Source organism: Xiphias gladius, chromosome 17 (genome assembly GCF_016859285.1).
Source record: "Xiphias gladius isolate SHS-SW01 ecotype Sanya breed wild chromosome 17, ASM1685928v1, whole genome shotgun sequence".
NCBI classification, from domain to species: Eukaryota; Metazoa; Chordata; class Actinopteri; order Istiophoriformes; family Xiphiidae; genus Xiphias; species Xiphias gladius.
In genome coordinates, this window is record NC_053416.1 from 20,120,804 (window position 1) to 20,264,982 (window position 144,179).

A 144,179-nucleotide genomic window follows, 5' to 3' on the forward strand; every position below is an offset into this window, starting at 1 on the left:
ATATTGATTGTCTGACATAAAAGGAGTGCACTCTGCAGAGGACTGACTTCATAATAGGTTTGGGTTGATAGGGGATGAGAGGAGAGATTGAGGGAGCCAGCAATGGGAAGAAAAGCAGACTGCTGTATTAAAATAAGAATAAAATTAGAGATGATTAGAGAAATGTAAATGCTGAGAACAAATCAGCACGTAAAAAGAACTAGATGTTTATGTAAACTGTATGTAGTGTTGTGCAAATGGCCTAAAATACAGACATTTACTTTATGGTACACAAGTGAATTAAAAGTCACAAACATGGAGAAAATAGACATATTTTCAATGTACTGGAGCTTAGGATTGAAAATTCAATAACCAGTTGACAAAACAATTATTCTCTCCTCTCAGTGAGGGGTGCTGTTTGCACTGTCTGAGCAACAGCAAATGTGATGGGCAGGTCCAGGTTATTATGTACACCTAGTTAGCACCAATGCAGCCTGACACACCATCCTCGTAATAAATTCCTAGCTTCATCAAGGTTCCAATGTTTGTGTTTTAACTAGAGTCTTTTATTCAATTCTGTGGCCATTTTGAAGGCTGTTGTCCATGGTGTTGTTCAAGTGTTCCTACCCAGTCCATTCTTGCCCGATGCATTTATATCAAGGGGGGCAGACTAACTACCTGTCAGTATGCATCCCATAGTACAAGTATGGTAAAGTATAGTATATTGTTGTCATGGCCATTGTATTAGTATTAATGGTTTTAGCTAGGTGTACCTAATTGGCGACTGAATGTAATTCCAAAGACAGAGGGTCAGGCATAAAAGTTTCGGAAAGATTTATAGGCGAGTTTAGAGGCTGTTGAAACATGTAGCAATTACCGGACTGCGCTTCTATCAACGGCATTGTGAGCAAACCAGAATAAACAACAAAATCGAGCACAGACACCCTGAGCATACCCAAAACACAACTGGGTGGGAAATAAAAAAATAAAAAAAAACACTCAAATCACCATTAAAATAACTGAAGGCGATAGTGTGGCTGTGGCCAGTCTCAGGACAATATCCGTCATATCCTTCCACTCATTAGCGCTGCTGGGGGTAAGGTTTTCTCCGGGGGATTAAAATGGGCCTTCCTTGGGCCTTCCTTGTGTGAATCATAGCTCAGCTGTGTTCAGTGGGAAAAGTGGGAAAAGTGTGGAAAAAGAAACTGTCATACGTGCCACTGCAGTCGGAGCGATGTCAGAGAACGTTTCAATAAGTTTACAGTGAGGTCTACGGCCACTAGTGCTGCCCGGCAGTACTGGAATGATGACAGTGAGAACAACATCTGCAGGCAGGATAAAGTTTCTGTCCTTATAGCGTTCGCCTAATAAGACGCCCGTTTTGGCATCGTATAAACTCACTGGGTGATGCTGCAAACAGAGTTAGTTTGGTTTGTCAAGTCCAAAATAACCCAAGCCCGCCAGTGGCAGTGTGCTATAGCGGCAGAAGCAGCCTTCGGGAAACCTCGGGCGGGGGGGGGGGGGGTTTAACCTGGTTTATGCTAGCCGCCGAGGCGTTAGCCTCACTGCCACAGTCTGTCCCTGAACTTGTCACCGGCCAGCCTGGGCCCTCAGGTGCTGCTGCACTCCGTCTCAATAATGCTGGTGTAAACTTTGTGTCACAAAGAAACTATTTGTTTATTGTGATATTAGCAAGCTGCATTTCGCACGCGCCGTGGTGTCATATTCTTGTCGTAAGGATTGGCTGAGCTCAGAAGGGATCCTAGCCGCACGCGCCTGTGTATGCTAAACGGGTGCGGTTTCCACTAAATTTAAAATGCGGAAGTTTATGGCCGCTAAAGGCTTGTGTGCAGTCGGTCCGCATGTTATTTTTCTGAGAAAGGTTTTATGCAAAATATATAATAAGTAAAATCTGACGCATTGCTGAAAATTAAACTACCAACTAACAGTAGGCAACAGTTATATTTGATAATATAACGTTCATATTTTTCTGCATAATGAGTCCTTCTTCTACATTTGATATTTTAAGTAATACTTGTGAGTCCAGGGCTCTCATTACAATGGAGTACTACTACATTATTGTATAGGCCTACAAGATACTAATCATGTTAATGATAAATCTGTAAGCCATCATAATGCGACAGTGGGTCTGCATGCAAAATACCAGGACCTTGCAACTGAAGCAGCTAAGTGGAATTCATTGTTAATTTTATTATTTACACCTTTCCTGCTGTGACACCTCAAAACGACTACTCTGAAAAAGCCTTTTGCTACTTTAGCTGAAAGGCCCAGCACAGTGCACACCCACACAGGTGTTTTTCAGTACCTCTGTCTGATTAGACCTTTGCACACGTTGAAGTTGGGCAGATTTGGTTGAGATCACTGGACTTCATGTACTGAGAATGATAAAGGTGTAATTGGTTGTCCCTCACAAATTGGTGCAACAACACTGACAGGAGAGTGAGGGATGTTTGTCTGTACCAGCATACGCCTGATAGATGGTCTAATCAGCCAAAATAGTAAAAATCACCCGTGGCGGGTTACAATGGGTGCTTTCTAGACCATTGCTTTATCTAGTGCTTGAATGATTGTTCAATTAACCGACAAGTCGATCGACAGATAATTAATTACCGAGGACTTTAAAAATTAGTGTCCACATGGTCTGTATTCAAATTGCAGCCCATGTAGCTGGCAGAAGAATATACTAAAAAGTTTTATTTAATATGGCTTTGGAAAACAGCATGACACTGACTTAACCTGTGCTATTAATAAGTGTAGCATATACTGTACTGGGCTGTCTTTTTATCAAAGACTTTACTATAATGTTATTTTCTATATAATTTTCTTGAAACCCTCTATGTCCCATTTTCATAATGAGAAAATAAAAATGTCATACACGACATTTTGGAAAGTATCAAATTTTATATTTTATTATTTTATCTGTACAGTATTAAAAGTGAAAATAATAAAATGACAACTATGATTTTGTTGACTAAGATGCAAAAATGATAGCTTAGTCTTAAAATATAAATCCAAAACCTTTATTAGAGGTTAGCACAGCAGTTCAAAGTCAGTCACGAGCATTCTCCACTCCTGTCTGAAGTCTGTTTCTCCTTTCCTGCAAAAGTAATGATCATAGCAAGAGAGAAGGAGCTTCTCAAATTGGCTGTCTTCCCGTCTGTCCTCTTGGGAAAGAAGATCATGCTACATAGACTGAGCAGTCTCTCTATTGATGTGCCGTGTTGTAATCTGTAGTGCAGAGACATCTGCTTGTTGCTGCGGTAATTGTTTAGTCTCTCCATATACCGGGGTGTCCTGAATCGCTCTGTAATGTTTGAGTCTGCACCGTAAGAGCCACTTTCTTTTTTTCATATGCAGAAATGTCTTCATTGTCTGGCGTTGATGTGTGCACCTAGCCATTTCTTTGACGGTTTCACAGCTGCAACTATCCGCATTTGGAACAGATACTGTAAGGTCGGTTGGTAGAAAAAAGTGTGCAACTTCATCATCAAAGACAGCCGTTTGCATCCTGTGTCCGGCCAACATTCAACAATGTATTTTAACCATGAAGGCAATCTTTCTTAACCCTAACCATGTTCGTGATCTGACCCTAAAGCTAACCATGACAACAGTCTGCCTTATCCTAACCAAGTAGTGTCCTAAACTAAGCCAAGATCAGAAAAACACACACAGTCATATGTGTAATTGTGGAGGGCTCTGAGAAACAACCTATTTTGTTGTTTAGATATGACCAAGGATTTGTTGTTTTTGATTTCTGAGACATATTGTTCAAATTTGAGAATTGTGTTCCTCCGATTTAGTCCTACGGTTTAAGTTCATTGATTTGATGACTGCTTTGTTTTTGAGTTTGAATTGAAGTTATGAATCTGATCTTACAGAACCTATACATACATACAATAGATACATGATTGGACACTATAATAAAAAGTACAAAAGATATCCAATACATACGAGTACATCTTTGTGAAGCTTAATACTGTAGTTTTGATAATACTTTTAGATAACGTATCCTCCATAAAAGGGTTTATAAGCTGAAATTAATGGCTTTAATGATAGCACATTAACTAATGCTTTACAGATGAATTATTATCTGTTAATAAGCTCAACTTTTGGATTGTCAGGTTATGGAAGATCCCCCAAAAGGACACTTGCTTTGTATTTTTAGCTAGCTCTGTAATTCATCAGGAGGAACATTCAAATGGACTGTTGAACCACTTACCTTCTGGAGAAAGGGCCTCAGGACATCTGGACCAGAATCCATTTATTAACGGCTTAATTAACATTTACAACTACAGACGTGATGGATTACTGAAAGAACTCTTCGTTAATTATTTATTAACATTTATAATTGCAGGTGACAGAAAGAGAGAAACCTGTGACCCTTTATTACTGACATTATTAACACTTGTGATTGCAGAATTGATGGATTAATTTTAAGTTAGAGCCATTACCCTTTATTAATGACTTACAGTAGCAACTATATAACTCCTGACATTGTGGCTTCTTAGACAGAGCGAAATCCATGAGTCATCAGTTATAGGTGTCGGTAGGCCATGAATGAATGATCATGAGATTCTCAGTTTATGATAAACCATCAGGTCAGCAGTTTTAAATTTTGGTGAATCATTAATAAAGGGTTATGGTTCTAACTTTTTAATAAACCATCAATTCTGCAGTTACAAATGATAAAAATGTCAGTTGAGGGTCAGAGGTTTTTTCACTTTCAGTCATCTGCAAAGCAGAATGGTAACAAATTATTAATAAAGGGCTCTTGCAGTATTCCATAAAATCTCCAGTCGGGGACTGTAAATGTTGACAGTTTTTAATTAATGGATTTTGGATTCTGGATGTCTTGCAAAATATAGGATCTGCAGAAGGTAAGTTTTTGACAGTCCATTTGAGCCATTGTTTACTGTATAAAGCCTTTACAAATGGTGCTGTGTTAGAAAGTGTTACTGTAATTTTTGAAGCTTTAGCAGACACAGTATTATTAAAGGGCACATTAGGTACTCTACCATTTTAGAATGGGGAAATCTGAAATGCTTAGATAAATCATTACATTCCCATTTGTTACCATCATCCTTCCTTGGACCTCATGTATGGTAAGCCTGTTAACCATTGGTGCCAGCTACAACGTTCACATCATATTGTATTGTCTAAATAAGTAAGGAAAATTAGTTTTTGACCTGCTTGCCTCGACAAGAATTTCGTGTTGATGACTCCACATGCTTTCTGTGCCAACTGTCAGTGTCAGGAGATTTCCATGTGACAAGTCCGATAACAACTCTGTGCTCATCCTTCCCTCTTTTCAGTGACATTCATGTCAAGTTCCAAAAAACACATTGGGCCTAGTTTAATAATGCAGGTGATGACCCCATGAAAACCCATATGCTGCTCCTTTTATAGGAGGCAGGGAGAAGGGAAGATTCTCATAAAACCGTGAAGCTACTTTATAGGCAGCAAAGACACAATCTGAGTTTTATGTCAGTGATAATACCCATGACCATAATATTAATGTGATGATAAATATCAAAATACTGGCTCTATGACAATTTCTGTAAAAATCAAATGACGGCAAGGGACCTCTCATCTCCTCTCAGTTTTTTTTCAGCCACTGATGTTTCTGTACTCTGAAGGAAAAGAGAACAACATTTTCTTGGTGCAACAGAGACTTTAATAATAAAAACAATCAACCATGCGCATGAGGTAATATCCAAATGTATTTTTGCAGACTACTGAATTGCTTAATTTATTAATGAAAAAATATGTTTACAGATGGAATATCGAAAGTAGAGCCAAAATCCTTAGTCCTGGTAATGTTATTTGTTCATTTGAGTGCGTTTGAAAAACTCAAAGCATCACTTACTTTCTGACCACCCTCCATGTGAAAGTACGCATGTTCTCTCACACCAGATGGATCTGTGTGCTCCTGCATTTGGCAGGACAAATAGGAGGAAGTTGTTAGTATTTCCCTCATAACAATAGCAGTCAGTCATGTGAAAAGTCATCTCAGTTTGCTTTTGGCTCCTGATACCAAGTGGTGCAGAACATCTGCAATGTTTTACAGGAGGTCAAATAAAATTTTGAATAATTAGTTGCACTCAGACCATGTTACATGGCAGGCATTTTACCATTTAAGTGGAATGCACAATACTGTTTCCAACTAAAACCGCTTAAGTGTTAAAAGCTGTAACCTATTCTAATCCCACAGTTGTAAAGCTGGAAAGTAGTTAAAGACAAAGGGATTGGTATTCTACTTTTGCCCTTGAATGAGTGAAAGAGGGAGAGAGAGAGAGAGTGTGTGTGTGTGTGTGTGTGTGTGTGTGTGTGTGTGTGTGTGTGTGTGTGTGTGTGTGTGTGTGTGTGTGTGTGTGTGTGTGTGTACGTGTGCGACAGAGACAGAGAGTGAGGGAGGGTGACAGAGAGATAATCTCTTTTGTATTTTTGATCCCTAAATGTGGTGGTTGTGTCCCCTTATCCAAGCTACTTAGTTTCTGCAGTGCGTAAGTGATGCCATGCACTTAGGCTGTGAAAAGCAGGTCAATATGACCACTGAGAGAAAACCACATGTGCATCACATGGATAGCCTTGGGATTATTCCTCACAAAATGTCTTAATTCCTCTGTTCACTAATGATCCAGGGAGAATGCCCTCTAATCTCCATTCCATTAATTAAAAAGAGCATGAGCCCATGGAAAACCTCACCATCTGCTGCAGTCTCATTCCTACAGACAGATTGTGTTTTCAGTTTTAAACCAGGGAACTGGGTTTTCCGGAGCAGAAGGGTGGAGCATGCATTGAGGTGGATGGTAAACAAACAGAACTGCTCTGTTTGAGTATTAATACATTGAAATATGCTGAAAGGGCCGTTTTAAACAGGAGCAAACCCTGCCAGGGTACTGTGATGATGTCTGGGAATTTGAGCTGCTTCTTGAGGACAACGGTACAACTTACAGACTTCAAACCCATACTGTACACAGAGTCACTATTTGGAGACTTCATAGTCAATTTATAGTAAGTTTATAGTAACTGTCTCTATATTAAATGTATGGACTTCCATTGTCTTACGTGAGAATACTGTAATCAAGTCCCTGTATTCTTCTAGAGGACTGCTATAACTCTTTTTTCATAAGGTAAGGTCCTTCAAGGTGGTTTGCGTCCTCTCCTCCTCTTCTTATTTGATAAATATTCGACTGAAATTCTCACTTCCTCTAATAACATAATATAAATGAATGGATTTTCATATTGATTTCCTTACACGGTTCCAGTTTGTTAAGACAATGAGTTTACTGTGAAGTCTCTAAGAGAATCCTTTTATTCCAAACGAGAATAAAAGGGACGGCTAAATAAAACTCGCTTGATTCAGAATTGAAAGTCTACAACTGTAACTTGTAACCGGTTCGGTGAGATGGAGCGAACATGCTGCAGAAAGGTTTGTTTATATCCCGTTAGGCTGAAGTATATCAGTTCAAAGCAAGGAAACACTCCCGAAAGAAACTGAACCAAGGATGTTTGACCTGCGGTCAAAGCCTAGACTCTGACATGAATTTGATCGGGCTAGTAGGCAGGAAAGATTATCCGAGCAGATGTCGCTTCCTCCCTACTGGAGTTGTAAGGCCAATAATGCACCCGCACACAGAGACACACAAACCGCACTAATCCGAGATAGGCTAGTAGCCCTTCCACATCCCTTCCTCTCTCCTCTCTTTTCTCTCAGGCAGGCAGCCGCTGTTCCAGTCCCACCAAAGTCAAGTTTTTTGTTTTTTTGGGGTTTTTTTTTTCCGGACTGCATTTTGCACGATTCTGCCTTAACCATCTCCCGTGAGTAGGCTTCATCCGGCGACATAGTCCTTGGCGTGAGTCGCGGCATTGCTTCAGCCTACAGATGGACACACAGGGGACGAAGAGGAGACCGTATCGGAGATGGCATGTAGTTTGCCGTTTTGCGTTGTTCACTTGTTTGTTGGAGGCAGTCCGGGGACAGATTCGCTACTCCATCCCAGAGGAACTGGAGCATGGAGCTTTTGTTGGCAATATTGCAGAGGACTTGGGCTTGGATTTGGACAAGCTCTCTGCGCGCAGATTCCGAATAGTCTCAGGTGCCAAGAAGCAATACGTGGAAGTAAATTTAGAAAACGGAGTTTTATTTGTCAATGAAAGAATTGATCGCGAAGAACTGTGCGAGCAGAGTTTGTCCTGTTCTTTCCACCTCCAAGTAGTCATAGAAAACCCTCTGGAGCTTTACAGGGTAGAGATGGAAATCTTGGACGTGAATGATAACTCTCCTAGTTTCCCGTGGACCGAATTTAACCTGGACATATCGGAGTCTGCTGCGCCCGGATCCCGTTTCCCACTTGAGAGCGCGCAGGACTTAGACGTCGGCTCCAACTCGCTCCGCACCTATTTGCTGAGTGTAAATGAGCATTTCCTTTTGGACATACAGACGCGCAGCGACGGCAGTAAATTTGCAGAACTAGTGCTACAAAAGCCACTGGACAGAGAGCAGCAAAGTGCGCATCAAATGGTCCTAACGGCTGTGGACGGAGGCGCGCCGGAGAGATCCGGCACTGCGCAAATTGATATCACCGTTTTGGACGCAAACGATAACGCGCCTGTGTTTGATCAGTCGTTTTACAGAGTGAGACTGGCTGAAAACGCACCCAAAGGCACAGTTGTTATAAAACTCAACGCGTCCGATTTAGATGAGGGTCCCAATGCTGACATCACCTATTCTTTCAGTGGCCACGCTCCCATCAAAGTGCGCCAGCTTTTCAGCGTGGACTCCCGCACGGGGGAAATCAAAGTCAAAGGACTGATAGACTATGAAAAGGCCAGGATGCATGAAATTTATGTTCAGGCGAAAGATAAAGGGCCTTCCGCTGTAGCGGTTCACTGTAAAGTACTGGTGAACGTTTTGGATAAAAATGACAACCTTCCAGAGGTGATCTTGACATCAGTGTCCACACCTGTGCAGGAGGACGCGCCCCCGGGGACGGTGATAGCCGTCATCAGTGTAATGGACAAAGACTCGGGTGAAAACGGGAATGTGGACTGTGAGATTCCCCATCAGGTTCCATTTCAGCTCCACTCGTCCTTCAAGAACTACTACACATTGGTAACTTGTGATTTTCTGGACAGGGAGACAGTCGCGGAGTATAACATCACACTTACCGCCCGGGATATGGGCTCCCCGCCCTTATTCACTCGGAAAACTATATTAGTCCAAGTGTCGGATGTGAATGATAACGCGCCTCACTTCAAACAGCCCTCCTATACCGTGTATTTGACCGAGAACAACGCGCCGGGAGCATCCATTTGCTCGGTCACTGCACTGGATCCGGATTCGGGTCAAAATGCGTACCTCTCGTATTCTATACTGGAAGGCGATATACAGGGGATGCCGGTGTCAACATACGTGTCCATAAACTCAGACAACGGGAACATTTACGCACTCCGGTCCTTTGACCACGAACAACTTAAAAACTTTCAGATCACCGTTCAAGCTCAAGACGCCGGCTTCCCGCCTCTGAACAACAACGTCTCGGTGAATATCTTCATTTTGGATCAAAACGACAATGCACCTCTGATTGTGTCGCCAGTTCCGCAGAACGGCACGGCGCCCAGCGAAGCCGTGCCCAGATCGGTTGACTCCGGTTACCTTGTCACCAAAATCAGCGCGGTGGACGCAGACGCAGGTCAAAACTCGCGTCTTTTTTACCAGATGCTCCAGGCAACAGACCCGAGCCTGTTCAGCATTGCTCTGTACACGGGCGAAATCAGGACCATACGCCAGTTGATGGAGAAAGACCCCGCGAGGCACAGGCTGGTCATTCTGGTGAAGGACAATGGTCAGCCGCCGCTCTCGGCCACAGTTTCCATCATTCTGTCAGTAGTTGACAGCCTGCCAGATTCGCAGCCCGATTTGGGTGACCTGTCACTAAGCCCACATCACAGCTCCAACTTCACCCTGTACTTAATCGTCTCCCTGGGCGCAATCTCCTTCACATTCCTGGTGGCTATTATTGTCCTGGTGGCAGTGCGGAGACTGAAGGGCAGAGCGTCCGACAGGGAGTCCCGCGTCCCCTCCATCGGCGGGCGTTGCTGCTGCTGCTCTCGCTCGGAAACGTCCGCCACCGCCGAGGTCTTCAAAAAGTCCAACCTGAACGTTCGGATGTCCACGGGCTCGCCCGGCCGCCCGGAGGCGCACGGCAGCGGCGCCCTTCCGCCGGTCTACTGCTACAAAATGTGCCTCACGCCGGAGTCGTCCAAAAGCGACTTCATGTTCCTCAAGCCATGCAGTCCGGTCATGGCGGTCCAGCAGAATAATGCCAAGAGCACAGACTACCTGACTTCTGGCTGGAGCGCACTGGACCGCAACGAGCTGACCAACAACAGAGCAGCGACCCCAAACGAGGTGATGTACCGAAATATAGCCCCCGAATCCTCATGGCACGGGGGCCCACCTTCATAATTACACTTACGCCGGAACTTTGTCCAGGCATGCCTATCACTAGTCGTCCGGCTTTGTCGCTTCAATTAGAAGTGACAGAAATGTTCGCTGCAGGGGGCAAATGTCACAATGCATTGTACACACTAGGGGTCGCACTATTACGATGTGTCGTAGCCTACTTTTGAATCATTTGTGTTTTGCACGAGGGGATGTTAAACTGTAAAATGTTACAATAACTGAATGCGTGAACAATAGTCAGGTGACTATCACAGGATTGATACTACAACTACTTGTTATCCGCAGGATAAAAACAACAAAAAGGCAGAGTTTTTGCAGTTTCTGTAGGCCAAGTAACCAAATGGAAAAGTCGCCACATGGCAGTTTCAGCCAACTCCCATGTTGTGATGACATAGCCTGTAGTCTGGGCACATTATCACAGTGTGTCAAGCTGTGCGACACAGGCAAAAAAGGTGTTTCAGGGATACAGGAGATGCACCTTTTTTTATCACAGACCCGAAGCTGTCTCTTGATCTTAACCCTTCTTCAGCTGTATTTGTGCTCCAGTGAACAGCACCAGTACAGCCACCAATATTAACACTCACATTAGTAACATAAGCAGATTAGTTGCTAACTCATTTTGCAATGTTTAGGGGATGTGATATCTTCTCAGCCATTTCAATGCTGCATTAGAGAGCCTGTTATGTCATTTGTCAATGTCAGCAGATGCCTAGACAGTCCAAATAATTTCATATTCTGGTAAAAGCGGAATTCATAAGCCACCCCTCCTCAAGTTTTACAGCTCTTCCACTAAAGCTTGAATCGGCTAGACTTTCTTTCTATGGAACCTATTCACTGCTGACTTTGGATATGAACCACAGACAAAAAGGCAGGTCAGTCAAACTGAATTTGACTGTACAGCATCCCCCATAGCTGATGCCTTTAGCCTTGCCATTAAACTGTATACACATGACAGCATCTAGACATAAATGAATTGCGGTTGTTCTGCTCGAGGTGATCACTAAGGTCTTTTTTTGTGTTTCAACTATGCAGCTTAAGTATTCGAACAAGGACTGGACGTGGACCAAGAACCAACGCAACTCAGCATACAAGAGGTGAATACATAGTTCAGCCAATTACTATGCACAACATACATGCACAAACTTATACACTTATACACTACATTATGCTGCCTCTTTATCTTTCCAGATATAGTACAGCAAATATGGAGGGCACGCTCTCAAGTCACGAAAGATATGATGCAGACGGGTTTTCCTGCTCTGTGGCCCCACAGTACTGGACCTGGGGAAACCATATGAATGGTAGGTGGTGGTAGCTGTGCAACTTGAATCCTCAGTTTGTCTGTGCTTAAGGATTTAGTCTGAAATACAAAGTGGTAAACCAAAAAGCAGAGAGCACCGGGCCTCAAAATTGGGGGGATTTTAATGCATCAACATGAGGATTACTTAAGCCCCTGCAAGAGGTGTTTTCATTTTTTGCGAAAAAGCTGAAACTAAGAGGATGCCTTTAAAACCATCTTATTCAGATCAAGTATACTGTATGCAAATATGAGCTCTTTGCAGAAATAATCTTCTGATACAAACTGTAATTTATGCGCATTTTCTAGACTGCAAGATGTCTCTTCAAGAGGGAACAGTTCCTAACTACTCATGGACTCCAAAGTACACCCAGCCTCATTCTGAACCACCAGACTACCAGCACAATGTATACATTCCTGGCACCACGTCTGGCTACAGCACTCTGAAGCTGGCACCCAGAGGAGAACTGGATGTGTACAACACCTTCTCTACTTTTGGGAAGAAAAAGAGATTCATCTCAAACTACGAGCAATCTTTTGACAATGATGACGGTCTCATAAGCAATGCTATTTTTAAATGATACACCATCTATTCTGCACATTCTGTGTATGATACATATGCCATTAAGTAGTGCTAATAATGATAACTATAAGTTGCTTCTTATAGGCTGACCGACTATACTTCTCCTTTTCCCTGTGGAATTTAATACTAGTCCTTCTTTCCCAGCAGCAGTGAACTCAGGGAAATGTGATCTGACCTATTTGGAGGCTGCTGGTTCTCAGTAAGGTTATGGTGAATGTTTAACTCTAAAAAGGTTCATGGTTCCAGCAATTTAGAGTCTATTACACAAAGGTTGTCCATATACCCAACACTTTTTGTTGTGTAGGGGCGGCTCTGCTGAGTTCACTGCTGTAGATCAAAGCTGTGAACCAACTAACTATGCTAGCAATAAAATTTACATTTTATAGCCTTCAAAGTAGGGGTTTCCATCTAGAGCTGATGTATTTAAGATATGTATTTAAAAGAAACTGAAAAAAAAACAGCAACACTCAACAACAAAGAACCTTTCTGAGACATTGTTATTCACAAGTAGATCTGTCTTATCAGTTAATTTTCTGTCCTCCAAGTGGTGAATTTAGTGGTAGGTCATTTGTGCACATGTTTAAAAAATCTGAATTTAATCCAGGCACAATACACAAAGAGTGCAAAGGAATGGAGAGGTAGAACAGCAATGGCATCAAGTACTGTAGCACACATTTGTTTAAAACAGAGGAGACACACAACAACAAAATTTTCTGGTTTAAAAAAACATCTGACAATAAATTAAGAAGTGTAACCATGCAACCTGTACATCTTGGTTCCTTTGGGGAGTGTGATAGGAAATAGGATCACAGCTGTGATTTGACTGCTTTGGCTTGTGCAGTAGCCCATCGCACTGACACATCAGACGGAACTGCTGATGACATTTAGAGGGGCAATAACACGAGTGAAATGATGCCGCCCCTGTAATGTCACTGCAAACAACACACACCTCTTGGCCCATCCGATTGTTTGATCACCAGCAACTGCTGTGCAAAGGGACATATATCAATCACTGGTTATACACATTTCAGATTTTTATTTATCATTCGTTGTGACTTGTGTTCTACAGATGACTACAAAGTTAATCTACTAATCACTCTGTATATAGTCTATTAATAGTTATAATATCAATAAATCTGTCCTCAACTCTTAAATGGTATTTGTTTTTTCACAGATCAACCATACTTTTACTCCTTTTGCTCTGAAATAACTGCTAGAGTGACAAAATCATCAGTTTTACGTCAATAAAAAAAAGCAAAGTAAAAGCAAACTTGTAAGTGCAAGGGTTTTTAAAATATACTGTAATATACTGTACCCCAAAAGATGACACTGAGGATTTTTTTTTTTTTTTATCAGAATATAACAGTGTAACACAAGTAATGTAATCACAATTACAGCTACAAATGGGCTTTGCACAGATTTACAAGACCAAATGTAATTTCATGGCACTGAGATAACCGAATCTGGCAGGAGCACAGAGAGCTAACTGGGTCTCAGAAAAAATAGAATTAAAAAATTGCAAATTCATTTTGGGCACGGATACTGACACTGAGATCTGACTCCATAGGGATCAGAGGTGTAAAGCACGGAGTCATATTTGGGGATGCCAAATACTAACCTCACTGCCCTATTTGAGCCATTTTTTTTTCGCATTACCCCGCCAAGGTAGAATCAGGCATAGTAGCGAGACCTTATCCCTCCCTCTAAATCTAGAAGTGGAAGGCAAGAGCCCAGTCATATCCTCACTCTATGACACGGACGCCTGTGTATATGAAGCTTGTGGCAGAGAAGAAGCAGTTATTATTGTCATGTTATGACTTATGGCTCAGCTCGGCATTTAACCTTTTCTCTTGAAATTGTGGTCTGTAAACCCAGGTTTTTAAACTACTACTGTGGAGATTATCCCCAAAATCCATCACCTCTGACTGAGCTATTGCAGACCAGGGGGTTAATCTTGGGCTTGGGCCTGACTGCCTCAGTGAACTTCCACATGTTAAAAGAACTGGGTGCCATAAGCCAGCTTCAGATTTATTTTGAACTCTTTGAAGATTGAGTTAAACGGATAAAACCTTTAAGCGAAAAATGGTTATATCCCAGACTACCGGGAATTAATAAACAAATCCAGATAGACCCACAACTATATCCTGCCAATAATCACGGTTAATCAAGCCAAGATTTATCTTTGACTGTATCACAACCAAAAACCAAAAATAGCCCGGTTTAGCAGTCATACTATACTATGTTGTGCTATAAGCAGAGACACACAGCATATGTCCTGCTTCCGTGCCATGTTAAATCTGTTCAGAGCCCAATCTGTGTTGCTTTATTTCTCTTCATCTCCCTCTTTTCTCACCCAACAATCCATAGCCTCCACAACTCCAGTTGAGCAGAGGGTTTTCCCTCTTATTTCCACTAGAGGGTACCTTTCCCTCACAGATAACCTCTCCTGTAGAAACTGACCATCCCTCTACAGGGATCAGCCAAAACAATATAATCAGTAGCTGACTTTAATGTCGTAGCTGATTGGTGTATGTGTGCATGGTATGAATGTTGGAATTTACCGTTGTATTTCTGTAGCAGTCCTACGCAATAATTTTCTGTATTATCACTTTTCATCTGATAACTTACTGTGCATTCAATAAAATCTTATGTTTTGTAGTTTACATTTGAGAAGATTTCATTTAGCTTAAATATAGTTAAATGAGTTTGTAAAAATATGACTGGTACATTCTTTAACAGGCTGGAATTGCTATACACTCATATATTGTAGATACAGTTAAAACACCACTATATTCAATTTATGTTCATTGCTAATTATCAATGTCCTGTACAGGTCTTTGTGGTTATTCGGGATATTCTTGAGGGTGGGGTGAGGTGTTACTGCTCTGTCTCTTGTTGTCAGTATGTTATTACTGTATCTACTGTACCCCTTTCTCTTCCAAATTAATAAAACAAAAAGCAAACAGGAAGTACCTAGCTATCTCATTTAGTATGCATCTTTACTTTTTCCAGTGGGCCACTGGATAATTCTTCATCAAGGAAAACCTTCAGACTAAATATTTACTTTTGACAAGGGGCCAACTTAACATGACTTTGCCTGTGACATCATGTCAAAAAATTTCTAGTGGAGTAAAAAATACATTTTTGGATCTAGGACAAAATTTGTGTGTGTGTGTGTGTGGTGGAAGAAGTCCAGAGTATCCTGTAATTCCCTGACTTGTCACTGGATGGAGCTACAGAACAGGAATGTTGAGGATTGACCTCACCTCATGTCAGCTCACCGTCCCTTCAGTTTGGGAAACCAAACAAATTAAAATATAGTTCAGTAACCACAGGGAGTAAAGGCTGCATAGGCTATGGCATAGGCCACAACACGCAGCATGGACATGGTAGACTCTTTAATTTAGGCCACTAAAAAACAAAAAACATTGCAGTTTATCATTTATGCTGAGGATACATTAACATGCAATTTAAAACAGCAAAGCTTTTAAAACTCCATGGATGTCTTTTTCTTCGATAAGATTATACTTAGTGAGGAATAGCCTAAAAAATAACAGTGAGAAATGCAAAGGCTGCTTATGGTGTACATACTTCTCTCAATACATTCAGATAAAGACCATATTTTAAATACCAAATTATATAATAAGTGTTATTTAGCTAACTATTCTAAGTCAAGATCTTCTGGCAGAAAAAGTTTTAAAAAAAAGTTTTAAATATTCCTGTAACATTTCCATTTTATTCTTATTTGGTAATATTTTAATTGCAACCTTGTAGATCCCAGGAATATGCTGGTGTGATTTGCTCAAAGAATTTTTGCAGTTGAAGAATTCATCAATAAAATGATAAAATAAACATCTATCATTTTAGGCTACTGTGGATCTGTCAGTCTCACATCTGTTACCTATAGTGGGAGTCTTATATGTGCAAGTTGCTGCAGAAAATGATGGATCAAAACAGCATTTTGTTTTCTTTTATTTTCTTTTTGAAATTCTGGTGCCGGACTGTCCAGACGCGCACCCCTTGAGTTCGGTGAGGCCACCCGGTCAGGCGACACAGATGCTGCCTACGCCCCTGCAGAGCATTGCTGTGAGAGCCCAGCTCCTCCAGCGGTACTGTACTGTATATGGCCTACCGCAGCCACAGCTACAACTCGTGGAGGCAAGAATGACACCGGCACCCCCATTCACCAAGACAACCTGATCGTAAGGGCGGATCTGATTCATTTCTATCTTTGTAAAATAACCTAATGATGGCGCTTATCACTGCACCTTTACGGACACGATTGACCGCGGCTGTTTTTACATTCATCGCACTGTGGGGATTTGCGCTTTCCATCACTCGGTACTCTATTCCGGAGGAGATGGAGGAGGGCTCCTTTGTTGCCAATCTGGCCACAGATTTGGGTCTGGATGTTCGCAGTTTGGTGCAGCGCAGAGCAAAGCTCGATGTCATCCACAGCAAAAATTACCTCGACATCAACAAAGAGACAGGGGAGCTGATAATCCGCGAGAAGATGGACAGGGAAAGCATATGCATGACTAAAACAACCTCGTGTTTTCTGAAAATGGATGTCATTCTTGAGAGCCCCATTCGCATTTTTAACATCGAGCTAGAAATCATGGACATCAATGACAACGCGCCCGTGTTTCGCAGAAAGACAATGCCCTTGGACATTTCGGAGGCAACCGCTCCCGGTGAGAGATTTTCATTGACAAATGCAGTGGATGCGGATGTGGGGGCCAATTCAATCAAGACCTACTATCTCAGTGAAAGCAAATACTTCATCATCGATATTCAGACTGGCAGCGACGGCTCCAAATATGTCGATCTAGTCCTCAGTGGTAATTTGGATCGAGAGGAGCATGCAGTTCATAATTTGATTTTAACTGCCGTGGATGGAGGGGTGCCTCCCCGCTCCGGCACAGCCAGCATCATTATAAATGTCCTGGATATCAATGACAACGCCCCCCTGTTCAGTCAGCCGGTGTTTGCAGTCAACATTTCAGAGAACTCGGCTGCAGGGACAGTGATCATGACCCTAAACGCATCAGACTTGGATGAAGGCACGAACGCCCAGTTAATGTACTCATATACACTGTACACCTCAGAGAAGACCCAAGAGCTCTTCTCACTTGATCCAAACTCAGGTGAAATCAAGGTGAAGGGGGTGATCGATTATGAGGAGAGTCAAAGTTTTGAGATGCACATTCAGGCTCAGGACAGAGGGTCGAACCCGCTGTCAGGACATTGCAAAGGCATGGTGTTCATCACAGATCTGAATGATAACTACCCTGAGGTGACCATCAAGTCTCTGAAAAGTGCACTGACTGAGGACGTCTCTGTAGGGACCCTGATTGCAGTGGTCAGTGTCAGCGACAGGGACTCGGGAGTCAACGGGGAAGTGGAGCTCACCTTGAATCGGCAGGAAACCTTACCATTCATCCTAAACAAATCTTCAGAGGGTTACTTTGAGCTGCTGGTTTCAAAGCCACTGGACAGAGAGATAATGAACAAATATGACATCACGCTGAGGGTGACAGACAAAGGCTCGCCGCCCTTATCTGAAAACGAGACCATCACTTTAGAGATTCTGGATGTCAATGACAATGCACCCACATTCTCTCAGTCCTTCTACACGATCCACGTTGTGGAGAATAATCTACCAGGGGCGTTATTGACATCTCTAAGTGCATTTGACCCAGATCTAAATGAGAACCAGTACTTGGTTTATTTTATAATGGAGAAGGAGATTGTTAACACGTCTATGTCAATGCTGTTCTCCATCAACCCTGAGAACGGTGATCTTTATGCCCTGAAGACCTTTGACTATGAGAGAGAGAGGGATTTCCTTTTCCACATCGAGGCTAGAGACTCTGGTGTTCCCCCGCTGAGCACTAATGTGACAGTTCACATCATCATTCTGGACCAAAATGACAACACTCCTCTCATAGTGTCACCTTGGCGGGCCCAAGGCTCTGTTGTGGAGGAGGTGATACCGAGGTCCACAGATAAGGGGCACTTAGTCGCCAAAGTAATTGCTATTGATGCAGATTCTGAGCAGAACTCCAGGGTCACATACCAGCTCCTGCAGATCAGTGATGCAACCCTCTTCAGCCTGGATCAGTATAACGGTGAAATCCGGACAACAAGGATGTTCAGTTATAGAGACCCAAGACAACAGCGGCTTGTGATTGTTGCCAAAGACAATGGTGAACCTGCTCTCTCTGCTACTGTCACCATCAAGATATCAACAGTGGAACATGTCATGTCCTTTTCGGAGACTACAGAGTTGCCATTAGAATATGATGTCTTCACAGACCTAAACTTGTACTTAGTAATAGGTTTAGGAGCTGTGTCATTTCTGCTACTGATAACCATCTTGGTTATTATTGTTCTGAAGTGTCAAAAACCGAAGCCGAAGGCCATCAAAATCCCCCCACCCAATAGGAACAGCGTGATCAGCAGGAACAGCGTGATCAGCCAGAGAAGCTCCACCATCGCAGATTCCACCCTGATCTCCAGCGATGCCTACTGGTACAGTTTGTTCCTTGCAGAGACCAGGAAAGGAAAAGTGGTGGTGAGACAGCCCATAATTCCCAAAGGAGCTGGGTATTTTGTGTCCAGTATACCCAGGAGCATAGGGCCAAGCGAGACCACAGACTCCAGAGCATCCACACTAGAGGTGTGTATAATGAAATGGTAGCTAGGTTTGGTTGCGATTTAGTGTAATTACTAATGATGCATGAACAAGAAAGAAGGATTTACTGTAATTCTAACATATCATGACTTTTTCCCCCTAGAAGCCCAACAAATGTTGTTTATGTTATTTTCTGTGGATGCTAGTTGGTAATGCTGTGAATAATGTTTGGAGGTTCAAAGAAGGTCCTTCACTACTGAACGTATCACCATTTAATAGTTTTAATATATTTTGAATAGGTCATATAATTCAACATTAGAAAGACAGTTTTGTCAGTCTCAAGTATACAAATATCACATTTCTTTCTATTTTTATGTTATAAGCATTTCATTCATCATTTTTGATATAGAGAAGTTTTGGACAGTTACTGTTAAAGAGATTGTCTTTAGGTTGAAAGTCTTTGGCAGATATCTGTGCACAATTTTAATTCTCCAGTGGTGGAAAGTAACCAAGTACATTTACTCAAGTACTGCACTTAAGTACTTCACTTTGCTTGAGTATTTTCATTTATGACACTTCTACATGTACTTCAACTTCACTACATTTCAGAGGGAAATTTTGTAATTTTTACTCGACTACATTTATCTGACAGCTATAGTTTCTAGTACCTTTTCAGATTGACATTTTTACACAAAAAACACTGGATCCCCAGTTTGAGAACCACTGGACTCAACTTCTGAACTGCATATTGAGCTCTTTATATACAGTCCATGATGTAAAGTACTTAAAACTACAACGCAATCATTTTTTTCAGTGAAGTCTAGTTAAAATTGAAATGTGATTCAAATGAAATCCAGGAATGGGCAGTGTCATTGAATCAGGTCAAATTATTTCCTTGACATAATACACTCACAAATTGAAATATATAGTGGATGATAATGCACCTATTTTCAAAGGCAACAGAAAAAAGAAATCTGGGAAATCAGTCACAACTAAGATAAGAACAAAGTCATGCTGATGTTCATTATCTCTGTATTTCTAGAGCAAACTATCAGCACTTTCAATGCATAATTAGGCCAAACAAATACCCCCCACCCCAAACTGAAATGTGCCACTGTTTGATGTCTCATGTAGTATGTAGGTCATTTATTGCAGATGCATAACACACAAGCAGAAGGCAACTGGTGGGTGTAAAAGGGGCAGTACTTCAGAGAAGCGCAGACATGGAAGGGGTTCTCTTCAAGGACAAGACGTGTTGCTGTATAGTGCTGCGGGTCTGTGGAATCTCTGGCAGCACTCCTGCACACAGTAGACTGTAATCAATGTAGAAGTGCTGATACTAATCCAGATGTTGTTTGTTTTTGTACAGCTGGACCTGCAGATTAAATTGAAACAAGTGATGCCCTGAAAGATTAAACACTATGAATATGCATAATGCACAGGTGCATATGGAGAGAGACAGACTTGTCTATGTGTATGTATAGTAAGAGTGAGTTTGAGTTTCACACGTACCACTGAACCTGTCTCTTTTTTCTATTCTTAAGTACTCAAAATGAAAGGAAGTCCATTCTACAACTGGAGGTATGCTGGTTGCTAACTACATTCTGTAGAGCCACTATAATTGTGTAGACATTTTCTATCCTTTTCTATTTGGTATACATGTTTGGTTTATCAAAATTGGTTCGATAAATGTCACAGTTCCCGATTCAAATCTTTGATATAATCCTTTAGTCAACATATTTTCCCGATAAAATAGAGCAGAATCTTTTCTTTTTTTTCCCCATGTGACCCCAGTCAGGCTCTGTCCCTCACAAAATCCAACACTCTGCTCTAATGCAATGCCATTGTGAGCACTAAAATTTGAAATTGGCCAGTCTCTCAAGTGAGAATATGTAACAGCTTATTCTGAGAGCTGAGATTAGAAAAAAAAATTGGCTGTTGGTCAGATTTGTGTTGTGCACATCTGGCTAGCTTGGCAGAGATTCGGGGGCAAAGTGATGGCACAGATAGAAAAAAGGGATTAAAGAATGAATTGTCCTGAATAGGTTCTCAGCATGTAATGTCCCTGAGAGCAGTGACTGTCTCAGCTAAGTCCACATCCCTGCACACAAGCTCTGTCAGACTTTGTTTCAAATTTGTGGACAATGTCTTACAATGATATGGAGCCTTACCCCTTTTCCCCTGTTTAGCTATACAATTTGCCCACCAAATACCAAATAGCACATTGTGATGCCTGCTTGTGCATGCTTTATTTACACCTTCTCCTTCCCTATAGTAGTTTATGGCTTTGTCGTATTTTATTTTAGCTCTGAATATTAGTCTGACTGATTTCTATGGATGACTTAGTGAAAACTGGGAATACTCAAAAACACAGATTTGAAAGAGCAGAAAAATATACAGAAACAAGGAGTTGATTTACCCTTGTATTTAAATGTCCCTGAAACCCAATGACATGTCAACATTGGTGGCAGTAACCAGTCACGATCCACTGTTGCATGAGTGGGGACTTTCTGTAAGTTTATATCGAGGTAGGTAACTGTTGTGGCTAATTTTATGTTCTGTCTCTCAGCAGGAACCCAGAAGAGAACTGCCATGATATAATCATCTCTTCATTGGAGTCTCTGGCTGAAATTCCTCCCTGTGACTCACAAAGAAGATGTGAAACAACTGTCCTCCCTCAGTCGCCAACTCTCTAGTTCCTCCAATTCCCCATACTAACATCGACCACTAATCACCTCAGCTTTCTACCTATTGTTCTCTTTTAAGCATGAATGCATGATTCTACAACATGTTCAAAATTCTTGGACGTAGAATTGAAATCATTTACGGTAGAATATCTGGGCGTTACTAGAGTGGCCTCATGTAGTAAGTCTTTCCCGCCTCCTTAATGCTTTGAAGCTCCTCAGTAGACAAATTTGCCTTCTCTCTAGGGTTTACGCTGTGTGCTGTAGTTCTAGAAACCATATACATAAGTCACCATGCAATATTTCTCAAAACACGTCTAACTATAAATACACAAATGAATCAGGGTGAATATGATTCTTCCATAAATCTGTTAGTTACTGAACTGTAGCTGGTTATTGTCATTGATTCAGGTTTTTCACTTGGTGTTCTTCTTTGTTTCCTTGTTTTTTTAATAGAACATTTCTACTATATTATGAGTCTTGCTGTTTAGCAAGGCTCGTACTGTTGACCAGTAACTTTCCAATGAAAATGATCAGTTATTAAATTTTAGATTTTTTACAATTTTTGTTCTACTTAACAGTGATGAATGTGTGAAAAAAGAAAACTGGAAAATGGAAAAAAACAAACTTAGGATCAAACAATGTTTTTCTTTTTATTTGAAAGTAGATACTGTAGTTCTATAGATTTTTGACACCTTCACTAACATCAGGTGTGCAGTTCATACTTTATAGACTTCAGTTGCTGTTATAAAGTAGATGATTGGGCACACAATTATCTGGCAGTATTAGGGAGACACAACAACACTGCAATATTGATTTTCGAACGAAAAAAAAAAAGTTTCTGAAACATCGAAACTGTTTCAGCCTGTCTCCTCTTGTGTGCTGAGTGAGCGAGGGTGCATGGGGGAGGTGTGTCCTCAGGTTACATTTTTATTCCGTGGTACTCTGACATCACAGACTGGGGTGGGGCCAGAGTGGGCACCAAGTAAACCCTTCAAACAAGGTAAACCATACTTTTCAAAACAGGGTCAAATGTCAAGTCACCTTTCTTTGTGACACGATTTTGCTTATCACACATATAAGCTATTACCTTCTCAGCTTATTTCTAACTGACTGTTCCCCGGCTGATAAAACTGATAATTCAAGCATTAACTGTATTTATCATTGCACACAGTGCAAATTATATTAATCAATTAAAAAATACAATTACAGCGGAAATTTAAAAAAGACATTTGTAAAGATAAATACTGTTTATTAAAAAGAGCAAGAATATTAAAATGTATTTATCTTTGCCATGGTACAAGGGAATATAAAGCACGGTGTTGTTTTATGAATATTCATGTTTTTATAGATATTTTATGTATTAACTTTTAATGCTGATTTTGTGAGCTTCTTAAAGACCATTTTGTGTTGCCTATTTGTAGTTTAGTGCATATGATGTTGTTTTGATAGTGTACATAAGTTAAACTAAAACAAGAGTACTTTTCTTGACCTCAGAGGTAGCGCAGCTGCACTACTGTCAAGCCAGGACTTTATTTCTCAGAAACAAGGAGCTTATTAAGACGACTCATTAGGGTGCTAAATTATTAAATCTAATTAGTCAGGTAAGGAGATTGCATTGTGAGAAGGAGAACATAGAGTTATCTATAGTTGCAGTATTCTAGATCTGACTTTGCAGGTAAAAAAAAACAACAACACTACTGATCACATAGAGAGCGCATAGAAAGTATTGAGCAGATGACAGCTTTTTGAAAAATGCGCTGAATCTAAATGTGATGGTAGCACTCGGATGTATCGAGTTACACATTCTGAGTCAGTGACATCTAACCTCGCTTTCCCCCTCTCGCTGTTACACCAGGCTGCTCAGACATAAACACCGCCGGCTGTCTGTCTGTCAGACTAAAGATGTCACTTAATGAGGGATGTCTTGCTGCGGAGCACATGTTGTGTGTGCAATCACTGCCTGAACCGGTTGATTCCAACAGTGTTTAGAGAATTCATAAATTGCACATATGACGAGCTCCTTGCGTGCCTTCTGCATTGTAAAAGATATATGTGACTGTTGATGAATGAAATAATGGCATTTCGTACAGTATTACAAATTACAGTTATCCCCATTAGAAAATACTACCTTGGAGTGTTTAGGACTTGTTGGATAGGGACTCAGCCTGCTGGTTTCAGAACAGATGTTCTATTTAGAACCAGTAGATGCATTTACTGTAAATTGAACTGCTTTATACTTTGTGTTTTTGATACAGTATACTTTTTTGATATCTTCTGTATTCACTGTGATCGAATGGCACAGGAGGTGCTTGTGCGTGGTATAGTAAAAGTGTGTTATTTCTCATTTGTGTACACAGTTCAGTTTTTTCCTCTGCTGATTTGCCTGTCAGATTGTACAGTATGCTTCGAGAGGTGCATCAAACGGAATCCAACTCCATCCCACTTAGTGGATCAAAGACATTATGGGAGAGAATGGCCTTGCTTTATTTTCAAGTCTAGTTAATTGTCAGATTTTGATGTTGCTTATTTGGCTTAAATGTTCTGCCTGATCATGCTAGTTTGAATAAAGCTTTTTAATCTGTCTTTCTGTTGTGTATGTGATGAAAAATGAAACTGAAGTCATCAAAAATGACTTCTGGGATGTGACACACATGCATCTCACTCTCTCTCTCTTTCTGAAATTCCCTCACATGCACACATTTTGACCCAGTTTCTCTGAATAACGCTCTGTACTAAGTCTTGGAAATTGACAACTAAATAAAGGCGATGTGCCTGCAGTTGAAAATGCAGAAGCAGACAAATAAAAGCTTTGTCAGGATTAGCAGAAGCCTAGAGCCGAACTGCATAGTCCGCTCTTCACTGTGACCACACAGGGCTTTTAGTCTGTAGTCCTGCGGGAGACCGTTGTGTGAGGGCCCCATGAATTTGTATGATACCAAGCAATTCAAATTCAGTTTGCTGTCTATGTTTGAAATGGATTTACTTATTATTACTTATTAGAAATGCAAGTGCATTTGCTCACATCCGGCGTATTTGGCTAGTTACAGTATGTCTTGTAGTAGCAGAATATCACTAAAACGTCCATCAGTCTTTTTCCATACAACATGCAAGCATGTGAGTTTCACGCTCAACTGAAATTTCCATTTAGGGTTAGGGATAGGGGTTAATACAGAGATGTAATAAAGTGGTGATCAGGCAAATTTGGAATAGGAAATTCAGAAAAGTTATACGGTATATTATGTTGGATAGGTGGTAAACAAATGGTTACTACTCACTTCAGCACTCCAGCACTTTGCAAAACTGGCGATACTATATTGAAGGCCTTGAGGTCCTCTGGTTACTTGTGTTTTAAAAGATTCAGAAGTAGGTCAGTGGAAATAAGCAGTGCACCTGTGGCTACATTCATGTGTACTGAGTATCGCTGTAATACTTTCCATCAGTTCTTCTCCGCAGTGAGCTACATGTTCAGAACTTGCTGTCCATAGTTCTGATATTGCTGTGCCACCCAGCTGTGATAGACCAGGACACTGGGGTACGAAAGTGTCGTGGCTATTACAATGTCGTCTTTAGGGTACAATTGGAAATGTTACTGTTAAACACTTTATTCCGCAGGTAGCCCTGTAAAATTGTTGCACACACAATCATACAATGATTGCGTGTTGTGTCTCTATACGGTATCGTAGGTAAATGTAGTATGTAGGGCAGCTGTGAATAGCCACCCACATATTTGCTCAGCCACTCACATAGCTGTGAAGTGACATTAAATGGCATTTCAGTTTGATTATCATGCTAAGGTTTGCTCTTACAGTCCAAAAACATGCAGGTCAGGTGTACTGAAACATCCATGCGTGGGCCCTGTGATGGACTGGTGACCCGTCAAAGACGTTTTGCTCTGCTCAGTGCATCCAGTCCCAACATGACCCTGAACAGAAACAGGCAAGACTAGTAAATCAATGAGCTGGCTGTGCATGTTGTTAATATCTATCTGTATTGTAGGGGGGAGGGGTGAGGAGTTTCTTTTTGTTAGGTGGCAGGAGCTCTTCTAGCCTTGGGGAGTTTTCACAGTGCTCTTACATACAGTACACTGGTCACAGAAAAACAGAAGCACTGAAAAACTTTCTCCTCTCCACAGTTAAGTAGTAGCACAACCTTTTTCAGATGATGAGTTATGGTCCCGAAGAGGTAAGTAATTAAGCACCCCCTTATACATCATCGGGATTTCTGTGTGCAGTGCTCCCGTGCTTTCATCTCTAGTCTGTGGGCTTCATTATACATCACTTGTATCCGTTACAACCAGAGAACTAGACTAGAACTAGCTAGACTAGTCGACAGCAGTGTATTGATCCAGTATGTGTGTTTCTCTGTTGAGTACTGGATTAGAATATTAAAAACTGATATTTCCTGAGATGGATGCAAGCTGCTTAAGCATATTTTAACCTGATTATATGGATTTGCTCAATGTTGTCTACATTTGGTTGAAATAACATTGGTTAACATTGGTTAAGATATAAGAAAGTCCATTTAAAATCAGTTTCAACACGTGTACATGTACAGACTTTCCAGCATGAATCTTAAACTTTTTTCTTTTTTTTGTTTTTCTAAATAAATGCTCGTAATGTTGGTTTTTGTCCTAAATAGTTGTCTACAGTATTTGGGGACCAATTCCCTGCTTAAGACTGCAGATGGCAACAGTCAATTCAAGCTTTGGCATGCAGTTGTTTTTTGGCAGAGGGTGTTATCTGGTGCCCTGTGTCTGTGTTTTTAGGCCGGGGGCATGAATGTGTGGGTTAGTGGTGTGTCATCCTGTGTGAAAAAAAGAGTTTAGTGCCATTATAATCCATGCAAACCACATTTATTATACTTGTCATTTTGATTTTTAGGAATAGGTTCTAAAGCTCTGATATAATTAGGCCATGTCAGAGCAACTTTGCCTGCTACACAAGTTTATCAGTGCAACTGTCTGCGAATGCACAAGTCATTTAAGTCACAAAACACACTGGGTGCAAACGCTGCATTTAAAGAGCTTGTGACCACACCACTATAACAGAAATGCAAACTTTATGAGTTGGGAAGTGGTCAATGCTGAGTCAATAAAGCAGCACTTCTACCTATGGATGTTGTATTATTTATAAGCCCATGTTGCTATTAAAATTGCAACAATATCAGTCAAAGTGTGAAATGGGCTTTGGGTGCTTGACCCATTTGTCTGAGTGAGCCAGATCAGCAGAGAGGATACCCTGGCTGGAGCCCATTCCCAATGGGGTCATGAGTCTTATCACCTAGAGCTTTGATTTGCACTACAGCTGGAAGGATAAAGTGAGGAGGAAGTGTCCAGTAACCGAGGTCAGCGGGAGGAGTGACGTGTCGTTTTTTGTTGTTTTGTGACTGGGCTGTGAGAAAAGATAAAGCAGTTATTGCATCGCAGCAAAAATGGATATGAACAGGTTGTTATTTTGATTTAGAGACACACGCCAGACAAGACTGGAATACAAATCTACCACTGCATCTGCAAACTCTGTGATTTTATCCAATAGACCTCCATGGACAACATCTGTCTTGTTGCCTGTATATACCATCAGTAGGATTTTGTTTTGATGAGGCAAACGCTGCTGTAGATTAGAGAGAATTCAAACTTGATTATTACAGTATTTATAAAAAGAAGTCTAAGCATTAATAGGAAACAGACTTCACATTCACAGGGGAACCAGTGGCTGAAGTAGACTATGGTGATCTGGAGGCCAAGCTGACGGAGTACTATGGTGGAGTTAAGTGCAGTGTGATTTAGGCTCCATCTTAAGTGACGCCTGTGGCAGGATATTTATGTGTGTGGCTGCCCCTTGCCATGGGATCACTGCTGCACTAGACTGTGTTGTCCATTCTGTGCTGGTTGTTTTAGATGACTAGAGTCCAGCACATGAGCTAAATAACCATGTCTGTCTAAAGACATGCGCAAAGGCGGATCGTTATATTCTTTAACACTGCAAGGGACGTATTTGTAAACTTGAATCTTTTGGACAGCTTGTGTCGTATTCGATGCACGGATGAACAGACAGAAACAGACTTGCTCAAGGACACTGCTGCTGTCCCTACAACCAAAACTCCATTCTGCTGCCCAATAATTTAACTTATTAAAATGCATATTTGAATAAAGAATAGCGATATTATAGTATGGTGTTTTTTGGTATACCTAACATGGCCTCCATAAACTTTTCATTATGTCGGCATGTAAATCAGCATAGTTTTGTGTGGGGACAGTACATCAAATGTATAATGTTGATCACAACTGGCACTGAAACATTTGGCAAATTGCTGTTGCTATGGAAACAATGTCAGAGTCCTCTGCAAAAAATCCAAAACGGTTCCACTAACCAGGCAGGTTTACAACCAGCAGTGCATACTTGGACGGGAATGCATATTCTATCAGTTCAAATTCTTTTTAATGTAACACACAATTTTTACATATCTGTTGTGAACTCAGTGAGTGGATGAGTGGGTGTCAGGTAAATTTAGAAGGCAAGCTCAAGCACCAGGAGGTCGGTGGGTGTCCAATGTACTTAGATATGCTCTTTGAAATCACTAATATGAGTGTTTCCAGTCCCCATCAACACATCAGAATAATAGATAATCAGCAAACCCAGGTACAGTTGGTAGAATTATGCTGCTAGATTAGCCCAAACACAGACAGAATAAGACCCAGGGCTGCTTGAGGAGACTAAAAAAAACATCTAATCCTTTCAATCACCTTTCATTAGTTTTTAAAAAATATAGGCTAGTTTTTACCTACTTGTCTTTATTTTCTTAGACTTTACCTGCTCTTCTTTTGACTTTCACTGTTGTATTTTTAAGTGTTATGTATTAATAGATGTTTTGTCAAGTGAAACATTTTATAAACCTTCTGTTTTTATGGCAACATCTTATAGTGGTTCAGCTGACTTTGCACAGATTATTCAAAGGAGCTATTATGGCCGGCCTCCATTAGATGCATTCAGCCAGTGATCTATTCTGCTTAAGGCTATCAGGACAGCCTTGCCCTGCCAGCTGTTGTGACCGACTTTGCTTGTCTGTTTTGGACGGATTTCCCGGACTTTAGCTTCAGCCTAAAATAATGTGGCTTCCCTTTCACCGTGACATGCTGGTGCAGAGTCTTTCTTTTCAGTGAATTGGATGCTTGTACCGAGACACGGTTTGACATGTATTGTTCACTGTCACTCAGTGTGTTCCGTGTTTGGTGACATCACTGTTATCTCTACGCTCTACCCCAAATTTCACACAAGGGAGCTGTGGTTACCGACCTAGCAATCCCCATTTAGCCTCGTTTTTTATTATTCACTTGTTCCTTCAATATGTCTCCATCACGATACCTATGTAAGTGGTAAACATAATACACAAAGGGATATTTTCCAAATCTACATGTAACGATGTGGGAATATTTTAAGGTTAATACTGAAAATAAAACAGGCAGTTTCAATGCATCCTTGGAGGGCTGTTATAAAGCAGAGAATGATTTCATTATCTACTGTATGGTGTCGACATTTTATGCTTCTAGAAAATACTTTCATATGAATACAAATACTGTGAGGACTGCTTCAACACCTCACCGTGGGTGATCTTAAGTACATAGAGATTATGACCCAAATGACCACCACGCGTGGCTTTGACACAGGTAAATAACAAATAATTGTAATAAATATAAAAGTAAGCCATACACCTACGTTACATCTCTCTTAATTCAAGTATGAGCCTAACTGGGGTAGAATTTTACATCCAAGGATCCCAAACCAGGTCAGATGCATAATCAAACTTCCTTTTTGCATGTAAACAGAGCCAGTGATTACACACTTCTGTCCCGGTTTGTCTGGGTGCCAAGTGTTTTCTTGTAGCTACGCGCTGTTTACATTTAGTCACCTCACCCGGCCCGAGCCCGAGGAGCTGCCCGGGCTGATGAAGTGACTCTTTGGTGATGCTTTCTTCGCTATGCCACAACATTCCTTGTTTGTGCAAGAATCAACAAGTGCTCAACAGCTGAAAAGACAGAGAATTGAAATGTATTTTACGACAGATCAGTTAGTGTTTGTGAACAGCGTCCATCCAAACCATGAAAACACCATGCACTCTTGGTAACCTTCGTTATTTTTCCATTTCGAGAGGGAGGTTTGCAAAAAGCGCATCACAAATGGCATCGTCTGTCCACAAATTGTTCTACATTGTTTCATTACAAATGTACTTTATATTCGGCTGTATTCAGCACACCATCGGCCGTCCTGTTTCCGGGCCCATACACACCCCTATATCGTGTTTCTCTTCGGGATATATTCGAGAGAGAGGAAATGAGACGTCTGCTGTGTGGGGTCCACCACGGGCATCCTAAATACGATTATGCGACCTGACATGTCTGAGGTCTACCCCCTGACAGTGACCCATGTGGAGGGAAGCGCGTGATTGCCAGTGCGACGCTTTCTTTCCGTCTGCTGCGCCTTGGCCAAGTGTTCGCCATGCGGCGGCTCGCGCCGCAGAATCGCCGCCGGCAAAATTAGCCGTCCTCAAGACTCCAACACAGACAAAGGAAGACAAACATAAGCGAGTCCCCAAACATGCGCCCGTGTTCGTGGCCGCGTTCCTCCCTGTGCTTTTCATTCTGGGGGAGGCGGTGATGTTGAATAGTGTGCTGCTTCTGCCCCGACTTTGCCTTTATGAGCAACAGTAAGAACGAGCCATCAGAGAATCCGGCATATCAAGCGTATGAGCCACATCTTCGGGTCAAATTCTTCATTTCGGTAATTCCACCATCATTTTTCCAGTCATGTGCTGCACAGCGATTCTGATTTATGAACTGAATGACTGGTGGCGCTGAATACCTAAATATTTATAGTGTAGCCGTTTTGTGGGGGTCTCCTTTCTGTATTCTGGAGGTGCTTTCATGTGTGGGTCGTCTATTAGCTCCCAGACCATACACCGATGTCGCAATGGAGGGATGAGAGGAGAGAGAAGGGGGGGGTGGGGGGGGGAAGCTGCGCCACAGCGGAGAGGAGAGAGCTGAGTGCGCGCTAGGGTGGGATACGGTCAAGATGAGGTCAAGCCAGCCACATTAAATAAAGAACTTCCGGTTACTCTTTACAAAGTAAATTCCTCGATGAATGAGCATACAGACTGCTCTAAAAAATGTTAACCTTCCGGCTGTGTTTAAAAAAAAAAAAAAAATTAACATCCAGGAAAATGGTTTATGGGTCACATTTGACCTAGTAGTACTTATGGATGGTTTATGTAGAGTAATATGTAGTAAATATTGCCAAACCATCATAAATAACAAAAAATACAACAAAACAAAAAAAAATTCCCACAAAGTTCTATAATAATTGTACAATGATGTTGTGTACTAACATTAAACATAAAATAAAGTGTTGTATAAAGTATATATATATATACCATAACACCACAGAAGATGAAAAGGTGTTTCATTGAATTGAGTAGGCCATTGCTGCGGATGTAGTGAAGCCTTGTTTTGGTCAGAAACAATTACATGCTTCACACATCTAAACTTGAAAACAGGTCAAATTTGACCCGAATACATTAGTGTTAAAAAACACCACTTAAAGCAAGCGAGGTGCAGTATTAATAAAGCATAATTCATGGATTATTCGTTCGAAATAGCATAATAGCTAAAACAGTTAAAAACGTGAAAAAACCTATGAGTTAATAACTAACTGAACCCCCGACACACTAGGACTCACAGGCCTTTATTTAAGAACATAACATCATAAACTAGGGGGGGCCTCTCCAGTTTTAGTCAACTCCTACTAAACTTAGTGAAAGAAACGGGTGACAGGTTTAATCGTTCTTATTTTGAAAGGTGCGCTCTTCTTTTCCGGTTTCGTCGGGGCGCATTTCGACGACGCTGACGGATCTCACAGCTCCAGCGGCAGGGAAACACACCCGTCAGCAGCGCGCATTGGAGACACACACACACACACACACACACAAAAAAGCGCATCACGGACAAAGGAAATATGGGTGCGCTGGAGAGGATTCGCCTCAGCCGGGAAACACAATGGATGAGCCGCTTCTGTTTCATTCACCGGGAGACCAATTAGCCCACCTTAATGAGGTGCTGGGATGCAAGATACTGCAAGCTAAAAAGGCGGAAGGCTGCGTTTAATCCGTCTGCGGATCCTATGAGCTTGCAATGGCTGTGGTGGGGATATGCAACTGGATCGGGAATAATGTGCCTTTTTATTTTGTGATATTCTCCTTATTTTGTGGCCTTTCGCGCGGACAGTTGCGATATTCTATCACGGAAGAGCTGGAAAACGGGGCACTGGTGGGTGATCTGGCGCATGACTTGGGGCTGGATATTCGAAAGCTCGCCACTCGTAAAATTAAGGTAACCTCCAACAGCGGTAAACGCTATGTGATTGTCAACCCCAAAAATGGGAGATTACTTGTCAACGAAAGGATCGACAGGGAAGCACTCTGTGACTTATCCAGCACTTGCCTCATGAATCTTGAGGTGCTGGTCGAAAACCCCACCGAGGTGTACCATGTCGAGGTGGAGATTGTGGATGCCAATGATAATGCGCCGCAGTTCCCCAGAGACGAGTATCAACTGGAAATCACAGAATCTGCTTTACCAGGGTCTCGTTACCCAATTGAAAACGCTCAGGACCCAGACATTGGGTCGAATTCGGTTCGTATTTATCAGCTAAGCACAAACGACCATTTCGCACTGGTATCTAACAAACCCTCCCTAAATACAAAGCACATCGAGCTTGTGCTCAAAAAGCCCCTTGATCGTGAACAGACGCCTTACCACCAATTAATTCTAAGTGCTGTGGATGGTGGGACACCAGAGAAAACCGGCACTGCTAAAATCAATGTCCGGGTCTTGGACTCAAACGACAATGTCCCCTTGTTCGACAGCTCAGTGTACAAGGTGAAACTGTTGGAAAATTCGCCCAAAGACACCCTGGTAATTAAACTGAATGCAACTGATCTGGATGAGGGCACAAATGGAGAGGTTTATTACTCTTTCAGCAGCTACACTCCAGAGAGAGTGAGGCAGATGTTCAGCATGGACACCAATACAGGAGAAATAAGAGTGAGGAGCAATGTTGACTATGAAGAGACCAACTCCTATGAAATGTACATCCAGGCGATGGACAAGGGACCTGGGGCCGTGGCAGCACACTGTAAGGTAGTGGTAGAGGTGGTGGATGTAAATGACAACGTCCCTCAAATAGTGTTGTCATCCCTGTCGAGCCCTGTGAGGGAGGATGCCCGTGCAGACACAGTCGTGGCCCTCATTAGCGTTACTGATCGAGACTCTGGCACTAACAAGCAGGTGAGCCTAGAGATCCCAGCAGGCCTTCCTTTCAAGATCAAGTCATTCAGAAATTACTACACTCTGGTTACCTCAGCCTTCCTGGACCGCGAGACCACTGATGCCTACAATGTCACTCTGAGTGCCACAGATGGAGGAACCCCCCCCCTCTCCTCCCAGAAGACCATACAGGTGGATGTGGCTGATGTTAATGACAACCCACCACGATTTGAACAGACCTCATACACAGTCTATGTGGCTGAGAACAATGCCCCCGGGGCCTCTTTGTGTACTGTGAAAGCTCAAGACGCAGACATCAAAGAAAATGCACGCATCACCTACACAGTGCTCAATGACAACAACCATGGTATCCCTGTCACCTCCTATGTGTCTGTGAAGGCCGATACAGGGGAGGCTTATGCCCTGCGAGCCTTTGACTATGAGTCACTGAGAGAGTTTCACTTCCAGGTCAAAGCCCAAGATGGGGGCATTCCTCCGCTCAGCCGCGTCGCCACTGTCTACGTCTACATTATGGATCAGAATGACCATGCACCGCTGATAGTCAACCCTCCTGGCAATGGCACGCGCTCCTTGGAGACGGTACAAAAGAACGCTGAGCCCGGTGCCTTGGTGAGCAAAGTGGTGGCATATGATGCAGATGCTGGTCCGAATGCCTGGTTGGGGTACGTGCTGGAGACAGCCACTGATCTGGACTTGTTCAAGGTGCATGAACACACCGGTGAGATCAGAACCACTCGGAGGATCCTGGAGGACAACTCCACCTCCTTTGCTCTAACTGTCGTCGTGAAGGACCACGGGCAGCCTCCTCTCTCCTCCACTGCCACCATCAACGTGGCTGTCATGGAGGTGCCGCCCAAAGTGGTTCCTGACCCCAAGAGGATCATCCGACCTCACAGCACACTGCTTTTCTCCAATGTGACCCTCTACTTAATTGTGGCTTTGAGTGCCACCACCTTTGTATTCCTGGTCACTGTGGTGGTGCTGGCCATTGTCCGCTGTCATGCCTACTGCACCCAGCCTGGGTCCTGCTCCCCCTGCTGTGTGTCACAGAAGCCCCCTCCAGACGGTGGGAGCAGCAGTGTAAGTGCTGGCGGAGGAGGCAGTGGTGGAGCTGGAGCACAGCCTAATAACAATGTGGTGCTTCGTAGAGACCTTAAAGTGGAGCCGCACTACATCGAAGTGCGTGGGAATGGCTCCCTAACAAAGACTTACTGCTACAAGACCTGCCTGACAGCCACCTCTGGCAGTGACACTTTCATGTTCTACAACACAGGGCGTCCCATCAGCGGCACCTGGGGCAGCGGTGCCGACCGCTTTTTCACCAGTGGAAGTGGATTTGTACGCAGACTGAGTATGCCTGATGCCTCGCTGCAACTCTGCCCAGAGGTGTGTCATTAATTCTTTATGTTTGCCCTTGTCCGCATACCTGGAAGGTCATGAATCATCATGTTTACATATAAGTTGCTTTATAATTAAATTTTATTTAGTTGCAAGCAATATAAGCCCCTTTTAAGTACATACCAAACATGACTTTTCCTTAAGGCTATTGCTACAGTATGCATTGTTTTCAGGATGTTTGTCAGTGTTGTTTTGTTGCTGCAGGCTGATGATATTCCTGTATGTCAGATTTGATCCCCTCCTGCAAAGAATTGAATCCTTGCACTCCTCATTCTCTTTGTTCATTTCCCACTTGTACTGTGCAGTCACTCAGCCCAGCTCAGCTCAGCACTCACACTGCATTAGTGTCAGTCCTGATGCTTTTCAAGGCTCTGGTGTTATTTCTGATGATTCAGAGATTTGTGTTTCAGTTTGATGCTGTCATCACATCTACACCAAGTACAGGTCATGCCATCTTCACTGCTCACTTGTCTGTGCATGTGGGCTTGACTTTTGTGTGTGAGTGAGTAAAACAGAACAGTTACACTGGGGCAGTTAGGGGTAATTGACTTAATCAAAACCACCGAAAGTACTAGTTTTTTAAAGAGGACTTGGATCAGACATCCTTGGGTGGCCAGTGCACCTCTGACTATGGGAGAAATATGCATATACCTTGTACAGATACTGTGATGAGACTAGATATTGTTTTAGATTTTGTCATTACCGCCTAAATGTTTCCTTTTCCTGGTCTTAAAGGCTGCATTACACTTCAGTGATACCGTTTTCCTAACTCTTCATGACTTCTAGATGAGTGAAACAGTGAATGCCTTTAGCTGCTAAGCACAAAGTGCAAATGATTTAGTTTCTCAGACATCATATCAACAATCCCTGATTTACATGAAATATAGAAAAGGAAAAAAAAAAACACCAGCCCAAAAAACAGTCACACCTAAAATACTGTCAATATTGAGGTAACAATTAAAAAATATTGCTGTTAGCTGTTTAGTTGGCATGATCCCAATCAAGAGGCCTGGCAGCTGCTTTTCTAGCCATACATGCACCATCTGTGCAGTCCTTAAATTTAAGGAATCTGGGTTTGACTCTAGCAAAGATTTCTTCCTAGATATATTCTGATTGTATGCCTGAGAGGAAAGAGATTGATGGTTCAAATATTGGAATAATATCATTTTTATTGCCAGATTGTTGAAGCAAATGCTCCTAAGATTAGGAATTTACCTCTGGATACATCACATTAATTATCAGATACCAGTCGCTGGTAGATTAGTAATAACAATGAAAAAATCTCTTACCGAGACAAGTGTAGCAATCTAAATTAAATTAACCTCCAGCCTGTGTTCCTCAGCCCTGGAAATTAGATTTACTCAAAGTGGCTGGGTCTACCAGCAGAAAATACTCCCCTCTGAATTGAACTGAGGAACATAATGTGCCATCTTTATCCGGGACATTTGCCACCGCTTGAGCTGGCTTGTGTCTGAAACACAGCTTTTCTTATTCAGTGTTCTTGAGATCTAAGGCTGCAAACTACATGATGCTGACAGATTTTAGCATTAGCTGTAATACAAATGTTCACAGTCATTTCATATAGTGCCTGTGCACAGTACCTACTCATGAGGAAATACATTACGAAAGGGTCAGGCATGATTAATGGCCGTGAAAGATTAGCTCATTAAAAATGTGACTTTTTCCTCCATGAGGTTCATATGGTCCTTTGAGTTTAAAGGCATAATCGGTAGCAAAATTTGGTGATCATAAAAAAGGTAAATGAATGGGAGTACATTCAAGTCCAAGAGCTATAAGTCATTCAACAATCTTAACAAATATAGGGTAACTTAAAAGTAATTTACATATTTAGCCAAAAAAGCCTTTGTCCAAGCAGTGTATTTTAATTTCACCATTTTTTATATTTTCTGTGTTCTTAGAAACATATGAAGATCATAAGGACCCTAAGTTTTGCTGATAGACTCAATCATCGGAATCAATAAAAGCAAAAAGAAGATGGAAAGAAATTATTATATTATATAAAAGATATGTATATGACTGTGCGTCACACTGGGCTAATATAGACCAGAGGTATAGGATGTGGTTGCCCAAGCGATGATGGCTCTTGCTCATTGGTTTTTAAGGGCAATAATTTACCAGAGGGCTGTTAGGAGTTTCAAGCACTCAGCTCAGGTTCATCAGGAGCAAATAGATTCACTCCAGTTGCACCCAATCACATACACATCAGTCTGTACAAACACCCCAGCACACAGGGAAAGAATCTCTCCCATCTCTCACATTTATAGAGCCACAGAGTCAGAGACTGTCCAAAAACCCATCAATACAGTTTTCAGTCACTGTCCTTTTAAAGTCTTTGTGCAGATGAAAGTATGTATGCGTGTGTGAGTGAGTGTGCTTGCAACGGGGGACACGACTGCAGTGCTCCTACCACGTCCAGAGCTGAGATGTCTATCGTGATTAATTGATGAGACCATGGCACAGCCTGGCTCTGCACTGTATGAGATCAAACTAAACTCACCCTCTTCCCTCTCTCTCTTTCTCTCCATCTTCTTCTTCTTGCTCTTCTCTTTATTCCTCCTCTCCTCTCTCTCTCTCTCTCTCTGTACCTCTTGCTCGCTCAGCCAAAAGCCCCGAATGCTGACTGGCGATATTCTGCGTCGTTGAGGGCAGGGGTGCAGAGGTAAGCACTTTCCATCTTTAACTCTTTTGCATCTTATGATCATCTAGAAAAGTTACACCTATTCATCCTTCTCGTACTGTCTACATCCAGTCTGTGCTACAGCTCCAGTGACCCTTCATGTTGGTCTTTACCACAGCTGCAATGTGTGGTGATACATTAGACTTCTTATAGATACCTGCTTCTCCAAGTGACATCTACTCACAAAAAAAAGACATTGCAGCATGAATGGATACTGCAGAAGTATCTGTCATTATCAGAAATCACTGCTAGTGGCCCCTCAGCATCTGTTTTAACCTCAACCCCCTCCTCTTCCTTTGGGAAAAGCCATGTGCAGCTCCCATCAGTGGATGCATAGCACTCCTCCTCTGCAGTGTAATACTATATAGGCCATCTCCATTCTGAGCGTTGCTTCCCCCAGTTACAGTCTTTAAGCAGGAAGCATGAAGGACAAATTAGCTGACTATGACCTTTCTCGGATTATCAGATGCACACATGCATCAGTGTCTGCATGTGCAGATGCTCTGTGTGCACACATGTGTGCATTTCTGTGCGTATTTATGTATTTTTGTCTGGAGATGAGGGGAGAACTTGTGAAGTCAGACGGCAGAGAGCATTTTAAACTCCAGTCATACTAGTTAATTCACTGGGCATACTTGCATGCACTCCAAATCCCAATTATAGATAGGTCTAAAAATAGATAGATATACCAAATATCACGCTGAAACAGGACTTGATTAAGCTTTTAGGACCACATGTGAATGGCTTCAGGCCTACCCATGCTGCAGTAGTTCAGCTAAGATAAGACTGTCATCTCAACAAGCAGGTTTCTTAAGTTTGGGTTACAAAATTATCTGGGGCATTATTTCAAAAGTAGATTGCCATGTTTTCAGCTTGCTTGCTCTTAAAAGAATATTTGAGTAATTCCGGTTATGGCTGAGTAAGTGAAGTACTACACATGTGAAGTACTACACATGTAATTTTTCTCATTCTCTGCAAATCATAGAATACTGAAATTAAAAATACACAACAATTTCAATAAAATTGTGGGTTTTTTTTCATCTGTAATGAAGTGTTTTGCTAATTTAATATGAGGACAGTTGGAGCATCATGGACTAATGAGTTTTTCCTCCACTTGTCTGTCGCTTGTACTGAATTTTCATAATTTAATGCTAACAATGCTTACTGCTAAGTTGTACAGTCTTCTGCTCCGTCTAAGTTTGATTTAATTGGATATCAGTGTTCATTTCTATGGTACGGAGGGTATCATGATGTGCATCATGTCATCAAGTCACTGTAACATGACATGGTTTAACATAAATCATCACTTCAATTTGCCGTTGCCATCACTTAAATGGCAGTGCCTGTAACACACATAGACACAGCGACGGCTCACATTAATGCTTAAACCTAACACACGCATGCTGTAATGTCCCACACTACATGCAGCTTGTAGTACCCACCAACATTACTGACCCACATTCCTGGTTTAGTCAGTCACTGTTGAAAACACCAGTCCTATCTGTGTCACATTAAAAGTGCACCTTGGTTTATGTTAAAGCTTGAAACTCACACTGCTTAGGATATACATAGCAAGTTTATATTCATTATATTCATCATTAATAAGTGTGTTGCAGCTCTATATTCATTATGATTGTATGGGTGGAATTAAAGCTCAGCCTAGGTTGGAAACTACTTGGCTTAGGATGTTTATTACAATGTTTCAACAAGGTAACACCTTAATAAACCCACAACCTTTCATTTTCACGCTTTGTACTTATTAAACAAACAAGATATAACATAGTTAGCTTTAGAGGTGTTAGTAGGTGACATTTTTATTATCTTTGGCCAGGCTAGTTGTTTTCCTCTGTTTCCAGTCTTTATGCTAAGCTAAGGTAACCAGCTGCATGCTGTAGCTTCACATTTACCGGTTAGACACGAGAGTGATGTCAATCTTCTCATCTAACTCTCAGCCAGAAACCATTCCTCCTTTTAAACAAACATGACCAGGTCTTAAATCCTGATTTTATTACCATGACGTCATCTGACAAAATCACCATACACACAAAGACAACGGCTGTTTGCTGTGATTTTGGTTATATTTACTCGGGAAATTATCACTCAGAGAGAAAGCTAGAAGCTCATTCACATCTGTGTCAGCTGCCGTGCGGTCAATTGACTGAGACGTATACAGAGGTGTGCCTGTGGAGGGAAAGCCTGACCTCACACTCACGGGGCAATACTGGCGAATGTCGTCTATGGAAAGTAGCTAAGGTTTGTCCAAAAAGTCGCTAGATTTGTCGCTAGGTGCTTTTTGAAGAAAAGTCGCTAAAGGGGTGTGAAAAGTCGGCACATCTTCTGTTTCTCCTATTTCCAGTCTTTATGCTAAGCTAAGCTAGCCAGCTGCTCACTGTAGTTTTTATCTAACAGACAGACATGAGAGTGGCAAGAAAGCAAATGTCTATTTCCAACATACTGCGCAGCATATTTGGAATTTGTTCATTAGGACACTACAAGGAATACTGTATACTGCCAGGGGTGTATAAAATACAATTTTAATTTTCAGTTCAAATGAAAATAAATTCAAACACGCCACATCAGAACTTTTTTCCAGTTAATTGTTTTGTAATGGACCGTTTTCAAGTAAGAGTCATCACAAAGTAAAAGCTAACCTTTCTGTCTGCCCACCAGCTAAGTTGAGTAATAAAAATTAGAGCTCAGAAAGGTAGACCCTCTGGGTTTTCACATCTACTGAGAATAAATAAATAAAAAACATATGAAACCACCACCTCAGAGCCATCATGAGTATCTATGTTGGTATTGTAGTGTGATTTTTTTTAAGATTGTGCGATACTTTTTATACACATAATTACCATTCAATAAAATATAACCATACAACAAGATCAGCTGAAAATTGGATGTAATTAATGACATTAAATACGTTATGTATTCCAATTTAAAATGTAAATAATTTTCATTTAAAGTAGGATGAGAGATGAAGAAACAAAAGAGGTTTTGCTTGCCATTTAGATGAATGCTGGAGTTAAAACCTGACTTGGACGTTCAAAGAACTGAAGGTATGAAAGCAGCATTGTGTTTATAAATCTGGCCTTGTCCAGAGGGTGCAACACTAATGAGGTTTCCCATTAGGATTGATACCTGTTCTGCACCCTGCCATGCTGCGAGGGACCGTAATAAAAACAAAAAACCTGTGATGTGGTAACAACACTAACACTAACACTAACTTTTTTCCCCTCTTCCTCCTTGCGATATTCAAAACCCATCTAATTACAAAAAGAAAAATGTCTAAATGTAGATATTGACATAGTTCAAGTGGTTTGCTTATTCAAAACTTTCACCGTGAAGCAGCTGCAGACTTCATTAACGGAACAGAGCTCCAACAGCACAACACAGGCAGGTGGATCAGAACACACTGTGGTTCACATCTATTGGATGAAGGAAAAAAACAGGCCTAAAGGAGTGAGACAGAATTTAACAACAGAAACTGGAGCTACAAAATAAATTAAATACACTGAAGATACTGAACTTACTGTAGTGAAACTTTTAAAAGTGATATCTTCTCCTTAGTCACCTGCATGGCCACATATGTTGCCGCAGTCACTTGAGGCTGCTTCACTGAGGCTGTGGATGTTGATGTTAGTCAGGATGCTGACCCCCTTATATTAAGGATGCAGTAAGAACCAGTCCTCTCAATAACAGTATTCAAAGTTGACCACCGCCACCAGTAATATGAAGAAGAGAAGGCAGAATTTTGGGATGAACTAACTTGATTATGTCAGCGGAGATGATAAAAACATAGACGACCATTATTCACATGTCAGACACTGGTTTAGTGGTTCTTGCTCCTGGTCCACAGCAACCAAAAGACAACTGATTTCTAATAAAGCTATAAAACCAGGTGTCAGGGACTCCACATGCAGGCAATTCATCAGACGAAAGCAATCAACTACCTTGTAACAAGCAGCACTCTGGGTTTCAAGCATCAAAATTGGAGTGCTACGTGACCTTATGTCTTATATGCAAATTTCTATCCTCCATCACTGATTCTCTCATTGTAGCCGGATTATTCTTTTTACTACAAATAGCTTTTAGAAATGGCTGCCCGGAAACCAGGCATCAGCTTTAGATTGCCAGAGTTAACAAAACATTTGACATATCTTCTTCTGCCAGGATTGGCAAATTTCCTGCATTCATATTCTGAAAAGCAACACGCACTGAAGACATGTTCACAGCAGGAAAAGCACAGGTGTAAATAATAAGATGAATGATGGCAGAATTTCATTTAGCTGCTTCAGTTTCAGGGAAAAAGGCCTTTTGTCACACTGTTTTAAGGCAGAGGGTTCTCCATGTAGGGTGGGATGTTCAATTTTTTTTAAATAAGAAAGGTGGGAATCGGTCACCAAGGGTGACAAGACCATAAGAAAGAAGTGTGACGATAGTCAAAAACTGGTCGCCCTTGGCTACTACGCTGTTGAGGCCTGAAACAGTGACTAATACTGCTTGAAATTTTGACACTGTAAGCTGTTTTTTGTGTTCGATTATCATTTCAGTCGAGATTTTGAAAATATCTAGACTAACAATAAAAACAAACTTCTTTAAGATGGAAATAATCATTATCTAGAGGTCAGGTCTATGAATAATTAGTAAATATTTGTTTTGATGTATATTGTATCTTCTGACTTGCTGAATGTGTACTGTCTCTCAGTTCGGTCCACATGGAGGAGTCCTCTGTGATGCAGGGAGCCCAGGGGATGCTCGTGCAGAACTGGCCCACTGTTTCCAGCGCTGCAGGTGAGTGGATGTGTACGACTATAGGAAGCAGACGTGTGTCAGCTTCTTTGGGACCATGATGACAAAATAAAGGTAACTGATTTAGCGCATTCCCAGATAGCAAAAGGAAAGTAATGGCCCAACATATGTCTGGGTCCTCGATAATATGCCCTAGCGCCTATTTTTTGCAAGGCTTGTTAAAGCTTGCATCTCTAATATATGTCTTTAGTATGTCAACCACACTGTGTATTCTTGTCCATGATCCAGCTTAGCGACTGATAAAAAAAGGAAAGAGATAACAGCGTACAGGACGCAGCACATATCAAGGGGACTGGATACATTTCCTGAGCAACAGTGTTACATGACGAAGGCGGGATGACATTTCTAAGTAAACATTTGAGAGACCGTGACCTTAGGGCTAAATGCAGTGCTTTGCAATACAATATATTCCTCCAAATATAGTACAGAATAACGACTGAATAAACAACCTTTTGTTGTCTGTGATTTAAAAAAAACAGAAATGTTTAATATTTACAAAAACCGAAGTATAAAAATGCCAAATTGAAGCATAAAGGTTTCAGAAACAAGAAATACTGTTACTCGGTGAGTATTTAAGGTTTTAGTAGGCAGATGTTTTTTGTTTTCCTTTTTTTTTTTTTTACCTCTGTTCATTGCATTAGATTCCATTTAATACATTAAATTCATGAAGTTGAATTCATCCTTATTTTTACTTTGCTTCACATAATATGGGAAAACTGGGGCTTTGACACAAAGTGAATATCTACATGATCTTCAGTGTGATATTCATACAGATCTTAGCTGAGATGCCAAAAGCCTGAGGCCCTTATGGAGAGTCACAACTGTAAACAGCTGTATCCTCCCATAAAAGCAGTTAGCACCATGGAGAGCTACAGACAGACAGAAATAGGCAAGTGGGGTTTTTTTATGGGAAATGAGTTGTCCTGAGTGGGTGGCGACACTGAAAATGTGTAGCAGCAGAACATAAGTGTAAATAGAGCTGGCTTCGAAAATGACCTGCGCTTCATCATTCACAGAAACACTGGCTCAGAGCTAATGACTAAGAAAATTTGGGAGTACTACTGCATGTAAAAAAAGCACAGAAAGACGTTGTGTGCAGCTTGCGTTGGTTGACGGGAAGACTTTTATAACTAAGAATGTGTTTGGAACAGTGTGATTCCCTCATTTATCAGCCCAGCAACCATTCATTGATTTTCTGTCTAGCTGCAAGAGTGAGAATATACTGTAGGTAGAGGCTGGAGGCTGGAGTGTAACATCGCAGTCAATCACTTGACGAGTCAGCCACAGATTAAGTCTTACTGTCTGTTAGCAAACATACATATGCAAAGGCTTTTCTCTCTGATGAAAAGAGAGCTGGGGAATAGTTCGAGATTCACACTGTAACAGTTCCCAGTTTCTCTCTGCAGGTTTGCTGCAGAGAAATTTGTATTTTTTCAGATCAGATCGAAACCTTCCTCTCTGGTCATGTAAAGACTCAGATATTGTCTTCAAGAAGAGTGCAGTATGTTGCACATCTGTCAGGGGTGCATTGTTACATTAGGAAATAATTTGTTAGGAGTTGCTCAGGGGTGAAGCATTGACATGTACTGGATTGCAGGTTGATCCTCTTTTCTATGCATCAAGAGTCAGAGTCTTTTTCGTGACACATTTTCATGTCTGCGGTGAATTGCTATCATGATGTAGTCGAAGTTGTCTGATATGCTGTGATGCATCTAAATGCGGCACCCTCAAATCTGCTTTTACGTAAGTGACCCATGGTGCAGATGAGGAGACATTTGTCTAATGCCAGAGGGGGAGAGAAGCTATTATCAGAAATAAAAGACTGCCAATAAAAAAATTTTAAAAAATCCAATAACATTAAAAGCAATTTTGGAGAAGAAGAGCAGAGGAGACATACCGGGGGATGGAGAAAAAAAAGCAAGGTGTGGGGGGATGGAGAAAGAGAAAGGTTAAGAGGATTGGCAGGTTCCCGCAGTGGTGTTGTTGCTAGGGAACGCCATGTGACCTGTTGCCTAGCAACACTGTCTAACTGAGACTGCTGCAGCAGCCGCACCCTCCATCAGCAGGGAGTGGGCGATGGCAGTTTCCATGGCAACCAGTCATATCTCTGAATGGAAGACTTAGAGACAGCAAAAAGGAAGGAGTAGGGAGCAGAAAACGGAAGGGGACTTGGCAAGGGCAGGTATTAAGAAGAAAAAGAGGACACACAGTCATTTAGAGGAAATAATGTAGGAAAGACTGGTTCAGGTCGATGTGTCTCATGCAGAATAGTGATGTACTGCATACATTTACACGAGCACTACACGACTCTCTGATTTGTGCATGTGCTACAAACCACCAGAGGGATTCATTTTAGATAGAAAGGTATCTTGGACCAGACAGAAAATAACATAGCCTATTTTAAATGTAGGACATCAGGTTACACGAAATGAGGCTTCAAACACCCACCCGTATCTACATCAGGTGTCATGGCAACCTCGTCACAAGGATCTATACTGTCCTGCTTACCAGCAGTTACACCATAATCTGTTTCAGGGACGCATTTGCTGGGAATTCTTGGCTAATATGAAGCAATGGCAGAGTTACAAATAATCCTCCATGCTAGAGAAACAGTAGCAAAGAGGAAACAAAGCCCTTCATAGTTGTACCAACAACCAGCTATGACATGACCTGCTCCTTATGAATTAAGTTTTCCCCAATATCTCAGGTTAATACCTGAACTGTTCAAGTATACGTAAGACAAAAAATGTAAAGCTGTGATAGTGTACAATTTTCTCCACCGCAGGAACGCAGTAATTATAGTGCAGTTTGCAGCATCGCTGCCAGTCCAGTGATCTTGCACACAATTCTTACACTCTTAGAAAGGTTTGGTAAAAAATTACCTGTAATGTAAGGAACAAAGTTGAAATTTTTCCTAGGTCTTGTTTATTCCATCTTGATAAACTGTCCAATACTCAATTAAGTAGGTTGTGGCCTACCAGTAATGGTCTGCCCAAAACTACTTTTAAGGTTGAATAATTCTGAAAGACTCACTATAGACAAATTTGAAAAACACTCACTAGCCTAGCAACATAATAAGGCTACAAATAACCCCTAATGCAACACTCTGTAAAAGACCGTAGTTACACTGGTACTCTCTCCATTCAAATATCTGTTGTAATGAATGAACACGTAATTTTGTAGTCCTGAAATTTAGGATAACCCCCACTTTTTTAAACCAAAGTTTCAGAAAAAAAAAAAAATTATCTTATGTTCGGGCCAATATGCTATCCTTTCTCTACATAGCGGTAGAGAACTCTCGGCATAGTTGTTTCTGTTCATTTGGTTTATGCGCTATGTGAAAATGCTAAGACAACCTAAGTCTTATACTGGCAGGGAAAGTCCTGGGTAATAGTATATGATCAATTTGCCATGAGTCATGGCTCCATAATGTATAACAGCGCACTGTTAAAGATGTCCAGTGCTCTTTGTGGTCAATATATTGTACAGCTGCCATATAGTAGAGCCATCTATTGAAACAGCGTGGTAGTGTCTGTTACATCAACTCTTATTACAGTCCATACATGTAATTTATTCTCATACTCGATGAAGTCATTGTGGGGACTCAGTGGGACAGTGTGCGTACGGACAGTGAGTATTTTCAAAATAGTGTACTCCCCTGTGGGACGGTGGTTGAAACCATTTCAGCACTCCAGCAATGTCATAAATAGCCTGCAAAGAAAAATCAAACAGAATCTTTTTGCAAGGGCCTGTGTTTGATCTAAATAAAATCCAGACTGAAAGTAGGTCAGCGCAGAGGGAACTGGTGTGGGCCTGAGAGCACCGTGTCTGCAAAACCCGCCCACCCCCATCTTTCTTAGTATCTCTCTCTCTCTGTCTCTCTCTCGCTTTCTCTTCCTCTCCCTCTTCATCTCATCTAACATCCTCTTTAACCTTTTGACCTTAATAGCTTTCTTGTTCTCACTTTACATAATAATTTTTCCATATATAGATCCTATCCTCTGACATTTTTTTTTTTTTTTTTTACAACTTGCTATCTGGGTTCCTTTCTCTGTCAAATCCATGCTTGAGCACTAAAGATTGAATCCCTGTCTTCTGTGAGGTAGTAGGATTATGCTGCTGCCAACATCCAAATACAAATACAAATCACATTGTAATGTTAAGTACTCCTGTGGTTTAAAGGTTAGGCCCCTCCGGTGTTCCCTCCTGTTGTCTGGCTGAATTGCTGTCCTGAAAATATCCATTCCCTGTGGCTATCGCTCCATTGTCAGGCTATTTCTCTGCTTGTTGTTGCTCGCTTTTGAGGGGATTTTTTTTTAGGAGATTTACTAGGGCTGTAGTAAAAAAAAACGATTTTCCGATTAATCGCGATTTTTATTTGAATGATCCAGTATTGATTTTTAAAGTCCCAAGATCAATCTTTGGATTTGCGCCTATTCTCAGTAAACATGTATAAATGTGCTAAATGTTATGGGTATGCAGTAGCACCAAGTAAATATATTCAGTAATATTTGTTGTGATGGAAAGATTAACCCCAACCTTTAAGATACTGATGCCTCTTTAGAATTGACCTAATTATGTGCCCCCCTCACTTTCTTTAGTGCACTTGGTGCTACTCAGATTGCCCGGCAGCTGACACCAGCTTTACCTGTGAGCTGCCACCTGTTTTTACATGCCCCGATGACGGATGTGAGTTGAAACTCACTGGCGCAAAGCCCACTTATTAAAAGCTTTTTCATTTTTGCAAAGCAGTGTGCCTTGATATTTTTTGGTCATGACTTACTGATCACAAACCAGAGTACAAGTCTAACCTCCCTCCTTGTTTAGGTTCATTAATGGTGTGTGGAGTCTACTTTTTTCAGTCGGTCCCTGCATAAATGTGCATAATCATGACGACCTTGTGAGCGGTGCAGGTTTTTTATGATTCTCGCTCATCTGTTTTGCACATGTAGGCCTAAAAAGTATACATGTATTATGTTTTAGTCATTTTGCATGTGCCAAGGAAAATAAATCGTTTGTCCAGAGTTTTATATCCAGGAAATGTGTTTACAATTTACACAAGTATATATTCCAGCAAACAACAGTGTTGCTCAAAAGATTTAAGTTCCCAGGATAGAAATCGAGAAGCACTTTTTGCAATGCTGGTATTTATCTGATATAACTGAATCATCAAGAATGGATTTGAAACAAATTGAATTTAATTGAAATAAATAAATCCTGGACCTTGTGAATTGACTCAAATTGGGAGATCAGTGCCGACATCCAGCCCTAGAATTGCCCTTGTTACGTTTTTTTTTCATACTGACCAGGTTACAATGGACTGTCCTGTGTAACCCCCAGTAAAACGGCCTACTGTTTTTTTTTATGCTTTGGTTTTTGAACATATTCAACTAAAAAAAGAAGTAACATGTTAGCTAATGAGCTTTACTGGTGCTGGTAGTCAAATTTTCATACCCTGGCTGGTACAGACTTGAGAGTGGTGTCAATTTCCTCATCTTACTCTTGACAGAAAATCAAATAACCCTATTTCCCAAAATGTCAAACTATTCCTTTAAGGGAGCATTGTTTTCATACTGATAATTGAATAAATGTAATGATTAGCCAGATTTGACATGTTGTCCTTTAATTTTTTTTCCTTCTTGTCTGTGAAGATGGAGAGGGTGGTGGAGAGCTTTCACCCCCAGTGGGCGCTGGAGTCAACAGCAACAGCTGGCACTTCAGATATGGCGCCGGACCAGGCTACGGCCCTCCTCAGCCCCTGAAGCCTGGAGAGATTCCTCCTGAAGCCTTCATCATCCCTGGATCCCCAGCCATCATTTCTATCCGCCATGACCCAGGCCCTGTGGATGACAAAGGTGACTTCATAAGTTTCGGCAAGAAGGAGGAGGCCAAGAAGAAGAAAAAGAAGAAGAAGGACAAGAAGGACAAGAAGGAGAAAGGAAAGGATGAGGGGGGTGAAGAATAGAGCAGAAGGGGTGACCTGAAAACAGAGCTACCAACAAACTATCAACCCAATATCAGAGCCAGAAAAAAAGCTAAATGCATATTGTAGAACCGAGGGAGCCTCTTTGCACCATAGCAGAAGTGGTGACAGTGACATAGTGACAGTGGTCAAACCCTCATTAGACCAGGCCTGGCTCCCCACACCATGCAAACTTGTTAAACAAATGTTTTTCTCTCTCTCTTGGCTCATTTGGCCCATAACTTTGGCCAAGGTTTATGGTAAACAAAAGTTCGCAGTAACTAGACTTAATCTAAAGACTGGACCAAATAAAAACAGAAAGTACATCATTGAATTAGATTAGCGTTTCTTCGATTTGCTGCCCCCCAGTTTGTATAATGAAAAATAAAAACACCTGAAAAGGTGTACTATTTGTATCTGACCATTGTCAGCTGAGGCTGCCTGTGTTGGCATCTCTGTCTTTATGCAGCCCCTTCCTTTTCGACTCGCCTAGTTGGAGGTGAAGTTGAAGCCAAACTAAAAAAACACAAAACAGAGGCTTTTGTCTTCAGTATTATGGAGGCCTTGTAGAAATTCAGAAAATGTGGGCTTTTGTAAAAAAAAAAAAAAAAAAAAAAAAATGAAAAATGAAAAAGTGACAACATACAGTCTATGTACCATGAGATTAGCACCTTTAAGAGAATGAGGTGGCTGAGATAAATAGGACCAGCCTCGATTGAAGAGCTCTGTCTCAGTGTAACATAGCATATTGCAGAGGCTGAGGACCTGCACTGGGTTGCACCAACTATGCGCAAGTTTGTTCCCAGGTTATGGTATAAAGTAGTGGCTTAATAACTGCTAGTTCATTTGCAATTAGCAAGTTACTAAATTCGACTGTGGCATGGGTACAAAGGGGGGAATAGTTATAACATGAAGATTTGAGATGACAAGCTAATCAGTGATAACTTAATCTACTTTGCTGATGGGTACAAACCTCTTTGATTTGTAGGTGACTAGATTGGCATAAAAATTACAATTCGTAAGAAGAATCCATATTTGACTCTTAAAGGACAATACTAGTTTTTGCATGTTTTAGTCCATCCTCTACAAATCATGTTATAACTAACATCACTGCTAACCATTTTCCAAAGCACACCATTGTGTTTTGGGAATTTTCATGTATTTTTACAACCTTCCAGGCAGCCATTGTTTCTTTATTTATTGTTCTGTAGCACAAGAACAAATAGCTGAGACTGGAAACTATTTTTCATCAAGAAATCCATCAAAGCGAAAGCAGCGTCTGGTTTTATTGTTGTTAAAGTAATCACATGATAATGTAGTTTGAGTACTCACAATAACATAACTCTGGCGAAATGAAACACAGACGTGATTGATTACATATGGTAAGCAAGTCTCAGCATGTTGATTTTTACACTGTGTGGGAGTGAATGGGAACCAGATTGTGCTAGAAAAAAAAGGAAAGACACTCTGAAAAATATAAGAAGTCAAGAGGAAGATATTGATAAGTAGTGTGTAATGTGTGGAAAAAATGGACAGAAACATTCAAAACCACTTCTATAGTCCTTTAAGTTGCAAAATGGCATGGGATTATAATTATAAAATACGCTGTGTGCAGAAAAAAAGAAAAAAAGATCATCCTTAACTGTTAGTGAGTGCAATTGTGTGATTTTGTATCATTTGCACCTGCTTTACTGCTTGCTTAACTACTTAGTTGTTACTTGAGGTTATGTTGTAACAGATTTTTGTGGTGCTACCGCTTATATTTTAGCAATGCGTGAATCAGGATCAGTGGCTACTTCGGATATAACTAGGGAACCTACATGCAGCTGATGCAACCATCCACTGACCATGCCTCTTCTCTTGGAATATGGCACAGGCCAATGGGGTCTTGTGTATCAGCACACCCAGTCTGACACACACATCATTGTACACAAACACTGACTTTCTCTGCCTCTTACTCAAACATACACACTAGCAAACTCTCTTCCTCTCCTACATACAGACATACAGAACTAAAATAAGGCTAAAATAATACACACCCCTTTCTGGAAGCTCCAAATCCAAGACTGAAGGCCAATTCTACCCTTAATATGGGAGTGTATTATATGGCTGGGACACAGGAACGTTGCTTGTTGCTTCATTTCTGTTCAAGCCTGATCCCTCTACTTCTGTCTTTGAATGTGAAATAGTTGCTCTTCAAGCCCTGCACCACTGCCTCAACTGCTTCAGTGCTTGTAGGATTTGCTTGCTCGCTGCCTGTTTTCCCCCCTCTACTCCTGTTTCTTCAGATCAACACGGTTGGATGAAATCATTCAAGGACACTCCTTCAATGAACTGTGCAGTTGTAACACAGCAGCATTTGTGTATTTGCATATTTACACACAGAATACACTCGTAGACACATGCACACACGCTGCACACACCACACACATCTTTTGTTAAGTTCAACTTCAGCTGAGCTTAAGCGCTTCAGCCAGTGTCTCATCTGATTCCTCATTGTTGACAGCTCTGTCATCTCTCGCATTGGTTCTATGCGTTGCATTGTAAGGACATCTGACAGGTTAGCAAAAACTGAGAACATGCTGTACTGGATATAATGAGACAAGATGAAGAGGGCAAAAGAAAGAGTCAGAAAAGGCAGTCATTTTAGTGTAGCCTGCAGCTCCAACATAGAAGATTGGGAAAGTCACTCCTCCTTTGGACCAACAGTGGTATTCTAGTTATTCCCATGTCAGCCATTAGAGACAATTGAGCAGCTAGGGTCAGCGGCAGTGGAAAGAGGTTGGTGGTCGACTTGGGGGGGGTTCCTCTTATGAGTTAATGGAGGAGAAACACACTGTTTATGGTGCACCACACAGGGCAACAACATGAAAGACAATGTACCAGAAAGCAAGCAAAAATAAAAAAATTAAAAAAGCTGGCAAGACCTATATATTATACATTCATTTGCTGCACCTAGACATTAGAAACAAGAAGCTGCAGTGACACGGTATGAACTGTGTGAAGTGATCAATTTTATTTGACCCTTACATTATGAAACCCAGATCTAGCATGGTAGAGAAAGGGTAGTGCAAGCAGTAGATATCGGGACAGCATCGACATGACGAAAAGTGTCATAAAATCTCACCTCAGTGTTCCTTTTTTGAGACCACCGTGTTTCCAGTCACAGTAGGGGTATATAGGTGCTGCTATCAGGCTCAATCCCTCCCATGCACACGTTTCCTTTCCCCTGCCCTATCCTTCAGGTGTACTTATGTGCTGTCAGATCACCAAGTGGCTGTTTGCATGTTATAAGCAAAGGAAACAGATACTATATAGATACTATATATACATAGATATGTTTTTCCACTGGGAAATGCGTATTGGAATACATATACCTCTGATACACATTCTCAAAGACAATACACACGCATTGAAAGACCCACAGTTATCCTTACACACATAAACGCATACATACATCCATACATATACTCTATTGGAACAGTAATTTGTGGAATAACCTGAAAGAAACACATTTTTTATCCTGTTGAAAATGAAATTGAATCTTCTAGATATACATAATGCTATTGTGTTATGCAAAGAAATGCCTTTTTTTCTGTTTCTACCCTAATGATTTTTCATTGTAAGAAAGACAATTCTTAAACTTGTGTTAAGCTTTGAAATGATCAAACAAACACTGTTGTGAAATAAAATCATTTACTCACCCTCCATATCTATTCCTTGCCCAGTAGAGATAAAAAGCAGAAAAAGAAGGAAAAAAAAAATCAAAATATATAAAATGGTATAAAAAAATGTCAAGTTGATGTATTCTCTGCTTGTGTATAGTGAATGTTCCTCAGTCGCTGGGTGTGGCAGTGAGTGACACATACCAGTCGACTGCGACAGTGCAGATCTGTTAATAACTTTTTTGGTACACCTGCTGATCATTGTAAAGGTGATAATAGTGATTCTTATGATTTAATCAATCTGGTAATGTGTTTTGTTTATAAGTCACAAATAAAGTTTTTCTTAAATATCTTAAACTGTGTAAGGAGTTCATTTCAAACTAACAGCTGTGAGCATCAGTTTCTATTATTATTATTATTATTATTATTATTATTATCATTATTATCATTATTATTATTACCAACACAATTGTCATCATAGTATGATTCCATTAAATATTTTAGAAATATTATGGAAATACATGTAAATAGCTCAATAATCCAGGAAGTAAGGCCAAGGAGGATGGTGACACTGACTTTTTTTTTAATCATTCTGATTAGACAATATTAAATTCTTAGAAGTGTTCCCGGAAATCTCTGGTCATGAACTGAGACATTTTGTCCATCCACTGCTGGGAAATTTCAAAAACAGTATTACTCAACGGCCTCCCTAAGCACTTCAGTTCAACTCAGCCAAGTCATAAACATCCTTGTTTTTTGGCATGAGCGAACACTTTTGCAACACATTTAAATCCCGTTCAACTGCCAAATGAAAAATAGCGTGAGATTAACTTGATGGAAAACCGATGGTCAAATATAAGGGATGTGGATCTTTATTCATGTAGCTGACCTTATGGCTGAGAGAGAAAAATAAAAGGAACAAACAGCAACTCAAAAATCTGCCATAGGTCAGTTAGAAAACCTCTGGTGGTAGGAACTCTCCAATTATCTCGAGGTGAAGGGTCAGCAGCATGTCAGCACATTGAAAGTTGGCAGGAATTCAAGGACACCACAGAGGGTCAGAACTTAATCCTTTCTTCCATTTGAACAAGGAGTTCTCATTTTTAATGGTGTCTATGAAGCAGGAATCTGTTAATGTCTGCAACAAGGGCTTCATCTGTCTGTAGACTGGAGAAATCATCAATTCACACCTCCCTCCCTCCTCCTACAGTCCATCTCTCCAGCAACTGTGCCACCTACTGATAAAGGCTAAAATTGTTGGTATTCTGTAACACTGGGAAATAACATCCCACTTGTGTATGTGTCTGTGTGTGTGTGTGTGTGTGTGTGTGTGTGTGTGTGTGTGTGTGTGTGTGTGTGTGTGTGTGTGTGTGTGTGTGTGTGTGTGTGTGCGTGTGTGTGTGTGTGTGTGTGTGTGTGAAGAAAGCGTACTTTGTAGCAAAAATACGTAGAATAATTAGCAGGAAGTTGATTCAGTTAGTGTACAAGTTTGGGTGGAAACAGTCTCCCATAATCTTGCCTTCTACATTGTTCAGCTTTAAGATTACTTGAATGTACGACAATTTATCCAAGTCACACTGGCCCTCAGATAAAGTGGTGATTTACCTTAACAGTCAATACTGGTGTGGTTCAAGGTTGGCGTGGAGAAGTGGGATAGTGAATGCCAATAAACAGATAGTAAACTACAGTTCACACAGCTTACATATCACTTATATTAGACAGAAATGATGGATTTATGGTAATATTTGTTTTCTTCTTTGCCTTCTTTCCCTGGTCTCTTTAATAATACAAGACATTGGGGGAGGAATGGTCTTGAAAATCAATTCATCAATAAAAACTGAACAATCGAACACGCAGTACATTTTGTACAAATTTTTGGTATCAAAATGATTGAATCCACTAGACAGTGTTCTCTGTTTTCAAAAATAACCCATACTTCAAACTTCAAACTTAAATCATACATAAAAGCTTTGTTAGATCCCTTTGATGTTCATCTGCTCCTTAGTGGCCAATTTTTTTAAACGCAGCTTTAAATAAATGTAAAATCCCATTCCTTCATGCAGCTTTTGCATTCAATATTTTACTTACATTAAATGTTTTTAAACCTGCTTTTTTTAAACTTAGTCCTTTCCAGTGGGTTCCTTTCCTGTCACATTCCCCACTTACTATCATGGTTAAATTTGCCACAAGAAACCTCTCTGATGTTGCATGATTAAATACAACTTGTTTTGTAAACCAGATGCCATCAACCTTACTAGGTTTTGATTAATATCAGTGTCTTGCCACTGAGAAATGAAGTTTCAGCTGTGTCAGCTGTTTCAGCATGGGGCATATTCGATGGCGTCCCTTACACTACCGTACTACTACTGTACCTGCTGTGAACATTGCACTCAATGGTTGCTCATGTGGCTTAGGAAGTAGAAGCTCGGCAGTTCGATCCCCGGCTCTTCCCGTCTGCATGTCAAAGTCGTCCTTGGGCAAGATACTGACATACACACTACGTGTGTATGTATAGAAAGTGCTGTAGAAAAAGCACTGTATTAATGTGTTGGTGAATGTGGTATGTAGTGTAAAGTGCTTTCAGTGGATGCAAAGACTAGAAAAGTGCTATATAAGTCCAGTCCATATTTGCAACAACTCCTCGGTGGCCTTTAGTTAAATGGTTTCATCTGAGCTAAAGTCCTGATTCATTGTGAGCCCATTTTCACTCCTGTAACCGATATATACATCCTCAGACATGGAGAAGGGTTGGATGAAGACTCTAAAAGTAAGAAGTCAGAGAAATAAACTGATTTCTAATATTTATAGACTTTTATACCAACTGTTAGGATGAATAAATGCAAACCACACAAAACTCTTACGTTGACAGTAAAACTGTTGTGCCATGTTATTAAGGCACGGTAGGCTTTTTCACTGATACAATACTGTGTAAGCACCTTGAGGCTATGTAAAAATGTTCTATTCACAAAGTCAGCCTCATGTTCCCTAGAGCTGCAGTGATGGAATATGAGTGCAATCTACTGAACACAACGCATACATACATCCATACATATACTCTATTGGAACAGTAATTTGTGGAATAACCTGAAAGAAACACATTTTTTATCCTGTTGAAAATGAAATTGAATCTTCTAGATATACATAATGCTATTGTGTTATGCAAAGAAATGCCTTTTTTTCTGTTTCTACCCTAATGATTTTTCATTGTAAGAAAGACAATTCTTAAACTTGTGTTAAGCTTTGAAATGATCAAACAAACACTGTTGTGAAATAAAATCATTTACTCACCCTCCATATCTATTCCTTGCCCAGTAGAGATAAAAAGCAGAAAAAGAAGGAAAAAAAAAATCAAAATATATAAAATGGTATAAAAAAATGTCAAGTTGATGTATTCTCTGCTTGTGTATAGTGAATGTTCCTCAGTCGCTGGGTGTGGCAGTGAGTGACACATACCAGTCGACTGCGACAGTGCAGATCTGTTAATAACTTTTTTGGTACACCTGCTGATCATTGTAAAGGTGATAATAGTGATTCTTATGATTTAATCAATCTGGTAATGTGTTTTGTTTATAAGTCACAAATAAAGTTTTTCTTAAATATCTTAAACTGTGTAAGGAGTTCATTTCAAACTAACAGCTGTGAGCATCAGTTTCTATTATTATTATTATTATTATCATTATCATTATTATCATTATTATTATTACCAACACAATTGTCATCATAGTATGATTCCATTAAATATTTTAGAAATATTATGGAAATACATGTAAATAGCTCAATAATCCAGGAAGTAAGGCCAAGGAGGATGGTGACACTGACTTTTTTTTTAATCATTCTGATTAGACAATATTAAATTCTTAGAAGTGTTCCCGGAAATCACTGGTCATGAACTGAGACATTTTGTCCATCCACTGCTGGGAAATTTCAAAAACAGTATTACTCAACGGCCTCCCTAAGCACTTCAGTTCAACTCAGCCAAGTCATAAACATCCTTGTTTTTTGGCATGAGCGAACACTTTTGCAACACATTTAAATCCCGTTCAACTGCCAAATGAAAAATAGCGTGAGATTAACTTGATGGAAAACAGATGGTCAAATATAAGGGATGTGGATCTTTATTCATGTAGCTGACCTTATGGCTGAGAGAGAGAAATAAAAGGAACAAACAGCAACTCAAAAATCTGCCATAGGTCAGTTAGAAAACCTCTGGTGGTAGGAACTCTCCAATTATCTCGAGATGAAGGGTCAGCAGCATGTCAGCACATTGAAAGTTGGCAGGAATTCAAGGACACCACAGAGGGTCAGAACTTAATCCTTTCTTCCATTTGAACAAGGAGTTCTCATTTTTAATGGTGTCTATGAAGCAGGAATCTGTTAATGTCTGCAACAAGGGCTCCATCTGTCTGTAGACTGGAGAAATCATCAATTCACACCTCCCTCCCTCCTCCTACAGTCCATCTCTCCAGCAACTGTGCCACCTACTGATAAAGGCTAAAACGGGCAGCTGATCCACATTGTTGGTATTCTGTAACACTGGGAAATAACATCCCACTTGTGTATGTGTCTGTGTGTGTGTGTGTGTGTGTGTGTGTGTGTGTGTGTGTGTGTGTGTGTGTGTGTGTGTGTGTGCGTGTGTGCGTGTGTGTGTGTGTGTGTGTGTGTGTGAAGAAAGCGTACTTTGTAGCAAAAATACGTAGAATAATTAGCAGGAAGTTGATTTAGTTAGTGTACAAGTTTGGGTGGAAACAGTCTCCCATAATCTTGCCTTCTACATTGTTCAGCTTTAAGATTACTTGAATGTACGACAATTTATCCAAGTGAAAATGGCCCTCAGATAAAGTGGTGATTTACCTTAACAGTCAATACTGGTGTGGTTCAAGGTTGGCGTGGAGAAGTGGGATAGTGAATGCCAATAAACAGATAGTAAACTACAGTTCACACAGCTTACATATCACTTATATTAGACAGAAATGATGGATTTATGGTAATATTTGTTTTCTTCTTTGCCTTCTTTCCCTGGTCTCTTTAATAATACAAGACATTGGGGGAGGAATGGTCTTGAAAATCAATTCATCAATAAAAACTGAACAATCGAACACGCAGTACATTTTGTACAAATTTTTGGTATCAAAATGATTGAATCCACTAGACAGTGTTCTCTGTTTTCAAAAATAACCCATACTTCAAACTTCAAACTTAAATCATACATAAAAGCTTTGTTAGATCCCTTTGATGTTCATCTGCTCCTTAGTGGCCAATTTTTTTAAACGCAGCTTTAAATAAATGTAAAATCCCATTCCTTCATGCAGCTTTTGCATTCAATATTTTACTTACATTAAATGTTTTTAAACCTGCTTTTTTTAAACTTAGTCCTTTCCAGTGGGTTCTTTTCCTGTCATATTCCCCACTTACTATCATGGTTAAATTTGCCACAAGAAACCTCTCTGATGTTGCATGATTAAATACAACTTGTTTTGTAAACCAGATGCCATCAACCTTACTAGGTTTTGATTAATATCAGTGTCTTGCCACTGAGAAATGAAGTTTCAGCTGTGTCAGCTGTTTCAGCATGGGGCATATTCGATGGCGTCCGTTACACTACCGTACTACTATTGTACCTGCTGTGAATGGTTGCTCATGTGGCTTAGGAAGTAGAGCAGGTTGTCCAATAACCGGAAGCTCGGCAGTTCGATCCTCCCGTCTGCATGTCAAAGTCGTCCTTGGGCAAGATACTGCACCTCAAATTGCCCCCGCTGTATCATCGTGTGTATGTATAGAAAGTGCTGTAGAAGAAGCACTGTATGAATGGTGGTTGGTGAATGTGGTATGTAGTGTAAAGTGCTTTCAGTGGATGCAAAGACTAGAAAAGTGCTATATAAGTCCAGTCCATATTTGCAACAACTCCTCGGTGGCCTTTAGTTAAATGGTTTCATCTGAGCTAAAGTCCTGATTCATTGTGAGCCCATTTTCACTCCTGTAACCGATATATACATCCTCAGACATGGAGAAGGGTTGGATGAAGACTCTAAAAGTAAGAAGTCAGAGAAAGAAACTGATTTCTAATATTTATAGACTTTTATACCAACTGTTAGGATGAATAAATGCAAACCACACAAAACTCTTACGTTGACAGTAAAACTGTTGTGCCATGTTATTAAGGCACGGTAGGCTTTTTCACTGATACAATACTGTGTAAGCACCTTGAGGCTATGTAAAAATGTTCTATTCACAAAGTCAGCCTCATGTTCCCTAGAGCTGCAGTGATGGAATATGAGTGCAATCTACTGAACACAGCAGACTCCCAAGGCATGAACTTGTTTCAACACAGGAACGGTGCATTTTATTAATTACTGATACGTGCACCCAAAAGTCCACCTGATATTTGAAAAGATCTCTCATATAACAAATGGTGTGGAAAAGCTATATTAACATTTATATTCATCATCATCAGTCATCTAAAGACATTAATTAATTTAAATGGGTCTATAAAGTGAATATTTTGTCCTTGTCATTATCTACTTGCTTGTAAATTTCTTTATAACAGCTCGATTCCAGATTTTCGTCCAATCAGTCCCTTTAATCTGAGGCATATAGATTAGTCTCATTAAACGGAAGCACGGGCTCTGAGGTTGATTCTTCATGGGTTCAGTAAATCCTTTGAACAAATTGTCATATATGCACTGCAACTGTCACACAGTGGCCTGCATCATGGGCTTGGTGGGGGATTTCAAAATAAGTGAATTAAAAATAGGGCAGTTTTTCAGATCGTAAAGTTTGAAACAACTTTCACTGGCCTGTGTTAATTTGTCTTGACTGTCGTTTTCACATAAGTTCTCAAACAGAACTCACTTCTCTTTGATGTTGCACAGAACAGATTTCAGTGACAGGCGGGGGAGTTTGTTAGGGCTATGCTCGTCACTCTAATCAAGATTACTGTGATTACTGACAATCCTCTCCGTAGTATATACTGGCCTTGCAAAATGGATAACTGAATTTCCCAATGCACTGCAGGCCATTTGTCTCTGATGGAATTACTGTGTGAAAAAAATGACTATTGGCAATGCATACTTTTTTTTATTATTCAAACATTTAGGTATCATATTTGGATTATTCCTATGCAACAAGTATAGCCTAATCCATTCGTTTCATTTAAGTTAATTTTGCCCTTTTCATCACTGGCATGAATTTATCTTTCTATTTATTTTAACCCAGCATATCTTCCTTTTTCTAGCATTAGTTCCCATGTTGTTTACCAGTGCTCAGTGAAGCACTCAACTCTTTTCCTGAAGTGAAAGTAGCAATACCACATTGTAGAAATACTCTATTATGTGTAAAAGTCATGCATTCAAAACTTTACTAAATGACCCAAAGTAGCACCAAAGTACTGACAGTATTTATTGTGCACATTGGTCCATTTCAGAATAATATATATCATATAATAGGAATATATTGATTGATATATTAATGTGTACATCACTTTTATGTTTCAACTGGTAAAGGGGGGGCTAATTTTAATTTTACTTAATATACTGCTGGCTGGATTATTAATTTACCCTGTGATCAATAAAGTCTTATCTTATTTCAGCCTATGAAAATACACCATCATTTTATTGTTGATTCTGTTTTGTATCACTTATCTGAATCTGCACCATAAGTGGTGACAATCAAATAACTAATCAAATAAATGTGAGTAAAAAGTGCATTATATTCCTCTGAAATGTAGTAGAGTGTACGTATCAGATGGAATACTCACATAAATTACAGCACCTCAAAATTCTACTCCTACAGTACTTGAGTGAATGTACAAAGTGCTTGAAGTGCAACAACATGGAACAAACTATGATATGTGTCTGAGACTTGCCCAAAAAAAATGATGGTTGGAGAAATGTAATAGCTCTGTTAAAAAAAAATTTTTTTAATGCGGCTCTTGATATCCTGTCATAATTTAGAAATAAACAGTAACACATTAATATTGAGTTATATTAGTAATAATCAGTAATAATAAGTTAATTATAAATGAATGCTTATTATTTTACACTTACTTAATCCTACATAAAATGAAACCAGCTTGATATCTGTTCGGATAATATGTCACAAATTAATTTTCATGGTGCTGGTACGAAACAAATGTAAGCATTTTGTTTGACAACAGATCAAATAAAGGCAATTTACATGTAAATCTCGAAAAATGAACCACTGCCAGTAAAGAATTTCCAGATAGTTTCCAGATAGATAGTTTTTGGTAGTCTTTAAATACTGTAATTGTTCAGGTTTTTAAATACAGCATGTTGAATTGGGGCATTGTAAAAATTATTCTCTCACTGTTATTTTATTCTATTGCCTCCTCAGACTACTCCAGCTTTGTTTACATTAATATTTGTTTTACTACGGTTGTCAGTTCCCTGCTTTTTGACTTGCGTGGTAATTTACACACAGTCCCTACAGCACTGATGCAAGTCACTTCCTCTCTCTCTGTCTCTCCCTTGCTCTCTTTCTCTTTCTCCACCCAGCTCTAGCTCAGCATGCATGAATCCTGGGAGGGAGGATAGTGGCAGAAATAAGAGAGAGGGAGAGGGGGTGAGAGAAAGAGAGAGAGAGGAGGAGGAGGTAAAAAGGGCAAGACATAGTAGGACAGAGTGTGTTGGAGGGCAGCATACTGTAGCGTACTGCTGTGTTGTGACTATGGAGTGAGCATGGGAGCAGCAGGACCAAAACAAGAGGAGAAGGGGATACAATGAGGACACAGCTTGGTTTTGTGCCTGATCAATAAAAGGCAGATTAGTTCAGAATCTGAGCTTTTGTAAAGAGGGCTCATCAAGCTCCATTGCATTGCAGAACTGACTACCAACAAGGGATTTACAATATGAAGACAAAGTCACTTTGAACCTTGAGGACCTAGGAGGGCATAAAACAGAAAGCAGAAAACTAGCTCCTGACATTTGGACTGGAGAGAACAAGACATCTTGCAGCAGGATCAAACACTCAGGTATGCCTGCTAAACAGAATTACAAAAACACATTAGGAGGTAATTCTGCTAAAGCCAGAAACCACTCTTTTTTTTTTTTTTAGTCCTCATCATTTAAAAAAAAGTCTGTGCCATTACAGGAGTATGTTTATTTTTTTCTCCTCTGCAAACGGGGATTTAATGCTGTATTAACAGGGCAGGACAGTTGTCACTTAGCATTAGACAGTGACAACAGACATAGGTCACTAGACTGAGCTCAAGTAACATTAGATAAAACAACAACCAGAATAATAGTCCCTTCAGGTATAGATGACTAAATGTTATTTCTGATATTTTGACATTCCTGGATGAGGGCTGTTGGGGAGGATGAAAAGGAGGAAGGAAGCCTTGACAAAATGTGTTTGCATGACATTTTTGTCATAAATCATTGCACAGACACACACACACACACACACATATATACATTCACACTGGGCTTCTTTGCTGTAAAATAATTAAATGCCTACTTATATGCCTGTTTACTGTTGTTTACTACTGAACTGTTGTCACATAAATCATTAAAATGACCTCCTGCACACACACAAAAACTGGCACATGAATGTGAATCCACGGTTGGCATGGGCCCACGCACACACACACACACACACGCACACACACACACACACACACACACACACACACACAGCCAGCACTCTGAAAGGATGTTCCAGTCAATCGCACACAAAGCTTAATGAAGTCTATACTGTATCATCAGTGTATACATTATGGCCACTTTCCAAGGTTAGCTGAACGTGGAGGACAGCAGAGTAGAAGCTGCTTGCTATGACTGACATTGCAACGAGAGATGAGAGAGAGTTCACCACAGGAGCTATGTTTTGAATTTTATTCCACAAATAAATTATTCTGTGCGCTGTCAGACATTGAGAGGGGATCTGTGCAGTATGTTTGAAATGCTAATATCGTATAGAGCACTTGTTTTCACAGCAACAGTCCCCGCTTATTATCAGCATTACCAGATTGCCATTCCTATTTCTCATCCAGTCACACTAATTTAGAGAAGTTAGGAAATCAGAGCATTCTTTCAGTCTAATCTCCAATCTGCAGTTGACTTTTGACAGCTCTACTTATCTTTCATTTCTGCAGTATTGAAGCAGTTCCTTCTCTCAGTTCTAGCTCTGTACATTGTTTAAACTTGTCCTGCTTACTCATGGATTCCTTTCACAGCACCATCTCAAATTCCTCTCACTGTAAACTTGTTCCTCTCTTACTTTTAGACAGATGTAATGGTGTGGAAACGCTGCCGCTATCTTGAATTACCAGACTTTTGAGTCAGTCAGACAAGAGATGGGGAGACGAGCGGCTGACCTGACGACTCCGGTTCCAGTTTTAGGTGTTCCCGCTCTGGTGGGAGTGCGTGGTTTGAAGACAACAGGAGGAGACAGAACCGGAGGAGCCCTGCTGCAGACGTGGGGATTTCATTGCAGCGTTGGTGTTCAGACGTCCCCGGGGATAAGCAGACCACCTACCCAACACAGTGTACAGCTAACTGATACACCCTCCACGCCATCAGATTGTATTACTGAAACATCCAACAGCTATATCACCAAGGAAACGGAATATAAGGACATATTACTGCTAACAAAGAGTGACAAGGAGAAAAGGGCTATTTTAAAACAGAAAAGTGGGGAATCCAAGACCAAAAAGGAAGTGACTTTCAAAGCACTTGGAGGTGAGGCCTCTAAGGATGTTGCCTGCAGTCAGAGGAACAGTAGTGGTACTTATTGCTATGCAAGAGCAATCAAGACCAACCCACACTTTGCAGGGAATGTAAGCAATTTCACCCCTAAACTGAAATCTGCTGCCCGCTACACCAACGGCAGCGTGGTAGATTCGGAAGCGATCGGTGGAATTACCGTTGATAATGATGAAGCAGAGTCCGTAAAGGGTGCAACCTCTCGTGGAAGAGACCAAACCAGACTGCAAGGTCATTATGCAGAGAAGTCAGGGAAGGCACTGCCTTTATCTGCTGCCCGACCTTTTGGTATGCCACAAAAAATATGCAGCCATTGTGGTGGGAGACAGTCTGTAACCACTGGGGCTGCCACTGCGGGGGAGAAAAGCCCTACTGCTGATGCTTTCCCATTAAAGTCAGCCCTCACCACACTTTCAACTACCACGCATTTCCAGATGCCCCAAATTGAGAGGAACAGAGCTCTCAAGCCAACACAGCATCAAATCCCTGACAGCATCACAAACACAGACAACAGAATACACATCACACTCAATCCGCAAATATTATATCTTAATGAAGAACTAAGGTATAGAAAAACACCACACCGAGCATGCCCAGTGCACTCTAAAAGCAATCTGGTCACTTTGTCACATAACCATGCTGCCAGGGATGCAACATCCACCCAACCCACAAACATCCTACATGCTAAAAGCCTCACTGTCACAAAAGCAACTATTGAAACAAGACAAGACGATGCCAGTTTGAAATCCTTTGCGAAACTAACACAGGACAGTGGGATCCCCCGCCCAACAAGTCTCACGTTGACTCCAAAGATGGCCACAGCTACCAAGCCAAACAACCCACATTCACACACTTATCCTAAGCTGCTCAAGACGTCACAACACAGCTGTACGCAATATAACGTGCCTCAAAATGTATGTGTGTCTGTACACGCTACACCTGAAAAGACTCATTCGAACACTACAGCCGCAGGACCCAAAATCACATCCAACACCAACACACACAAAACAACCATGACCTTTAATAATGCAATAATGTCTACAAAAAGTGTACCTGTTAACGTTGCTAATGCTCAACAGGAAACCACGCTGCTGAACTCTACGCACACAGCACGAGCAAACATAGCAACAAATACAACTGATAGCCCTCAAATGACTCAGAAATGTCCCACCTTATCAAAAGCAAACAATGCATCAGACCCTTTTCATAAAGCAGAAACAGCTGCACAGCATACACCTTGTCCACCATGTATTTCCCCCGATCCAGCTCAGAAACCACAAGAAAAGCTATCCTCACAAGTTGACACTAACCCAACTGCATTCACCACTTTCGCTAATACACCAAACGCAACTACACCGCATCTCAGCTTTGTTGTTCCACAGAGCACTTTGAATAATAACGCCACTTCAGATCAAACTGCGCATACCAGCACCAAACATAATGCTAAATCCGTGGTTAGACAAATTCACCTAATTCATCCTAACTCCTCAAATTCTGAACCTATACTTCATGTTTCTACAGCATCTCTAAACACAGCATCTAGTGCAACTAACCCCCTAAACTCAAGAGCTAGGTTGCCTTCAGGTGCAACTCCCAGTTCCACATCTACAGGTAACAGCACTCTATACAAAAGCATCACCCTCAGGAACTCCTCAGTCAGTCTGAAAAATTCACCATCTAAGGCTAGCTCCTCAGTAAACCAAAGTAATGTCTGTGAATCAAGTACAACTTTGCTTCAATCAACAAACACAACACGAGAAGAACTTAGTTGTAATGAGGCATCCCACACAAATAAACCTGGGCACACACAAGCTACAGACATCAAAACTCAAGCCAATAAGCAATCTGATGTCTGTAGCGTTTCCAATGAGGAAAACAACTCCAGAACAGCTCCACTCGCATTATCTAAGCTGCTTAATTCGTCAAAAAGTCATAACAGAGGCGGTGATGCGAGCATCCACAATCCTAAATCAATATTGAATCCCAATACTGAAAATTATACTGATAAAAACAAATTAAATGGTAATCTAATCAATGAATTATTCTGGCATGAGTCAAAAGACCATGGAAATTCAAATCTATCACAGGTCACTAACCTCCAGAATTACATTTCCCTAATTAAGTCCACCAGCTCTTGTCTGCAGGGTTGCATAAACACTGAACAACAAAGGCTTGCACTTTATCAAGGATACACAGAAGCAGAGCATGAGGGACACTGTGCTACTTGCCCACCAGGTAAAACGGCCCAAGAGACAGAGTCATATACAGAACAATTTGCCTTGGGTATATCAGCCAGGCATGCAAATATGAAGCTTAAATCCAATGCAGATAAAGAGACGCATCCCAGTTACTCAGCACCCTCTGTCATAGCACAAACGCACTGCATTAGCTCATCACCAGCAAACACGAGAGCACATGTCCACCCTATCACCCAATCTTCTGTCCACCAAAACTCCGATTCAGATGTATCATCACTACCGCAAGTACATGGAGGTCCAGAGCTTTCTTTCACTGCCCCAGCCCCATACAAAAGTGAGGGAGAACTTTGTACACGCACAGGCCCTGAATGCAATTCCATATTTCCGTCATCAACTATGCACGTGGCATCCCATCCCCGCCTCCAATCCTGCGAGGTGGATGCAATCGTCAGACAGGATTCAGTGTTCAGCCCTGCTCCCCCTCAGCCTTGCCCAGAGGACTCCAGCCTGGCTCACTCCCACCCAGCTGATGCAGCCCTGTTGCTGCCTCCTTCCCCTCAGTGGTGCAAATCAGCAGCCCTACAGCAGCGGCTCGAGACTGTGGAGGCCAGCCTGGCAGCCAACAAGGACAGGATCACTACTCTGCTCAACATTATCCATGACCTGGAGACATGCCACACTCCCACCAGCGGGTAAGGGATTGTGTGTGTGGCTGCGTGCGAGCCCGCGTGTGTGTGTGTGTATAAGTCTGTTTGGTGTTTTTTGTTTTGCAAACAAAACATTGTACGATCACCAGTGTTTGTTTCTGTAATGAAATAACTTCTCTCATCAACAAGTAGTTTTATGTTTTACTTCTGTTACATACGGCATAAAAACAGACTCATTCCATGATGCGTGGTATATATTTAACTTATAGTTTAACTGAACACTTAACACTTTTGAATAACAAATATATAACCTGAAGGGTCAGATATGACTTTTAAATTATTAATGTACTACGTTCATTCCAATACAGGCACAGCTGCCAGAATTTGGTCTAGGGAATTACCTTAAAAGCTGTCCTGCAGCGCTGATCTTTGGCTTTCCAGTGAGTCATCACTTGCATTTACTGGAACCACTCAGTGGCTTTGTAATTCATTGGTGAACTGGATTGTTTTTCAGTCTAAACAACTTGTGTGTTTGTGTGTGTGTGTGTGTGTGTGTGTGTGTGTGTGTGTGTGTGTGTGTGTGTGTGTGTGTGTGTGTGTGTGTGTGTGTGTGTGTGTGTGTGTGTGTGTGTGTATACGTGTGGTTGGTGTGCGTGCGTGCGTGTGTGTTTAATTGTATGATTATTCATCATAGGTCGTTGGAGAAATCACTGGTTACTGCAATGGCAATAACAGACAATTTACAACAGAAAACCAAGCTCTTGGCTATTTATAAGTCATTGTAGGCTGCACCTGAAAACAATCTTTATAGGTTAGACACGTTTTTAATCAACAGATACAGTACAGATAAAAGTTTTGCTTTACACCTATATTTACTTGTAAAATAACAGTGACAGATCATGGAAGCAAATGTTTCTCAGATATTTGTTCATCCTGTCTGATACACTGAAAATAAATATATTCAGTCTGTGAACCCTTTTTGTTCTTCCAAAATGTACTGTGTCTGGTGAATGCAAAAAGGTATAAAAAAAAATTAACAAAATTTTAAGGAAATGTCATGTAGATTTCATTTAGATGCAGCAAAATGTCAAGGGAGACTTTGTTGAACACCGACTTCCTGATCACACTGAACTAGTATCCACGTTGGTGCAACCAAATAAGCTTTAACAACAGAAACAAACTATGATTAGTGCATTTTATTACATACACTATGATATAACACAACACAAATACTATTTGAAGGGAACCACACTGAAAATATTATAAAGCTGGTTTTGCGGCCAGTAAATCAGTGCTCTAAATCAGAGTTCATAGCTTGATGATTTGCAAACAGGTTTGTGGATGTGTGCCTCAGTGGGACACCAGACTACTTGGGCATTTCAAGAGGGCACGTCTCAGAGAGATTTATTTAGCCGTATAACTCTTCTGGGACAAATAACAGGAATTAAAACGGCCTTCTGGCAATGTGTCTATGTCCGTCATTCCAATCCACTGTAGTGTGCTAATCCGTTGTGACTGCCTCTGAGGTCATGCTTCAGAATAACCAACTCCTAATAACTCATGTCTGACATTATGCATGTTATACAGCTCATCACAGCCATCAGCGACAGTCCGAAGGAATATCAGACAGAGAGGACAAGTGGAGAGAATAATTAAACTGTTGATCTGAAAGAATGAGAGTTTTGGCAGTTATTCACAGTATGTAATTTACTCTTGTTTATTTTAGTCGGCGATGCTTCAAAACTGGACAGGACCTCAAAAACTGCTCAACCTGCCAGAAGACTGCTTGTATAGTCTACAGGTGAGATAATAGTGGGATCTTCAGTCTTGTCTATATGTAATGTCTGAACTGATAAGTGACCAGAGCAGCTCTAGAATTCAACTATTGCCAAAAAATAAAACTATGGTTATAGAATATATACAGAATATATTATATGAATATATCATACATATCACATTGTGCTGCTACTTGGTGTTGATTACAGGAAGCTTTTATTCGATGAAGTTGGAAATTAATTTTGGTTTAAAATGTTTCCACGTGACATTTTTGAGAGGAGATTAACAATTAAAATGAAATCAATATGTTAGGCTGAGACTTGATAGACATATTATAATAGCCTCTGGACGGTGTTTTTTTTTATTCAGACAAAAAGAAACGTAGCAGAAACTGAATTTCAATACATTCAGAGGAATCTGTATGTTTAGACGTTGCAGTTGCTGCCAACGTGTTTGTGCATTACTTTGTGCTATACTAAACATTCTGACATGCACAACGGTAGGAACATGCATGGGTTTACTCTAATGCAATTTCAACATGGCAGTTTTATTTACAGTTTCAGAAACACCATACAACGAGGTTAAGCCCACTTGCCATTTCAGTTGCCAAGCCGTTCTCTGCCATCCTGCTCACTTTACTTCACTGAAAATTAATGACTTACTATATGGGCAGCTTACCAAATGAAAAGCTGTGTGCTGCTCATTTGTTTGTTGCGAATAATATGTAGGAAGATTACATTTTTCTCTCTGAGCACACCATAAATCTTTTGGAACTTTAAAATTGAAGCACTCTGTGTATGTAACTCACTCACAGCAGATTTATAGAGATTAAGATGGACTTTTAAAAATTCAGGCAAGCAAAGAAGAACAGGCCAGGCCTAAGCAGCCTGCATGATGGATTTATAATTATTTATAATGACCACTTACTGAAGTTCTTGTTTGTTAGCATTGTAAATTTGCAGACTACGTGATTTGATTACGTATAAGATCAAATATTTTAGCAGATGAGGTGAGCTGTAAGAGGCCAGTGAATTTATCTAAAATCATATCTTGAAATGAACAATTTTGCATATTTCTACATCCTGCAGCAATTTTAAGGAAGACATGAGTTTAAATCTGCCTTTTCGACAATAAAGATAAAGTGGGTTGTTGGATATGTGCATGCACACTACTCTCTCACAAAGGTGAATCTGTAATTTTCATTTAATTAAAGAAAGATAATGACAGATATTGTTTGAGGTCTGAGAAACACTTTTACATATATCTTGCCACATTTGTTGAAGACGTAGTGTATTAAAAGCTATTATGCAATAGTGGTTAGCTCCAATATGCCAACTTTGGTCTTGGTTTGCAGCCATTAGGTGAAATGTTGCATCAGTTGGAAGAAATAGAAACGTAAAAACCTTAACAGTTGTCCCAGAAACTGCTGTATGTGGAAAGGAGGCTAAAAGAGACTAAGAAATCTAAAAGTCTTCTCATCAAAATGCCTCATGCTCTAAAAAGAAAAACTTAAAATGGTCTTTATTTTGAAATATTAAAAACATTCCTCTTGATCTGCTTATTTTCAGAAAAGATTGAACATGACAAAAAGATGTTACGTAAGTTGATTTGCTGAGTGGTGTGTGCCGGCATCCGGTCCTTAAAAGCCAAGTGGAAAATCAGGATATCTCGAACAAGACGTGTGTACCTTTGGAAAAATAATGATGTCTCTCTGCCCAAACCAGTCAACCGCTCTGAAATCTGACAAGCACAGAGCTTGCCACATGAGGGGTACCGCACAAGGCAAAGTTAACTGTAGCATCACAGTTTACAGTGATTTGTGGCATTAAAAATCCCTATGCATAATGGAAAAATGAGCCGGTAATGCAGATCTGACACATCGAAGCCTTCATTCGCATTCTTTGGCAAGAGCTGAATTTGATACAGTTTATGTTATTTCACATCTGTTTTTTTGGGGTATTAGTAATGTTGGGCTGCATGTCTGTCTGTCCAGTGTGGAGTATGACTTCAGGCAGCAGGAAAGACGCTTCTTGGAGGTTCTGAATCATTCAGCGAGAGGAAATAATGCTTTCTCCGTGCACCTATCTCAGCCCTTAAACTTAAGCCTGCTCAGAAATGTCATCATCAAGAACTTAACAAAGTCAAAGATGAAAAGCAAAAAGCTGTGCAAGACCCTGTTCAAATGGCTTCCCAGGAAAATCCAGCTGGTATAGACTTCTTAACAATACCTGTGTGCTGTTTAGTCACCATTAGCTTGTGTTACAAGTAACTAGCAGAAGCTTTTGCATAGGACTCTTATGATTCCCTTGCTCCCCATAGAATGAGATTACTTTGAATTAAGTTCTTGCCCAGTAGAGTTCCACTCTCCTGCACATTGTCAAATCTCATAAGTCGGATTTTGTACTCGAATTTGCCTCTGATCTTTGTGACCTTCAGCTACTATCATCCATAACTAGTTCTAAATATCACGTTTGAAAGTTGTTGTTATTTTATTGTCAACGTTTCTGCTTAAAATTCATGGCTAACCACAGCCAGAGATTTCTTTATCTAATTTTTACATATGAGAATCTTTTCTCTTAGCACTGCTATGCTTAATGCACTATGAGTTCCAGTTGATGTTACCTTTCCCCTTCAGTTGTCCCCTCACCTGCTTCTCCTAAGAATAAATGTGCAATTTAAAACAGGTTTTTGAATGGAGTTATTTTGAAATGGAAAAATAAATCGGAATTTACTGACACTTGATTTGTCTGTAAATCTGTTCATTTGTCCAGATCTTTGTTTAATTCTGACTGTTAACTGAACTTGGTCCATTTATGAATGAAATAAAGAAGGGCCATGAGAGTGCATAAAATAGAGAAACATTCATTATGCTTTCGCCAATTGTGCTGATGGTCTCCAAATCCCCTAACAATATGGACTTCATAAAAGGTTTCTGAGTAAAACAATGATGTGACGAAAAGCTGCAATGAACTAAGAGTCACAATCAAAATGTTCATGTGCACAAGCTCGTGCACACACTCATGGAGACAGACACATGGACTTAAGAAGGGAACTGATGGTTTCACTGAAGCTTCCATACATTTTCAATGCAATTGGAGATTTTGTGAGTTTACAGTATGACCAAGGAACGTATAGAGCATAATCAGAAGCAGTAAGTCAAGAAAAGACTGTGTTATTACCTTTTGAGCAGGAGGTACTTTACTTCAGAGATGCCTTAAGTAAAACACCTCTAAGATGAAATAATACCATGTGAAAATGAAATTCTTGCAACAATGGTACTAGAGGGAAACGTGGGTAACAGCCTCATGGAGGTAGCACAGTTCTGCAACCAAAAACCAGGTTTTTTTCACTAGAACTCCTACCAGGGCTTGCAGAGCAAAATTCATTCATTTTTCTACAACCACTAACTGGTTTAAAGTTGTGGTTGGTCGGTGTAGAGTCCTCTGCATAAGCAAGCTTGGCCGCAGCTTGTTAATCCTATTTTTTGAACTGTAGTGTGTTTTGTTCTGGTTTGTAATTATCATGACAGTGTCTCTTTGAAATGTTTTATGATAGAATTTATATGAAGTAATCATTTAACATTCCACATGAAATTTAATTTGACTTGTGTGACTTCTAGCAGCAGTTGAGGAAAAAACGGTTGGTGTTTGACTGACACCAGATTTGTGTAGCTCATGCAGAAAATGTGAGCTCGATTAATGAGGCAAAATCATTAAGCACAACCATTACCACTGGATAGCTGTGTTTGGGATGATTTCTGACAGCAAATGATAAAAAACCATTCTTTTAACTCATTATTAAAGGCCCATCGGAACAAGTGCATAGCACATTCAAAAATACAAATTCTCCCATTATGTTAAAAGAGTACTGCACTGGTTTAGCATTGCACTCTTACATTCTAACATTGTTAGACTCACAATGGACAGTTTTTTAACAAAAGGATCAGAACCAGTGCAGCAGAACCAGAGATACTGTCTTATTTACTTATTTACCCTTCTTCGTTGTCAACGTCTGGTGCCTATATTATACATAGTGCAACTCGACTGCTGACAGGTTGGCATTTCTGGTGTGTTATGCTAGTAATGGCGGATGTAGCCTCGAGATGAGGAGCGGGCTACAGAGGTCTGGTAAACTCACTTCTTTCTAACTCCCAACCTCAGATTTTTTTCCTTTTCAAACTTGTAGTCTCAGCTCAGCTCAAGAAGGCTGACTCAAGTGACAATGCTTGAGGCTATTTATCCGATTTTCTTCGGCTCCCTCTGGAGTCACAAAAAGCTTTATGCAACTTTTTCCACTAATGCAGTAGTGCTCCCCAAGACCTGCAAACAGCAGGTTTAAAATCGGTAGAGTTCCCATTTGAGTAACAAAATATTCTTCTGATTGCTATAATTTCAGAGACAACTAAAAAAAAACCATCTACATTTAGTGCGACATATTCTTTGTCTATATTTAAACCCGAAACTGAATTGAAAATTGCCAGGCAAGAGATGTGTGTTTAAGGCATAACAATTTGTTTTTCCTAAACTGTATGCTGCTGCCAGGTTTAGACATTCAAAAATTAATATTTTATTATGCTGTACTATCGTATATATATATATATACCTCATCTGCTGAGGTTCTGCAGTTCTTTATGAATGGACCTGCCAATTCTGAAGAGTGGTACTGCTGAACAATATTGCAGCAACAGCATTGCACTGAGTCCTACAGCCAAAGACAAATGCGTCCATAAAACAGAACATAAACAGACCATACAACATTTTGCACTAATATTATCAGAGAACATCTTTCACAGTGAATTAAATTGCTTGTCCTCTATGTGACGAGTAAAGTGTTAAATTACAAAATGGTTAGGCAAGTAGTTCTACAATATCAGTTCCAACGTTCCCTGTAGCCGTAAACGTATCAGTGGAATTCAGTAAATGGCAGAGAAGAACCATTTACTGTGTTCCAGTTTTGTAATCACCGCAACAATAGGAATGTATGGGTTCTTTTGAAGTGCAGCATCTGGGTATAGTGCTGCAGACAGATATTGGTGAAAACTTCCTAATCAATATCAACACGTCTGTTGTGTCTCAGTAGATAATCCAGCACCAGTCAGGCATAAAACTGCTGTGCTGGTGCATTACAGAAGTGCACAATTCTCTACACAACTGCACAAAGGAACGCTTTAAAAAGTTCTCTAAGTAGCCATTTTCCCTCTAAGTGTTGCTTGTCTTGCCCATATATTTTATTTATTTAAAACCAATTTATCTGCATTTACTGTCTCACAACGTCTGCAGTGCAGCCTCCAGAGTTTCCCTTTTGAGCATCAAGATACAGTATATTGTATATCAGACAGCCCTTTGGACCGGTTTCAGTTTTAATATTGTATGTTCCCTTTAAATCTTTCATGGAAAATAAATAGACTTTGGAAGGAATCCTATTGCTACATTGTCTGATATTCTTGTGCTGCAAGCTTCTTGTCCTGCAGTTTTCCTCTGATAGTCACAAATGTGTTTACAAAATCGATGTTGTGTTGGGCTCTCTTAGAGTGTAGTCTGCAGAGAACCTTTAACTCTACTTCTGTAATCTTACCATATGTAAAATTTGCACTTTTTCCTAGCACATGTAAGTTGTAAAGAGGGCATATAATGTGGGCATGCAGATAATATTTTTCTTCTAAAACATTATTTCCATTTGCTTCCCGGTGAAAAACCACACAAAAGAAATCAACAATACAAATCAAGCTCTAGTTGGCCCTTTAGGACTGTTCTATGACTGAACAAATAAAACCTTTTGGGTGAAAAGCTTCAATCTCCATTAAGTGACACTGCAGATACTAACTCTGAATCAAATGACTCCCTGCAAAGTGAAAGAATTACTTGCACTGCCAACACCAGTGAAAGTAACATCCCGGTCTGCAGCTCTATGAAGCCCTCAGCCACTTTCAGCTCATTATTTTGGTTCAGTGGACCGTCTGGTTGAGGTCCAATGGCTTTCCCCAGCCCCTGCATTTAAAAGCCAGGGGCAGCTGCCAGCTCATAGGCTCTTACAAGTTATGCACTACCTGTGCGTTGAAAAATGCCAGAGAGCTGAAGCGAAGTTTTCTCAGTTGTTAAAAACAAGACTGAAGGGTGAGAATAGACTTGCAGGTGGCAAGAATGAGGACTTGGATGTGTAGGTAGATAAGTGTATGATATCACTGCAGCAATGAGAGTCCAAAAAACTAATACTGAATCGAGGGGAAACTTTCTAGTGGTCACTACCATATGCAAGATGATGGTCACGTAAACAAGGTAGCCAAGCTAGCCTTAGTGTTAGTGAGCTATTTTTCGACTGCTCTAGATGAAACGTTAAGGTATCACCAAAATGGTTAAAGTTCATTGTGTTTTTAATGCTATAATAATATAATAAGCTAATCTGCTATATTATCCGTAGATGACTTTCAGTTCTACCTCCATACTCTGACCGCAGAGTGTGCACGTTGTAAACCTGCTGCCGTGCCTTACCGTTCTTTTATCTTTATTTAGTTTAATACCCAAACAACACCTTATTTCTGTTTTTAGCCATGCTAGCAGTGTGGCTCTATGAGTGCCAATATCAGCCTATAAGTCTATCTTTTCACCAAATTGGTCCAGAGTGCCATTTCAACAACTGTATGTAACACTGTATGTATATATATATATATATATATATATATATATATATATATATATATATATATATATATATATAAATTCATGATCCCCATAAAGTCCCCATTACTCTGTGCCAACTGAAAGCATGCCACAGACACACAAACTATCCTGGAGAGGCCACTGATGCTGATTTGCATTTTTTTGCATTACTGCACCACTGTAGGCTGTATGTGGCACCAATGATTCATGCTCGCTTTTAATCCAGTAAAACATATGCTAATCATCTGACAGTGCAGTACAGCATAAAATGTTACAAATAGCAGCAATGGTAATAGACGGCTATTTTCCCAAAAAGCTCTTTACCAGAAATGGGCCCTCTCAGCAGCGAGATACTATTTACATGATTATTAAAGAGGCAAAATTGAACAAATCTGGACATTATGAGCTAAAGGTAGAAAAATTTGCAGGTTTTGATATATAATACGTGTTTTTATGTTCTGACCACCCCATGTTAGACAGTGTCAGAGAGGACACGCTCATTTCCGCTGCAGTACTTTTCTCCCAGGGCAGCCTGCTGTGCACTGATGGACATTTTTTAGACTAAAACTCTGTGCAAATTGGCCAGCTAAACTTTTTTCCAGGACAGTGAACTATGAATAGCTGCATCTGTAGGATGACAATATAATGACAATGTACTGCAAACTGTGCAGACTTCAATTTCTGGTTGTTGATATGAATCTTACAAACTATCTTGAGTCAGTTTTGCTCTGGTTTGTAATCTGCTCGTGTGACAGTGAGTGTCAGTTTTCTGACGGTGTCATCATAATGATAATATACACTGTGAAATGCATCAGCTCCTGACCTTGCTCTGACGCCCATGGAGTTAATTGTTTAATCCCACCTCTCCCTGTGGAGGAAAAAGCCCTTGAGGACTTCGGCAACAGAAGGGCAGAGAGTTTTCTTTTGTGTTGGAAAGAAAATGAAATGTCTTCTGAATACTGATGTTAGGCCTTGATGCAAATGGTCGTCTTTGTCGTGCGCTTGGTGTGAATGACCACCGGCTGGGAAAAGAGTTGCCTTTCTGAATGCCAGTTTTGTGTATATCCTAATCTACCACGGACAAACTGCTAGCAGTGCTTTATTTTTTATTTATTTTCTATTTGACATATTTTGAACTCTAGATTGTACTGTGGTATTTGTTCTGAATTTGTTGTACTGTGTATGAAATTACCAAGACTCTCTTTGTCTCTCTTGGAAGACACAAGAAGACTTTTATCTTTGCTTATGACTTAAGGGCTGTTAGCAGTGTCCTGTGCTGTTGACAATTTTTAGCACTGTATTCCCTGATTTGATTGTGTCGACAGTAAGCGAATCACCTCCAATATTACTCTAAATCATATGGACAGTTAAGAGTTGTTTGCTTTTTTTTTACATTATAAAAATAACTTGCCACCAAACTTAAACATGTACCAGACTTAGTTTTATAGTTAATAGAGATAATGTTGCATGTAGTTTTTTAAGTAGCAATAATGATAATAACTCACCTTGTGGCAGAGTTTGTATAATATTTGTTTTCACACATATCACATGACTGTGACAAAGTTAAAGATTTATGGGGGAAAATAATACATTTTTGTAAATTAGTTGTTTATGTGTCCCAGACCCTGACAAAGAACCCAGGCCTGTGCATGCATCTTACAGATATCATGGCTACAACAAACTGCGCTGCTGGTTGGCCATCCTAACAGGGTGTAGAATGGGAATCAGTTACACCTTCACCCTCTGAGCACTTGATGTCCAAAACAGCAAATTATGAACAACTCTTATTATGTAGTTGAGTTAATAAATTACACTATATGGGGGGATTCATTTCTAACGCTACACACTACAGAGATCAAGAAAAGGTTCATTGAAAGAGAATTAAATGTCATCTATGCAAAGAATCAGAAAAAACATCAGTATGGTGTCAAAATACCAAAACTTCAGAAAATATGTAGCTCTCTGGGTTGTGGACCTCAATGGACGTACGTGTTGAATGAACTGATAGAGACTTGTGTTGGTGTCATTCTGTATATAAGCCTCAATGTGGTAGTTGGAATATAGAATAATACGTTCAATCAAACCTTTGAATCATCATTTAAACCGTTTGGTTCCATTTTCATATATCTCAGGACCAAAAAAGCTTAGATGTAGATTTTTGTGTCGCCCTAGTGGACACTTGAAATTAGGTCAAATGTAAAGCTAAGCCTCAACCAAATTTGGTTTATTTAGTAATGCATTACACATTACTAAAATGTCAGTAGCTACTACAGAAAGAGCATCTCAGGGTGACATGCAATTAAATTGTATCATGGGGCGGTCAGGATGCATCGAGACAGCAGTATTGTTGTCAAGTAAGCATGCTTACATTAGTAACTTGTAGCCCTGACTTCATTGTACAGTTTGTGGACAAACAGCTTATGCAGATAAGTGGCAAAAATTCAGTAGCCTAGTCCGTTGTCAAACTATGCGGATGATTTCATTTCCCATGTCACTATTTGTTTGTTTGTTTATATCTGTTTTTGATTAATATGCATTTATTATATCCACCAAATATAAACACTCTTCCCTGTTTCTCCTCTAGATATGGAGGCATTGCTGCCGGTTTGATTCACAGACAGAACTAATGACTCATTTTGACGGAGAGACTCACTGGCAGTGTTCCTTTGGGGACAAAGAGGGGTGGAAGAGGGCAGAGAGGGGCAGATTGGGGTCTATTCTCATTCCTCCTCTCAGGGTCGAGTGTCCTCCAGGGGGACTTTAGAGTAGCAGTAATTCACTGAGATGGGAGTGATTGGAAATGTAATCTGACAGAGCTCAATGGAAAAGGAAGGAGAGAGTACTTACTGAATTTCCGTACAACAGAGCAGACAATTGCCTGGGGCTTTTATATGGCCTTGAACATGGTGTAATTTGTCTTAATAATCCTGTGTAACACGCATAACAATTTCCACTCTTGTCTGCCTGTTCTGGTTCCCGACTTCCTTCCATCATGTTCAACGCTGCGTGGAGCCATATTGATGAGAATGACGAAGTACGGATGTTGGAACACATCAAACTTTCACGAGACAGGACTTGTAGCGTGAATTATATGATCACCAGATATTACCTTGTTCTCTTTGGTCAACGAAGAATATAGGATCACAAAAGTCCTCCTTTGCCTCCTTAAAAAAATATCAGATATTTCTTTAAAACTCTGAATAATGTTAAGTAAAACATTCCATATCTGGCAATCAGTTCCTTTAGTACCCCAAGAGGGCAATTCATTTGGCAGACAGGGATGATGACAACCAGTGATACCATGTACTTACAAATAGGCAGATTGCAAACAAGTGATTAATGTATATCAACAATGTAACAGATTTAAGTGCACTAAATAAATAAACAAACAGGTAACAAAAGCTGCAGTGGGGCCGTTTTTGGCATTTATTTTACTCGGCTTGTTTACTTAGGTCAGACCACTGACTTTTGGATTGCATCTACTGTATGCTCCACTCCATCAAATGCAGGAATTAACCCTATTGCCTCAATCCTTAAAGGGACAGTGCATAATCTAAATGGAAAGAAAAGCACTTCTCACTCAAATGCTTTACTTAATCATCTGGTTATGGCTATAGCTGTCACATTAAAACATTCTAGTGGTGTGGTTCAAGGAATGGCGATGTCGGCCTGTTGGTCTGTCTGTCAGGTGGTTGGTCCGCCATGTTGGCCCAGAGTGAAATATCTCAGTAAGTGTTGCATGGTAGGCCTTGAAGCTTTGTACAGACGGTCGTGGCTCCCAGCGGATCCTAATGACTTTCCATCTCGTGCCAGGACACGGCTGACATTTGTGGTTTTGAGTGAAAAGTATCAGCAACTGTTTAACACGTTGCCATGAACTTTGGTTCAGACATTCATGCCCGCAGGCAGGATGAATTGTAATAACTTGGTGATCTTTTCCTCCAAGCTGTAATGGCACTCATTCCAAGTTACTTGTGTAATGACAGTTATATTTTCAATAAGGACTATTAATCCTGAGAATTTTCTAATATCGAGTGTTGCTATAAAGCACTGTCTATTTTACTTACTATATATAAAACTAAAATCTATTTTAAGTTTAGATTACTTTTAGAGTTTTTTAAATTTACATGTAGTATCTAGAGCCTGGGGAGTTATTACAGTTCAATTTAAGTTTAAATTGACAGGACTGTTTTGTAGACAGGTAACTTTTAAATACCTACTACTTGACATTCGATGTTCCCTATTTTAGGTATTTTATATCAAATCTTTTTTTTTTTTTAATCTTTGAGTGTCTTACATGTTTTGTTTCTATTCAAAATAAAAAATGTTGCCTAATTTTGCACAGAAATTATGCTATGCTTATAGCCACAAAAAAATCATTGCCACCCAAGAAGCACTTGACCACTCAATTAGAGGACCTACGGCATGGCTAAGAATGCCTCCCTGAAGTTATAGAAAAGAGAGCATTTTCTATTATCTTAGTCCTTTTATTTGATTTAGAAGACAGCTTTGATCATAGAAGAAACGGCGGGTCTGGAAGTCCACCAACACGTAGCAGGTCAGGTCAAAAGGTCTTGAAATGATGAGAAAAAAGGTTGGTAGTCAGAAACATCACTTCAGGCTCGCTCACATCTTGTTAGCCCACCCATGTGAATGAGAATGATTGACAGACAACACAGCTGGAAAACCTTTTCAATTCCTATTATTGGCCGAGAAAAATCGTATTCTTATGGCCAGAATAATCGAACAAAGCTTGGTCTCCCAAAGTGCACATATGAACACACCCATCACCCGTAGCTATACAGACTGGTATACAAACAAAAGAGTCGTCACAACACTCCTCATACATACACAAACGTGCAAATACACAGCACTATGCCTGATCAGCCACAACATGAAAACCAGCTGTACAAAAAACAGTTATTACAGCCATTTTTATACATAATCCCTCATTTTCAGAGGCTCAAAAGTAATTGGACAATTGACTGACAATCAGCTACATGGCCAGTTGTGGCCTGTTCCCTCGTTATTTCATGACAAATGAAGCAGATAAAAGGTCTGGAGCTGAATCCAAGTGTTGAATTTGCATTTGGTAGTTGTTCAGAGGAACTCTCTATATGCTGCCCAAAGAGGTGTCGATGCAAATGAAGGAGGCCATCGTTAGGCTGAAAAACATAATTTAAAAAAATCATATATATATATATATATATATATAAAGGAGTTGTTTTGATTATGTTATAAGTGAACAGACTGAATTACCACCTAGCTGTTTCAAGCCTCCACAAACCAATCAAGTTGCAGTTTACATCCATGTCCGTCCAGACTCATATAACATGTGTAATGATAAGTGTATTTTGTCATGAATGAATTCTTGAGTTATGGCCAAAAACGTGTTTTGTGGGGTCACAGCGGCCTTGACCTTTGACCTTTGACCATCAAATTCTAATCAGATAATCCTTGAGTCCAAGTGGATGTGTGTGCCAAATTGGAAGAAATTCTCTCCAGGCGTTCCTGAGAGTGGGACAGATGGACAGACAACCTGAAAACGTAACGCCTCCGGCCACGACTGTGGCACTGACTGAGGCATAAAAAATACGAGCTACTCACCCTACAGTGTCACATTCTCTACTAACTGCTAACTAATTGCTTTTTCTGCCAGAAAGTATGAACCTCATGCTGGAATTGCAGCTAATTATTCTGTTTCGACAGTGAATACCATTGGCAACTTTATAACAATCATCAGTTTCATCTAGTACCCACCATCATTTTTCCCACACTTCATGTACCAAATTTTTTAGTGATAATAAAACAAATGTTAGTGTGCAAACAGGTTTTTTATTGCTAAGGCAAACACCCAAATTATTCTTTTTTTTTTTTTAAATCAGAACAATCCAGTTCTATGTCTGATCTGATTTTTTGTTTAATTGTTCATTTTTCATTGCTTAATATTGGCGATTGTGTCATTTCTTTCAGTTGTGAGATGTGCTGAGACTCTTTCTGATGATACTACACCTCAAATAAAATATTTAAATCAAACATTGTATTTGAGATAACATTGCACTTTTTATTTCATTTACTGATTGAATTAACAAGATTTTCAGCATTCTCTGGCTTTGCTTACTGAGTGTTCAGCTCTGGACCAGTGCGTCCAAACAACTCAAATTCAGTTCATTTATTTAGATTAACAATAAACAGTGTCCCTCTGCTCTCCAACTTGACATTCTTAATGCTCAAGTTGTTTCTCTCTTAAAAAAAATTGTATCTGTTACCCCTGACCTGGTCAGTTTTACGAAGCATAGCGCACTGCTATTTCTAGTTGAACAAATAATTCTACCAGCCTCTCTGATTCTCAGGCCTTTTCCTCCTCCCTACATTCATTATTTTACAGCTCCCTGTTGGATTGAGGATATTAATATTCCAATCGACATCCACACTGATCTGCCTGTCTGTAATCTTTTTTAACTCTTAATCATGTATTTAAGCAACAGTAAAAAAGCATCTTTGTTTAGTTTATTAAAGATTAAACTTGATATGAATGTGTGTGTGCACACATCTAAAACTATGTGGCTACTATGCATATGACTTCATGGCCAGATGCCCATAACTGAACTGCCTGGAGAGGAGTTTTGAAGGATGATGACCTTCTCCCACATCAATACAAAGCCTTGTACAGCTAGGTGACACAGCCTTCAGGTTAATCGTGTTATTGTTTAATCTCTTTACCCTGCGTGAATTCAAACTTGCTTTAATTGTTGACTCATTTTCATTTAGGGGAAAGTGGGGGTGATTTTAGCTGCTGGGAAATGTGATCCACACCTTGTTTTAAGGAAAACAGCGACACATATTGTCATGTGATTACATATTTTGGAAGAGCCCCACATTTTGCGGTGATGGAGGAGGACACATGGACACAAGGTAAAACCTTTTTTTGACTGAACATTTCTATGCTTAAGGAGTCATGATTATAGAACCTTACAATACGTGAGATACTGAAACAATATGTCACACACGTTAGGGCTAAAGCTGAAAATGGTCCAGAAGAAACTGCCCACAGCAAAGTCTGTGAATTTTCCCAAGTTGGGAAGACACGCTGATGTTGTGGTTTTACAAATGCTCAAGCACCATGAGTCAAGTTCCCTTTGTCTCCATTGTAATGGGAATGAGGGAGAAGCTTCAGATCCAGGTATCTCAAAACCTGAAACAACAAAACTGAAACTGCATGGCTCAACTGACCTTTTCAGCGCTAGCAAAATGTTGGGGAAAAGTGTTCATCTGATACTGTATCCAGCCGTACTGCATGACAGGTTGATATTTTAGTTATATAACAATCATGGGGGACAAAGCTGTTCTTGAAACAGAAATGATCAGGTTGATGTAAATCCTTACGTGCAGTGATGGGACACGCATGGGACAATGGTATTTGTGAATCTTGGACGGTCATAGCATATCTAACTAGCTAGAGACTAGCATGACTAGTTTGAAATTATGACGATCAGCAGCATAAGATGAGTATTGATAGAGATATTACTTCTCAAAGGGATTTTTTTTAGCCAGGCTGGCAGTGCGGGACGGCGACATCCATCTGACAGCTCACCAGTTTGGTCCAGACTGAAATATCTCGACACTTATGGGTTGGTTTACCATGAAATTCTGTACCGATATTGGTGATGAATTATAACTATATTGATGATCCTCTGACTTTTTCATCTGGCACGATCATCAGGTCTAAATTTTGATTTCTCCCATACGTCATGTACCCAATTCTTGTAGTGATAATAAACAAATGTTAGCCTGCAAACAAGTTAAATTATACCTGCTAAATATGAGCTTGTTAAATTTCAAAACAATACTGTATAAAGCAATGACTACCAGTGAGCTACGCTGTACAACATCCTCATTTATAATATGTATATAAATACTACTTTGTTTGAATTGGAGACATTTCTGTCATCAGCTTTCTTAAGTGAGTAAAGCATGGCTCATCTTGCCCTACATTTGCACTAACCATGTACTTACTGTCCTTTGCATAAGCAAAATATAGAGGCTACAAAAACATAAGGCGAGAAACTTATTAATGCTTATTAATTATGCCTATTTCTGAATCTAATGAAATACATGAGCCCCTTGATATGGTATATTACCCTAAAACACCTTGAAGTTGTGAGTTGTGTGTCCAATTGTTTTGGAGAGACGGGGTGAAATACATTTTAAGCTGAAACAACACTGACAATGCTTGTGAGCAATCGAGGAGTGGATGCACTAGAGGGAGTGAGAAGTGCATATGTGGGCTGCACATGTCTATCTACACGTCTATGAGGTCAGAGACGGAGAAAGCGAGGGAGGAGAAAGAGAATGAGCGCAAGAGAGAGAGTGAGAGAGAGAGAGAGAGAGAGAGAGAGAGATGAGTTTAGACATAAGCAGGTTCAAGGAACCAGAGGAGAACATTCATGATCTCGGACGAAGGTTGGGATCTGATGCACACTTAACACAAACCATGTGAGGTGAGTCAACACACTTTGAACATCTTTATTTGGCGTTTTATGTGGAGAAATAAGACTAAAGGTTAAGCAAGCACACACTACACACACACACATTTTGAAATACCCAGTCACAAAGATGAGGGGTTGGGGCATTAGATGGATGTGTACATGTATATAAATGTATGTGTGTGTTGCCTAGAGATATATTTATATCTCATTTTCACTGGTTGCACATTCACAGGATGTAAGCAAGCATGTCGGTGGTTTTGTCTTGACTGAGCAGCGGTATGCTGCTCTATCATAACCCAAGCTATGTGTGTTGCATTTCTGAAAGTTATCAGGACACTATTGTATTTTTGAGTTTCAGATAGCTTGTGCTTTAACTGTAATTGTTCTGCATATTAGTCTCTTATCAGCAGGTTTTAGCCCTAGTGAGGGTCCCGGGATTTAATGCCGAGCATGGTCAGTTTGTAACTCAGTTTAAACCACTTTGATCCTGTCAGGTGTGCAGAGCAGCATGCAGGACTGCCAGCGGGGCTTTTCTTCTTTTGTTTTTGTTTGTTTGTTTGTTTCGGTTTTGGGTGTCGTTTGTTTGTTTTTTCATAAGGCAAATATTTGTTTGTCTGCTTTTTTGTTTTGTGAGTACAGTCATATTTAAATTAAAATAATCCTATAACTGTGTATAACCAAATACTAATTCAAATCAGATTTTTGCCCTTGTCTTTTGTACTTTTTTCTAATCGTGGCTGAAAAAAAGTGCACTAAGCTGGGTATGAGAGGACAAGACAGGACACCAATGCCCTGTACAGAAATCCTACAACCGGTCCTCGGATGTCACTTTGGCAAATTGCCACAGGGTTTACCATACTGCTCTTAGTGGTTTCACTTTTCACAGTGTTGTTAAATAATTGATCCATTTTGCTGGCCTACCTTCTGGCATGTTATCTCACACTGTTGACTCAGCTCTCTCAACAGCTACACGTAATTTGCCCCTTGATGCATTTTTAGACTCATGTTCTCTGACCATTGTGTGCTGACACACAATAATAATATAATATTGACGGCAGCTAAACAGGAACGTGATGTCATACAGTTAGATTAAATAATGTGTGGGATCGAGCAGATGCAAGTCTGACGGCGCTGATGTATAACTCACAATAGGTAATTAACACACCCACCCTTAAAGCAGCTCACTAGACCTTTAAGAAATGAGCTACAAACTTAGCAACAGGGCTAACAACAGGGAAACAACAGGGAAACAACAGAGAAACAACAGGGCAACAACAGGGCAAAATGAAAGTGGAGAACTGCAAACATGGATCATTTGCCTTTATTTGTATTCTTGTATTAGGTTATATCTGGCTCTTTATGGCCAGTGAGGCCTGGCACCAAGCAAGAGCAGCAGACTGACTGGGGGGGACAGCTCGATCTAATCCCAGAACAATGTCGCCATGGAAACAAGAAGTGTCTATCCCTGAAGAGAATCTATTGACATTATTAAAAATAATAAAACCTCGAAAACCTTCTCTGAATGGCCAGGTACAGCTGAAACAAGGGTTAGGTTGATGAGTTAACTTACAGCTCATTTGAGATGCTGAGCTAGTAAACTATTATACACAGTGAGTAACGTATTATTCAAATTTATCATTATAACTTCATTAATTAATGCGTTTTTGCATTACAACCATGTTTTGTTTGAAGCAACGTGGCAGTGAAAGTTACAATTCACACAACCAGGAATGTTGGCACTTGGTGGTGGTACTTTCCGAGAAAATCCTAAAATCTATAGAATGTGTAGAAAGACAAAACACTTCTGACAATGCAGAAACTGTTTCCAGGCAGCAAAAATAAGAGCAATTGATTAGATCTTTTTTTTTTACACTGAATGGTCCATTTGTCCTGACCTGACTTGTCTTTAACTTGACATGACTTGCAGCAACACTTTTTAGCAGAGATTTGTGTGAATTGAACTCTGAAAGTACTGCGTTCTGAGTGGGAATTTTATGGCTGCATTAGCATTTTATCAGTCAAATTATGTTTGCTTAGGAAAATAGCTTTGCTTATGGTGGTTATGAGAATAAAAAATAAAGCTGTAATTTATTTAATGATACTTCATCAAAGTAATATATTAGAGAAATTATTATTTCAACACCACCACAATGTCAAACATTGTAACTGCTGTTGCTATCATTGTCACTGTAAACACTTCATATTATCATATGTGTAGTCACAGCATGGATTTTATACCTACTGTGTGTGTAGCTATGTCTGGTGTGATCCAAGCCAGATGGACATATGGTAGCTGTATAAGAGATAAAAAGCAACTCTTCATTTTAATACAAGGTTAAAGAGGGTTGTCTTAACTTAATGTCTTACTCTACATCCCCCTCTTCCACAAGGAGGTCAGAGGGGTCGGAGTTCAGGGTCAACGGTGCATCAACCAGCTTGTACAGATTTAGCAATCATGTGATGATTTGACTTAAATTAGATATTTTATTTTGATATTACAATTTGAAGATGCTAACACACATTTCATCAAAATTTAATAATTAGTTTACAAAATTAAAAAAATAAAATGAAATAAATCGTACTTGCTTGTATATGGTTTAAAGCCACAGGTGGTTGTATTCTGCATTGAGAGAACATGCAACATGTGCAATATAATAGTATACTATAGTACAGTATAATAACAATAGATAGTACTTACATTTGTCAATCTATGTATGTAATTTATCATCTTAAAAACAGTAGGATCAATGTCACTATTAGTTAAAGAAGTCATATCTGCTTTGGAACTGTCAAACCTTAATTAGAGAATTTACCGTTCACTGTTTTTTGTGAGAGTACATGAGATGTCCTTCCTGTAATAAAGAAGCAGCTCGCACATTAAAAGCAACACTATCACTGTCAAACCACAGTCTCAGACAGATAGAGCTGGACTAGTTTCTATAACAGCCACAATAGTTTAGGCATTAGTTTTACTTGCATATAAACCACCACAGACGCAGCATTACATTGTTCGGCCTATTACTGCGTGCCTCATTCAAATTTGCAAATGCATTTAAAGAGTGATGATATGAAACATGAAACCTAAAAGTTAGATTGACATCACTGAAATATATTAGCACTTACTGTGAATTTGTTTATTATTAGATTTGCATTAATCCATATTAGCTTAGCCTGACTGCAAAGCAGGACAGCTGGGGTTTTGAAACAGCACCTCAAAGAAAAACACAGCAAATTTTTCCTTTCCCTGTCCTACACACACACACACAGACAATTATATGTATATATATATACACATACATATACATATACATATATATATATATATGTATATATATATACACATACATATACATATACATATATATAGGACAGGGAAAAAATAAAAATATAGTTTTAACTCACATTTGTGGATGCAAGTCCATCAGTGATGGGTAAAACTATCGTTGTTTTTGATAGTATGCATGTCTTTAACATTCTAAAAGTAGCCAAATGACATGTTGTTTTTTAAAAAACGATACTGTATGTGATTGGGTACACAGGAGTTTTTTTCCTTTTTTAGAGTCATGAGTTTTCCTGAATCATCCAGTACTTAAAGAGCTTGGATTTGTTTACATTACTCCTTAGACTGTGACAGAATGTTTTATGATTGTTTTTAAGATCCTCATCTTAGCCTGACAGTGATGCACAAAATAGTGCAGCCCAAGCTTTTAGCAAATGGTTTCTCTCTGTAGTAAATGTTTGCGTCGCTATAGGGACCTCAACATATGTTTGTGCAAAGGCACATTCTCTTTGTCTTTCTCCCTGCTGTAGCTCATCCAGGCCTATTACTAGTTTCATAGAGACAGTATATGTACCTCGAGACCAATTGTTGCCAATGTCCTTCCAGTAAAAAATGTGGAAAATAAATTAGCTGTCCCTCAAGAAAAACAGGAATATCCTGCTGTACCAAGAGATAAATTGGGGAATTTTCCATGAATTTGCTCAAGTATTACAATGGATAGTAGTAGATAGTCGTAATTTTAACATGTAAAAGGATAATATGTTTTATACTATATAGAAATGTGGACAGCTGATATGGTAAGCAAACCAAAAGAACATGAACATCACTGTTGGATTGGGGATGTTTTTATGTTTAACTTGTCAATGTATAGAAACTTTATGGAGTTAAGATATACAACATAATGTACATAAGAGAGTTGAACGTGATGTGTACTGTGTAATTGCTGACGTGAGTATACATACTATTTTATAGTCTTGAGTTGTACTCTTCTATTGTAGTTCACAGCTTACCTCTACAAGTTTAATTGTGTTTTAATAGTTTCTGGTTGTAGGTGCATGTGTATATTCACCTATGTATGTGACTGAAGAGTTAATTTGATAGAACCATTTCTTTAACAGTATGTACTGTGGGCTAGTGTTTACTGTATGGCAAACTTTGCTCCTTTATAAAACACAGCACAGGGAGAAAACAGTTTTTCCTGTAGCTATATTGACTCCAAAATAAGTATTTGTATACGTTTGCCTGTAGAACTCTGTAACAGAAAACTATGTCCTCAAGCCTACAACATAGTTTTTCTGTAAATCATAATCTCAGTGACCATTTATGGTCATTTGACCTTTGGCAGGCAGCTGCAGTTAGATTATTTAATTAAATGGCAGAAGGATAAACATACTTTACTTCTGAAATATACAGTTAATAAATGAGAAGTAATGACAATTCTTCCTGTTCTTTACCAGAGACACATATATACCTCAGAGGCCAATGGCGGTGGCACAGTGAAAAAAGACATGGCTTGGAGGTGTTTTCCACTCAGTGATCTACTTCTGAACCTGATTCCCTTCAGACACAGGAGCTGTGGAAAGAAGTGTCTGATGGAAAAGTGAACTGCCAGTAGCTGAGAAAGTTTGGAGATAAGTGGATGAACCAGTTTAATACAATTTCTACTGGGACACAATCAGAAGCAAGTCTTTCAGTGACCTGGAGCCTGAGGAGGAGAGCACCATGTTCTCCACAGCTCTCCGCTGGCTGGTCCTGGTGTCTTTTATCATTCTGACGATCGGTGGAAACGTACTGGTTTGTTTGGCCGTAGGGCTCAGCCGACGGCTGTGGCGTATTGCTAACTGCTTCGTGGTGTCGCTGGCAGTGACAGATTTCCTGCTAGGACTGCTGGTGCTGCCCTTGTCTGCCACTTTGGAGCTGCGCAATGGGAAATGGCCCCTCGGAGGAACCCTGTGCAACATCTACATCTCACTGGATGTCCTCTTGTGTACTTCCTCCATCCTGACCCTGCTGGCAATCAGTGTGGACCGATACCTGGCCATTTCAGCTCCCCTCAGCTACTCCAGGAGAGTTACCCCTCTGAGGGTGACACTAGCCATGATCGCCATCTGGGCCTTGTCACTGGCTGTGTCCTTTGTGCCCATCCACCTGGGCTGGAACACAGTGGATTACAGAGTGCAGCACATGGACTGGGGCATGGGGGATGAGGACAAAGAGGGGCGCTACTGCCAGTTTGAATGGAATAACAACTATGTTCTTCTTTATGCCTTTGGCTCATTTTACCTGCCTCTGCTGCTTATGTGTGGAATGTATCTTTGCATATTCAGAGTGGCACGAGAACAGGTCAGTGTTTATTATCATTTTGTGAAACATGCTGAGGTGCCATGTAAATATCATAACTCAAGGCATGCATTACTTTTTGCATCAATCTGAGGCTACTATTTTGAAAATCAAGACAAAATATGATTTCATATTAGTGTTCTGCATTTTGGCCAAAACAAACATTTACAATACATCGAAATACTAAAAGATTAAAATATGATTCACAAAGTCATACTTACAATTGAATTGCTAATTTTAATCCTTTATCATCAGATCAGTGAGTGAGCTCATCTCATTTTCTGTATCCTCTGGTTCTCAAACCTTTTCTTAACTGATCTTTTCAGGTGCGACGTATTCGTGCTGCCACCCCATCATTTGCACGCATAGCATCAACAGCAGCCATAGCCCAAGAGCACAAAGCCACAGTGACCCTGGCGGCTGTACTGGGGGCCTTCGTCATCTGCTGGTTCCCCTACTTCACTTTCTTCACCTGTATGGGAATAAAGGAAAAGACAAACCCTCCTAATACGCTTCATTCTGTGGTCCTGTGGCTGGGCTATTTTAATTCAGCCCTGAACCCCATCCTGTATCCAGCCTTCAACAGGGATTTCCGCAGGGCCTATGGAGAGCTGATTCACTGTACAGGAGCGTCACGCAGAAAACTACCGCCTACTCGTTTGTCTGTGCATAAAAGACTGACCTTTATTAAAGGACCAAGGGTTTCCCAGCAGTCTGAGAAACATATAGACAAAGTTAAAAATGAAACTGAGGGAAACAGCCTCTATGTTAATGAGAGAAATGGTATTCCTGATGAGCCAAGGTGAAATGCTGTGGATGTGCTAGACTGTAGATTTGAAGCAAAGCATTAGACTTGCTCCACTACTCACAGTACCAGATTAGCTAACCATTTACAGTATCAGTTAGATGTTTAGTGTATCGTGCCAAAGGTGACACAATTTATGTAAAACTCGAGGCACAACATCCTGAATGTTAAGTAACTCTTGTTGTTAGTATATCGGATAGATGAAGCAAAACAGAAAGTCCATGTGCTTAAATAATAGGTGCCCATTATTGTCCTGGTGACATCAAATTTTACTGCGAATGAAACTCTCAGTGCTGAAACATCTGTTTATTAGAACATGTAAAAAGCATACAACAATGTAAATCAAAGCAAAGAGCAGACGGAGCAGAGCTGAGTGGAACGAATAGATGACTCAGTAAATTTCCCAGCAAGCCGCATGTAGGACGCAGGTGGTTAAAAGTTTGCAAACTGTTTATTTTGTCTCCCCTCAGCCCTGCCAGTGAAAGTGAATAAGTGTCCAGCAGGTTGAACTGATATGTACAATATGTGTATGTTTGACTTGACCCAAACAAGATGACCTGAACGACTTCCTGGATGTTTCAACAGATTGACTGCACGGGGACAAAACATCCATTTTAAAAAGTGTATTTTTCCATCATAGCCTAACCCTCCGAGTGAACACCAGCTGCACTGATGAAGTCACATGATATATAGTATAGCTGCTCGTAACAAGTTTTCTATTTCCGCTGGACATGCACTGCATTACATCAAGTCAGCGAAGCCAAATCTCTTCCCATAACATCGTCATTACAACTTCATTATCTTTATGTACATGCTACCAGGATTATTGTCATACATAGACACAAACAGCTGAAACATCTTGAAACTACAACCCACTGACACTCACTTATAAGAGAGGAACGATAAAAGATGACGGTATACAGGTAGTCAGCTCAACAAATTGTGCTGAAATAAAAAAGAGCATAAACAAAAGTAACACCAACATTCATGCACACACACACAGATTCATACTCACTAGACTTATGCTTTAAAATAAAATGTAGATAAAGCGTTTTAAAAAGCTGCAGACAGTAAAAGGACTCAATATTGACTTCATATTGAATGTAAAGCTACTTACAGTACTGAACGAGTGAAGTAAACAAAGTCTTGATCAGGGGAGTAAACTATGAAAATTGTAAGGAACCACGGCTGCTTCCAGCTTCCACAGAAACGTGTCAGTGTAAAGTTGAAAGATAACTCTGAGGTGGAAAATTGGAAGGAAAGCACACTGATCCACATGGCAGGTAAAATTTTATTGCTTTTAATGCATTTTGCAAATTAATTTATAATAGATAATAAAAAAATTCTTAATAATAAAATATTTTATTTATTTAAAACATGTATTTATTAAAGATTTTTGTCACTTACATTTACTTTTTATTCATTAGTTTCTGAATCTTTTGTATTCATTCATAATTTAATAAAAGATAAATAATCAATAAATGATTTTATACAGACATTTATTTTATATGTATATGTTAAGGTGTAGATCGAGATGGTCTTTAAGCAATGTCCGTGACAAGACAGGGCAAGCTGAGTGTGATTCTAACCAAAGTTTAATGTGAGCCCTGGTGCTGTCGATGGTAGACGGGTTTTTCGAGTTGCTTGAATTGATTTGGGATGAATTGATCACTTGTCTCGACCCTGTAGAAGAGAGGATGCTGCTGAGAAGGAGACATTATCATCCACTGTTGTAAGGTGTGAAACTGGAAGCGATGGAGCCAGCAGCTGCACAGCGACAGCGACACACACAGCAGGGCCATTAATAGAGAGCATTAAACGCAGCTGAGTCCTCCAAACTGCAGAGGATGAATTTGTAATTCTGTCCCTCAACATGTTAAGTACAGAGTTCAGAGTTTTGAGTGCTGCATCTGAAGCCGTACGGAGGTTAAACAATCGCCTCTATAGAACTTGCTGGAAATCCAGAGAGGAGCCTCTATCTGTGTATTATTTACATGCATCAAGTCGCACTTTGTGCTGCTATGGAAAACCAAAGTCAAAGAATGTTGTGGGATGTTTACATGCTGCTGTAACAACTATACACTTAAAAAAAATCACATCTCAGTTGGCAAAGTGACTTCCTGCAGTCTCGGTTGGTTGGTGATGTCATAGTGGCAAGACTCCAGGAAGACACTGCTCCCAGCCGAGAAATAAGCGCAACCCACAATTCCCTGCAACAAACAGTTGTCTCTGTGCCAAACTAAGCTAATTGTCTCATGGCTCCAACTTCATATTGAACTCACAGTTATGAGAGAGGCATTACTCTTTTCATCTAAAATTAACCAAGAAAGCAATTAAGCATAATTCCAAAAACGTCAAATTGTTCCTTTTGGAATAAAATAATCAACGTCTGTAAACAGAAGCTTCACATTTTCAAGAAGCTGGAATTTTTTTTTTTTTTTTTTAATCCACGCAGGGCAAATAAAAGGTCAACCTTAGCAGCCACCAGTCTGCCAGTTTGGTGACATAAAGTAAGGGGCGCTCTACCACATCAATAAGCCAAGTCAATAATAATTACTTAAAACAATAACATGAATGAAAATAACATGATTTAAAAATATTAGTAAGATCATTTACATTTGTGACATTTGGTAATGAATTATTTACAAATGAATAATGATCTAATATCAAATTTTGCCATCAAAATTAAAATTATTCCAGCATGTACCTATTTTCTTGCTCTACACATCAGTCTTAACACCTACTGCTATTCCAGACTGAAAGACGAAGGTTTGCAATGTCCTTCACAACTTTTTTGTTTGTGTGCACATGTAATGTCAAACAACAGAAGCATCTTCCCTTTTAAAAAAAAATGACAAAATGAAATGATAGTTCAAAAATTCATTGCCTGGTTGCCAAAGAATTAAAAAAAAAAAAAATTCTGTGTTATTAAGCTCTGAACGTTATCTGCATGCATATTGCATCAAAACATACATTATATTAATGCATATCATATAGTCTAGATATATTATTACATATGTATAACTAATGTAAAAAGGAGGTTGATATATCTGACACAAATTCTGGTTTAAAACACATTCATAATGGAAAGTCTCCTTCTGCCCATTTAAACTTAACCCATCAGCCTGGGTTATGTGCTCCCGTACACGCTTGATGATAAATAGGTTACTGCAAAGGATCATTGGTTAGTGATTGGTGATTGATTGGTGATCAACCCAAGATAGTCAAGCCATGTGCCAGAACTGTTTTTAATTGTTGTTATACTGCACATAATGGGACAGAAAATTTGCTTTTGAGTTATGTTAATGCCATACAGATCCACAGCGTTGCCATGGCGTGTGCGTCATCACTTGTTTTATAAGTGTGATAATCTAATATTGTGCTTGTCTCATTATGTATATACGGCCGGGGGACCAGGCTATCTTTTGTGAGCTCAGGGGCTGAGTATCTCATTTTCGTTGTGGTTATCTTGGTTTACTCACTATAATTTCCTGTCTCACATTTCTATAGAACAAACATAAATAAAATCCCACCTGCTGTACAAAGAGCAGTGTTTTTATCTCAGTGTCAATAATTGTATTATTATTGTTCTGGTGAGTTTCTGCGTGAACAATTATTTATATATGGTTGGAGCCATTTCTGCATTATTGCAACTAGAATTCTCTTAACAACAGCATCTGAGATGAACTGCAGGGTTGAAACCAAGAGAAAGCAAAGAGCACAAATAGAAAGAGGTTTCATATTGGCCTGAATGGCCCCAAACATACAGTATATAGTATAACATACCTTATATTTCTTTATCTGTAAATTACTTTTTGGGGGGAAAAAAAATTTGGTTTGCTTTTTGGACATGTCCATGTTCGGTCACCTTCACTGAGCGTGGAAGGCCTAATAAGACCTGATTGATTTTGCAGCGTAACCTAGTAGTTAAAGATTTATTCATATTCTCAGTGGTTTTGATGCCAGTCAGCCCAGCCATGATTGCTGGCCTACACCGTCTTCGGAACTGGGAAAAAAAAGAGGGGCAAGCATTTCAATTTTTTTCATGAAAATCGGGGGAAAAGCCGTGATCAGCATGGTTTATTTTTCTGCCCTCAGAACGGTAAAGAGGTGCACTGAGGTGTGTCATAGTGCATTGAACACAGAGGCAAAGAAATCACTGACAAAAAGCTCGCTGCTCCCAACGAGTTAACCCCAACAGTGGTATACTCACTGCAGAGCCGGTGGCAGTGAGGCTCCCCTGCAACTGAAGAAGCCATTGTAGCAATTTTGTCAACTGCTTTCTCCAAAATGGCAAAGTGAGGAAGAGGTGAAACCCTGATTGCCAATAAGGCAAAACAAGCAATTTCCCTGAGGCAACAGACCCCGAGGGACCCCAGAGCATTGGGTGCAATTCGTTTTTTTGTGGTGGTCCTGTCTTGTTGATCTGTCATTTACGGCAGAGAAGCCCCACGTCACAAACAAAGGGTCAGTCAGGGCCCATAGCTAATTTATGCCCCAGGGTCCAAAGGTGGGTTGAACTGGACTGGCCCCGGTCAAACTGCTGCCTTCACATATAGGTAGCACTCATGGATTTGAATTGGCTCAACCTGACTGTCTGAGAATAAACGAGGGCACTTTTCAGTGAGTGTGTTCACAAAGATAGAGCAGCAGCTAAGCCTGTGCCGTCCGCATGGGGCGTTCTGCAGCTTTCATCATCGAGAACAGGACGGTATCTGACCTGTTCGGGCTACACAGTGTGTTTCCACTAGATGGCAGTATAAAACATGTTTTCACTCTGCAGACGTGATTTACAGAAATAATGTGTACTTCTCAAGGCCATTTTCTTACACCACGTGGCATGTATGGCCTCAAGACAAACAAATTCTTTTCGACAATGATGATTATTCAGACAAGATTATAGCAAAGGGTAAAAGGAAACATCGTATTCTGTGATATCTTTGCATGCGCCCTAAAAGATCCACTGACATGTTGTTTTGGACTGTCTGGTACACGACAGCACTCATGTCATTGCGGCAGTATGTCTTCAAAGGGTTGGATTTAGAGTTTAAGAAGTCCATACGATCCATTAGAAACAAGTCAAGGCAAAACCCCTTGGAAATGTTGAAAGGAGGGAATCGGCTTTGAGATTCCGGAGTAGAGAAATGACTGAAAACTCTGATGATTTCTTAAATTTAATTAAGGTCCACAGTGAAGATGGAGTGAAGATCAAATACAGCAGGAAAGAGACTTGCAAGAAAATAAAGAGATGACTTCATTATCTGAGGAAATTAGTTCAATATTTTGGATTTTTGTTTCAAACTCGTTTTTGAGGAATTGATGAGAAATTCAGAAATGATTAAGACAGAACATCTTTGCATCATCTTTATCCCCTTGGATTTATTTGTGCATTTATTCGTTTACCTATTTATCTACTTACTTATTGTCATAGGAATGTGTGAAAGTGTTCAAATAACCTCATACATTATGCAGCTGAGTAGGAGTTGAGGTGGGCGGTGAGGTGCAAAGCTTAAAAAAGATTCCTTTTCTTTCTCCGCAGTCATTTGAGCCTGCATTGTAAGGTTGTGAATACTGCCACTGTATGTGATTGGAGCGCTGGCTGGTGTTTGTTAAGTCACACATCCTAATTGTACCCAGTGGACCTGAACAGGGCAGCAGTTGCCATGGATAATTTAACAAATTTCTTCTGCAGACTGCACTGGGTGTGAGTTTTGTGGAGGGTTGCCAACTGGTGAGACTAAACACAAGCAAATAAAAGAACTGTTACGTCAAGTTTATACTTAATACCAGTTACATTTTGAGTCTCATTTCCTATCAGCAGATTTCGTTTCTTTGAGCCCATAAAGCTGTGGTGTACTATATTTATATGTTCAACTCTGCTGAAACAAAAATGAGCAGAAGCAGCACTCACCTTTTTTATTTGGATTCAGTTTTGTCAGTTTGATAGGTCTCCCCTCTTTATTGTAGGTACATAAATGCCAGCTGCAACAGGGACTGTGTCTTGTTTTGTAGGGTAATAGAGGAGCTCAGCTGAACTGAAACTTTACTTTACTGACACGTTTCATCGCTGGCTGCTTTTTGTTACTTCAGTCCAACCCTTTGGTACAGACTGAAATATCTCACCAACTATTGGATGGATTACACAATGGATTGAGAGATTTATGGTTGCCATACAATGATTCTTTATGACTTTGGTGTAGTAACTTTTAATCTAGCACCTCTGTGAGATTGACATGTGCTTTTGAGTTAAATGTCTATTAACTAACTCAAACTACTGGAAGTATTGCCATGAACTTTTATAGCCACATTTATGTCCTCATGATGAGTTGCAATAACTTTGGTGACCCCCTTAGCTTTTCATCTAACGCCATAAGCCTATAAGTGTTTAAAAATGTGAAAATGAGGAGGCATTTCTGATGTGATATGGGATTGTTATTCCACTGTCCAGTTATTAAATTAATTCATTCAATTATTATTAAGTGTAACCTCACGGAGCTCCTCTCATGGCTGCAGAGTCAGCCTTGTTTTGTTATTTCAGGTGTAGACCTAACGGCTGTATGTTGCAGATAGACTTCACTTCTACTTCACCTCTTCCACAGATTTAGAATTGGAAGTGTTGCAGTCATTATTTCCCCAAGGTGAGACCTGTTACCTGTGTCATGTATGTGCTCTTATGTTACTATATTCATTGACATGCTGAAAGCTGATCTACTTTCACCAGCAGGTCTTGTCTGTTTCCACATTAAACTTATCTTGTCTTGTATATTTTTAAAAGATTATGAAAAGCTTTTGTCTTACAGCCAAAGCATGTTCCCGTGTGTGTTTTTGTGTGTGGGTGTGAGTGTGGATGTGGGTCTAGTGATAACGCAGCTGTCGGCGCTGCCTCGCATTGCCAGGTATCTCAGCTCCATTGCCTCCCACTGTTCTTGTCACTTCTCATCGTTCCATGTGCCGATGACTTCTAAACTCCTGTCTAGAGATCCAGAGGCAGCGTTGTCTGAGCATGCTCAGTGCGGAGCCTTGGGAGGCTTAACATCTGAATGTGGGAAGCAATGCAGTGCTGTCGGCTGTGTGGCTGTCTGCACACAGCAGCTGTTTTTTTATACCGACAGCACTGAACAGTCAACCCTGAGGAAACAGTCAATCTGAGGCTTCACTCACCAGGATTATGTAAATGAAGGAATGATTGAATGAAAACTGGGTATGACTTTCAACGCTAAGCAAGTTAATATCATTAAAAACTTGTAGCTTATTTTTTATTAAGTCATTAGTAACTCCTTCTTGTTGTTTCTTCTACTCAAGGAATCTGCTTCACTAGGGCAACACTGCTTTACGAAAACAAGTGCCAGAATAGTTTTTTGTGAGTTCATTTATTAATATTTTCATATCACCGTGGACACTGGAATTTTCCATATAATTGAGAATCCTTTTTTCTTTATTTTTCATGTCGGTGACTGCGCCATTAGGACAGCAGACCCCGGAATAAAAAATTAGACCAGTGAATTATCCCGGTTATGTGTGCGTTGTCACTACCGTGCCTGCGAAAGGTTTTCCACGGGCCAGACATAGTTCCACTGAGTAGGTGGATGAATGAGCAAATGAGGATGCCTGCAAGATACATCCTGGGCTGCATTTCAGAGGGATGCAAACATACCATCCGCTTATAAAATACAATGCATTGTTAAAGATCAAACCAGTGGTTCCCAACCTTCTGGATCACAAGGATCTAGTTGGGATTTCCCCTTAAACTTCTCAAATGTATATAATTTAATTTTTTAATTTACTGTATATAATTTAACTGTCGTTACTAATCTCATGCACATGCTTATACTGTTCTTGACCCTGTGGTTAGCACGGTGCTGCTATTTTTACTCTGCCACTTTGTGAGTCAAGTGCTCCTCACATGGGATCTAAACAGGATTGAGCAAACAACCACCTCAAGGCACGAGAGCTGTGGTCTTCCTTTTTTTTTTTTTTTTTTTTTGACATTTAGGAAAGAGATATACAGAGGGGATAGAGACCTGCTAGAATGCCATGGTGACGGTGAGGATATAAATTTAATCTATAAGCATTAAATATAGACAAGACAGTGGATGAGGGAGAGAAAAGGGGAGGGAAGAAGCACTGCGTCATGCTCTCACTGAGCATTTCCCCAGTTCAGTGGAGTGAGAAACAAAAAGCTCTGTCTCCAGAAGAAGACTGCAGGCATTCATGACCTGTTTTGGAGCCTGGTCATGATAGAGTTGACCGTGTCTCTGGGCGATCGCTTGCATATATGTGAATTTGGCACAGAACTTTTGGTTCTCTTTCAGGAATGATAGCTCATTAGTTCTGGTTGGTGCCTGATCGCCCGAGTGACAAAAATGTGCATTCAGGTTTACAGATGAACTTCCCGCTAGAGCTGTATGGATGATAATGATGGTTGTGATCGGTATTAACAACAGACTCCTAGGGGATAGCCTCAATGTATTTCTAGAGGGTTTTTTTTTTTTTCCATTTTGCATATTTTCTATTAATTTCTTTCCTTAAATTTACTCAGATGTAGATGTACATCAGTTAACTTGATATACAGTATACTGAGAAATGTATGCACAATACTGTAGAAGCAAACCATTCTCCTATCCCAGATCCACCCACTCAACTCTCCATCTACCTGTTTTCATCCACAAGGCAGACACTTGATGGGTATACATTACTGTACAATAATAAAACTTAAATACTTATAATGAAGAATTTGTTATTTTAACTATAATCATCCAGCTAGAGGAACATGGTGATAGAATTTCAAATAAACAACCATTATACTTATATTTGTATGGCGAACGTAGCACAGCCAGATTTTTTTTTTTGAAATGATTATAGAAAAACATATAGGGAACGTGGGTACAGCCTTAAATGTTCAATTCATTAGGCAGACATAAGGATGTACTGATCTTTACAGACGCAGTGTTTCTGAGGTTTCACTAGGTTGTGATATGACCTCTGCAAGTGTACATGTTATAATAATATTGTGTGACTGCACAGTAAAATGCTGTAGGTTCTCTGAATGTTAGTGTCAATTTAATATAACACATTTGCATTTGTTATCACAATAGGGAGAACACGCTGTAATTATTTATAAAAACTTTAAATTTAAAGATCTGGGCTCCAGCCATGAAACCATGAGCCACCAACCTTAAATGACCTTTTTTTCTTTTTGCATCAGTCTATTTATTGAATCATGGCTCTAGAAAAAAGAAAGAAGAAATTGCTTTAGACAGAGTGAGAGTGAGGACGCGCCAACATAAGACAGGAGGAGGGAGCATAGAGGAGAGAGGGCGGGTACAGTGTTGGCTGCTGGCGCTCTCTGCAGTACAGATCTGCTGAGAGCGCCAGAGCAGAGCTCCTCCACAGACCACAGCCGCAGGGCTCCCACTGCAGTTCAGAGGAAAAACCTCACACAGACCTATAGGTATACTGGAGGAAGAAACTGATACCGCACAAGACCACAAGACAGACGACAAGAAAAAGAGGAGAAGAAAAGAGTGGTCAGAACCATACGAACGGAGGAGAGGAGAACTGGGTGACGTTTACCGCTTTTTCTTGGACAATCACAACTTCCAGGACACAGGGCTCTTCACGTTCTACTTCTGGAGTCCATTTAATAATTCATCCTCTGACTCATTTTGGTCTGTGAAACACAACTTTGTGTTTTTTTTGTTTGTTTTTTTTTTTTTTAAAGTTTTACATCCAGGACTGGATTGTTGTTTTCAGTCAACATTTCCAACTATCTGGCTCTATTTTTCCAGCAATTCCTGCCGGTGTGTTTGTTTGCTTGTGCGTGTGAGCATTTCTTTCTTAATGAGTGAGTGAAATGTACTTCCGTGATTTAACAGGTACTCAAGTGTAACTGTGCGGAAGACTTTATGTCTGTAAGTGAATGCACATTGTTTTGCTTTTAAGCTGCACTGCAAAATCCTCATTTTGCATATGACTTATTATTCATCTCAATTCTTACTTTTTTCTCCACCTTAAGATATCATATCACAAAAAACTACTGAGGCAGACTCCTTTTTGCATTAAGGATCACGCCCCACACTAGAGCAATATCTGCTGAGGGAACGTCGTGGAGACACCTTTTTTTGGAAATACACTGGAGGAAGCACTTTTTCTCCGGTGAAGCCTCCGTCCCATCGGCCCCTGCCCCTACCTCACGATGTCTGGCTGTACCAGTCGCTGCAGACAGGGGGTGCTCAAATTAATCCAGTCCCTGCAGAGACTGGTCTCAGGAACCCTCACAAAAGGTACTTTGGCTTTTTACACTAACACCAGCGCAACTACATATTTCGCTCAAAAGTGCATTTACACAGTTCATGACTTTTCAGATACAATATGGTTTTGCGAGAGGGCTACACCTAACATTTAATGAATGCTCTATGTTAGAGTTTCTTGAAAACCAAGAAATGATGACATCTGTGTGAACCCCTGGTGTTTTCATACAACAGGGTTTAAAAAACATCCTTTTTGTGTCGAAAACTGCTGATAGCAAAGAGTCGTCAGGACTCACTGACGACCTTTTTTAAGTATATAACGCTTTTAATAGGCTAGTGCACAGCAGCAGAAAGAAACATATGCGTTTCAGCCCCAGGCTTTCTACAGCGTTTCTGAGACACACATTAAATAACAGCCAGAGTCCTTTGATCCTAATTCTCTTCTCGAAAACGGACACACAGGGCATAAGCCTTTCTCTCGAAGTCTTCCTCAGAGCTACAAATTCTTATAAGGCAAGCTTCTTTTCAGGCTGTGTGCGTGGTAAATTGAGTAATGTAAATAGTTATTCCTATCCGTCTTTTTGTGAAAGACTGTGGTCTGCAGTAACTCAGATTTGTTTACTCTCACATCCAAAAAAGACACTGACACTGTACTTGCCTCTACAATCTAGAGTTATTCTCTGAAGACAGTATAACCTATTTTACTCTGAAGACATTTGAGTTGAGCACGCCAGTTCTTTTGTTTGAAAAATCACCAACCTCAAACTACCTACCTTCACTTTACAACTCACAAGTTTTATCAGTGGATTCAGTTTTTCCAAATAGATTCCGTTTGCACGACAGCTGGTGCAGCCATGTGGCCAAGATCAAGATTCAGTCCCCACAACAGCCAAAGTTCAGTCTATTCATCAACAGCCACGTCTCCTGTCAGAGTCCCTGGGCAAAACTCTGAGCCCTTGATCTGCAAGTGTAAGACAGTAAAAGTTTTAGCTCACAACCTAAGATCATGAATGTAATATTACCTCTTACTTGTTGATGCCTTAGTTCTCAAATGTAATATAGTGTGTTGTGGAAATGCAACACAATTCTTCTTGTGTTTTTTGAAACTGGAATAGTTTGATATAGTATAACTGGTGCTGTGCTGGTGGCAGCTACACTGAGCCATCAAGTCAGATGAGCCGGATATGGATAGGGTCAGGGGTCAGTGAAATATCTTGTGACTCCTCATATTAATCTGAGGGATCCATTACACAAAATTATGTTCATTTTACTTGTGAAATAATGAACATTTTCACCATTTTAAAACTGCTTCACATGAAACAATCTAAGAAAAAATCCCTGAGCACTTTATAGGGAACATCGGGCTCATACTGGGTAGCTCCTCCCTTTACTCTCGAACAGCCTCAGGACTTCGTGGCATGGATTCCACAACATGGAATCTTGTTCTTCAGCTGTTTTGTCTGTACAGTTAGTTCAGAATGTTCAGTTTGCTCATTAAAAAGTTGCTTTCTTTCCCTTTTGTGCTCTAAATTATAATCAGAGATTCTGGTCCATGTTGCCATGGTGGTTTCAGAAAATTCCTGCAGATTTGTCAGCGGCAAGCTGCCAATCAACTGTTCTATCGCATCCGAAAGGTGTTCTGTTGGATTCAGATCTGGTTGCTGGGGAGGCCACTGAAGTTCACTGAACTCATTTTCATGTCCATGAAACCAGTTTGAGGAGACTTTTGCTTTGCGACATGGCGCACTATCGTGCTTGGAAGTAGCCATTAGAAGATGGTAAACTTTGATCGTCAAGGGATGCACATGGTCAGCAACAATACTCAGATAGACTGTACCAATCAATAATCAAGTGGTGGTTGATAGGTACAGATTGATTGATTCTTTAACAGATTAAAGAATGTTTTTAACTTCTTTAATGTAAGCAGCCATGTCATCATCCTCTAATTGTGGGGGGGTAAAGGAGCCGGTTCATGCAGTAACTGGTTGCCCTTCCTTAAGCCATTTTTTGTCACCGTTAAGAGCTGAATGATGAGGTCATGTCTGCATCACCTGTACACAGCCCCTTTGTGACACACTCTCAGCCTCTTGTCCTGTTCATCTTTGTCTTTCTCCTCACGCCCTCCCTCATCACAGAGTCAAAAGTTACTTTTCAACACAGCAGTAAAAGAACTAATGCTGAGTCAGAGTGCAGCTGCAAGTCAGTCACAATTGTTCTGCTCTCAACTCCAGAAGAATCTCTGGTCTAATATAAGTGTAAAATTAAACCCACAAACAAATAGTGCTTATGAAACATTTCTGCATACTCTTACTGTGGGCCATGAACTGCAGGCCTATGCTTTTTTTCCACACTATTTTTCCTCTTCCAATGCACATGTAGTCACCAGTTCCATATTTTACATCCAGAAAGATTCGGATAGTCTTACTATCTAGCTGTAAATCATCTGCAAGCATATCCACTGGCAGGAACTGATTTATTACACAAACTTGACGGAGCAAACACACAAAAAGAGTAGCAATGACATCCGGCCGCAAAGTCAACAAATTCTCAAATAGAAAACCTGTATATGTGTTTGGGATATCTTACAAAACCTAAAAAATAAATCAGGGATTTTTTTTTTTTTCTTACACTTTTGAAGGTAGCAAGCTATTTGGAAGAACACAGCTTAATACCTGGTAGCTTGTATTATGTTTGATGATCCTATTAATGCTTTTCCTACAGTTTCTGTCAAAATTGTGAAATACAAATGCATTTGACAGAGCAACAGTATCACCATTTCCCACATGATGCAGAAATTCATCCAACTTCATTCTCTACTCTGTTTTACCTTCACTGCGATCTGAACAAACTCTCACAGACAACTTACGCCTTGTTTCCAAAGATGTGGTTGTCCAGTAGAGTTGTCCAATGTCCACTGTTAAAATCAACCTAACCTCAAAAACACGTCTGGTATGTATATTTGTATTGTATTCCTTTCATATCATTTGCATCTGTAATGCAAAAAAAGAGCACAGGAAAGAAATGTAATGAAAGTAGCTGAGAGTGAAACAATGTGTTCTAAACTGGTGACTTAGTCAGCTACTGTGCTATTCTAGAAATAATACCACCTACTCATGGCTGCATGGCTTGACAATCTAGGTCAGGCAATGCAGCCACATATCTGTAATGTCAAAAGACAGAGAGACTGTGCACTACCCATCCTTTTATATAACAAAGTAATATGCGAATAATTCCAAACCTACTTTTATAGTAAGGGGCTAATCTTCAATTGAGTGTCATTATTTATAGATGCCAGTAATTTTGCCCCCTGCATCCTCAAAGGATGAGTAGTTGATGAAATGGCGTGTGAATTCTATTGAACGTCAAGTAATTTGACAATGTGCCTCTGCGAATATTTGCTGCTTCTGCCCAAATGTTCTTTTGTATTTTGCTGATTGCAACTCATGGGACTGACCTTTTGTTACTTAAGGTTAAGATGCTTGTGCAGTTGGCAGCACAAGGGCCATATCTCAATTTAATCCCATAATTAAATGTCACTGAGTTAATTAAGTGCCTCTTGTCAAAATGCTAAGTTTTAAATTGTCTAAAATGGGGCCCACTGATTCCATCATTTTCAACGCACAGTGGGATTTTTTGAAGTTTTTTAAATTATGGTTTTTGCTTGATAATGTGAGCGGAAATGTGGACAGCTTTTCTAATTTAGCACAAAAGTACATGGTGTAATGTATGTCTGTTTCAAAGTGTGAATTATGCAATAGCAGCTTCCCATTGGGATATCTCAAGATGAACATACCCAAACTTTTATATACACATTTAAAAGGGGTGGACACACTTACAGTAACATTTGCACAATACAATGCAAGTCGGTCCAGAAACTCTAAGAATTAAGGCGTCAGAGAGAAATTTGAAATATGAATAAAATAATAATTAAAAACTGTTAAATAATGACAACAACTGCAATAGCAGCACATGAGTACAGAAAAGTAAAAGTCTGTGAAAGTTTGTGTTTTGATTATTGGCTGCAGGCTTGTTTTTGTTCACGTGTGGATCATAGATGGTGCCTTTAATCTGTGTACATTTTGATTTTATTCTCAACCACAAAGCCACAAAACCTTTATATGTTATATGTTATAAATGCCCCTTCATGTCATTTTAGTGGTCACGTGAAGCAACTGAATGCACCGTGAAAACCTCTGGGCACAGATTCAAACAAAAGAATTAAAAAAGTTGATCTCACTATGTAGGTTTAGCGTATGCAAGACATAGTCTTTATTCTTTCATTGTGGCCGCGGTTGCGTCCCACACTGAAACTTTTCTCTGCACCATTTACTCATTATCGTGAGCATCATCTCTGCAGATTGTAGCAGTGGCCCAACAGCTATCATATGCATGGAAGAGGCCATGAAAATATGCACGCACATGCATATTCAGCTTTATGCACGCAAGCATGTCAGGTAGACTGAAAATATGTAAGTCCCTCATCTCCAGCACACATGCATCTCCAGTAGCCTGGCTTGTTATGCATATTTGCCTGCACACACTTACTGTATATATACATAGTGACATGAACCATAAAACTCTGCCTTTTCACCTTTAAAATGCTCGACTCACGAACTCAGCAGCGTTTTACTGTATATTCATTTTCAGACCTTTAAACACTGCAAGCTGAAGTTGAGGAAACATGTGGGGGTGATATGCTTCAGGTGATTGACACCCGCTGTTATTCTTAGGTCCCTAGTATTATTTATACTCTACTTTATACTCTTGTTTCATATTGTTGCTTTTAAAAATATTTTTTTTGTGTAAGACTGCAAACAAATGAAACTTGAGAAATATGAGAAATCTGATGCCATTGTATTATCGAGGACAAACAGTAGAAGCAGGAAAACAATGGTCTTTTCCCCTAGAACAGGAACGATTTGATACAAGCAACGGCTGCTTAAAGGTTTGTCTGTTTTTTCTTTTTAATATTACAGCCGACCAACACTATCAAGGCAGTGTTCAGAGTTCTTGGTTTCATTTGGCTATGTGACTGACAATGTGTCCCTAAAATGCAAACATGAAAATGTGCATGCATGGACACATTAAATGTCCACAATTAACCAGCACTCATTTTAAACATTTAGGGCTTTACTGAGTAGGCATTTCCATATCTGACAGTCAGACATAACTAAACTATTTACATTAAATATAACTGATAACTGTATATTAAAATGTAAAAGTTGTAGTTTAATCCAACTTACAGTTAACTGATGCTGATTTTAATATTACTGTAATACCTATCAGTCCAAATTGAGTAAATATAATGACCCTGAAAGTGTTATCCCCCCTTTACAACATCTTGTATTAAAGTTTGTAAAATTTAAGAGAACGGATAACACATCTCGTACAAAAGAATTCACAAGACACAAAAATGTACTATGTGGCTTATAGTGGCTAATCTTACCAAATGTTCGCAAGACATTTTGCTACATATCCATATTACTGAGTCAGTGCACTAACTTTATGGCTCTTCTCCACTTGTGCTGTACTGTCACAATAGCCTTGGATTTTAGCTAAAAGGTAGTTAAACATTTAACATTATCAAGTAATTGTTATCTGTAGCCGCAGTGGCCACAGATTAGCAAAAGTAACATTATTTAAAGAATCGCGTTGAGACAAAAATGGTGAGTATTTTAATGTTTGCTTTTGCTGTGATACACAGGTTCTTTTGTTTACACACAAGCATTGGTGTAGACTCATACTGGAAAGAGTGGGAGATTAGCTGAAGACAGAAGCTCACTCATCCGGCCTCATACTGCAATCTGTCTCTCACTATCACAAGTCACATGTCCTCTAAGTGCATAACCTTGCAGCAAGAGTCACATCATCCCACAGTGCAGAGACAGATTCGCATTTAGGTCTCCTGCACTTCTACCGTAGCTCTATTTGGACCAAACGTATGTCAGAATTACCCTGCATTACATTGCATTTGTCAGCTGTCCTTCACCCAAACGCTCGGTTCATTCTCTCTCTTTTTCTGCAGCTGTAAAAGCAGCAAAAGGAGCAGACAGTATGTGTCTCTGCTTTTAATTTTTTAACATCGCCTCACTACACACTTTTATGTAACCGCCTTCTTCTAGATTTATTTTTATCTCTTGTCTCCTCTCTTTGTGTGTTTCATTTTCCACATTAATTCTCTCCAGTCTCATTGCTCTACTATCTGATATTTACATACAGAATCCCCTGTTGATACACAAGTACTGGGTGCGATGGACAGTAGGGTGATGGCTGGGTGATGGGTAGTTGTGTAGCAGAGTACTAGTACAGAGGTTCTGCCCGCGTGGTCGTGTTGTTTTATTTTGTTATTCTTTTGTGCATGTTGCATTTAGTCAAGGGCAAAACGTGCTCGCAATGGTGTCACGGGCTGCCGGTTTTAACAGGAACGATTGTGCTCTGCTGCCACCTGTCGTTCAGGAAGTAGCACCACAAGCTCACAAAAACGGAGTGAGGGCTGCGTGCTGAAAAGGTGCTGTTCAGCCGTTTTGTCCGTACGGTTACTTCGGAATGTTCGCTGAGTTCGCTCATTAAAAGGCTGCTTTCTTTCCCTGTTGTGCTCTAAATATAATCCATCTCATCAGATGGAGCCACTGGTAAATTTTTCTTGTCTTGAGGACACTGCTCTGTGCAGTATGAGCACTATGAGCGTTGAAAACGCGTTTGTGTGACTGAGTATATTATGGAAGTTAATAGGATTTTTCCAGGCGCCCCACTTTTGTGATATTTAATTTAATTTACTTTAATATACTTTGATATTATTTTTAGTACAAGGCAAAGACAAAAGTAAAATATAGATTCTATTCTTTTTATTATCCAAATACTCTACTTGAAATGAATTTCAACCTCAACCGCCTACTGATATAGATAGAAGGTTCTGATATATATGTGTTAGTATATACATTTCAAAAGACTCTAATATTGCTTGTTTTCTCTGACCAGCCAAAATCTGTCAAAAAAAACTGAGGGTATCAAATTTATAATAATATGAAACAGAGAAAAGCAGCTCATGAAGTTGATTTTTTTTTTTTATGGTTGATAAGCAGCTTAATTCATTCATATGTCCAGATTTTCACAGATAGCTTTACATTACATAAAGCTTATATTATTGTGTGAGACTGTAAATAAAGGCCATTCTAAAATTGTCCCTTTTTCTCTATAGGAATCACAAAAATGGGCAGTTACTATACTATTGTCAAAAACTGTAGCCAGGCCGAGAAGTAGAGACAAAATCATTATAATGATGCAAACTCTTGCATAACAGAACTAGAGAACCACTCGTCAGCTCTGAAACTGCCATCTCATGCCAGAGAGGAGGGAAAAGGAATTTCCACCCACGAATATTATTTCTTGAGACTTGAAAAAATACCTTATCGTATTTCATCACATTTATAAAAGGGTTTCAGGCCGATCAGGGAAATTTTAAATTAGGACACAATCTGGGCTGCCTTCATCTTACCTGGAATTAAATGGCAGTAATGAATTCTTGTATTTTCTGCGAAAGCAAATAAAAGATGAATGCAGTAGGAGAGTAAATGGGTGGAAGAAATTCAGATATCAAAATAAACAAGTCATGCATCACCTATAATACAGTTGTGACTGGGGAGTCCTGTCTGTTGATGGTGCTGAGCTGACTTGTATAGCTCATTGCTGGTGAAAAGATACAGTAATGAAGAGATTATAAGGTCAGACTGCAGCGCAGTGTCCTTGGTGCTTGTGACAGTGCAGGGTGACACGGTGCAGAAAGGCAGTTCCCGATGACATCTGTCACAGGGATTACATCGGGTAATTTATGGTCGTCTGAATACTCAATTCTCTATCTGCAAGTGTTTTTTGTGTGTAAGCTGTTGTATCTGGGGACTTATCTCTATTTGTCACAGGACGAGTGGAGTGGGAAGGTTGTTTAAACATCTGTGATAGCACTTTTTATCTATGCTTCGCTGTCTTAGATGAAGTCCACGTGGATTTTTCCAGGAAGTAAAAGTAATGCTTTTTCCAAAAAACGAGAGAAATGAAGGGTGTGTAAAATGATCTGTAAAGGTTTTTTATTTTTTATTTTAGTGTAATAATACATGAATGGAGGAACGTGGGATGCAAAAAGGAAAATTGCTGCAAGGAAAAGGTAGAAAACATAGCGTGAGAAAGGTGTATATTCATCAGAATTATGCATGACTTTATGTTTAATTTATCAGTGCATTGTAAGTTCATACCTCAACTCCACCTTGGCAATAATATGGCGGCCTTCAGAAAACAGCACGCATACGCTCAACTTCATTTGACCGCTGTGCAGTCCCCTGCTATTCAAACAGGGTAGACAAACACAGCAGTAATTAGGCAAGTTCTGAAGGCTTACATAACTATGAGGGAACAAATATTCAATTTATGAATAACCACAGACTTTAGGCTGTTAAACTCATGATGTAATACATCGCATGTCTGATTTTTTTTTTTTTTATATTTCTGCTAGGTAACACCACTGTACACACACTCACATGGCTTTCACTCTTTATACAGCTCACTCTGAAGGGGCGGAACGCAACTTTCAAGAAACAAGAAAGCTGAAACGGCCCTGAAAAATGGCAGTGCATGAATTTTTTAAACCGAGAGAGGTTTTCTGAAGCCGTCACATATACATCAAGAGAGAGTCAGGCAGAGAGAGCATTTTTCTGGTGCGCAGCCGGTGGAATATTTAAAAGATATTCACATTTTCGGTGTGCTCTACTACAGTCCTTTACATTTACCTCGCACAGACCAAAGCAACCACTTTTAAAATGTCCGAACTTGCTTAAAATAATTATGAATTTGAATTCTCTGGTGATTCCTTCAGGGAATCACTATAATTATATGTCAAATAACAGGTCAAATCCCAAGACAGACTTCTGGAGTATCCTGTCTAAGACATATTGTTCTCATTAACTGCTTTTTACCACAGTGAGTAAGTAGAATTACCACTTATAAACACTTACTTCTGTATCCAACACAGTCTTATTTTCTTAAATTGAAGCTGTTCCATGGGTATTCATTCAAAGCGTGAAAGGGCAACTTTCACAGCTAACATTTATCTTCATGCTCATCACGGTACAAACTGTGATTTACGAAGCAGAGGACTAATTTGAAGTCGTATTGGACTGTGAGCTCTGTTTGTGTATGTGTGTGTGTGTGTGTGTGTGTGTGTGTGTGTGTGTGTGTGTGTGTGTGTGTGTGTGTGCGCACGCACCTATGTGTGTGTGAGCGTGTGTGTCTGTGTGTATTTGTGTTGGAGGAAATAAAAAGACAAATAAGTAAAGATTTAGAGAGGACACTGAGAATAGATGACTAAAATGTAGTGTATTGAAATCTGTCAGCTTTAAATTAATGTTTTTGATGTCATCTGCTACCAATCACTTGTCAGTAGTGTTATTATTGAGTACTGCATCAGTAACCAGCACTCCACAATAACAGGAGGACATGAGCAGGCAGGGAAATAGAAAGAGGGGGAAAGGCTGACAGATGAGTAGACTGAGGCACAGAACAGAGGGAGTGGCGCAGAAAGGAAGGAGCAGCTCGTGTGTGTGTTTGGAGAAAGAGATCAGGAATCCAAGACAGTCGACTCAAAGCAGAGAGCCGTCCCTCAGTGACAGATCTGAAACCAGTGAGAAGACATAACAGGGGCAAAGCCCCTTTAAGATACAGAGCTGCGGAGGCAGTTAAAGACAGAACGTCAGAGTAACAAAATCGTGAAATAAATACGGACTATTACTCTGTGGCTTGTTTGACCAGGCTGGTTTCCACGGTGACAACATGGGTGCAGTGGTTGGCACTTTGACCATGCAAACCAAGCAGAGGAGACCATCCAGAGGTACGTCAACATTAGTCAGAAAGAGATGGAGAGAAGACAAAAGAGCAACAGAGAGCTAGACCAAACCGAAAGAGATAAAGAACAGAGAGAAATCCGCTTAAGAAAAAGAAAGGAAGAAAGAAAACATTCTGATAATCATTTGGACCACTCTTAATTCATAATACGTGTTTGTTTCTATGTTTTTTTCTATTTGTTGTGCACGTGCACGTTTAACATAAGCAGAAACATTTATATGTTTGCCATATTTCTGTGGAGTGAAATATTGAACCAGGAATTCAGTCAGAAAACAGCAAAAATACATGTAAGCAGATGGTACCAAATGGCGTGTCAATGTTAAGTGCATTAACCAATGGCATTGATGCTAATTTTTTATATACAAGCATATGGAAAAACAGAAAATAAATACAGTTATATTTTAAATAAAAATATGGAAATATACAGTCAAGGAAGTGGCCGCAGAATTGTGAGGGATCAAGTGATGTATCAAGCGACACCAGTCCTCTGCTGACGCTGAGGTGTTAGGTATAACACATACATTATTACCACGCATTACACTGTGGTAATGATGGAGAGATTACAGTACGTCCTTTGAAACAACTAGAGAGCAGCAATCACTGCCCCTGACTCTGAGATGATGTGTGTGTTTTGTGTGCATGCTGGATGTGTGAGTGAATGACCGAAAGCGAAACGAGAGGCAAATGGGGGTTCAGGCAAGAGCATGTGAATTAACACGCCGCTCACATATCATACCTCCTTGGCCTTATGCTTGAGAAGCCTGTTGTCATGGAGACTGGGTTGTAGGGGCATAAGAGGAGAGTGTGAACAATGCTCAGCCAGGATGAATGACGAATTTATAGAGGTAACACCCCACAAGATGAAGGTGAGGCTATTTGTTTTTACTCATCCTCGTTTTGATGAAAGCTTTTCAAAAGCAGTACATTGGGGTTTTTTTGTTTCTTTTAGCTCCAAAATTTGTGTTATGGTGCCAACTGTGGAGAGGTATATGAAATAAGATAAGACAAGATAGACAAAATTGCCAGGAGGGAAAATACGTATTACAGCAGCACAAGAAGCAAGGCAGAGAGGTAGGTCAAAGCAAAGCATGACAAAAATAGAAATAAGTCAGAGTTAGCGTCAGAGGACTACATATATATGATACAATACCGTGAACCATTATGTGCCAAACACGCCAAAATCCTTTTCAAAAGCATGCCCGATATTTCTGTCTAGAGGACTTGCTGATTGTGTCACTGGCCACCAGTACAGCCATTTTAGTGTACGTGTCACCAGTATGGTGGACACGTCTGTGGCGCCTAACTTTACAAGAACCACCGCACAAGATCGAAAATACAGCACAAATAAAGTCAGTGCATGAGCTGACGATTTCAAAGCAACAGCTGGTGTCGTTCCACGCTCCATGACATGAATGTAAAGTGAAATCGTATTGTTGTCACTCTGAAACAACCTTTCTGAACGGAATTTGTTGTTAGAATTAAAAGAATAGTTCAACATTTTGGGACATAGAGTTATTCAGACTATTTCTTGGCCGAGCAGACTGGCTGTAACTTCATATTTACTATATAGACATGAGATTAATATCAATGTTCCTGTTTAACTCTCGGGAAAAAGCAAATAAGCACCTATTACTTGAAAGTAAGGTAGCAAAGGGGGAAATTCTTATTTGACTGTGGAGGAGAGGGGAGAAACAGAGACAGAGAGATCATGCAGAACTTTTCAACGAGCGTGTGTACCTGCAAACAAACTTGTGATGGTGCAAGTTGCGATCTGCTACCCCCGTGCCGCTAACTTGTCGTATGTTTGCACCGTTCTGATATCAAGACAAAGACAATTTACAGTTGGGTAATGCGCGGGGCTCTCTGGTGAAACATTTCAGCTTTGGTGATGCTTGGGATAGAACTTCACAACACAGCTGAATCCAATCTCTTCTGATCACTCGGACCTGCAGCACTTGTCGTTGTCATTAGCAGCATAGCAGAGCTGCTGTTTGTCTGTAAAATCACCCCCCAACACACTCTTCTAATTATCTCCATCACTTCATCGCGTAACGCTTCCCTCCCAGTACATGTTGATGAAGGTTCATGTGCAGAGCAGCTGTTGCATCATTTACATCAAGACTCCTGCCAAGCATCAACTCTGGGAATGGCTGTAGAGAGTCCGGAGCATTTCTCTTGCTGAATCTTGTAATAGTAAATCCCTTAGTTTTAATCTAGTAATCATAATCTGGTCATCTGGTGGGATTTTTATTATCAAGTTGTATCAAAAATTAAGTGCCTAGAAGTTACAAGTAAACTCTAAATTCAAAATCAATATGTCCACTTTCTCATTATGCTTCTGAGATCAGTAGCATTGTCTGTCTTTCACTTTCTTTTTTATGTGCTCCAAACATACTGTGTAATCCTATTCTGCCATATGTTGTTCTCCTTCTCTCCTCCTCATTTTCCTTCACACTCTGCCACCTCGCTCTTTTTCTCTCTTCTCCATATCTCACCCTTCCTCTCATCAACACCTCTGCCTGTTTCCTTTTCTCACCATCATTTGATTCCATCTGTTTCTGATCAAACTACAGCATTTAGAGGAAAGCAAAGCACCCTGGCAGAAAGAATACGGGCATACAGCAGAGCAGCACCTCTGTTGTTTTGTTGTCATGTGATGAAAGGTTTTTATCCACTGGGAAAATAAATTGTTTGACACCTGTTTTTTTTCTTTTTTTTTTTTAATCAAGTTCGCCCAGTATACCCACCACTGCTCACATTTATCATGGCTGTCTATCTCCATGACAACAAGAGTCAGGGAGATCGCAACAGGAGCTCGGGGGAAGATGGAGGGAAGATTGAGAGAAAGCAATACATGACTATATATGATCAGATGATAACTGACGGTAAATATTCCAAAGCTTCCACACTATTTCAGCATTCAGTAGAAAAATAAAGTTAAGGAAATCGGGCCTAAGAAGAAGACAAACTGCAATCAAGGGCAACATCTCTCCATCAGAATTTGCTAATTTCAGAATAAAGGGCTGGTATAGTATCTGTCTGTGTTACAGGTTTCCATGCTCGTGGAGCATAACTTTCAAATTATTATTTTTATTATGTCATATTATTTCTAAATAAGCGTAAAGCTATTGGGTAGCTTCACAAGTATTGTATGTGACCTACATATGCGTAGCCTCGAGAACATGTTTGGTCTTAGTGAGCGAACACGGCTGATGTTCTGATAGTAGAGACCATTTTACAAGGATTGAATGTCAAATGTAGTAAATAACAAACAGGATCCAAATAAAGATGAATTCAAAGATAAAAGCAGAAGGAATTATTCTTGTACAACAAAACAAATGTTTTTAATTAGATCTTACTGTTAGAATTTATCGTTGCATGCCCCTGGGAACTGCTTAAAAGTGGATGACCAACAGGATGTTTGATATAAAATTCAAGCCAAGATTACCTCCGACAGACTATGCAGGATTCAAGATACAGTTTCAGTGTTGAGGATTAATCTTGATACCACTGATGAATGGGTTGAAATGAATGAGTCATCGCCACCATCCAGAAAGCAGGAGCATTATGTTCAGTTTAATCTCCTTTTGTCAAAGGCTGACCGAGCCAGCTGATGCTGACACAGCCACAGTAGAGCATGTTTGGACTTATTGTACATGCATGCATACATGTGAACATTTGTCAAGTCATTAATGTATTGCTGGTCAGCTTTCCTTGTGGAATTAACGGGGTTTTGGTCTTTTAAAATAATTCATCCAAGGATAAAGCAAATAATATCATTTGGTCTCCAAGAAAAGCAAAATGTATTGCTTTTATCTCAGGGCCCCATTGGGATATAAAACCATGCAAGTTAGTTGCATATTTACACTGTGTGTAAATATGCAGTCCTGCCCCACCAATATAAGGCTCCAGCCTTCAGATTTCATTTCTCCACCATTTTTTCAAATAATCTACTGCTGCCAGTGAACACAACAAAGAGTCTTTCCCGAGAGCACTTATGTAGCTGTTTCCTCTTGGATATTTACTCATGTTTATGAACTCAGTGGTGTGTGGATTGTGTGCACAGTCGGATGTCGGGATTTCAGTATTTCCCTGAAGCTGGAGACAGTCACTGTGACAAAACCTTGCCCACAGCAGAACCAGAACTCTTCACATCATTGAACACCATCCATCGCTACAGCACCCGATACTAAGCACCATGTCGCCATTAATAAAGTCCTTTACTCCTACAGGGAATTTTATTTGTCAAATCCATGTAGTTCCTTTCAAATCCATCCTTTTCTCTCTTTCTACCTCTTTGTGATTGTCTCTCTTCCTAATTCTTCTGCTGCTTCACTTGCTACCTCCGTAAGCGCTCTTTTCTGCTGTCTAATCAGATTCTTGATATCTTTCCTACCGACTTAACATCCTCAAGCTTTGCCGAGTTGCCTATTTCCTGTGTATTACAGTTTTCATATTTCTAAAGATTGGGAAGAGCCCATGTTAAACAGGGATTTTAGAGATCTGACATGATTCTGAGTAATAAATATATCTCTCTCTATCTCTCTATCTCTTTATCCTCCCTGTAGATAAAAACGATGACGAGCTTGAGATGACGATGGTGTGTCACAGACCAGAGGGTCTTGAGCAACTGGAAGCCGTAACTAACTTCACCAAACAGGAGCTACAGATCCTCTACCGTGGTTTCAAAAATGTAATCACACACTTTCTGATTTTATTATGAGATTACGTTGGTACATAAAACATACAGAACATAGTACAGTAGAGGCTGGTGGGAACGGCATATAGTAAAGTCAGGGGATCATCAAAGTCATAAAGATTCATCCTCTGAGCACCAAGGATATCTGTACCAAAATGAATGTCAATCCCCACAATGGTTGTTGAGACATTTCACTAAAGGACAATAATGTCAACCTCATGGTGGTGTCATATGAAAGGTCAAGGGATCACAGACGTCAGTAGGATTCATCCACTAGCATCCATGAATGTCTGTACATAATTTCATGGTATTCCATCTGATAGTTGTAGAGATATTTTGGTTTAGACCAAAGTGAGCTCTCCATAGAGCCGTATGCCGCTGGCATGGCTGAATCTTAAACTGTGGCTGATGTGTCCCAAACTAAAGACCTTTCTATGAACAAGTACTGGGAACTATTTGTTTTCTGCAGTAGGCAAGAGAAAAAGTGTGACTTGTGTCAAAATAACATTAAAGTAAAATGTTATAAACAGAAGTGAGCATGCCAATGCTGGCTAAAATGCTAAAATATGTTTCTGACACAAGATACTCCATTGACAAATATATGACAAGGGTCAAGTGACCAGGACTGCACAGTTCTGGGGATTTTTCTGTCTGACAAACAGAAAAAAACCCCCATTAAAATCACTGAGTAACCTTAATTCATCTTTTCTTCCACAGGAATGTCCTAGTGGAGTGGTAAATGAGGAGACGTTTAAACACATTTACGCACAGTTCTTCCCTCATGGAGGTAAAGTGCAATGTTTTTGAATTTCTTTGTTGCTCTGTGAAGGTTTTTGACAATAGAAGCCCTTACACAAATTTTTTTTTGTGTTTCAGATGCAAGCATGTACGCACATTATCTTTTCAATGCATTTGACACGACAAACAATGGCTCCATTAAGTTTAAGGTAAAACAAAAAATCCTTTCTAATTGCATTTATCTAAAATATCACGTAATTCTTTACTTCCATGTGCTCTAATGCTTTCGTCATCTGATTCTATCCTCTCTCATGTTCTGTTACTGCCAGGACTTTGTAATGGGGTTGTCTATACTGCTGCGGGGGACTCTGAGGGAAAAGCTGGAGTGGACGTTTCACCTGTATGACATTAACAGAGATGGATACATTAATAGAGAGGTGAGACTGTGCCGTCACGGTTTTTGTACAATGTTTTGTGTGTCTGGGTCAGTCTGTGTCTCAGCACAATTTGGATAAATCTTCTTTTCCTTCAGGAAATGACTGAGATTGTGAGGGCCATTTATGACATGATGGGAAAGTACACCTACCCTGCACTAAAAGGAGATGTCCCACAGCAGCATGTGGATGCTTTTTTTCAGGTTAAATATAAAGTGAATATGAAATTCAAATAAGAGTCAAATATCAATATTTTGTTAACAGTGACAGGTGATTGATTTTAAAGAAATTATTTGTACAAAGTTTATATATTTAAAGTTCATTTTGATACTAATTGATATTATCTTCTGTAACACTGTTTTTTCCCCCAGAAAATGGATAAAAACAAAGACGGAGTGGTGACTTTAGAGGAGTTTATTATAGCCTGCCAGGAGGTATGTATTGTCCTACATCTGTGGTTGTCTTCATTTCTTCTGTAATAACAAGGAAAAAGTGGGAAAATTTAACCATACACTGCCAACTTTAGAGTGTCAAAGTAGGAAGCATATATACAGTATAAAACCTGACATAAAAGTTTACTTACACTGAGAAATGTTCCCATTACTCATACATGTTTGTTGTGTAATCATACATTTAAAATTTGTGCAAGGAAGTTCATTCTTTAGCTTCCACACACACAGCCAGCTCTAGTTGCTTAACGAAGACTCTGAGAGGCAGTTGGAAGCACAGAAAGCTTGAAAGCAGGCCTTTGAGCTGAGATAACTTTGTCACATTGACATTTAAAATGTTATAAAAACTGAAAAATTATCTTTAAAAAATGTTACAATGAAACTGAGAGTGCAGTCAGTGTATGTCAGTGTATGTAGATGTGTACAACAAACACAGAATATATCCTATTTATATTTGCAAGTCTAAATTATAGAAATGCAAAGAAAATAGACTTAAACTTCAAAACATCAGCATCTCTTCCAGAAACACTTAAAACTGATCCCGTTTAATGGGCAAAGACAAATGAATTACTGATGTTATTTCTGAAAGATGCTGTCTTCATGTCTTCACGCAGCTTATCCAGCAGTGCTGATGATACATAATACCACCATATAAAATAATACAGCACACTGCTAGATAATTCCTTCCCCCATGATCACTTGTCTCTTCTCTCCCCAGGATGAAACCATGATGAGATCCATGCAGCTGTTTGAAAACGTGATGTAGGACAAGCAGAGGGGATGGAGACAAAGACACGGAAAATGAGAGGGCTTGGTCTAAGTGTGTGTGTGTGGATGCATCTGTGCAATACATCCAGTCTCTCCTCCTCTTCCCTATCTTATCCGGCTGTGGTCTGGATACAGCCAGAAAACCCCCCACAAAGACTTGAATGAAGGGACTGGACTGGAATGCTTTTAGCCTTCCTGTGGAGTTTAGCCGCACAATACAAAGTGACTGATGTGACAGACTTGGACGTGAACACATCACTCTCAGTCACTCCCTGTCTTGAAGATTGGCCTGTTAAAGATAAAGATCCTCCTGCATTACATGGCTGCTCCCAACCAGCGAAAAGCTATTTGTTCAACCAGCGGAACTAATTTTTTTTCTTTCCCAGAAGATGTTCTTTTTTGCCAAAGCATAATTGCATGCTTTTGCAAGAGCTTTTGATTTATCTACAAAACTTTGTCAGATTTGTTATGGGAGTTTGCCCATAACGACTTCTATATTTATCTCATGCATCTAGTGGTTGACAGTTATGGCATATTTCAAATTGGTTACACTGTTGCAGTGACCCCTGTACTTTTGTGTTGTCCTGGCTGTTGCTTGCCAGCTGAGTCGATCTGATGCTTATTGTTTAGTGTCTGTCTAAAGCTTTCAGTAGAAAGTCAAACAATTTTTAAAACAGTACATTTCATGGGTCTTATATGGTGTGTGTGTGAGCCCGTCTTTCTGTCTATGTCGGAACTTAGGTTTTAGTGACGAGAAAAAAGAAGTGGATCCATCCTTTTAAATTTTCACCTGCTGTTTTGCTTCTTGTGGTCAAATCGGTGTTATCAAGTAATGTGAAAAACATGCATAATTTGGGATTTCATGATGCAGTGCAAAATGAAGATGCTGAATAAGTATGAAGAGACTAGAGATCACAAAACCAATATCTTAACTTGCATGTGTGATCAAGGTGTGACTTGGAGATGGCAACAATGATGCCAGTAGATGTATGTTGCAACCATATTAATCTCTCTTATAAGAAGAGTCAGATGGTTGTTGCTCAACTCAAAATTTTGATGAAATCCTGGTTTGAGAAAGTTGAGAGAAAGTCTCCGATAATCTGGCAGGGAAATACCAATGAATGTCAGCTTTGGAATGTGATATTTTGATGACACGGAGGACAGCTCCATCTGTATTAGGGAACATCTGGCGCCGCTTCCTCCATCCAAACCAAATCTGTGATGTCACACTGACATACAGGCACGGACGGAACAGGGCAACTCCTGCAGTTGCCTGCAGATGGTTTTCTGTGAGTCAGGGTGCGTTTGAAAGCACCACCGAAATAGAAAACTCACTAGCCTATAGTAGTTTAAGCACTAAAATATTAATCACTCTTCTTTTTGCCATCAGCGGAGCAGCTCTTTGCTGTATGGTCCATGTGTGACATCCCAGCTTCGGGTCTCTGATATCTTGGTTTGGAACAGAGTTGGTATATCTCACAATAATAAAATTAATTTTAAACCATAGGAATAAATATGTAAATTCTTAAGATGAGTGCTGTTTTCATTTTACAGTTGTTCTTTCTTATATGCAAACGTGTATGTGTGTCCATGGGTCTATGACTGTGTGTGCATTTATTCTGTGTGCTCTTAAGAAATGCATAATTTAACCATAATTTTTTACTCTACAACATACATGCAGATACTTTTATGCAGGGAATACCCTAAGGAGTCCCTGACTTGTTCGATAAATATGAAAATTATGTGAATTACATGCCATTGCAGTCCCAAGATCTTATCCCATAAGGTCTTTACTTTAGGTTTTTCACCCTTCTGTTTACATTAAAGTCAGCTATTCAAACTGAACACCTACCAAGCACAATAACTCCCCACATTAATCTAGCCTACAGACAGAGATCTAAACTGGAAGATACAATTACACTTAGTTACTGAAATACTAGAAATTCTTCTGGTTAAATATTTAATCCCATTCACAAGATATATATACGTGCTTTCCTCTGAATGACAATGACAAAGTAGCAGCTACATTGCTAAATTGCTGTAAATTGGGGTTTTATAGTTGTGAAAAGCTGCAGGGCTACATATAGTTCTGTAGAATGTTCATGAAGTTATATAGTCTTCGCACTGAATGAATGAATGAATGAATGTTGCTCTTATTATTACATAAATACATATATAAACATACAACTGTGCCCGGCTTAGTGGGCTTCTATAAAATGCGACAGATTCATATATGTAAGTACACTATAACAATACTACAGCAAAAGTCCAAATGTAAAGGAAATGAATTGGAATCATTGAATCAATTTTCACTTTCATTGCCCACAACAAAATTCCAAATCCCTGACATAAACATTAACTATACAATACTGCAATAATCAGAGAAAATACTAGTAAAAACAAGTAATACTAGTTTTGTTTTTTGTTTTTTTCGATCATCTGTACACCGGAATATTTCAGGGTTTGTCACATCAATTCTTAAATCATCATAGTGGGTACAGTACAAAAGAACATGGGGCTAACTTTCTCACAGCTCACAAAAACAATATGTAGCATATGATTCAGGGCCAAAGTTGTTTGATACTCAGACATGGCTTTTAGATGTCTACGTAATTCAAACATTATTTAGGTTTAGCAGAGGAAATAGGACTAGGCACTTATATATATATATATATATATATATATATCCACTTGCATAGGGCAAATTCTGCCATAATACGGGGCCGGACTGCAGTTACAGTAGTTTGGAGTGAGTAGACGTGTATTTAAAAACGTCCAGGCCCGTACCCGGTGCTCCGCACACTGCCGTGCTGTGGGTGGCGCTGTTACGCCTCTGGCTTCCCAGTCGGCGGAAACAGAAGAAGAGCGGAGGCGGAGAGCCACGTTAGTTGGTGGTTACTACTAGTAGTAGCCGGTTAGTCTTCCGCCGCAGCAGGTTGGCAGCGTCGCGATCTCTGAAATGAACGGGCTGGACGAGGAACCGATGGTGCCGCAGACCTTTCTTTACGGTGAGCCACAACCCCGCGCATTTAGTGTGCGACCTCAGCCTGTCACAGAGGGTCCGCGTCCTCACGTCTGAACCGCTGGTAAGCAGAGCAGATGCCAGGACGAGAGAAAACGATATCATTTAGCCGCACTTGGTCCTCAAAAAAGGGCAGGCGACGGCCCCGTCGTCCCATTAAAGCGCTTAAAGAGTAGCGCACTAGATGATGAATAATTGTAACACCGTGGCGGGAGGTTGAGGGGGTCCCGGTGAACGGCGCGGCTCCACGGAGGTCTGGATTGGCCATACACGTGTTTGACTATCAACATGGCGCCGCCCGTGTTTCCTGAACAGCGTGGCTATTTAAGCGTTTTCGTTCCAACTAGACTTTAAAATAGTTTTTGTGGTGGCATCAGACATCTCATTTCGATTAAATGCCAACTTTGGCTAAAGTTCGAGCGGAGTTTTTGAGTTTTTTAGCTCGCCTGGGGGAAAAAAAAACCTCTCTCAACGTGGGTGGAGACACATGCGGACGGCGCTGACATCGGATTAAAAATGTAGACCCCCCCCCCCTTCACCTCTGACTCTTATCCCAGTTTGGTGATGGGACCAGTAAATCATATCAGTGTGACTGCATGGGCTAACGTTTCAGGTCACAATATAACATAGCTTTGTCGGCTTTCCTTGGATCATCTGTCCATCGCCCAGTCTAACTTTGACAGATGAGTCATACAAAGGGGGTGAAATATTTTTCACATGTTGTTAGATATTGAAATTATTCTCCCTCACTTCATCCTTGCTGCCAAAAATGGCATTTAATCCCAGTAATTAGTCAAATTAGCAAGAGCATATCACTTCGAGAATTGTTTCCAGATGGGGTGTAATAGATTTGTATGTTTAAATTTCTTTAGAAAGTGTGCAGGCGCAATGCATATCAAAGTACTCCTTACTTTTACTTTCCTAAAATGTGTTGAAGAGCTATATTTGTAGCTACATGTGAAGAGGAGGCCATTAAAATGGCGTTTATTTACCACTGTTGTAACAATAAAAGGCCTGTTTGTCATGAAGCATCTTCAGATTAACAGTGGTGCTGTTGCATTTTCACCACATAGACTTAGTTTTCAGTGAAAGGGTTTTAAAGAGAGTGCTCTTGCTTGATGGGGCTCCCTGTGCCAAGGCCATGTGGAAATATTCATCACTGGTCTGCATGGCTCCCTCTTGTGTGCATTGGAAATATAGCACTTTAGACGTAATCTGCAGAGAAGACACTCTCCACGGGTTTTTGTTAAAATTGTTTCCGCAGCAATGACTGCTACCTGCAGATTACAGTCAAACCTCTCAGACATTGCTGCTGTTAGGGCACTTTGTGTTAGTAGTTGGATTATTTATTATTTGAATTTTTTTTTTTTTTTTTAAACAGGATGTGTCCTAGAGTCTGGAAAGGAGGTGGTGTTCAACCCGGAGGACGATGACTTTGAGCATCAGCTAGATCTCAGGATGGTAAGTACCCCGACATCCAAGGTGTTCAAGGGGCTGTGTAAGAAATGCCACAGTAAATATTTTTTATAATGACTTGTAGAGCTGCAACGATTAGTCAATTGAAGGAAAATTAATCGGCAACGTGACGCACAGACACGTTACCCCGGTTACTAGATGATGTCCCACAAATGGACATACCGCTTGAACAGATTGCTTTCTTGACAGTTAATGATCAGATGGATTTATTCGTTTACTTTTGAACTTCTATCGTATACCGAACCAGTTAAGTGCGAGAGTACTCTGAACACAGACTTAGTCGGTTCTTGCCCCGCCCCTCTTTAGGCCTGTGTGGACCCCAGCACAAAAGATGAACTTCACATGGTGGAGGTGGAAGGACAAGACACAGAGGGTCAGAAAATCAAGGCAGCACTGGTTTCACTTAAACCCTCTACCCTCCCAAGTGTGAGTAAACTTCTTCTTAGGTGTGCTTGCTAATGTACAGAAGCACTAAACAAAGCTTTTTCTCAATTTGTTGAGGAAATTCATACCTTCTGCTCTGTCTCACATGAATATTAACAGCCACTGTGGAGGTGACTTACTTATTTGAATACTTGTTGCAGGTTTGTCTTGGTGGTTTCACAATCACCCCCCCGGCAGTTTTCCGTCTGAAGGCAGGTTCTGGTCCAATCCATATCAGTGGACAACACCTTGTCAGTGAGTATTTCTTTCAAGAATCCCAGGCTGTGTGATGTGGATAGGAAATAGCGTAACAAAATGCAATTTAAAGAGTGCACAACCAAACCTCGTCACATCACTACATATCTACTAGTTTGGCGGGAGAACCTTGCCTAACACATCTTAATTGCTTAAAGTGATGGAAGCTGATCAGTCTTTTGATGAAGATGATGATGACGAGGATGAAGAGGAGGAGGAGGACATCAAAACATCAAAGAAAAGACCTGCTTCCTCTCCTGCCCTCAAGTCTCAGGTTTGTTTTACATCCTTTTGCAGTTTGAATTTCAAACTTGTCAAAATTGAAATGACCATAACCCATGTTTTACCTCCTTCCAGAAAAAAATGAAAATGGACATGGAGGATGAAGACGATGACGACGAAGATGATGAGGATGATGAGTGAGTGTCAGGCTTCACAGATTGACAGTGTTGTAACCTTTTCCCATGTACATACATACATACAGTGGAGTCTAAAAGTTCAACACTAAAATCAAAAACTTTGTGTATCAAACTTGTGCAAACTTTTAGGCGGCGATATCGCTACAACAATATAACATATAATGTATGTCAAAAATAGTTTTATCATCAAAGTATATATTTTTTTTAAATCTGTCTTAACAGCTTGCACAATGGGGTCCATTTTACAACTTGGCTTTAGTGTTTTCGGGGGCTGGTGACCCCTTTCTCTTCCTTGGATTTCACACATGCAGTTTCACTACATGTGTAGGGTTTCTCATCTTGATACCAGTAGGCATGGCAGGCATTAGCATGACACATCTCTCACTTTCAGCGGTTTGATGTAGACTCTGCAAGTTCAAGGATCACAATTTTTCAAGTGTGTCTTAAAACAATAGTCGGGTGACCATATGAACACTGACACCGTTCATGCCGGCCATTAACGTATCCCCTGCTGATGCGCTTTCAGGGGAAGAGATGGAGGACAAAATCTGTAGTTCTCCCTCAGTGCAAAAAAAAAAAAATGTTAAAATGCTGTAACATGGTTATACCCACTTGATTTGTCTAATTCAGACGACTGAAGCCTCATAGTACCTCCAGAGAAACTTTGGAATCCATTTGTGCACAAAATGAGGACTTTGGATTTTGTCCTCCATTATTTCCATTGAAAACCACATGAGGAAGGGGATCTCTTAACAGGAGGGATGATTCCAGCAAGTAAACCTGTTTGTGTTCATAATAGTCAACTACCCTTATGAACACAGACTTGAAAATTGTGGACCTGTGCTTATAAAAACTTGGTGGTCTTTCCTCAGGTCTGCAACAGTGGAATTCTAATGTGATTTGGTTCATGTTAAACATTTAAACATGTCATTGAATTGTTTCAAAAAGTGCTACTTTTGCATAAAGGCTATAGCTCGACAGTTGTCTTAAGTGTACCCCTGACTGGCTGGCTTTGTAACTTTAATGGAAATAGTGTTATGTGTTAGCTTGATTTACATGTATACCTTTTTAGATCTACTTGGTTTTTCTGTCAATGGAAATGAACTGTATATCTGAGTTGTGCTGCTACCTGGAAACACTGGGGACAACAATTTGGACGGCTTTTAATAAAATTCTTTTGGCATTATTACAGACAACAGGCACAGATGTAAGCCTTTTAATCAATTAGTAGTTATAATAAGACCCACAGGACCATGTTAATTAGTGTATGTTTAGTTTTTTTTTGGTGAAAGACCAAGACAATTCATGTTGTTAGCATATATGTGTATGTGTGTGTGTGTGTGTGTGTGTGTGTGTGTATGTATGTATGTATGTATGTATATGTGTATATATATATATACATATACAGAGAATATTGTAGCCTCCTACAAGCCTTTCCAAAAATGAGTTTGGAAAGTTCTAAATAAGTTCAAGTGTTAAAAGCCCCGATGTTTCCTCTTTTTTCAGGGATGACGAAGAGGATGATGATGAGGAGAGTGAGGAGGAGGAATCACCTGTTAAGGTAAGTAACAGTTTTGGCAGCACCAAATGAAGGAACTTCAGCTTGCTTTCTTACTAACAGCTGCATATTTTTTTTCACAGGCCAAGCCAACACCATCCAAACAACCAGCCCCTGCTCAGAATGGCAAGAGTTTAAAACCCAACACTCCAGCCAAAAAGCAGGTAACAATTCGTTTGCATATGCTGGACTTCTTTTTATCCTCTGAATAGTGTGCACTCTGTGTAACACATGTTGAATGGAGTCAATATTTTCAAACATTTATAAATTCCCCTAAAGCTTTCTCTTCTCCATTTGAATTTCTCTGGTTGTTTAAAAAGTAATGCTCAGACTATTCTCTCTTTGCTAATACACAAACCTTATGTTCATAATAGGAAAAGACCCCTAAAGGTAAGGGTGACAAGTCACCCAAAACCCCACCAACCCCAAAGGAAAACTTAACACTTCCTGAGATTAAAGCCAAGTTGATGGAAGCGGTGAAGAAGGTTGGTGTCCTTTTTTTAAAATGTATTTGTTTAATCACTATCCTTTTCCTGTTTGGAAAGGTAAAATTTGACAATTACTAAATTTTAAAATCTGCTCATTCTTTTTACAGGGCGTGACATTACCTAAAGCTCAGCACAAGTTTGAGAACTTCTTGAAGCATGGTCATAGAGTCTCAGATGCCAAGGTAAAGTATTGGGTTTCAGGTGCCCCCTGACACTTATCAGGCACCCATTGTTGTCATATATTATCTCAGAAAATGAATCGGGAAACTTCCTTTTGTGAGTTGATTTTATAGCCAAGCCACTAATATAGTTCAATAAATTTGGAAGGGGCATGTTAACAGGAATATATTTGGCACAGCTAATGCTTCTTACTCCCTGAATCTATTTGAATTGTATTTGACAACTACTTTTTTTTTTTAAAACAGCTGTAATATCTTCTTGCATTGTAAAACAATGTGCTTTCCCATCTTAACCATTTGACTGGAAGACAAATTTACTCAATGTTCTTAAAGGATAATAGATCTTGGTATTAAGATGAAAAATTTTCAAAATCCAACTGTTTTACAAATATGGACAGTTTGCATGTGAGTTGAGTATCATTTTCCTTTTTATTTTTTATTTGATAGAGCAGAGAGATTACAGAAAAGAGGCATTTTTTAACTTAATATTCTGATAGGAATACATTTTTGTCAGTTAAAAATAGGAAAAAGAGAGTTAAAACGGATCCGGTGTTTGTTTTTTTTGTTTTGTTTTTTTTTTTTTAAGCCAATTTATTGATCCTACCACCAGGGAGCACCAAAGTCTGATATCGTGAATTACATACAGTGGAAGTAACGTTGAAGTAAATAAATTGAATTCCTTGTTTATGTAGAGGAGCAAATCTAACAAGAAATACTGTACACAGAAAAATTGAGAGTGCAGATTTGGTTTTGACTTTAAATTTTGTTTTCATCCCTGTCGTCAAGTTAACAGCCTTTTTCAAATGTTTTTTTTTTTTTTTTTAGGTTGTTGCAGAGATGTGGAAGTGGAGACAGACGGTGAAGGATGCTAAATAACAGTCTAAATAACAGTAGTTTTATTATCTCTTTTTATGACTTGTTTATATCCATAGCACCTCAAACCATCTGAAACCAAACTCAGTGCCTCACAGTTGTCATGAATTCATTCAAAATCTAATCCAGCTCCACCTGCCCTCCTGTATGAAGAGACTGGATAGGTAGTGCTGTGGATGGTGCTGGTGCACTGTGCTGATGCATTGTCTTTCCACCTCCCTCAAGCTCTCATTGGGGGCAGAGAAATTACTTTACTTTACTTTTCTAATTTAGCCCTAGGAGAACCATCTTACAAATTTGCATCATTGTAAATGTGTAAATAAAATCCTCACTAGATTTTTGGCAGAATTGTATGCAGGAACAATAAAAATGCATCAGATCACTATACACAAGACTAGTAACAAAGCAGTCCAAGAACGTTTAACTTCAAATCCATTCAATAAAAACACTGGCTAATATTGGCCATAGTTGCATCATTTGTCAGTTTTGGAAGGGTAGAATTGTTGCCTGACATCGGAAGTGATGATCACAATATTGATTTGTTTAGTAACATTAGCATAAAAGTAAACTTTGCACTTTTTAAAAATGTTTTGAATATTTGTGCTATTGTGAGATTCTATGGTAAAGATCAAGAAACACCTTTTTTTTGTTTGAAACATTGTATCAGAATTCAGAGGGTTCTTATTTTTCATGTATTTTACCGTCCAGAAATAGTCAACCATTTTGGTATTAAGCCACAAGCTCCATTAGCCTTTGAGAGCAAAGTAAAAAGTGCAGCACCCGACACATCTCATCTCTATTGGCCTATGTGGAGATTGGTCTTTTGTGTTCCATCTCCTTCTGTTGCCATGACTACTGATAGCCCATAGGACAAAAGTTAAGTACTTACTCTGTGAGTGACTGAGTGAAGGAATTTGCAAATTTTTTTATTTTTTTTTTTTTAAGCTGCTAAAATTTTCCGAACCACATGTTGCAAATGTGTTGAATTCAGTGTTCTACATTGTAATACTCTTAAGAAATACCCACCTGCAGTCAAAGTTTAATGAAGCCACAAATTCTGTTCTCATTTGAGCGGTTGAAGTTAGATGAAAAATGTAAATGTAGGTGCATTGTTAAAGCAGAAGATCATTCCATGTTAGCAAGAAACAAGTGAGTTTGTTTGACTTTAAATATGCTGTTGGTTTGGACGAACTATCCCGAGATTGATTAAATAAAAACAAATAATTCTTGAGCTTGTCTGATTTGTTTTGCAATGGTGAGCCTAACTTCAGCTCTGAGCTGTAGGTAAGCTTTATGTTCTTAATGCTCCAAGCCCTTCAATATGTATCAGTTGATGAGAGATGTTTGTCAGATCAGGTCTATGGTTGCAGATTCTACAAAGTAAGGGGGGCGGCACTGTAGGAGCAGAGCAGGTCAGTAGGAGCTCAGTTATGTGATGAAAAGCTTCATGTTGTCATGTGGTTGGATCATCAGTATTTTGGCCTGCTGCCAGTCTGCCTCTGCTCTTTGTCGCCTATAGTAATATCCCAGAAATGGAAAAAAATAAATGAAACATTTACACAGATCTGGAAAGAGGACTCGCATATAGACATTCAAGAGAGACTCTGTGTTTTCCATACTAACAATTTTCAGATCATATTGCATCCTATAATGGTCTCTTTCTCACTAAGACATACAGACAGCACAATCTGTAAGAGCACTTTTTTAGTAAGGAAGGCACAGGGGATGATATTTTGTGTGTCAATATAATGCAACATTGACAATGTCACGTAATGTTTCTTTTGTTACAAACCGTACAACTGCTTTGATTAGATCAAGGGTCACATCCTACAGCCTGGCAAACAAAGGGTGTAATACCTGGGTTGTTTGCATGATGTGACCTTTGATCAAATAACTTATTTTATAGCCATGAAGTCACCTGACAACAGGCTCATTCTGCACTGTTTTACAGGGATTTAGAGAGAGAGAGCTGGAAGTGAAGGAAATTTACTGTTGCCAGTGGTGATAGCAGATGTTCCCTCAGATTGAAGAAAAACAGGTTTGCAAGCAGGATCTATTGCATTTTGTTTGGTCAAGCTACCCTTGTGGAAAGGTTTTCTTCAGTCAATCCCTCTGGCTCAAATCTTATTGAGATACAAGTTAGCACTGTGAGTCATGATGACTGAGTCTCATGATAAAGTAAACCCTGGTGGCTAGCCCATTTGTTCTCCATAGTATATTTTACAAATACACACATTCTAAAATGAATCATAAATCATACACTACAAACAACATCTTTGCAAAGATACACTCTCAAGACCTTCACCCAAGACAAAACCACATTAACATGACTGTAGATGGACGGAATTGAATAGTAAGTCAAGTGACAGGAGCAGCCATCCTCAGCAAGGTTGCTGTATTCAGGAGAAACCTCTGCTGAAAATTGCATATCAGAAAACTAAGCGTCTTATTATTTCAGGCTCAAACTGGTCATCTGACACTCGTGGAGCAGTGCATGTGATTGGAAAAACTGTTAAGATGTACTTGAAAAGTCCAGGGAAAGCAGATACTGACAAAAAAAACCCTTCCCCTCACACTGAAGCTAAATCTGCCCTAATATTTTGATTCTTTATTTTGTGTGGTTGGAAAATTGCATCTAAATTCAGTTCATTTCAGGTTTTTTGGGGGGTAAGGCCCTTTTTTTTCCTCCATTGTAGCCATTTGTGATTTGGTCTGATAGGCCCTGGATGTATTTTATATAAAAATCTCAGCCTCAACACAAAAAAACAAAAGGATCTTGCAGAAGACTCCAGTCATTCAAGAACTACTACTATGTGAACATGTGTTGGTGACAATAGTTTGGATAGTGGTTTCACTAACATGGTAATAAGGCCACTTCAAGACTGTCGCCTTTTTATACTCCAGCTAAGGACCACTCAGAGCAGTGCACCATTTACCGTCAGGGTGATAAGAGAGGGGGGTGGACAGTAATAACTCATCAACATTCATTGATTCAGTAGCTCAGAAGGGCGTGCTCTTGTGGCCTACATTTACTGTGATAAACAGCCCTGCATTTGTGATTAGTTCACTTGTATTGTGGTCAGAATCTATGCACGGAGGCAACTGTTTTTCTTTTTCAATATTCTTAATTTAAACTGCAGCAGAGAAGAAAAAATGATCCCATCAGCAAGAATGAGATGGAGAGAATATTTCATGAGCCACTCTGAATGCTGACAATATGACACACACTGTTAGTTAATGACTAATTAAACTCATCAAAAAATGCATATTTGATTAATACATCAAAAAAGTATGCACCTATACCCAGTTATCATTAATTACCTTAGGGAGGATTTTTGTCCCCTAAAACGTACATTTCCCCAAAAAAATGTTGTGAAAATACTTATTGTAAGGGAGGAAAAATAGTTCTCTTCTCTTAAGTCTATAGGACAGAGGCAGACTGGGGTCAGATGCTTTTACCACTTAGGAGTGAAATCATTAACATTACTACTTTTATGATCTGGCCTGCGGGGAGGAAAGAATAATGATTGGAGAACGGCAGGCAGAATGAGAGCAGAGGAAAACTAGAGCAAGACACCTCTGGGTCCCAGAAATCACAAGAATCCGAACTTGGAGACTTAGAGTATAATGACAAAGTGAGGGGGGATGAGACGCTGTAAAAAAAAAAAAAAGGAAGAATAAGGTGAATTCAAATGCTCCACTGTAGTTAAATATTATTTCACTGCTTTTCCAATATCATGTATCAGCTTCAAATGCTTTTAAAAGCAACCCGAGACAGACTATTTATTAATTGCATTATATTCATGTGTCCATACAGTTCATATAACTTCTTCTCCAATTAAAGGTAATTGCCTGTATGCACCACAAGGTGGCAATAAAACCAAAGCAATTTTCATTTTGTTGGCCATTATAATGCTGTGTATCCATCCACCTACAGGAAGATGGCTTCCAGCCAGGGAGAAATGAGTGCATCTCTGAGGATTTCAGTTTCCTGCCTCGGTGGGAAAATCATTTAAAGTCTGAGTCCGTCATGTCTGCTCACTAACATTTCGACATGCCAATGTACTGTATGTTTGAGGGAAATCTGTTCATAATTAGGTAATGTTTACACGTCAGCTGTATGTGTTGAAGAATTCATGATTTGTGGACCTGTTTTATTCAACACCATGTCAATGACAAAGTTTACGTTTTAAATTTAAGGGACTTCTGCGTAATGCCTTATTCTGAACAAACAAAATTATACATAAAATGTTTCTGAGGCAGAGGTGCCTTTGATTTTGTAATTTTTGATGCCAGTACTTTATATAGTGTAGACTTATTTTATACATTTAACTTTAATATTTTACCTCAAATTTAAATATTACTCAATTTTAATATTTACATCTAATTGTCTGAAAATCTCTTTTCCTCTTTATTTTGTCAAGCTGTATTGTGTATGAAAGAGGTGCTATGAAAAAAAAGTTTCCAGTTAACTCTTTTGCAATGAGATACTTTCCAAAACCCAGAAACAGTACATTTTTCCCTTTTATTTTATGTACAACACAATGCAAATCACATTTCAAAAGTTTCTAAAAAACTGAAATTTTGATGAGTGCAGAAATAGCTAATGTGACTAAAAAACAATCATAAGTCAAGCCCATTCACACACAGTAATTATTACAGAACAAGTTGACCAACAGCTCAGAACATTTCTCATGCTCTATGTTGGTCAGCAAAAAACAATGGCAATCTGAGTTAAAAGGATCAGTAAGTTGTCATGTATAGTTAAAATTTCTCTCTGGCAGTTGATTAAAACAAAATAGTCTACACTGTTACTAAATAATTTTGTCTTGTTCATATAAATAGGGTACAAATACATGGAAATAATGGTAGCAAATTGCTTATCAGGTGCCAGATGATAAATTATTATGCATTTAGCCTATAAAGTAATAAATGGCTTAAAAGTTGTTCATTGCCATATCCGATTTCTATTCAGTTTATTCAAGCTATTTCGGAGAGACACACCGTTTCTTCTAATGCATGGTACATTGTAGCTTGCAGCATGTCAAAAATATTTCCTACATACTAAGTTGTATGATATCATCGGTGTTTCACCTTAAGTTTAACTTAGTGCTTTACAGGTGTCATCTAAGTGGATAGTTCCAGACAGGGAAAGGCCAATGAGTGGCTTCTCAGAAGTAAACAGCTATTAAAAACTTTAATGCATTTGTTAAAATAATATTACAGTAACATCACAGGTAAGTCCTGAAGAAACTAAAATACAAAATAAAATAAAAAAAACAAACACACACTGATTGCCTTCTGGGATACATCTTTTCAACATATCAATCTCTGAGTTAGAAGAGCACGAATGTCAAAGTGTTCCATCAGCCTCTAACACTGAGTCCTGTCCTGGTCAAACGTATTCCTTGCTGCTAGGGGGTCTGGAGATGGGATACTTCGGTGTAGATTTGCCTCTTGGGCAGGATGCTGCCAGCATGCCCCCTCCCACTACAGCCAGGAACGCTCCAGCCCAGGCAATGAAGATGGCAGACCCAAACTCATACCTTGACAAAAGAGATTCAGAGTCAGTAAAAAGGGTAGGACAGACGTCCGCAGAGCTCCACATAATTTAAAACAAACACGCACAATGCATTCGTCGGGCACTTGAAGAGTAGACGGACACATGCAAATGTTTGGGTACGGAAGGGGGAGGAGGAAGAGCTTAAAGCTGTTATCATCAGTAAACCAGCATGTTTGCAGACACTGTATTCTGCTAAAGGAAGTGCTAAGTTTAGTGTTGGGTGGCACCTGTCCTGGTTGACAATCCACATTTAATTCAATTAAAAAAAAAAAAAAAACAGAACCAGCACACTAGAACTTACGCATTGCCATGTACTTACTTGGTATTGACAGGGGTGAAAGGGTTGTAGAAGGCCCGGATGATGTCATGAGCGTACCAAGAGCAGGCAACAATGGCACACAAAGCTGTTGGAGAGTAAAGAACATTAGCACTGAAACTGTTACAAATCCAGGGTGTAGAAAAGGGGGGGAGAAAAAAAACAAAGACTAAAAGGCTTCTTACATCCAATCAAGATGATAATTCCACCGGTCATGGCAATGCGGGACTTGCGCACTTTGTCATCTCCTCCACAGTTGGTGCACTTCATTCCCATGCAGGCTACACCCAGGCCAGCCAACGTTACAATAATGCTCACAATCATGAGGGCGCGGGTTGCCTGGAGGGCACCTGGGCAAGAGGACAGGATAGGGTTAATCCTATCAGTTATTGTGACAAATCTCTCACACTTAAACAGTTGGTAATTGTGAGAATGGTGTGGTGAGAGTTAACAGGCTTTATCAGAGTAAAAAATTAAAAAAAAAAAAAAAAACAGTTATTGACATTGGAATGAATTTCTACATTGATTATTGATGGTGGCACTTATACTAAAACCCCTAACTTATTTTTTTTATGGGCTTTGAAGCCACTTTTTGGAAGAAAGCAGTGTAAAATCACTGTTCATGTACAGCAGACTCGCTTCTGTCTCTTGTTTGTCATTGCTGCTCCCTATAACAACGCACCACAGAAACTCACTCTAACCGGAAGGCCGAAGAAACTCTGGGGGGAGGGAGGGTTGGGTGAGTGGGTTAGTATGTGTGCAAGTCAGAAACAGGTCTATCCAGGTTTCAGGTTTCATTGTGGAGGAAGACACTCCCAATTTCAGGTATTCACAGCCAACTCTTCAGCAGTTGGACATTTCATGGACGGAAACTACCTTCCGTAAAGCCACAGGCCCTCTCTTGAATGTGAAGAATGTCCAATGTGGCTTTAACTAAAGAATCAGAGGTTGAGGAATCTAGTTGACAAACTTTTCCCAGTTTTGGTATCCTTTGTTCCCAAACTGTTAGTAGATTCTGAGCATGTATTTCTGAATGATGAGCCATTATTTGTGCTCTTGCTCCATATCTAACCACAGCTTTAAATCACACAATGTTTATCAATGTTGGTTTGTGTTCATGTTTGAAGAGGCGATAAGACGCATTATTCTGCAGATATTCTATCAGATGTTTTGATAAGTCAAAGAAAAAAGAAAATTAAAAAAATGGACCAATAAGCTATTCAGAAAAAATGGCTAGTTCATGAACTCACTAGTCAACAAGTACCTTCCAGCTGTAAGTGCATTTTAGCAAATATGGTGAATCATTAGAACAGAGAGGAACCTGTATTCAGAACGGTAAAGGCAGTGGGTGTCTGAGGGCGGTCTACCAATCCGCTGAACTCGAAACACGCACAGTTCCAACCGTCATGCTACCATTGACCCATTTAGCCGCTGCTTTATGATAGCAGATAGGAAGATAAGCGTTATAAAGACAGTTACAATAGCAAGAGACTTAAGATTTTGGAATTGAATAACGGATGTTCCGGCATCTTCATTTAACTTCAGATTTTCTTCTCGGTTAATGGCCTACATTATTACCAATGAATAACCAGTGCATTTCAATTAATTTCCCTTAACTACTGCCCCTGAACCACCCATGCTGCCACATACCATAGCAGGAAGTAGGGCTTGACTGTAATTGTTTGACCTTATCCTTATGGGCTTTGCTCAAACATTTGGAAAACAAAGAGAAACTAAATGATACATCTAATATAGTCTTTCAGACATTTTGTGTGGAAAATAGGTCAAAAGTTTGGGCCCAGAATGGAGAAAAGAATGGTTTTATGTTAATTTGACGGCCTGCAGGCCAAAGACAAAGGAACTGTTTGGGGGGCTGGTATTTAGACATGTTGACTAAACAGTGGCCCATACAGGTGTTATTTAACCTCTACCTGTGTCATGTAGGTCCTACACCGGGCAGGAGGAAGAGCAGCTATACTGGCCATCGGCTAGAAGGTAATCATTGCCAGGGTGTGAGGGGGAATGCACACATTCCCGCCTACCACAGAACCGACACAATTAGCTTTATTTCACAGAAGATCCCTGGCACTGCGCTTGCTCTGGTGCGCAGTGCAGGCGAGGCCCGATAGCGCGTCTCAAGACGAAATAACTGCATTCGGAGTGAAGGAGGAGGAGGAGAGTTAATAAGTGACAAAACCGGTTGGGCCTAGCCTAGATTCAAGTAACAGCTCCGAACTAATTGTGTGTGTGTGGGTGTGTGTGTGTGGGGGGTGGGGGGTGACGATGGCCCAAAGGAAAAAAAGTAACCAGCGTCCAAAATCCCAACAGGTGCATGTCAGTTTGTCACATTATGTCCTGTTACACGTTAACTACAGTTTTTTGCTAAAGTATACAGTCATTAAAATTGGTGTGCTTCGTTTGATGGTACTGTACAGGAAAAAAAAATAAAATAAAAATAAGAGTAAGATACTCAAGGCAACACTTAACAGCTTTTTTCAAGAGTTTTCTGAAGCTCTTGACTTGAGAAATAAAAAAAACTGTTTTGACTTTTGGTTCCCGCGGAAAAAAACTTCGACGACACATGATTTGATTCTGGTGACTGTGTTACTCACTGTTGAGCTGCAGGATCGAGTCGTAGACTTTGCACTGGATCTGGCCTGTGCTCTGGAACGCACAGGACATCCACAGTCCCTCGTACATGGCCACCGCGGTGATGATGTTGTCCCCGACATAAGCGGACATCTTCCACTGGGGCAAGATGGTGCCAATTACCAATCCAATTACGCCCAGAAGGGCCAGGGCGAAGCCCAAGATCTGCAGACCGGAGTTGGCCATTTTCCACTTCTTCTTCTCCTTCGACGACTTGAGTCGGAATGAACAAAATCGACGTCCGCCCGCCCGGAAGGTACAAACCCCCCACTCCTCACAAACTGACGGTTTCTTTTTGACAAGTTCGCTTTGCTTGGGGCAAAGTAACGTCCTCACTTATTGTCTTTTTTTTTTCGTATTCCACCGCTTTCTGGACCAAGTGACCGGACAAATGGGATATTTCCGAATGAACAGAGTTCTCCGGATGGCCCTTCGCGCACCTGTCCTTCCGCCGCACCTTGAATTGGGAGGGATCCGCGGGGGCGAGCTCTTTTAGGCGGTTTCTGTTGTTACAGGTGGGCGGGGACGCGCACGCAGTTTCGGCTCATCAGTCGCGGCAGCCAAACACCTGAGGTTTCGTGATGTACGTCGTTCCTCAAACAGAGCCCCCCGTTACGCTGCAGGACACCATGTATAGATCGGTACGTGGCCCTGGAAACACGTCGATGGATATCATCAAACGGTGAAATGGTTAGGGAGGCAGAAAACTCAGGAGGACCGTAAACCACGAAGCCTTCTGCGGTGCTGTCATAATATTTAACATTTGTATAGAATTACAATAACCACCCAGTGGATACAGCTACAATATGTAATGTCTCAGTACATATTGTGGGCTAATGTATGGAGATTTAAAACCTCCACCCCCTATAAGATAGAGAAGTCGAGTTCCTACATGCGGGGAGTATTTATAATGCCACTATTCACCATAGGTAGAGCACCAACAACCCGTGATTCCAATATTTAGCTGTGTATCGAGGCCCAGACATACTGCATCTCGGGTAAGCGAAGGCAACTCCGCCTTTTTATATGCAGTCCATGGGCTATACGTGAGTGTGATATTGAAAATCGTCCAGAATGGAAAGTTGCATTACCACAAGGGGAAGCTGAGTGGGAAATGAAGTTCCATATAATAAGAATGAAAAATAAAAAAAAACACAATAGATATTTCTACAGTTTTGTTATTAGGAGACGTGGATAAAATAACATATCATTGTGTGAACGCAAAAATATTGAAGTAAACTAAGCACTCTACTCATCTGAACTGCTAAGGTGAGGGATATTTCACCTCAGCCTTTTGAATATACACAAACTGAGCAATCAGCATCTAAACACGTCAGTAGTGTAACAGGGTGCCATGAGCATAGGTATCCACTACCAGCAAGGAATGTGGCTTTTTACACCAGTGGAAATTGGTAGGCCAAGTCATTTTGATCAATTAATTAATTTCAAGCCAGACACCTTTTGTTAAGTGTTACAGCCTTAAAAAAAAAAAAAATGTATTAGCATGTATTAGCTGTTTTGCCTGAATGTTAATTTTACAAATTACATGCAAATATCACAGTGTGTTTGCATGTGTATATGTGTGTCCATTTGCAACCCAATGCTGAAATTAAAAAATGACAAAATCTAAAATTTTATTACATAGGATAATATGATCATGCGTGTGTGTGTGTGTGTGTGTTTTGCTGTCATGCGCTTGAATCACAGGACACATTAAATGCCGTTCTGCACACTGCACTGACGGTAGCAAGTGCCTTATCTGCCGTTGGTCTGCAGAACTGAATAGAACTCCCCTCTGCCATGGAGGAGGTACATTCTGAAACCAGGAAAATCAACAAACGGCAGCAGGAGTGGCCCCAAGACTCTGGGACATAGTTCAGAAGTTGTAAGTTTAAAAACTGTGCACCGATGGATCCTGTGTATATGACAACATATAGTACATCCATTTGATAATAAGTACATCAGACGTGGTGTAGAATTTCAATGAAACTATCACCAGTTACCACCATTACTTGGGAAGCAGAGTGGGAGCCATGGCTTCCTGCAGAGTCTGGTTCAGATGTGGTGTGAGTTAGCTGATTCCTGATACTCTAGTGATCTAAATGTTAGACTACTGATTGTATGCCGGAAACCCTCGCTGACAAACATGAATGCAATCTAGACCACAGTGTTCCTGACCAAGGTACTTTCCAGTACATCTGCTCATTGGCCCATAGATCAATGAGTAATGGGTTTGTAACAGTCAGCTCCCACATCTTACTGTGTTTATTGTCTATTATTCAACACTTCCCCTTTAGACACTCTTCTGTGTTGTTGTAATAAACTAAGCAAAGGAAGAACTGAACTTCTTTTTCTCTCTTCCCTGTAAATAATTATCTGGTCAATTTGGTTGAATGGCGCACGCGAGGATCAGTTTCCCTTTTGACTTTATTCCGTGTTTTACTGGTATGTTATGGTCTGGCAATGGCAGCTTCTAAGTCACAGCAGGAGCTGATCCAGTTATTTCACCAGTCAAACAGATTTCATTGAGCACCTGCTACTACTGTATCTTAGCAGTTCTTAGAAAACATAACATATGCTACCAAAAAACAATTTCCATGCAAAATGAAGCCTAACAAGCACAGGCATGTGAATTTCTCAGTTACACTTTTCATAGATTGCGTGATCATGTCTTAATGGAAGTGCTATGATACTTGAGCAACATTGACAAATTTGATATTGATACCGACACGCTCTGAGTCATCGTATAGGTAAGACACAGGAAGTAAGTAGTAAATATTTTTTACTTGTCACAAGTTTCTCATCAGTTGAATATGACTCATCTTACGGCAAAACAGATGACACTGAGCAGAACAATTTTAGTGTTTGTCCTGCTTCACAGGGCGTGTCTAGATTACGTGCGATGTGAAGCAAGGCTGTCTGGGTGAGCTGTCTGAATCCTTGTCAACAGTTTATTTATACTATATTTATACGACTTTAAGAATATTTATACTATTCTAAACGGTAAATCCAGAGTCAGTGAAACAATTCATTAAAGATTGATTTTAATGGTTTGGACTGACACACTGAGGAACTGACTGGGCCTCTAGAACCAGAGGAGCAGTTAACGCCTTCATTACTAAAGAACATTTGTTTTTAGGTAGGAAAGACATATATGTGTGGGCAATGTGACTTCGTAAAATGATTCATGCTATTAATAACTTTTCCCGCCAGAAAATGAAATGAAATGAAAGTTAATTACAGTAAACAACATCGGTTATTACCTAACTGAAAATCTCCTCCCAAAATTCCTTTGATATTTTGAGGCACAAATTTTTGGCTTTAACCTCAATATTTGACAATGGTATGGTGATGTCACCGTGTCCTTTTAACCTGCGTGTGCATGTTCTACTATCATTCTAGAGAGGAGGATGTAGGACGAAAGCTTACATAGGGTCAGAGGAAATAACCTTAACTCTGAAGTGCAACGCTGTCACCTAGTGGTTACTGGAAATCATGGAACTAAGTTGCTCAGTGGCTGTAACTAAAGCACCATATACGCTGTTTACCCCTTCTGTACAAATGGTTTATAGCTGAGGTGTTTGTGAACTTTACTTACCAGAATATATCCTCAGTATAGACTCTTATGTTAATAATGCATAATTACTGTATTTTTGAAATTATAAAAACAAAGATTTAACTGAACATTGTGTCACTGTATTGGGAGCAACCTTGAAAGGTTGAACCTATATGTCATCGATCTTATCTATAACCTAAATGTTATCTGTTATCCTAAAACATTTTTAAAAATGTATAATATGTTATATTAACTAAGGTACATTACTTTAAAAATCCCATACAATGGTTCCCAGGTTTGTTTATACAGGAGCAACATAGCAAAACAACCAGTTCATGAGTAACAAAATTCATGTTTTAAATTACAGCTTTGTACTCATTTTATTATCTGCTTTAAGACCATAAGAAGGAGTAATACACAAGGGGTCATGGGGCCATGTATACTGATAAATAAGTATAAAAATAGTAGAGGTTGTTCCCTAACTTGATTGTACTTTTCTACTGTGAACCATTATAATCTATGTTTTACCAGTATTTATCACATTTTCAAATGTGATAAAATCGTGAATATTGTGAACAGAACAAACAAATGCTTTTCTCTAATCAGCACTTATTCTCAATTCACACACGAGAGACAGTGGTGTGTAGAGCAGCTGTCGCCTTTATTAATCTGTAAAATATAAACTGTAAGCTATGAGCTTTAATCAACAATGGTCATACAGTTACAGTGGAAGTGTTTGAATTATATCCCGATCAGCATGTATTTAACTGTATTTCTTAACTAAAATGTCATTATAATATGTATAATGTATAATAAAAGGTGCAACTGTTAAGTGCTTGAAATGGTCCTGTACTATATTGTAACTAAACAAAAAAAAAAACAAAAAAAAAACTCTGATGCCAGGGTCTCATGCCACTGTTAGGTACTTTTTGTCGAGAAATATATCCACTGGAAAATAAAGTCAAATGGGACCGGCATTCGATTGACTAAATCTATGTAAGATATTATGTGCAATAGGTGCCGGTATAGGGGGCTTTATTCCTAATAGTGTGTCAAAATATGATAGTTTCACTCTGTACTGTGGAATGCCTATTGTAGAAGATGACAGAGAAGACCATATACATGCAGGTCATTTACAGGAACCCCGCGTGATTCCGAATTCGACAGCCACAGTGTTTTTCACTTTTATAATGTGACATCTTTGTAAGTTATTTTATTCAGTCTTTAAGAAAGGGCCATTTTGTATTTAATCAATCAAAAAATGAGTTATAAATATCCTTTTCTCATGGCAAATGTTTGTTTCTGTAATTTGTCTTAGCCGTGAAAATGTATAATTAATAAATGAATTTTGTTCATTATCTTTTTCAGTTGTCTTGCATTATATCACAGTAGTTTTTCATTGATATCTTTTGCTTCATAGTAGAAATGACTGATACTGAGGCATCATTTTCATATTTCGTAACGTCACTTACTTGCACTTCTGGTGACTTTGTTAATCATCTCATGCTTATTTTCCATCCATCTGAAGCTGGTGTCAATCAACGAAAGATCAGTTGAATTGTGTGTAGTGAGAAGAACATTGGCAGTCAGTGCTTGGAAAACCGCAATTAAATGCAACACATGCACATAAAAACTCCGAGGTTGTGATTTTCCCACGTTTGTTCAAATTTAGCATGTAGGTGCCTATAACGGAAACATGCGCACACCCAGGGTAATTGGTTCCTCAAGCTATCGTGAGAGCTATATTTGGCTTAATGCTTTAATCCTTATTTGCTGCATTAAGAAATATAAAGCACCATTCATTCTGAGCGCAGACTGTTCCACCCTGCATGGGTTTACTGAGAATAATCTTATATAAATGCACCAGTCATGCTTCCACGAGATTTGAGATGCCCCAGTAAAGTACAAGGAGGATCAGAGGAGAGAGGGCGGTCTGACCCTGACTGGGGTCACGTCTCATAGGGGAACTCGTCGTGAAAGTCAGTGACAGCTCAGAGCACACAATAATCTGCCAGATCAGATGCTGCTCAATTTAGCTCGTTCTAGAGTATGACTTGTAGCTTAATTATCCCGTCTGTGTGACATAAGCCATCATCCATTTACCATGGTTATCACTGAGAGATTGTAATGTCTAATTGACTGCTGGGTTGTGAATGAGAAGTAATTGCACCTATTCATCCATCTGATACATTTTGGAGAAATAATCTTGGTTCCTTGAAAAGACAATTGACTCTTTAGTTGATCAGACAGACGTCAGATTGTTAATCTCAGATCAGATAATTATCTTGTCTGGGTTGGATGTTTTTGAAGTTTTTTTTTTTTCTCACTTCTTATTCATAAAGCATCATGTCAGTTTGAGACAGCTTTCCCAATCACTTGAATGGACCCCACTGCATGTTCTGCAAAATGTAAAATATGCAATTGCAGCTTTCACTTTCACTCTGTCATGGTCAACATGGAATTACCTGACAGATGACTTATCTGTATTTGTATCCAGATATTTGTATTACTATTATAAAAGCATTAATGTTATGTTTGACAATTGAAATGGAGAGGCAAGGGGGAGTGAAAGAATGGCAATTGTAAAAGGTCCTGAGCCAAATTCGAGTCCACTTTTTTAAGTTTAATGACAAAATCCATAAGATTATGTTTAGCACAATTAGTTCTCATAAGAAAAACCATGTATTGTATATGGTGGTGCAGAAATCAGTATGGTTACAGACTGTATAGTTAACTATGGGCTCTCTATCAGCAACCCTGTTCAAGTTTGTCTTTAAAGAGGGGAGTTTGGTTTCAGAGGTTCTACTTTTATTTACCCAGTCAGAGTCAGACAGACCAATATGAGTGAGAATTCTTACACATACCCAGTAATCTGAAAAAAAGCAAGAAATCAGGTCAAATTTGTTTATTACAAACATCAGATTTCTACAATATAATGTCTGATAGTGGATGCAACAGAACCCTTCCAGGATGGAAAGGCCGACACCAAGAATCTCCCCTGCTGATTGTTGATCATTGTCTCTTCTCGTCCTCTTTGGTGGCCAGTCTAACTCTGACTGTGATGGGCACACAGAGAACAGTCTCGGTAATTGCTGTGTACTTACAGTAGTGTGGATGCAGAGGCAACTCTCTGTCTTGAAAAAAACAAGTCCTTCCATGATCGACATTAGGCCGTGTGGACCATTTTTTACACACATTATGATGCACGCTAACTTGGCAGCTAACTTTCTGCAGTATTGAATATATATAGTCCACAACAATGTGACCACCAAAGCCTAATAATAAAAAGATTTCTTTGATGACAATATACAGACCGGTGACAAATTGAAGGAAAACCCCAACATAAAATGTCTTAGTAAGGTGTTGGGCCACCACGAGCCGCAAGAACAGCTTCAGTGCCACTTGGCATTGATTCTACAGGTCTGCTAAACTCTACTGGAGGGATGGAACAACATCCTCCCAAAAGATATTCCCTCATTTAGTGTTTTGATGATGGTGGTGGAGAGCGCTGTCTAACACGTAGGTCCAAAATCTCCTGTAGGCGTTCAACTGGGTTGAGATCTGGTAACCATGAAGGTCATAGCATATGAGTCACATCATTTTCATACTCATAATACCATTCAGTGACCCTTTGTGGCCTATGGATGGGGGCATTGTCAGCCTGGAAGGGACCCCTCCCATCAGTATAGAAATGTTTCCTCATAGGGTAAAGGTGATCACTCAGAACAACTTTGTGTTAATTTGCAGTGATCCTTCCCTCTAAGGGGACAAGTGGATCAAAACCATGCCAGCAAAATGCCCTCCACAGCATAACTGAGTCACTACATCCCCTCAATGTAGGGGTCAAACATTCAGGCCTGTATTGTTCTCTTGGTATACGGCACACATGAATGCACCCACTTGTGGAGAATATGGTGAAGAATGACTCATCTGACCATATCGCTTTTTTCCACATCTCTGTAGACCAGTGCGTATGGTTTTTGCACCACTGAACTCTCAAATGTGCATTCATCTTTGTAGTGAGGGGTTTATGCACTGTCACCCTACTATTATATCCCTCTCCATGTACTTTTCGACAGCCTGTTCTTGCTGTCAGTCTGATCACCTACTGCATTGACGTTCTCAGTCACCTGAGGAAGACTTGCTCTTCTGTTTCCCTTATATATTGCTCTAATGCACGAACATCACGGTCATCAAATGTGCACTGTTGACCACAATATCCAGCCCTATTTACTGAGTTCTTCCCATAGATCTAAACACAGACTGAAACCCTGGCCAGTTGAGTAGTCTTTGTGACTGAAGCTCCTGCCATCGGTGCCTCAAAAATTAACCCTCTTTCAAAGTCACTAAGAAGTCACTTTAGATCTCTTGCCATCTTGATACAAAATCACTAAGTGGGACTGGTGAGGGCCTCCAGAACTACAGCCAGATCCCAACATGTCGAAATTGGCTTGGAGAAAGCTAATGGCTAATGGCCCCTTTCATGAAATGAAAAACCAAAGTATGCCGGCCTGCAGTTTTTTCATCAAAAAAGACATGGCAAATTGAAATAGCTTCTAAGCACACTTTGATAGAAGAAAATGCATACTTTTTTTATCAATTAAGTCCTGCAGAAAGCACAAAATTGCACCAACTAAACCAACAGGGGAATATCCTGTGCCCCAATGCACCATTCCTCAAACACTCACACATAAAGTGCCCCAGTGGATGATGCTCTACCATGTTGAGTAATACTAATAAAACTCTGTGAAAGCCCATTAGTTCTCAAATTAAGCCACTCATGGGCCAGGTGGATAGAGTGAGCTGTTTTGTGTGGGGGTAAAATATCTGCACAGGTGCCTGAGAGGGCAACTCTCTCCTCAACTGGGGGGCCATAGCGGAAGAGCTGCTTCACTTCCACCAGCCAGTGCATGGAGGAGCAATGAAAATCAGGGTCACATGTTTCCCCCTCACTCGGTGGGAGAGACCTTCTTGCTTCTGGGGTGAAGCAAGAATAGGTTTGCTCCTTTTAAATGACAGCTGCATCAGCATCAGGACTGCAGGCCACTCAAACCTGACATAATGGAACAAGTGAATCAGTGAATTGGGGCTACTCCATGTCACTTACGCTAAGAGAAGCAGGGTTACTCAAGTTATCTAAGTTCTTTTAATACCTTTGGCCTATCTAGCACCAGATGTAGGCTATTATTAGGCTACAAATGATGAAAGTTCAGTTTTTTACATTATTTTTGGACTCAGCTTCAAGGACAAACTGTGAAGGCCAGGTTATACTAGAAAAGAAGTGGTTCGTACGACGTGTTGCCCAACCACGTCAGAAAAAGTGAAGGCTGGCTTTTCACCCACACTTAAGGGTGGGGTGAAAAGCCGGCCGTCATAAAGAGAGGGGAGATGTGATATGTTTAAATACAGGAATACAGGGAGTAGATTTCAGACACTCTCTCCAGGAAGACATTCCAACGTGTTGCACTTGGTTTTTCACACGAAATGTGTCAGAAATAGTGGTCTAACAAATGAAAAAAGAGTGATAAAGAGAGAAGTTCAAACCCAGCATGCTTTCTTGGATCATCCACTGGGGCACTTTATGTTTGAGTGTTTGAGGAATGGTGAATTGGGGCACAGGATATACCCCTGTTCCTCCTCACAGCTGACGGGTGCGAATGTCAGTCTGTCGGTTTTGGAAAAATACAGAAATGGTCGGACAAAGACCCCCCTTTATCCGATGTCGGAAAGATGTGGGGTAATTTCCAAAGCTATGTGACCATCTAACAAGCAGCTTGGATTTGTATACTGGCCTCTTAAGGCATGAGTTTAATAAATACAGTATCCCAGGTTTTCACCACCTCTAGCTGCTTCCCTAAACTCTCCTAAGAGAACCTGGGAGTGTCTCCTAGTGAATAAGTAACATGCTTCTTCCTGTCATGGCAGCCTGGCACACATCAACTCAATCCTCTACCCTAACCATGTTAGAGTTAACATGAACCAGGCTCCATAGGCGGCTTCAATATGAAATATAGCAGGGACTGCAGTTTCTTAACAGACGTGTCAAATTGAAATCTAAAAATGAATGAGTGAATGAATGAATGAAGGAAGTAAGGAATAAATAAATAAAGAGATAAATAAAAATGCTGGAAACAGTTTGTCAGAGACCAAACCAAATTTGAGAAATAGCTTTCTTTTGCAGTGCATAGGCTAATCCATGTACAGAGAAAGTAATGGTGCAAATAAGGAGCAGAAAAAGACAGGCAAGAGTTTAACCAATAAAACTCCTCAATTAAATTTTATAGTAACCAAGCATAGACAAATACACCTGAAGGATACACTCTGAAAAGAGTCCCCTCAACCTGCTCGGACTTTGATTTACAAATAACAATACTGGCAGATGCCAAAAGCATAAAGCACACGTTCTATCATTTTGTGGGAGTAAACAGTTTACAGGCCTGCAAACATGTAAGCACAGGCAACACCTGCATCCGCATGCTCTTGTGGCGCTGCCAGACACATATGCTGTATCTTCTAAGACGGATTTCAGATGGCGGGCTAACCAAACTCAAGTTGTTGTAAAGAGGCAACACAATTGAGATGCTTTTGTGAGAGAAGAAACCAAGGAAGAAACAGACACCTGCAACAATAACCTACGACTGAGGAGGATGGCGAAAGCACAAATTGTGAGACCAACTCAGGAGGCGGTGGGAGTAAACACGCAAAGGGTCCCCACGCAGTGGCTTCGATTTTGGAGCTGAGTCTAGTTTATTTGAGCTAGCCCTGCAAATGACGATGGCCCTAAAGAAGGAGCCAGCTGACGTGTGAAACCAGCCTAAATTCAGCTAGTACACTTTTGTGATGGTTTATTTGGGATTAAGTATCCCGAGGAATTCAGAGGAATGCAAAGAAGAAGCACCTGGTCTAAGGTAAGGCAGTTTACTCTGCTACTGTGTGCTAATGTATGTGTTTCTGTTAATTTTTTATGATGAGTGCAACAGGTTGTATGAGCAGTGCTTTGCCTGTTTCTGGCTGTTTTTGTATTGTATACTGTAACTGTATGACTCGCAAATGCCAGTTTGTACATTTCTGGTTTGGTAACTCTGGTGGTTGCTTTGGATGGTAAATACATCCTTTTCTTATAATGCATTTATTTTTTTCTTTTACTGATTCAATCCTTAATTGACGCATGCAGATGTCGATTAGTGAAACTTTGCATATATACAGTGCAGTCATCAAGTATTACTGAATATAGTTTTGGATTAAGCATACAGTGTAGATATAGATACATATGTTTTTGTTGGGAAATAGCATGAATTTAATACAGGCTACTGGTGTCAAGTGTTGCAGATTGTGTTTCTGCTATAGTTGTGTGTGAAAGCAGACCCTTCTCAGGTTCTCAGTTTTAAGTATCAATTTTACAAATCCAGACAGTCTATTTGAATTGGAGAGGAGGAGCTATGTAAACATCAGTGTGTTCACTGAGAGATTATGGATTAAGTAGTCATTTTAATAAACATGATTTAAGCAGTGAGTGTGGGCAAGTCACCCTCCTGTCCAGTTTTTAGGAACATTGGAATTTCAAGTATTCAGCCAAGCCATACTATAAATAGTATTTTACATTTGAAAATGTATAAAAGGAAATTTGGGGGAGGGAGTTTGAATGGGCCTGTTGCACCTGATAAAATAAATAATAGTATCCTTATCTTTAAATTTACAGGGGCCATGCTTATGCTTATGCTGAGAGTG

The 144,179-nt window shown here is 39.9% G+C and overlaps 7 protein-coding genes and 1 long non-coding RNA gene across 21 annotated transcripts; 6 read left to right on the forward strand and 2 right to left on the reverse strand.

The window, feature by feature from the left end:
- Nucleotides 1-7,885: 7,885 nt before the first annotated feature.
- Nucleotides 7,886-13,481, forward strand: LOC120803179 (protocadherin beta-15-like). The gene is made up of 4 exons (XM_040151567.1): nt 7,886-10,414; nt 11,501-11,562; nt 11,657-11,769; nt 12,075-13,481. Exons 1-4 carry the CDS (start codon nt 7,886-7,888, stop codon nt 12,344-12,346), a joined length of 2,976 nt encoding a protein of 991 aa, XP_040007501.1. The 3' UTR covers nt 12,347-13,481.
- A 2,998-nt stretch (nt 13,482-16,479) lies between these two features.
- LOC120802801 (protocadherin alpha-C2-like) lies at nt 16,480-24,254 on the forward strand. 5 transcript variants are annotated; one of them, XM_040150965.1, is made up of 3 exons: nt 16,480-19,030; nt 20,530-20,566; nt 21,555-24,254. In XM_040150965.1, exons 1-2 carry the CDS (start codon nt 16,595-16,597, stop codon nt 20,539-20,541), a joined length of 2,448 nt encoding a protein of 815 aa, XP_040006899.1. In that variant the 5' UTR covers nt 16,480-16,594; the 3' UTR covers nt 20,542-20,566; nt 21,555-24,254. The 5 variants fall into 5 exon arrangements, with proteins under 5 accessions (XP_040006899.1, XP_040006900.1, XP_040006897.1 ...); XM_040150966.1 differs by having other exon boundaries at nt 21,558-24,254; XM_040150963.1 differs by lacking the exon at nt 20,530-20,566.
- Nucleotides 24,255-31,603: 7,349 nt separating this feature from the next.
- Nucleotides 31,604-49,881, forward strand: LOC120802366 (protocadherin alpha-C2-like). Its single transcript, XM_040150100.1, has 4 exons — nt 31,604-34,393; nt 37,027-37,085; nt 41,809-41,894; nt 47,564-49,881. Exons 1-4 carry the CDS (start codon nt 31,853-31,855, stop codon nt 47,875-47,877), a joined length of 3,000 nt encoding a protein of 999 aa, XP_040006034.1. The 5' UTR covers nt 31,604-31,852; the 3' UTR covers nt 47,878-49,881.
- Nucleotides 49,882-60,155: 10,274 nt separating this feature from the next.
- Nucleotides 60,156-89,758, forward strand: hrh2b (histamine receptor H2b). Of its 6 annotated transcripts, XM_040150949.1 has the most exons (5): nt 60,156-60,525; nt 61,779-65,147; nt 66,829-66,903; nt 86,761-87,646; nt 87,970-89,758. In XM_040150949.1, exons 4-5 carry the CDS (start codon nt 87,026-87,028, stop codon nt 88,447-88,449), a joined length of 1,101 nt encoding a protein of 366 aa, XP_040006883.1. In that variant the 5' UTR covers nt 60,156-60,525; nt 61,779-65,147; nt 66,829-66,903; nt 86,761-87,025; the 3' UTR covers nt 88,450-89,758. The 6 variants fall into 6 exon arrangements, with proteins under 6 accessions (XP_040006883.1, XP_040006881.1, XP_040006880.1 ...); XM_040150947.1 differs by lacking the exon at nt 87,970-89,758 and having other exon boundaries at nt 86,761-87,022; XM_040150946.1 differs by lacking the exons at nt 86,761-87,646; nt 87,970-89,758 and adding an exon at nt 76,119-76,910.
- An 8,505-nt stretch (nt 89,759-98,263) lies between these two features.
- On the forward strand, nt 98,264-117,165 carry kcnip1b (Kv channel interacting protein 1 b). 5 transcript variants are annotated; one of them, XM_040149527.1, is made up of 9 exons: nt 98,264-98,359; nt 98,464-98,731; nt 113,155-113,279; nt 114,003-114,072; nt 114,162-114,232; nt 114,353-114,460; nt 114,556-114,672; nt 114,829-114,891; nt 115,625-117,165. In XM_040149527.1, exons 2-9 carry the CDS (start codon nt 98,644-98,646, stop codon nt 115,670-115,672), a joined length of 690 nt encoding a protein of 229 aa, XP_040005461.1. In that variant the 5' UTR covers nt 98,264-98,359; nt 98,464-98,643; the 3' UTR covers nt 115,673-117,165. The 5 variants fall into 5 exon arrangements, with proteins under 5 accessions (XP_040005461.1, XP_040005462.1, XP_040005466.1 ...); XM_040149528.1 differs by having other exon boundaries at nt 114,556-114,660; XM_040149532.1 differs by lacking the exons at nt 98,264-98,359; nt 98,464-98,731 and adding an exon at nt 106,451-106,519.
- On the reverse strand, nt 106,767-107,819 carry LOC120802079. The gene is made up of 3 exons (XR_005709181.1): nt 107,701-107,819; nt 106,945-107,031; nt 106,767-106,843 (listed from the first exon to the last, which is right to left on the reverse strand). It is a non-coding gene; the product is annotated as an uncharacterized LOC120802079 (long non-coding RNA).
- Nucleotides 117,166-118,502: 1,337 nt separating the features above from the next.
- On the forward strand, nt 118,503-125,591 carry npm1a (nucleophosmin 1a). The gene is made up of 11 exons (XM_040151526.1): nt 118,503-118,682; nt 120,078-120,157; nt 120,479-120,598; nt 120,757-120,850; nt 121,009-121,124; nt 121,208-121,269; nt 122,776-122,830; nt 122,911-122,991; nt 123,202-123,312; nt 123,423-123,497; nt 124,320-125,591. Exons 1-11 carry the CDS (start codon nt 118,634-118,636, stop codon nt 124,368-124,370), a joined length of 894 nt encoding a protein of 297 aa, XP_040007460.1. The 5' UTR covers nt 118,503-118,633; the 3' UTR covers nt 124,371-125,591.
- Nucleotides 125,592-129,124: 3,533 nt separating this feature from the next.
- On the reverse strand, nt 129,125-133,395 carry cldn7b (claudin 7b). The gene is made up of 4 exons (XM_040149648.1): nt 132,859-133,395; nt 130,432-130,596; nt 130,250-130,334; nt 129,125-129,913 (listed from the first exon to the last, which is right to left on the reverse strand). Exons 1-4 carry the CDS (start codon nt 133,079-133,081, stop codon nt 129,763-129,765), a joined length of 624 nt encoding a protein of 207 aa, XP_040005582.1. The 5' UTR covers nt 133,082-133,395; the 3' UTR covers nt 129,125-129,762.
- Between the last annotated feature and the right edge of the window lie 10,784 nt (nt 133,396-144,179).

What these genes read in the sequence shown, in the direction of transcription:
- cldn7b (XM_040149648.1), bottom strand. Translation starts at nt 133,081, where the DNA reads ATGGCCAACTCCGGTCTGCAGATCTTGGGCTTCGCCCTGGCCCTTCTG. An exon ending in CTCGATCCTGCAGCTCAACA is followed by an intron (nt 130,597 to 132,858) that starts GTGAGTAACACA and finishes CCTCTTGCCCAG; the next exon opens with GTGCCCTCCAGGCAACCCGC. An exon ending in TTCACCCCTGTCAATACCAA is followed by an intron (nt 129,914 to 130,249) that starts GTAAGTACATGG and finishes TCTTTTGTCAAG; the next exon opens with GTATGAGTTTGGGTCTGCCA.
- npm1a (XM_040151526.1), top strand. Translation starts at nt 118,634, where the DNA reads ATGAACGGGCTGGACGAGGAACCGATGGTGCCGCAGACCTTTCTTTAC. An exon ending in CAGTGGACAACACCTTGTCA is followed by an intron (nt 120,851 to 121,008) that starts GTGAGTATTTCT and finishes AATTGCTTAAAG; the next exon opens with TGATGGAAGCTGATCAGTCT. An exon ending in TGATGGAAGCGGTGAAGAAG is followed by an intron (nt 123,313 to 123,422) that starts GTTGGTGTCCTT and finishes TTCTTTTTACAG; the next exon opens with GGCGTGACATTACCTAAAGC.
- LOC120802801 (XM_040150962.1), top strand. Translation starts at nt 16,595, where the DNA reads ATGATGGCGCTTATCACTGCACCTTTACGGACACGATTGACCGCGGCT. An exon ending in CCAGAGCATCCACACTAGAG is followed by an intron (nt 19,031 to 20,354) that starts GTGTGTATAATG and finishes GTTTTTGTACAG; the next exon opens with CTGGACCTGCAGATTAAATT.
- LOC120803179 (XM_040151567.1), top strand. Translation starts at nt 7,886, where the DNA reads ATGGACACACAGGGGACGAAGAGGAGACCGTATCGGAGATGGCATGTA. An exon ending in GAGCAGCGACCCCAAACGAG is followed by an intron (nt 10,415 to 11,500) that starts GTGATGTACCGA and finishes TCAACTATGCAG; the next exon opens with CTTAAGTATTCGAACAAGGA. An exon ending in CTGGGGAAACCATATGAATG is followed by an intron (nt 11,770 to 12,074) that starts GTAGGTGGTGGT and finishes CGCATTTTCTAG; the next exon opens with ACTGCAAGATGTCTCTTCAA.
- kcnip1b (XM_040149527.1), top strand. Translation starts at nt 98,644, where the DNA reads ATGTCTGGCTGTACCAGTCGCTGCAGACAGGGGGTGCTCAAATTAATC. An exon ending in CTCAGGAACCCTCACAAAAG is followed by an intron (nt 98,732 to 113,154) that starts GTACTTTGGCTT and finishes TCCTCCCTGTAG; the next exon opens with ATAAAAACGATGACGAGCTT. An exon ending in ATGGCTCCATTAAGTTTAAG is followed by an intron (nt 114,233 to 114,352) that starts GTAAAACAAAAA and finishes TGTTACTGCCAG; the next exon opens with GACTTTGTAATGGGGTTGTC.
- LOC120802366 (XM_040150100.1), top strand. Translation starts at nt 31,853, where the DNA reads ATGGCTGTGGTGGGGATATGCAACTGGATCGGGAATAATGTGCCTTTT. An exon ending in CGCTGCAACTCTGCCCAGAG is followed by an intron (nt 34,394 to 37,026) that starts GTGTGTCATTAA and finishes TTGCTCGCTCAG; the next exon opens with CCAAAAGCCCCGAATGCTGA. An exon ending in CACTGTTTCCAGCGCTGCAG is followed by an intron (nt 41,895 to 47,563) that starts GTGAGTGGATGT and finishes TTGTCTGTGAAG; the next exon opens with ATGGAGAGGGTGGTGGAGAG.
- hrh2b (XM_040150945.1), top strand. Translation starts at nt 61,849, where the DNA reads ATGGGGAGACGAGCGGCTGACCTGACGACTCCGGTTCCAGTTTTAGGT. An exon ending in TGCCACACTCCCACCAGCGG is followed by an intron (nt 65,148 to 66,828) that starts GTAAGGGATTGT and finishes TGTTTATTTTAG; the next exon opens with TCGGCGATGCTTCAAAACTG. An exon ending in ACTGCTTGTATAGTCTACAG is followed by an intron (nt 66,904 to 68,871) that starts GTGAGATAATAG and finishes CTGTCTGTCCAG; the next exon opens with TGTGGAGTATGACTTCAGGC.